Raw genomic sequence first — 142,418 nt, 5'->3', positions numbered from 1 at the left:
TGGCAGCACGGCCGGTGGCGATGGTCTGCACGGCCGGGTCCTCCGAGCGCAGCAGGGTCTCCCAGTCCTCCCAGGTCTTGAGGTTCTCTAGGTCCCGCGGGGGAGGGTCCGCCGGGCAGAGGGAAAGGATGTGGAGGGAAGAAGCGAAGGGTTCTGGGCATAGGGCGCAAGCAGTAGTGGGGAAGGAGGGATGATAGTGGGTTAGGGTAAGGGGCGAGGGGAGAGTATGTGTTTGTAATCTGCGCCAGAGTGTTGCGTGTCTGTTATCTAGGGAGGGGTGGGGCGGGGGGTAGAGCTGGCGAGAGGCTCTGTATGCCTGGGTCAGCTCACTGAATGAGTGCTTGCGATCCCTCGTGAATCCCCGATCCGAGGCCACCTGAGCCCGGTTTAAAGAACCTCGGGCTAAAAGGTTGGCGGCCTCGTTTCCGGGATTCCCGGAGTGCGCGGGCACCCATATCAGCTCCACTTGGCGGGGCGGGGGGGCATCGGGCGAGTCCAGTATGCGAAAAGCAGGGACATGGACTCGGCCTCGAGAAAAATTTAGAATCGCAGTTTTAGAGTCGTATAAAATGTACCGGGCTTCCGTGCGGGTTATAGCAAGGGCAATGGCGGCTTCCTCTGCAGCCTCTGGGGAAGTGTCTGGAGGGAGAGGTAGTGTGAGGAGGGCGGATAAAGAGGAGTCCACCACAGCTGCTGTCGCTTCATCACCCGTGCAGGCAGCGTCCACCCACACGGCGTCCGGCTGGGGGCCGTACGCTCGATGGAGTGCCTTCGCACGGGCTCTGCGGCGCTGCTCATTGTGGGACGGGTGCATATTCCTCGGGAGCGGCCTGATGAGGAGCTCTCGGTGAAGGGATCGTGGGATGGCGAGGAGGGTTGGGTCGTTGGCCGGTATTTTGATTCCTAGGGTGTCCAGGATATACCGACCTGTGGAGGTTTGTGTGAGCCTGATGTATTGGGCCTGTCGGTGGGCCTCCACCAGTTCCCCGATCGTATTGTGGAGGCCCAGGCCTAGTAATCTGTCTGTGGGTGTGTTGAGGGGAAGGTGAAGTGCTACCTTGAATGCCTTGCGAATCAAAGCATCCAAAGCGTTTATGTCATGTTTGGATAGGTGTAAGTATGGGGTAGTGTACAGCACACGGCTGAGGACAAAGGCATGAATGAGGCGACATAGGTCGCGCTCCTTCATGCCTCTATGACGTCCAGAAACTCTGCGGATGAGGTGCGATATCGCGCCTAGAACCTGCTTGAGTTTCTTGAGGGTGGTGGTGTTTTTGCCATCGTTCTGGATGTGCAGGCCCAATACACGAAGGGTTCCAACCTCAGGTACCGGGTCACCATTCAGTTCAATGGCAATGGGGGAGCGGGGGCAGCGGTGGTTCTTAGGCCGGATGAGGAAGAGTTCGGACTTCTCTGGGGAGCAAGACAGTCCGATGGTCCGTGCGTAATCTTGGGTGAGGGTGGCTGCTTCCTGTAAGGTGTTCTCTATGGCTCCGTCACTGCCGTGAGTGGTCCACAGGGTGATATCGTCGGCATAAAGAGTGTGCTTCAGGTGGGGAATAGTGGCCAATTTTCGGGCGAGGGGGATGAGGGTAATGTTAAAGAGAAAGGGGGAAAGGACGGACCCTTGAGGGGTGCCGATACTCTGAAGAGTGTAGGAGGGGGAAGACAGAGGGCCGAAGTGTATCTCAGCTGTGCGGTTAGTGAGGAATGCTTGAATGTAGGCATACGTGCGCACACCCACATTCAAGGGGGATAGAGCAGTCATGATCGCCTGATGTTCAATGCGATCAAAAGCTTTGGAGAGATCCAAAGCTAAGACTGCCTTGGTGTGACCCGGAAGAAGCGGATCGAAAATGTCGTGTGAGAGTTGCAGCTTAGCGTCCTGTGCGGATAGATGGGGGCGAAACCCTACCATGCTATGCGGGTAAAGATTGTTGTCCGCCATGTGACTTGTGAGTCTCGCTAACACAACATGCTCTAGGAGCTTCCCAAGGCATGAGGTTAGCGAAATAGGGCGAAGGTTTTGAAGTGTAAGTGGTTTGTTGGGTTTAGGTATGAATATTAGCTTCGCGTGGCGCGAGGACTGCGGGAGGTTACCCTCCCTCCAGCACTGGTTGAAGTATTTCGTAATGTGGGGGAGCGATTGGTCATCCAGATTACGCAGCATGGAGTTTGTGATTTGGTCTGCACCAGGTGCGGAGTTGGCGCGGAGAGTCAGGAGGGCCGCTCTGACTTCCGTCTCCGTGATGTCGGTGTCGAGTTTTGGATTTGCTTAAATGTTTGCCATCGGCACCGTGCGCTTTATGCTTCGTAAGGAACTGCATTATCTTTGTCTGCGCAACAGCCGAAGTTTGTGCTACACATGGTGGCGAGTTTGTGCGCTGACGAGTATAAGCACTCGAGCAAGTTTTGGAAAAAGCGGTGAAAACTGCTTCGCTCTAGGGAACGCATGACAAAAAAAAAAACAATAGCATGCATGTGCTGTCTTTGATAAAAATAGGTGCTCAATGGCATAGCAAGTGGGCTAATAATTCAAGACCAATTTCTTCAACAAGAATTCAATTTCTTACACTGGAGAACAAAAACCTAACGAAATAAAGGTAGAAATGGGTGGCAGAAAGGAGGCAGTTAAAAAAAATAACCTCGAAAGGTGCCGTTTTATGCAACTCAACAGTTTCATAACTGGTAAAGCCCCACGCAGGTTGACGACATAGGTCAAGCGCCGAAGAGATTCGTACAAGGGGTCGACGTCGCTTTTGGAGGTTGTCCCACATCTTCTTGACAGCCTCCCACCCAAAGTTCATCTGGACTCGTTCTGTGGCTGATACGAGGTAGATTACTTTCCAACGTAGATTGCTTTCCCTATCTTTATAATGAAAACAACGAAGGCAACACATGCATGTTATTCTTTTTTTCATGAACTTACTTGAACCAAGAAAAAGTTGACCACACTTGCCAAAGCGACGGACGAAACGTCTGTATTCTATAGCTCCGCACAAACTCGACGAACACATCATGAGCTTGTTCATCACGGTAAAATCAGCACAAACTTCACAACGAACGCAGAAAGAGGAGACGATCAGGGCAAAACATTCCACTGTTAGATCAGCGTCTGTGTGTCGTCTTCCCTTTCTGCGTCCTTCGTGAAGCTTGCTCTGTTTTCATTGTCACAACTCGCCGCGAAGCGAAGAGCGAACCACGGCGGTCTCGCAGGCTGAAAATGGTGGCATTCCTGAAAAAGCAAAAAGTGCAACCTGCCGAACGCCACTTTCTACACGGCGCGGACCAACAACAAACCCTTGCACTATGTATTGAAAGTGCCCCTGGCGAGCACTGATGGTAGCAGCGCAGCTTCGCTCGTGGCGGCGATAACGCGAGCATCAAGTTATCGAGATGGGTCAGCCGGATGGGCCGACGTACCGTCGCTTTTTGCTGCGCATCTGCTGATAGAGCGCGCTGACATGCAGTTTATTCCAGTGCAGTCACAGCTCGCGTGCTCCGTATTACTTTTGGGGCACCTGTACATTTCACAAGACAGTGATCCGAAAAAGACACTGGCATAACGACATAATTTTGGCATTTCGGAATCGCATCCAACGATAAATAAATACGGTCGAGCCGGGCATGACTAGAACCTTGGAAATGCGTGTATTTCACGCTGCGCGCTCCCTCCAAACACTCCGCTACATCATCTAGAGCAAATTCGCCAACTAGCTGCGACAAAACATCCGTGCTTGCGTCTCTAAAGGCGCGGCTACTTGTCTTATCTCGAGCACTTAAGACACAATTGAAATCGCCCATAACGACGAGTTGTCGCCCACTATTTAGATATCGCTGGATGCTCACGAAAAAATTTAACCTTTCATCAGCCGCATTGGGTGCATAAACACAAAGAACGCGCCATTCGCTGTTATGAAAAACGAAGTCACAAACAATAAAGCGACCTTGCATACATGAAATCACTTCTTGCACTGTCAGTCCTGGCAACTTCTTAACGAACAGAAGGCGCCCGGCCGATGTGCCAACCGCGTGACTAACAGCCACATCGTACCTCGACGTGAAACGCTGCACCATGCTCCCCGTGTCCTCTTCCCCTTCTATTTTGGTTTCCTGAACCGCCAACACGTCCACGTCCTGGTCCGTTAAAATACGGTATACTTGACTTTGCTTTCTTTTCGATGCAAACCCACGGACTTTAAGCGTTACTACGCTCAGTGACTGTTGCATCGCCATTTTCGTACTTTATATGGACGCTGGGAGCATGGTGCTTACCTTTCGCGCCTAGCACGTCGCTAGACGCTTCCAGAAGTCCCGCCGCCATCGTAATTATCGGGCTGGACGTGCTGCAAGAGCGGGTTTTCGGCTGCCCTACGGCCCGTCGCGACGTTAGGTTGCGGTCTGAAGGAAGGTCGTCGTCCCTGCACAGTTTTCGCTGGTGGTTCCTCGGCGTTGCCAGGGAGCTACTTATCCGCTCCGTCACCGGCGTCGGCGTGCGTGCGCTTCGACGCACTGCCAGCGCTCGTTGACCGGCCGCCGTCCTCCGCATTGGTGTTCTCATCCGCCGATGCCGCTGGAGCACTTGTCCCTTGAAGGGGCGCTTCCTCGCTCACAGGCACCTCCGAAACAACGGATGGCAGTAGCTGTTTCTTGTCCACGCCCTCGCCCGCCTCTTTTTCAGTGGTCGTCGGAATTGTCACGCTGGGGGCTACCGCAGAGCTTTCCACACCATCGGTCCCCTTGGCTGCTTCCTCAGCCTCGACGACGTCCATAACGTCTTCCGGTGTCTCCTCTCTAAGCGCTGGCACTGTTGCGGCAGCGTATGTGCGGACACACCCATCTTCCGAATGTCCGAAGCGTCGGCAGCGTGAGCAGCGAGGTATCTTGCAGTCACATCGGACATGTCCGCTTCCCTGACAACGCAAACACTCCATGGGCCGCCCAGGCACGACCACAAGTGCAAGCTCGCCGGCGACTCTTATCTGGTGGGGGAGGTCGTCCGCCTTCATTCCAGGCTTCAGCTTGAGCAGAACTATCCTTGTGGTGGAGCCCTTTTCTTTCACTCCTTGCACTCGCCAACGCTCACGGGTTACCTCCGTCACGTTCCCGAAGGCCGCAAACGCAGTCCGGATATCTTCGTCGGCGACGCCGTGCAGCATCCAGTGTAGCCGCAGTTTCAGCACGTGGTCCTCGGGGTCGAATATAAGACACCGGCGTCCTTTAATTGGAAGCTCCTTGAAAGCCGCCAATCGCTTCGTTGCTTCAGCGCTGTTGAGTGTCACCGCCCAAACATGGTTGATTTGGTACGCCCCCAACGCCACAACGTCGGGGAGCGCACCCGCTTGGGCGAGGGCGTCACGAAAGTCTTCGACCTTGTAAGGCCGCGCTCGCACGTCGCCGTGCAAAAACACCGTGTTGAGAACAACACGTCCTGTTGGCAGAGTAGGCAAAATAATCTCGTAATCCTTATCTGCTTCAATGTCGGACCTGTTTCCGCGGCCAGCAAGGGCCGCTATCGCCGCTCCACCGGAGATCATGATTCTGCGACCGTTCACTGGCATGGCCGGAAGTAGAATGACTCTGCCACGACTGCGGATATGTCCGTATCAATGCATTTGTTCGCTCCTTTTGTGCGTATAACCTGTATGCGAATGAAAAGGGAGCCCTGCCAGCCAGGACGCGAAGCCGACAGGATTCGAACCTGTGCGGGGAGACCCCAATGGATTTCAAGTCCATCGCCTTAACCACTCAGCCACGACTGCTTTTTTTTTCTTTATTGCCTGACTTTGGCAAGAACCACAGTACACAAATACACTTACAGAGCACAATGAGCAATAATTAACAACACTATCCGCCTGGCGGTGCGTGGCTTCGTCACATTAAAACTCCTTAAGCGTCACCAAAGGCTCCACTCTTTCGAGCCACTCGGGAGCTTCAGGAACAAGTTTCTGAACTTCGATATACTTATGCATGCACTCCCGAAAATAGATCCGTGCTGGCCGTGCATCAGGATCGCGATGATATCCTGCCATTCTGGAGCGCCAAATAGAATGGAGGCTCATTAGCATAATAAGGTCGAATGGTGTCCCATCCTCACTCTCTACAGGCAAGTACCGAATACCATGAGAGTCGAGCGGAAATTCCTTTTTTAAAGTCCTTTGTAAGATGTCCCAAAAGTATACCCCCTCCCAACAATGCAAAAAAACATGGTCTATTGTTTCTGGTTGTTTACAAATTAAAGAATGTGATCCCCAAGGTAGAAATAAATGCTTCCTTTCCAAGAATTCCTTTACTGGTAGTGTTCCGGTATGTAATTTAAAGAAAAAAGTTTTTGCACTTGGCGGCACCTGCATCGCCTTCACACGCTTAAGTACGTCGCGTCCCAGGCCTCCATTGTACAAGGCCCTGTACATAGTTTGTGGAAGAACTACATCGCACAAATCCTTGTACAACTTCTTCCTGCTAACAGAAGATAAATATTCATACGAAAATCGACCAGACAGGAATCGAACACTGGCGACAACCTCTCTAAAGTAACCAAAAATACGTCCCGAGAAACTTTCGGTTGAGACAACAAAGTCCGGCAGTGCATTTCCGAGCCTTAATTGGCACACAGTACGCAAAAACGGATTGCTTACATCGCGCACAAAACAAAATCTGCTTACAATCTGCCGAAGAAATAAGTGTCCCAGACTCAGGCCACCGTCCTTCACCCGCCTAAACAAATTGGTCCGGCTGCAGCGTTCCCAGTCAGCAGCCCACACAAAAACTGCAAAGATCCGGTGCAGTCTCTGTACGTTCATCCTTGCACAATGCAACTCCTTCATCACGTACCACAGCCTAGACATAAAAGACAGGTTACAGACTGTGGCCCTTGCGAAAATTGAAAGATGTCGCCCTTTCCACCTCTCCACCTTTTCACGCGTGGCTTGCGTCTGCGCTTTGCAGTATGAATAGCTATCGCGATAACCATCCAGTGGGACGCCTAAGTACTTTACTGGGGTCGTCACCCAGGACACGTTTGCAAAATTGCCGGGCTTCGTTGGCCATTCTCCGTGCCAAAGCCCCAGGGACTTTGACCAATTCACTTCACTACCGGTGACCTTGGTGAATTCTTTTACGCATGCCACGGCCTCGGTTGCACCTTCGCGGTTTACTGTGAACACCGCGACATCATCCGCATAAGCCAGCAGCGTAACTTCTGCCGCCTGTAGCTGGAAGCCTCGAATTTTTTTCACTTTCCATGATATTCAAACACAACGCTTCAATGTAAATGCAGAATAGAAGAGGGCTGAGGGGACAACCCTGGCGCACCGAACGCTGCAGGCTAATAGAGGCCCCCAAACTCTTATTTACAATTAATCTTGTCGTGTAGCTCCGGTACGCCAAGGCCACTCCCTCGCAAATAATGGACCCTACATTCACATGGTCGAGTATGCAGAACAAGATATCGTGCGAAACACAATCAAATACCTTCTCAAGATCTGGCTGAAGGATGGCTACACAGCTATTTGTGTTATCACAACATTCCAGCACACACCTCGCTCTATGAATATTGGAAACAATCGAGCGTCCCTTGATCCCACACGTCTGGTGGGGACCGACTATATCTTGAATTACTGACTGCATGCAGTCTACGGGCTAAAATCGTCATGAAAACTTTATAATCTACGTTTGTGAGGGCGATAAGACGATATGCTGTGACCTGTTGTAACTTTTCTGCGTCATCGGATTTAGGGATTAGCACTGTATGGGATTTACCATAAGACGGGGGCAATTCATTTTCTTTGTAGGCTTCGTTGAAAACTGCTGTCAGTACTGGCACTATTTCGTGTTTACGTGCTTTGTAAAAAGCGGCACTTAACCCATCAGGTCCAGGAGATTTTCCCTGGTTCAAATTTTCTGTCGCTTGCTCAACCTCCCACGCAGTTATCGACAGCTCCAGCCTTTCTTTCTGTTCGTCATCTAATCGCGGCAAAGCACCAAGAAACTTTTCCTTGAATGCGCTCTTATCCACTTCTTGCTTTGCAAACAGCGCCTGATAATATTCAAGAAATGCCTGCTGGATATGCCCGCTGTCCCCAGATAACGCCCCGCCCCATTCAATCTTTTCAATGTGGTTTCGTTGAGCATGCGTTTTTTCCATTCCTAGCGCTCGCTTTGAAGGTGTCTCCCCAACAGCTATATCTTGCGCCCTAGCCCTCACAAGTGCGCCGCGATAGCGTTCTTCTTCAAAGAGTTCAATCTTATGTTTTATTTTTCTAATGTCGTCCATCCATTTGCCAGGTTCTTCGTTTTCTCTTTCGAGAAGTCTAGCTAGTAAAGATCTTAAATTGTCCTCCTCACGCTTCTCCTCTTGTCGTATGCAGCTTGACCTTTCAATTGCTGCTATTTTTATTTGTTGTTTCCAAAGTTCCCACTGCTGCCATACTTTCAGTTCCCCGCTCGGCTTTATTTTACTGATTTCTTCGTTTACTTTCCTTCTAAAGATGTGGTGTGTAATGAGCTTATAATTTAATTTCCACATCTCCCAAGAAAACTGATTACCTCGTTTTTTTGTCCCTATCCCACACTGCACTAAACAATGAATCGAAAATGATACCGGTACTACATTGTAGCTACTGCATTTTGTAATAACGTCCGGGGACACATAAATGCGATCTAGCCGTGCATGGCTTGACCGTTGAAAATGTGTGAGTCTCACACAACGCTCGCCTTCTAAACATTCGGCCACATCATCGAGGTTGCACGTGTCTATAATTTCTGAGAGTACCTCAGTGCTTATGTCCCTAAACGACCGTGCACTGGTTTTGTCACAGCCTCCGAGGACGCAATTGAAGTCACCCATGACGATCAGGGATCTCTCACAACTAAAGTACTTTTGTACGTTTTGAAAAAAGACTGTCCTCTCATCCACCGCATTTGGGGCGTACACACAGATGATGCGCCAATATGTTTTGTCGTACAGGAAGTCAACCAAAACAAATCGACCCGAAGGACACGTCGTATATGCCTGAACCTCAAGTCCCGGTACATTCTTTACAAAGATGACACAACCCGCAGACGTTCCTACAGCGTGGGCCGCTAATGCAAAATACCTAGACGTGAAACGTCGCACCATGCTCCCGGTCTCTTCTTCCCCGTCAATTTTCGTTTCCTGCACTGCCAGGACGTCAATGTCATGCTCAGTTAAAAGGCAGTACACCTGGCTCTGCTTTTTCTTACTTGCCAGTCCCCTGACATTAAGTGTACCGACTTTCATGGGGAACGCATGAGCCATTTTAATGCAGAAGAAAGAGGCCGGGAACATGGTGCTTACCCTTCACGTCTAGCGTTTGGCTAGACGACATCATTGACACCGGAGCCATCCGGTGCTGGTAACAGGCATGGCTACGGGGGCGGCTTGTCAAGGGCTCTCCTCTCCGTCGACACATTTGGTCGTGGCCGGATGGACGACCGCCGTCCTTGGGTCGTTTTTGCCGGCGGCTCATCGACGCTGGGGGCTTCCGCCTTGTCTCCTTCGGTTCCGGTCTGGGCGTGTGGCCGTTTCGCTGGGGCAGGGACGCCGTTCGTGCGGGCGCTGCTCTGGTCAAGGTTCTCCTCGGTCAGAGTCGCTGGATCGGTTTCTTGGAGCGCTGGCACGCTTACTTCATCCCTCGACGCCTCCGTCTACTTTCTAGAAGGTTCCGCCCCTTCAGGTTTGCGTCCGGCATCGCTGCTGGAGGGTCCCGAAGAGCCCGTCGATCCTGCTTGCTTTTCGGGTTCCTCTATGCCTTTCGCAGATTCTTCGGCCTCGACTACACCCATCAGGAGTTCCGCAGAGTCGTCTTTCGACGCCCCGCCCGTAGCCACCGCGTAAGTGCGGACACACTCGTTATCCGCGTGGCCGTACCGCCGGCATTTCGTACAGCGGGGAACCTTGCATTCACGCCGCACATGGCCTGCACCATGGCAGCGCAAGCACTGCATTGGACGCCCAGGCGCCATGACAAGAGCCAACTCTCCGGCGACACGTACCTGGTGTGGAAGGTCTTCCACTTTCAAGCCGGGCTTCAACTTCAGTAGGACAGTTCTTGTTGTTGAGCTCTTGTCAGTGACGCTTTGTATCCTCCACCGCTCACGCGCAACGTCGCTCACTTTGCCAAACGCCGCGAATGCCGTACGGATGTCGTCGTCGGCCACACCGTGAAGCATCCAGTGTAGCCGCAGCTTTACCTGCTGGTCTTCCGGGTCGATAATGAGGCAGCGGCGTCTCTTAACTTGCAGCTCGTTGAAGGCGAGCAACTTCTTTGCTGCCTCCGTGTTCCGCAGGGTAACCGCCCACACATGGTTGATTTGGTACGCCCCCCACGCGACCACGTCGGGGAGCGTACCGGTCTCGGCCACGGCGTCACGGAAGTCCTCGACCCGGAACGGCCTCGCTCGCACGTCGCCGTGAAGAAAAATGGTGTTGAAAACAACACGTCCTGTTGGCAGTGTCGGCAAAATAATCTGGTAATCCTTATCACCGCAGTCGTCGATCCTGTTTCCGCGGCCGTCCAAGGCCGCTATCGCCGCTCCGTTGGAGCCCATGACCCTGCGATCCGTTCAGCTCGACTGCCGGAAGCAGAATACTCAGCCACGACTGCGGATGTGTCCGTATCAGTGCATTTGTTCGGTTCTTTTGTGCGTATAACCTGTATGCGAATAAAAAGGGAGCCCAGCCAGCCAGGACGCGCAGCCGACAGGATTCGAACCTGTGCGGGGAGACCCCAATGGATTTCAAGTCCATCGCCTTAACCACTCAGCCACGACTGCTTTTTTTTTCTTCTTTATTACCGACTTGGCCGGAAAAACGAAACACAAAAATACAATGACACTCAGCCACGACTGCGGATGTGTCCGTATCAGTGCATTTGTTAGCTCCTTTTGTGCGTATAACCTGTATGCGAATAAAAAGGGAGCCCTGCCAGCCAGGACGCGCAGCCGACAGGATTCGGACCTGTGCGGGGAGACACCAATGGATTTCAAGTCCATCGCCTTCACCACTCGGCCACGACTGCGGATGTGCCCGTATTAGTGCATTTGTTCGCTCCTTTTGTGCGTATAACCTGTATGCGAATAAAAAGGGAGCCCTGCCGGCCAGGACGCGCAGCCGACAGGATGATTCGAACCTGTGCGGGGAGACCCCAATGGATTTCAAGTCCATCGCCTTAACCACTCGGCCACGACTGCTTTTTTTTTCTTTATTGCTGTTTTTGACGTACAAATCAAGAGGTTTCAAGAAATAAAACATAGCGGCCACACTTCGGCCGACACGACTTTAAAATTTTTTGAGCGACATTAATCCATCTAGTACAGTTATCCATTGTGGTGGATCAGGCAGTGCATTGTACACATTTCTTAAGCGCACAACGCTCTCAATGAAATGTTCGCCAACCGGGCGAACAACCAAGTCCGCGTGTTCAAACTGCATTCGTGTTTTCCACACCGCGTGGAGGCCCAGGCCAATAATGAGGTCATAAGGTATTTCCTCTGAGGGATTCACAGGCAAGAAACGTATGCCGTACGGATCCAGGGGTAACTGTTTTTTTAAAGTTCTTTGGAGTACATCCCAATGATAGATCGGGTCCCAGCAGTCTAGAAATTCGTGTTCTATTGTTTCGGGCTTCTTGCATAAAAAGCAGTCAGTGTTCCAGGGAATGAAGAGTCCTTTATCGTGAAGCCAGGTCTCAACTGGGAGGGTCTTTGTATGTAACTTGAAAAAGAACGATTTGGCGGAGGGTAGTATAGGCATTTTCTCCACTCTTTTTAGGACGTCCTGTCCTGGGCCACCGCGATGTGGAGAACGGTACAAAGGTACAGGGAGCATGACATCTACAAGGTCTCTGTAGAGATTTTCTTTGTAACAGTTGACAGGTACTGCTGGGAAAAACGTACATTCAACAGCCTATACGATAAAACAACTTCATGCAGGTATCCAGTCACCCTTCAGCACATATTTTGAACAGACGAGACTACGAATCCAGGCAGAAGTCTATACAGTCTTACTTGTATAACTGTGCGCAGGAAGATATCATTCTGATCCCGTAAAAAAACAAAGCGTGCCACAATCTGTCGCAGAAACAAGTGAGCCAGGCCAAGACCTCCTTTCTTTACAGGCAAAAACAAATTCGTTCCACTGGACCGCTCCCAAGTCGAGGCCCAAACGAAAATAGCAAACCCGGTGCATTTTTTGAATGCTCATCCTCGCCGCACACAACACATTCATGACGTACCAGATTTTTGATATGAAAAAAAGGTTGCAGGCAGTGGCTCTAGAAAACATCGACAGTTGCTTGCATTGCCACCCGTTCGCCTTTTCTTTAGCCATCAAGGCTTGATCCCTCCAGTACGGTTCAGGGTCGCGATAATTTCCGGGAGGCACACCAAGGTACTGCGTTGGCACCATTGACCAGGTGAGCCGACAAAAGGCTTCTGGTGTGTCCACCCAATCGCCATGCCAGAAGCCATGACTTTTATCCCAGTTTATCTGGGCTCCAGTCGCATCACAAAACTTTTCGACGACATTAGTTGCCTCTCTAATGCTATCTTTGCTGGCGCAGAACACCGCGATGTCATCCGCGTACGCCAGAATTTTGACTTCGGCAGCCTGTAGTCTGTAACCTGTTATGCGCGCATTATGTTCCATCGCCAGACAAAGTGGCTCAAGATAAGCGGCAAACAGCAGTGGTGAAAGGGGGCATCCCTGCCTCACCGACGAGAGCACGCACAAGCTATCACTGAGCTCACCGTTAACAATAATACGCGTTGTACATTTTTTGTACTCCATCGTGACGCCTTCCGTAATCACACTGCCCACATTCGTGTGTTCAAGTATGCAGAGCAATGCCTTGTGCGAGACACGGTCGAAGGCTTTTGCCAGGTCAAGCTGCATCATCGCGACGTGATCGCCCAGCGCATCGCAACACTCGAGCACGCTTCGAGCCACGTGCACATTCGTCGCGATAGTGCGGCCTTTAATGCCACAAGTCTGGTGTGGTCCAACCAACTTTTTAATAACTCCTTGCAGTCGCTTTGCTAGAACTTTAGTGAATATTTTATAGTCGACGTTAGCAAGAGTTATTGGGCGATATGAGCCTGGCAACAAACGTTTATGAGCATCACCATTCTGCGGGATTAGCACGATATGTGAGGTTGTGAAGGACAAGGGCAGTCTTTTCTGGTCATACGCTTCGCTAACACCATGATAAAGAACTTGGGCAACCTCACCTCAGACCGGAAGGTTTTATAGAAAATGGCCCCTAAGCCATCCGGCCCAGGTGCTTTCCCGACTTCCAGCTCATTTATTGCGCATTCTATCTCACTTGGTGTGATTGGTTGTTCTAGCTGTGTCCTTACTTCTTCGTCAAGCTTTGGCATCAACGGAAGGAATTCTTTTTGGAAACAATCTTTAAGGTCCCGTGGATGGCTTAGAATTTCTTTAAAGTGCTCGGCAATCGCTTGCTTAATTTCATTTCTGTTAGACGTGACGTTTTCACCTATAGCTAGTTGGCAGATTTCTTTTTGACATGCGTATCTTTTTTCATCTGAGAGAGCGCGCTTGGTTGGCATTTCTCCCGCCCACAGCTTTTCGGACCTTGATCTCACTACTGCCGCCTTGTACTTCTCCGAATCTATCCGTTCAAGTTCAGTTTTCACTTCCTTTATTCCTCTAACACACAGACCAGGTTCGACATTCTCCATACTAACAAAAAACTGCAGTTGCTGGCGAAGCTTTGTCTCTGCTTCTTTCTGATTGCGTCGAATGACACTACTTCTTTCAATAGCCATTGTTTTTACTTTCTGCTTAAAATCTTCCCAACGAATGGCGTAACTTTCTGGCTCGCTTGCAGTCAAATGTTTCAGTTCTTTCGTTACAGCGTCGACAAAAGCTTCGTAATCCAACAGCTGCGCATTCATTTTCCACAAGTCCCAGCTAAAGATTCGTTTTCTCTGCGTCTTTCCAAAGGCGGCCGTTACCAAGCAGTGATCGCTGTATGCGATGGGTTTCACTTCGTACTCGCTACACATGGGTATCAATTCGGCAGAGACATATAATCTGTCTAACCTTGCATGGCTGTCTTGCTGGAAGTGTGTAAACTGCGGACGAGTACCGCTGGCGAAAACGCTACCAATGTCTTCAAGGTCATATTCGTGCACAAGTGTATTAAGAAATTCTGCACTCTTGTCACGAACACGCGAATGTTTTGCGCGGTCATCAACATTGCAAACACAGTTAAAATCACCTAGGAGTAATATCACTTTCTGACAATTTAGGAACGCCTCAAGGCTTTCAAAGAATGCCCGCCGTTCCATGTCAATATTCGGCGCGTATACACAGATGACGCGACACCCTAATTCGCCAAAGACGATATCTGCGATTAAGAGGCGTCCACTGTCACATGAAAATACTGACTGCACGCAGATTCCAAAGTTGTTGCGTATTAATATGGCGCAACCACCTGATCCACCAATCGTGTGAAAAATACACACATCGAAATGAGCACGAAAATTGGACACCATTCGGTCGGTGAGCTCCTGGCTCTCAATTTTTGTCTCTTGGATTCCCACTATATGTAAGTCATTATCTAAGAGAAGGCGACTAAGCTGACATTGTCGTCGTCTTGCTCCTAGGACCCGTACGTTTAACTTCGCTACCCGTAGCGCTCTTTCGATATTGACCGCCATGGCTACACGGTAGAATGGTGCCCATTACAATAGCCCAAGGGTCTGTGCTCATGATACTGTGGCGATAAGCGCGTCGAAGGCCAGGAAAAAAAAATAAAACTCTAACCAACAAAAAAGGACAGTCCAAGTAAACTTGGCACCTCTTTCCAAGCCCGAACACGAAAAACGAACCGCTCAGGATGAGGGCCATGGCGTTTACGGAAACCCCTCCCAACCCACCTTAGCTAGACAAACTAAATTTACGGGGGCGGTTTACCCGCCTGCCGCGAACCGACCGGAATGTTCGGTCGCGGCTTCAAGGTAGACCTCCGCATACCTGGGGCTTTGGTGGGAGGCTCGTCTCTGCCCCCGCCGTCCTCCTTCGTCCCAACGCTAAGGGTCTTGTCGTGTGGTCGTTTCCCCGCCAGCAGGCTGGCTGAAGCGCTAAGGATGTCCATAACCTCGGGTTCTGAGGTGCTGGGAGCCGCTTCATAATCAACTGAGGTTTTCAGCTCGGCGCTCGGAGCTGTCGAAGAATCCTGCGAAGGCGGTTGTTGCTGCTCTGCAGTAACCGCTTCGATTCCGGGTTGCTCCTGCTGCGGCAGTGGAATCCCCGTATTTTCGGCTACCTCCGTTCTGGCACTTGCCACCGATGCTGCATCCTCCATGTCCGCCTCGTCCATGAGCAGGTTTGCGGCGTCGTCGGTGGTTGTCAGTCCTGTTACGCTGGCATACGTCCGCTCGCACTGGCTGCTCTCATGACCAAAGCGTCGGCACGCACTGCACTTAGGGATGCGACAGTCGCGACGAATGTGGCCCGTGCCACGGCACCGAAGGCAGTGCGGAGCCCTGCCTGGCACGACCACGAGGGCCAACTCTCCGGCGACGCTCACCTGATGCGGCAGGTCGTCCAGCTTTACGCCCGGCTTCAACTTCAAGGTGACCAGTCTGGTAGTTGAGCCCTTATCTGCTAGGCCATGCACCCGCCACCGCTCTCGGCGGACGTCTGTGACCTTCCCGTACGGCTCGAAGGCAAACCGTACGTCGTCGTCGGGCACGCTGTGCAGCAACCAATGCACTCTCATGCGAACGTCCTGGTTGGCAGGATCAATTACGATACAGCGGCACTTTTTCACCAGCAGCTCACCCATGCCGACAATCTTTTTCACCGCATCTTCGTCCTTGAAAGTCACCGCCCACACATGGCTCATGCGGTAGGCTCCGAGGGCAATCACTTCCGGCAGGAGCGATAACTCGGCGAGCGCATCGCGAAAATCTTCTGCCCGATACGGGCGGGCCCTAACATCACAGTGTAGAAAAACTGTGTTCAAAATAAAACGCCCTGTTCGCAAACTAGGCAAAACAACTTGGTAATCATTGTCTGAAGCAATATTCCTGTTACCGCGGCACTGCTGGGCCGCTGAAGCCGCTCCTACGGAGCCCATGACACACACGTCCGTCACGCTCGGTGGCCGGAAATGGAATCCTCTCGGCCACGACTGCGTGTGTGTCCGTATCAGTGCATTTGTTCGCTCCTCTTGTGCGTATAACCTGTATGCGAATAAAAAAGGAGCCCTGCCAGCCAGGACGCGCAGCCGACAGGATTCGAACCTGTGCGGGGAGACCCTAATGGATTTCAAGTCCATCGCCTTAACCACTCTGCCACGACTGCGTGTGTGTCCGTATCAGTGCATTTGTTCGCTCCTTTTGTGCGTATAACCTGTATGCGAATAAAAAGGGAACCCTGCCAGCCAGGACGCGCAGCCGACAGGATTCGAACCTGTGCGGGGAGACCCTAATGGATTTCAAGTCCATCGCCTTAAACACTCTGCCACGACTGCTTTTTTTTTCTTTATTGCCGTCTGTGACATCAAAACAAAAAGGTACAAATCATAAAAACATCAGTCTAACTTGGCTGACGTATCAGGGCTTAAAATCTTCTCAATGCGACCAGTTCATCAAATACAGTAATCCATTCAGGTGGGTCAGCTTGTGCTCGGTACATTTCTCTCAAGCTCGCAACACTTTCAATAAAGTTTTCGCGCACCGAGCGTTAACATCCGCGTGTCGCACTTGCATCCGTGTCCTCCAGAGGCTGTGGACGCCCAGAAGCATGATTAAATCATACGGTACTCCTGCTTCATTCTGAATTGGCAAGAATCTGATGCCGTAGGGGTCCAGGGGAAAACCTTTTTTGACTGTTCGTTGGAGCACATCCCAATAGAAAATAGGGTCCCAACAGTCCAGAAATACATGTTCTACTGTCTCGGGGTTTTTGCATAATAGACAGTTTGTGGTCCATGGGACAAAAATTCCCTTTTCGTGCAGCCACGTTTTAACAGGAAGTGTATTCGAGTGCAATTTAAAGAAAAAAGATTTCGTAGATGGGTTCACAGGCATATTTTTAACTCTCTTTAATACATCGTGCCCTGGGCCTCCACGATAAGGTAACCGGTAGATTGGGGTCGGTAACATGGTGTCCACCAGATCCTTATACAGCTTTTGCTTTGACATTTTAGATAAGTACTCAAGGGAAAATCGCACATGGAGCAGCCTAAAGGAGAGTACAACCTCTCGCATGTAACCATTGACAGTGCCACACATATTCGCACAAGATGAGACGACAAATTCAGGAAGAAGTCTCTGCAACCGCACTTGGATAACAGTCATAAGAAAATTATCCCCTTGATTTCGAAGAAAGAAAAAACGCGAAGCCACTTGACGCAGAAATAAATGCACAAGGCCGAGGCCTCCTTTTTTCACTGAAAGAAACAGATTGGTACGACTGGTTCTCTCCCAGTTTGACGACCAAATGAAAACAGCAAATACTCGATGCATCTTTTGAATACTGGCCCGAGATGCGCACAGCACATTCATCAAATACCATATTTTGGATACAAGGAAAAGATTGCAGACGGAGGCTCGCGCAAACATTGATAACTGCCTCCCTTTCCAGGCATCTGCTTTCTCCCTCGCCCTTGACATATCCTCATTCCAGTGTTCACTTGCATCGCGATAATGCACTAGGGGGACGCCGAGATATTGCGTCGGCAAAGACGACCATCACATCCTGGAAAAGTGTTCAGGCATCCCTTCCCAGTCGCCATGCCAAAAGCCAGAGCTTTTGTCCCAGTTTATGAGACACCCCGTTTGTTTGCAAAATTTATCCACCGTGCTGATAACCTCGGTAATGCTGCCTCTGTCTGAACAGAATTCCGCAATATCGTCCGCATAAGCAAGGATTTTGACGTGAGTCGACTGCAATCGAAAGCCCGTGATGCTCTCACTTCTGATGATACCTAAGCACAATGGCTCCAAGTAGGCCGCAAACAGCAGAGGCGATAGCGGGCATCCCTGCCTTACCGACGAATGAACTGCTATCCTGTCTGTGAGGTCACCATTAACAATAATGCGCGTGGTGCAGTTTGCATATGCCATCTTGACACCTTCAGCAATAATACGGCCTACATTAGCGTGCTCCAAAATGCTGAAAATGACATCATGGGAAACGCGATCGAAGGCTTTTGCCAGATCTAGTTGCATCATAGCGATGCGGTCCCCGAGCACATCGCAACATTCCAGCACGGTCCGTGCGACGTGCACATTTGTGGCGATACTCCTACCTTTGATTCCGCAACTCTGGTGCGGCCCAACCAATTTCGTAATTATGCTCTGCAATCTCTTTGCTAAAACCTTCATGTACAATTTATAGTCCACGTTGGTGAGGCTTATCGGGCGATAGTTCCCCACCAACAACCTCTTTTCTGGGACATCTGATTTCGGAATCAATACTATGTACGACGTGGTGAATGAGAGTGGCACTTGTTTTCTTTCGTAAGCTTCATCTAGAACTCTTAGCAGTAACTGAGCGACTGTGGACTTAAATGATTTGTAAAATTCGGCCCCTATTCCATCAGGTCCTGGAGCGTTTCCCGCTTGCAGGTCTTCGATTGCAATCTCTATTTCTTTTGCAGTTATGGGCTGCTCAAGACGCTCCTTTACTTCGTCCTGAAGTCTCGGCAGGAGAGGCAAAAAGTCAACCAGGAAGGCCTCATTCATGTCACGCGTATGTCCAAGAAGCTCAATGTACTGCTCTTCAAATAGCTGCTTGATTGTAAAAGCGTCACTCGTGACTTCATCTCCGTTCCTTATCTGCCTGATTTCGTTTTGGCAAGCATAACGCTTTTCGTCACACAAAGCTCGCTTCGTCGGCGTTGCACCAGCCCACAGCTTCTGTGTCCTTGCGCGTATAACGGCAGCTTTATACCTTTCAGTGTCTAAGCGTTCGAGCAGGCTTTTCACCTCCCTTAGGTCCTTGGAATACTTCCCAGGCTCGGAGCTTTCCATGCCTATTAAAAATTGCATTTGTTCGCGAGCTGCTTTTTCTTCCTGTTTTTCTTCGTATCGCTTCAAGCAACTTTTTTCAATGGCCCTTCTTTTTATCCACTACTTGAAATCTTCCCATTGAACCGCAACAACGCTGGGTCGCTCCTCAAGCAGCTTCTGCATTCCATCCGCAATATCAGTTACGAATTCCTCGTCCTCTAAGAGCTTTACATTAAATTTCCAGAGATTCCAGTTAAATCTTGTCTTTCTTTGCTTTATGCCGAAACTTGCGATCACTAGGCAATGATCACTAAAAGCTACAGGTACAACTTTGCAACTCGTGCAAAGAGACACGAGATCTATGGATGCATAAATTCTGTCCAACCTGGCATGACTATTACGTTGAAAATGAGTGAACTGAGGTCGATTCCCTTCGGTAAATATACTGCCAATATCCTATAAGCTATTATTATAAGCCAGAGATTGAAGCAGTTGAGCACTCGTATCATGCACAGGTGTAGCCTTCACTCGATCATTAGCGGCACACACAGAATTAAAATCTCCCAACAGCAACAACACTCGGTCGCAAACAAGGTAGGGCTCCAAACGGGTAAAGAGATCAAAACGCTGAGATTCAACATTTGGCGCATACACATATATAATGCGCCAACATAAATTGGAAAAAGAAAAATCTACAACAATAAGCCGTCCACTAGGGCAAGAAAAAACCGACTCGACAGTGATGCCTAAATTATTTCGGACAAATAATACGCACCCACCCGAGGTGCCAACGGAATGGCAAACACAAACGAAAGGTGGACACCATGCGATCAGTGGATTCCTCACTTTCGATCTTAGTCTCTTGGACTGCAACTATGTCAAGCGCGTTTTCAGGAAGCAGGCGGTTAAGCTGGCACTGACGCCGTCGTGCACCAAGGCCTCTCACATTCAAAGTTACTACATGTAAAGCTGTTTCTAGTTTCATCGCCATGCCCTATGAAAAGCAGACTTGAGTCCCACAATACCCCTCATAGTCAGCCGAGCAGTGTTCTTAAACTCACTGTGCATGTACGGTGTCGCCTTTCCAGATATCCGCGTGCAGGCGTCGGGAACCCATGGGCAATTCCTTCGCCAGCAGTTCCAGATCCGCGCACACAGTCTGATGGGTACCACTCCTCACAAAAAAAAAACAAGGAAAAAAAGAAAAGCAAGAAAAAACACCACAAATGCACATTGCAGAACTACGGAGGCGGTTTCCCCGCCTGCCTTGTCTTGGCCATGACGTTCGGCCGCGGCTTGAACATCGGACGCCGGATTTCCGGGGTCTTCGACGGCGGTTCGTCGCTGCCACCATCAAGATGCGTCTTTTCGCCGGCGCTTTCCTCGCGGGAGCGTTTTCGAGCCGTTAGGGTGCCAGCCTCCTCACTGAAGTCCATGCCTTCGGTGTTGGTAGGTTCAGCGCTGTCCGGAGCTTCCGCCGCGGCTTCTGTCGCGCCCTTCGGCGCGCCATCGCCATCCTGTTGAAAGGCACTCTGAACTTGTACTACACTCGCCGGTACCTCACTTGACGTCGCCTTCTGCTTCGTCAAAACCGTAAGCGACGGCCCTAAGCGACGTCTGCACGGGCTGCATCTTCCGCATCAGCCTCGACCATCAGCAACTCAGACGAGTCTACTCCTGCACCGGGGCCGGTAATGCTCGCGTAAGTGCGGGCACACTGTCCGTCTTCGTGGCCGAACCGTCGACAGGCTCCGCAACGCGGGACTCGGCATTCCTTACGGATGTGTCCCGTACTCCGACAGCGTAGGCACAACGGTGGTCTGCCCGGTACAACAACGAGCGCCAGCTCACCGCTAACGTTCAGCTGGTGCGGCAGGTCGTCCAGCTTCACGCCAGCTCTCAACTTCAACGTGACGAGTCTAGTAGTCGAGCCTTTTTCTGACATACCACTCACGCGCCAGCGCTTGCGGGCAACTTCCGTCACTTTCCCGTACGGCGCAAAGGCAGCCCGAACGTCCTCGTCGGGCACGTTGTGTAGCAGCCAGTGAAGTTTCAGTCGCACGTCTTGGTTGGCTGGGTCAATCACCAAGCAGCGGCCTTTTTTCACTACCAGCTCACCGACACTAATAATCTTGGTCACCGCTTCAGCATCCTTGAAAGTGACGGCCCAGACGTGGCTCATCCGATACGCCCCCATTGCGATAACATCGGGGAGCAGCGACTGCTCTGCTAAAGCGTCGCGGAAATCTTCCACCCGGTACGGGCGGGCCCTGATATCGGCGTGCAAAAAAACCGTATTCAAAACGAACCGACCTGTAGGCAGTGCTGGCAAAACAACCTGGTAAGTATTTTCCTGTTGACTGGCCCTGTCACCGCGGCCTGACACGGCCGCTGAAGCCGCTTCATCGGAGCCCTGCATCCTGCGTCCGTTCACTGGCGTGGCCGGAAGCAGAATCCACTCTGCCACGACTGCGTGTGTGTCCGCATCAGTGCATTTGTTCGCTCCTTTTGTGCGTATAACCTGTATGCGAATAAAAAGGGAACCCTGCCAGCCAGGACGCGCAGCCGACAGGATTCGAACCTGTGCGGGGATACCCCAATGGATTTCAAGTCCGTCGCCTTAACCACTCTGCCACGACTGCGTGTGTGTCCGTATCAGTGCATTTGTTCGCTCCTTTTGTGCGTATAACCTGTATGCGAATAAAAAGGGAGCCCTGCCAGCCAGGACGCGCAGCCGACAGGATTCGAACCTGTGCGGGGAGACCCCAATGGATTTCAAGTCCATCGCCTTAACCACTCGGCCACGACTGCTCTTTTTTCTTTATTGCCGATTTTTACGTTCAAATTAAGAGGTTACAAGAAATAAAACGTGGCAGCCACACTTTGGCCAAAACGACTTTAAAATTTTTTGAGCGACATTTATCCATCAAGTACAGATATCCATTGAGGTGGATCAGGCAGTGCGTTGTACACATTTCTTAAGCACACAACGCTCTCAATGAAATGTTCTCGAACCGGGCGAACAACCAAGTCCGCGTGTTCGAAATGCATTCGTGTTTTCCACACCGCCTCGAGGCCAAGGACCATAATGAGGTCATAAGGTATCTACAGGTATCTACAGGCAAGAAACGTATGCCGTACGGATCCAAGGGTAACTGTTTTTTTAAAGTTCTTTGGAGTACATCCCAATGAAAGATCGGGTCCCAGCAGTCTAGAAATACATGCTCTATTGTTTCGGGTTTCTTGCATAAAAAGCAGTCAGTGTTCCAGGGAATGAAGAGTCCTTTATCCTGAAGCCAGGTCTTAACTGGGAGGGTGTTTGTATGTAACTTGAAAAAAAAAAACGATTTGGCTGAGGGTAGTATAGGCATATTCTTCACTCTTTTTAGGACGTCCTGTCCTGGGCCACCGCGATGTGGAGAACGGTACAGAGGTACAGGGAGCATGACATCTACAAGGTCTCTGTAGAGTTTTTTCTTTGTAACGGTTGACAGGTACTGCTGGGAAAAACGTACATTCAACAGCCTATACGACAAGACAACTTCATGCAGGTATCCAGTCACACTTCCGCACATATTTTGAACAGACGAAACGACGAATCCAGGGAGAAGTCTACACAGCCTCACTTGTATAACTGTGCGCAGAAAGATATCATTCTGGCCCCGTAAAAAAACAAAGCGTGCCACGATTTGTCGCAGAAACAAGTGAGCCAGGCCAAGACCCCCTTTCTTGACAGGCAAAAACAAATTCGTTCGACTGGACCGCTCCCAAGTCGAGGCCCAAATAAAAATAGCAAAAACTCGGTGCATTTTTTGAATGCTGATCCTCGCTGCACACAACACATTCATGACGTACGAGATTTTAGATATTAGAAAAAGGTTGCAGACAGTGGCTCTAGAAAACATCGACATCTGCTTGCCTTGCCACCCGTTCGCCTTTTCTTTAGCCCTCAAGGCTTGATCTCTCCAGTATGGTTCAGGGTCGCGATAATTTCCGAGAGGCACACCAAGGTACTGCGTTGGCACCATTAACCAGGTAAGCCGACAAAAGGCTTCTGGCGTGTCCACCCAATTGCCATGCCAGAAGCCATGACTTTTATCCCAGTTAATTTGGGCTCCAGTCGCATCACAAAACTTTTCGACGACATTAGTTGCCTCCCTAATGCTGTCTTTGCTGGCGAAGAACACCGCGATGTCATCCGCGTACGCCAGAATTTTGACTTCGGTAGCCTGTAGTCTGTAACCTGTTATGCGCGCATTATGTTCAATCGAAAAACAGAGTGGCTCAAGATAAGCGGCAAACAGCAGTGGTGAGAGGGGGCATCCCTGTCTCACCGACGAGAGCACGCACAAGCTATCAGTGAGCGAACCGCTAACAACAATACGCGTTGTACATTTTTTGTACGCCATCGTGACGCCTTCCATAATCACACTGCCCATATTCGTGTGTTCAAGTATGCAGAGCAATGCTTTGTGCGAGACGCGGTCGAAGGCTTTTGCCAGGTCAAGCTCCATCATCGCGACGTGATCGCCCAGCGCATCGCAACACTCGAGCACGCTTCGAGCCACGTGCACATTCGTCGCGATAGTGCGGCCTTTAATGCCACAAGTCTGGTGTGGTCCAACCAACTTTTTAATAACTCCTTGCAGTCGCTTTGCTAGAACTTTAGTGAATATTTTATAGTCGACGTTAGCAAGAGTTATTGGGCGATATGAGCCTGGCAACAAACGTTTATGAGCATCACCATTCTGCGGGATTAGCACGATATGTGAGGTTGTGAAGGACAAGGGCAGTCTTTTCTGGTCATACGCTTCGCTAACACCATGATAAAGAACTTGGGCAACCTCAGACTGGATTGTGTTATAGAAAATGGCCCCTAAGCCATCCGGCCCAGGTGCTTTGCCGACGGCCAACTAATTAATTGCGCATTATATCTCACTTGGTGTGATTGGTTGTTCTAGCTGTGTTCTTACTTCTTCGTCAAGCTTTGGCATCAATGGAAGGATTTCTTTTTGGAAACAATCTTTAAGGTCCCGTGTATGACTTAGAATTTCTTTAAAGTGCTCGGCAATCGCTTGCTTAATTTCATTTCTGTTAGACGTGATGTTGTCACCTATAGCTAGCTGGCGGATTTCTTTTTGACATGCGTATCTCTTTTCATCTGAGAGAGCCCGCTTGGTTGGCATTTCTCCCGCCCACAGCTTTTCGGACCTTGATCTCACTACTGCCGCCTTGTACTTCTCCAAATCTATCCGTTCAAGTTCAGTTTTGACTTCCTTTATTCCGCTAACACACAGACCAGGTTCGACATTCTCCATACTAACAAAAAACTGCAGTTGCTGGCGAAGCTTTGTCTCTGCTTCTTTCTGATCGAGTCGAATGACACTACTTCTTTCAATAGCCATTGTTTTTACTTTCTGCTTAAAATTTTCCCAACGAATGACGTAACTTTCTGGCTCGCTTGCAGTCAAATTTGTCAGTTCTTTCATTGCAGCGTCGACAAAAGCTTCGTCATCCAACAGCTGCGCATTCATTTTCCACAAGTCCCAGCTAAAGATTCGTTTTCTCTGCGTCTTTCCAAAGGCGGCCGTTACCAAGCAGTGATCGCTGTAAGCGATGGGTTTCACTTCGTACTCGCTACACTGGGTATCAATTCGGCAGAGACATATAATCTGTCTAACCTTGCATGGCTGTCTTGCTGGAAGTGTGTAAACTGCGGACGAGTACCGCTGGCGCAAAAGCTACCAATGTCTTCAAGGTCATATTCGTGCACAAGTGTATTAAGAAGTTCTGCACTCTTGTCACGAACACGCGAACGTTTTGCGCGGTCATCAACATTGCAAACACAGTTAAAATCGCCTAGCAGTATTATCCCTTTCTGACAGTTTAGTTACGCCTCAAGCCTTTCAAAGCATGCCCGCCGCTCCATGTCAATATTCGGCGCGTATACACAGATGACGCGTCACATGAAAATACTGACTGCACGCAGATTCCAAAGTTGTTGCGTATGAATATGGCGCAACCACCTGATCGACCAGTCGCGTGAGAAATACACGTCGAAATGAGCACGAAAATTGGACACCATTCGGTCGGTGAGCTCCTGGCTCTCAATTTTTGTCTCTTGGACTCCCACTATATGCAAGTCATTATCTAACAGAAGACGACTAAGCTGATATTGTCGTCGTCTTGCTCCGAGGCCCCGTACGTTTAACGTCGCTACCCGTAGCGCTCTTTCGATATTAACCGCCATGGCTACACGGTAGAATGGTGCCCATTACAATATGATATGTTTTGCCGTTCTAGTAGCATGTCCCACCAGGCATCGGATCCAGGATCACCGCCGCATTGCCGAAGGAGGGAGGAAACGTGGGCCGGAGACGGGGAGTAGGGGAAGGGAACGAAAAAACTGTATTTACATGGTTACATGATTATTTACATTATTTACATAGAGCGGGACTGAGAATGGCTCTCAGTGGAAGGGGAACGTCTTCGTCAACCGTAGTCGACTGGAGCTAGCAGGCTTCTCTTGGCCACACTCACGGCCGAGTTAAATATCGTTCGGTTTCCCCAGATCCCTGGCTGGGGAATAGTGGTCGACGAGCACTGTCCAATCGGATGGACCGAAGGGGACGTTCTTGTTACCACCCACGGCTGGGCAGGTGCGGGCTTTTCCACTCTCTCGCAGCTGGGTCGATGAGAGGGGGAGATGCTGACTCATCCAGCCCTGCGGGAAAGGAATCTCCCGAAGTCTTCCAGCAGGTGAATGAACTTGCTTCCCCGCCGATTGCCCAGAACGCGAGTCGGGGACACAGAATTCATCAATTAACCGCCAGCGTTACCGGCGCCGGCACGTCGCCTCCACTGTGGTCGCTCGGACAATACCTCCGGCGCGTCTCCGGCCTTCGCCGCTATAGTGGTCACCTCCGCTCAAGGAATTTCGCTGGGGTTACTGCTGACAATGGCCCTTGACATTCCTGCTACACTAATCCGCTCAAGGAATTTCGCTGGGGTTACTGCTGACAATGGCCCTTGACATTCCTGCTACACTAATCCGCTGAGGCTCGGAGGGGCATTCCAAGCATCCCACTTCCCACCGCCGTCGCGAGGTTGTCGGCCTCGTTGATTGTTCACGGTAGCTGCTTGATCGGGCCCACGTGGTCAGAAGTACGGTCACAACAAATAGCCCAGGGGTCTGTGCTCATGATACTGTGGCGATAAGCGCGTCGAAGGGCAGGGAAGAAAAAAATAAAACTCGACCCAACAAAAATGGCACTCAAAGTAAACTTGGCGCCTCTTTCCTAGCCCGAACACAAAAAACGAACCTCTCAGGATGAGGGCCATGACGTTTACGGAAACCTCTCCCAACCCACCTTAGCTAGACCAACCAAATTTACGGAGGCGGTTTACCCTCCTGCCGCGAATCGACCGGAATGTTCGTTCGCGGCTTCAAGGTAGACCTCCGCATACCTGGGGCTTTGGTCGGTGGCTCGTCTCCGCCCCCGCCGTCCTCCTTCGTTCCAACGCTAAGGGTCTTGTCGTGTGGTTGTTTCCCCGCCAGCAGGCTGGCTGAACAGCTAAGGCTGTCCATATCCTCAAGTTCTGAAGCGCTAGGAGACGCCTCAGAATCAACTGAGGTCTTCAGCTCGGCACTCGGAAATGTCGAAGAATCCTGCGAAGGCGGTTGTTGGAGCTCTGCAGTAACCGCCTCAGTTCCGGATTGTCCCTGCTGCGGCAATGGAATCGCCGCCTTTTCGGCTACCTCCGTTGTCACACTTGCCGCCGTTGCTGCCTCCTCCATGTCCGCCTCGTCCATGAGCAGGTTTGAGGCGTCGTCAATGCTTATCGGTCCTGTTACGCTCGCATACGTCCTCTCGCACTGGCTGCTCTCATGACCGAAGCGTCGGCATGCACTGGACTTAGGGATGCGACAGTCGCGACGAATGTGGCCCGTGCCACGGCACCGAAGGCAGAGCGGAACCCTGCCTGGCACAACCACGAGGGCCAACTCGCCGGCGACGCTCACCTGGTGCGGCAGGTCGTCCAGCTTTACGCCCGGCTTCAACTTCAAGGTGACCGGTTTGGTGGTTGAGCCCTTATCTGCTAGGCGATGCACCCGCCAACGCTCTCGGCCGACGTCTGTGGCCTTCCCGCACGGCGCGAAGGCAAGCCGTACGTCTTCGTCGGGCACGCTGTGCAGCAGCAAATGCACTTTCATGCGAACGTCGTGGTTGGCAGGATCAATTACGATACAGCGGCACTTTTTTACCAGCAGCTCACCCATGCCGACAATCTTTTTCACCGCATCTTCGTCCTTGAAAGTCACCGCCCAATCATGGCTCATGCGGTAGGTTCCGAGGGCAATCACTTCCGGCAGGAGCGATAACTCGGCGAGCGCGTCACGAAAATCTTCTGCCCGATACGGGCGGGCTCTAACATTACAGTGTAGAAAAACGGTGTTCGAAACAAAGCGCCCTGTTGGCAAACTAGGCAAAACAACTTGGTAATCATTGTCTGAAGCAATATTCCTGTTACCGCGGCCCTGCTGGGCCGCTGAAGCCGCTCCTACGGGGCCCATGACACACACGTCCGTCACGCTCGGTGGACGGAAATGGAATCCCTCGGCCACAACTGCGGATGTGTCCGTATGAGTGCATTTGTTCGCTCCTTTTGTGCGTATAACCTGTATGCGAATAAAAAGGGATCCCTGCCAGCCAGGACCCGCAGCCGACAGGATTCGAACCTGTGCGGGGAGACCCCAATGGATTTCAAGTCCATCGCCTTAACCACTCGGCCACGACTGCTTTTTTTTTATTGCCAGGATTATAGTGAAAATGAAAGGGTACAAGGCGTAAAATATATCAGCCACACTTGGGCTAACATGACACTAAAATTTTTTCAGAGACACCAATGCATCCAGACAAGCAATCCATTCTGGTGGATCAGGGAGCGCTCGATAAACTTCTCTGAGACATACGATACTTTCGATAAAGTGGTCTCTGACAGAACGCACGACAGGTTCGGCATGTTCAAACTGCATTCCCGTTTTCCACAGCGCGTGGAGGCCCAGGACCATGATATGATCGTATGGTATATCGTCCGAAGCGTCTACCGGCAGGAATCGTATTCCATATGGGTCAAGAGGCAACTGTTTCTTTAATGTGCGCTGGAGTACGTCCCAGTGGAAAATCGGGTCCCAGCAGTCTAGGAATACGTGCTTCATGGTTTCGGGCTTTTTGCATAAAAATCAGTTAGTTGACCACGGTATGAAGATGCCTTTTTCCTGAAGCCAGGTCTTAACTGGAAGTGTGTTGGTATGTAGCTTAAAGAAAAAGGTTTTAACTGAAGGTAATTTTTTTTTAACGTCCCAAAGCGACTAAAGCTATGAGAGACGCCGTAGTGGAGGGCTCCGGAAATTTCGACCACCTGGGGTTCCTTAACGTGCGCTGACATCGCACAGTACACGGGCCTCTAGAATTTCTCCTCCAAAGAAATTCTAGCCGCCGCGGCCGGGATCGAACCCGCGTCTTTTGGGTCAGCAGCCGAGCACCATAACCGCTGAGCCACCGCGGCGCTAACTGAAGGTAATATTGGCATTTTCTTTACTCTTTGAGTACGTTCTGTCCAGGGCGTTCACGGTGTGGTAAACGGTATAACGGTACAGGTAGCATGGTGTGAACAAGGTCCTTATACAGTTTCTTCCTACTAGCACAACACCAGTAGTCTTGTGAAAACCACACGTTTAACAACCTGAACGCGAGCACTACTTCGCGCAGATAACCAGTCACAGAGCCACATGTGTTCTCACATGACGTCACAATGAATCCTGGGAGAAGTCTACGTAGCCTCACCTGCATCACGGTGCGGAGAAAGGGGTGATTTTGATCCCTTAAGAAAAGAAATCGTGACACGACTTGCCGCAAAAACAAGTGAACCAGACCTAGCCCACTCCACCTGACTGAGATAAACAAATTAGTACGGCTAGATCTCTCCCAGGTCGAGGACCAAATGAATATAGCGAGGACACGATGAATTTTTTGTATGCTCGTTCACGATGCACACAACACGTTCATCACATACCATATTTTTGAAATTAGGAAGACATTGGAGACAGTCGCACGGGAAAACATTGACAGCTGTCTTCACTGCCATGCATCAGCCTTTTCTTTTGCCTTCGTTGTTTGATCGGTCCAGTATTGTTCAGGATCACGATAACACTCGAGGGGCACACCGAGGCATGGTTTAGGAACTGTTGACCAATGAAGGTGACAAAATTGCTCTAGCGTGGCGTCCCAGTCTCCATGCCAAGATCCATAACTTTTGTCCCAATTTATCTGGGCTCCGGTGTATTCGCAAAATTGTTCAACAACAGCTGTGGATTCTTTAATGCTTTCTTTGTTTGCGCATAATACGGCGATATCATCCGCGTAGGCCAAGATTTTTATTTCTGCCTCACGTACTAGATATCCTGTTATGCGTTCATTGTTTGCAATTGCCAAACATAGCGGCTCAAGGTAAGCCGCGGACAGCAAGGGCGAAAGGGGCCATCCCTGCCTCACCGACGAGCGAACGCTCAGGCTGTCTGTCAGTTCCCCGTTTACGATGATTCGCGTTGAGCAGTCAGTGTACGCCATTCTGACGCCTTCAGTGATAACGCAGCCTACGTTAGAATGCTCTAAAATGCAGAGCAGAGCCTCGTGCGAGACACGGTCGAAGGCTTTGGCCAGATCAAGCTGCATCATCACAACGCGCTCGCCAAAAGCGTCACAACACTCGAGGACCGTTCGCGCGACATGCACGTTTGTTGCAATGCTTCGGCCCTTGATGCCGCAAGTCTGATGCGGCCCTACCAACTTTGTTATAACGCGCTGAAGTCGTGTCGCTAATACCTTCATAAATATATTTGTAGTCCACATTGACAACGGTTATCTGGCGATAAGACTCTGGCAAGAGACGTTTTGCTTCATCGTCACTCTTTGGTATCAGCACGACGTGTGACGTTGTGAATGGTAAAGGAACTCGCTTTTTGTCGTATGCCTCAGTGATGACATTGTGCAAAATCTGAGCAACAGAACAGTTGACAGCTTTATAAAAGGCAGCTCCTAGGCCGTCAGGCCCGGGTGCTTTACAAAGGGGCAGGTCATCTATTGCGCGTTCTATTTCACTGACGGTTATCGGTTCTCCCAGTTGCGTCTGTACTTCTTCGTCCAGCTGTGGCATAAAAGAAAAATTCTTTCTGGAAGCTGTCTTTCGTATAACGTGGGTGACCTATCAAGTTCCGAAAATGCTCGGCCATCACTGTCTTGATAACCTTTTGGTCAGTCGTGATCTCGTTTCCGTTGGCAAGCTGCCGGATTTCTTTCCTACACGCGTATCTTTTTTCGTCGGATAGTGCGCGTTTTGTTGGCGTTTCTCCCGCCCACAGCTTCTCGGATCTTGCTCGTACAATTGCCGCTTTGTATCTTTCTGTGTCTATAGTTTCCAGCTGTGTTTTCACCTGCCTTATTTGTTCAGTAGAATTACCGGGCTTAATGTTTTCCATGCTCATCAAGAATTCTAGTTCCTGGCGAAGTTTTGTTTCGTTTTGTTTCTGGTTGAACTTAATAATGCTGCTTCTTTCGATGGCTATTATTTTAACTTTCTGTTTAAACTCTTCCCATTCAACTCCGAATTGGTTTGGCTCCAGTGTGAGCAACTTCTCTAATTCTTCCGTTACTGCGCTAACCCTTTCGGCCCTGGATTTTTTATTTCGGCCGTGGATTTTTCCCTCTGCGTTTTTACAATGCCTAAGGCCCCATAACCAAGCAGTAAAAATTTAAAGCTTGTGGTGGGAGAATTAATAGATTTACAGGTATGGTGTCAAAATCGGACATCAGGGCTCAATGGGTGTAAAATGCTAGTGGCACCGTTTTGGCAACCGCAACCGACAAGAAAGAAAGGAACAAAAAAATTTCTTATTTTGCAGTGTGAAGACCTCTAAAGAAGCCATTTTTGCTTTGTATGGGATAGATGATCTTGCAGTTTCCACAAAAGACGCCGCTCTCTCCTTTTTACCTCGCGTTTTGTATCATACTTCCGCGTTCTTGTTGCTGACAGGTTTGTGTTCCAGCTTGTGTACGTCACGTCAACAGCTTACATGTTCAAAACTTGCGTAGCCTTCCTGGAAGGCGAGTGAGGTCAAGATAAAGGCTTTCCTCGAATCTGTAACGCCCTCCTCTATCGAGCTTCATGAAGCACTTCCGTAACGCCCAGCGCGAAGGTCGGCAAATGTAAGTTCTAAGCTTTCGCGCGGCACAATGCATCTCGCTTGCGCTTGTTCTCAAACCAGCTGTTTGCTATAGAAGAATTCATAAAGTGGGACATAACCTCGTCGTGGCTGTGTCTTGACCAAATGCTGTTCCCTACAGGTGACAGGAAATTCCCTCTCTTCCATAGGCTTATGAGTTGGGGATATATCTCATCCGGGGAGAAAGCAGAAGCTGATTATCAGCACACCAATTACACTTTCTCAAGAAAACACAGCCAAACACTCTGTATTGCTCTTAGCGTCGAGGGCGCACCACACGTGCTGCACGAGCGGCGGTGCGCGAGTTGCAATGTGAATACCCCGGTCGCTTGTTGCCGCTCAGTGCCGATGCTAACAGGAGGAGGAGAGAGGTAAAAAAAGGAATAAAAGCGCAAGGTCAGGCGTGCATTTGTTCTCGCTATTCCTTTGGTCCGGTTGCTGTTCGCCGACATCCGCATAGTCATTTCCAGGCTCGATCCGAATATTCACCTTGTATGATAGCGAAAATTTCCATTTTCTAATTCACCCAGAAAGCAAATTTTAAGATTTTGTCCATTTTCTGTCATGAATATTCATGTCAGCAGTCCAAAAAGGCCGTTAGTATAGGTGCATTTGCTAAAATACTAGCAGATTCTATTCTACAAAGATGACCTATCGTCACTCAATGTCCACCGCTGGCAACCGTTGAGCCCTGATGGTGTCAAAATCGCACATGTCAAAAATGTGTTCAAACGTAGCGTCTACGCATTGAATAATATTTACGACGGGGATGTGAGCTTGGATAGGCGTTTCACACAACATATAAAAATCTGAGCGCAGAAAAAGGAATGGTTAGCGAGATAAAAATGCACAAATTTGCTACACCTCGCCTTCTTCACTGCATGCCTCCCGTGCTGCTACTTCTTCTTCCTTAGACCGCACTGCTCAATGGAAGTGCGTGAACAGCAATGTCGATAGCAGCAGGGATCCCTAAGGAACTATTGTATTAGATATTAATAATATTTTCTTCTGTTACCGAAGCGTGAGCGTAATATTTGTGTTGTGGTGTCAATTGACACCGCCAGGGCCGAAAGGGCTAACAAATGCATCATCTTCCAAAAGCTTCACGTTAAACTTCCACAGGTTCCAGTTGAAGCGAATTTTGTTTTGCCTTCTTCCAAACGTTGCAGTTACCAAGCAGTGGTCACTGAACTGGACTGGTTGCACTTCATATGCTGCACATGAAGAAACCAGTTCGGGTGATGCGTATAATCTGTCTAATCTCGCATGGCTGTCACGCTGAAAATGGGTGTACTGAGGACGTGTACCATTCGTCAATACGCTACCAATGTCTTCTAAATCATAATCATGCACCAGGGCGCTTAATACTTCTGCACTCTTGTCCCGAACTCGTGTGCGTTTAGCGCGATCATCCATTGTATATACGCAATTAAATTCGCCCAACAATATCAACACTTTGTGACAGTTAAGGCAGGCTTCAACACGTTCAAAGAAAGATCGACGCTCGGTTTCAACGTTGGGTGCATAGACACACATGACACGGAAAGATAAATCATAAACAGCAAAATCAACAACTAAAAGGCGACCACTTTGGCATGATAACACTGACTGTACACAGATCCCCACGTTGTTACGGATGAAAAGGGCGCAGCCACCTGATCCACCATCCGCAGGACAAACGCATACATCGAAATGCGTACGGAAATTGGACACCATTCGGTCGGTCAGTTCTTGGCTTTCGATTTTCGTCTCTTGTACGACAACTAAGTGTAATTCTTTATCAAGAAGAAGGCGGCTTAGCTGACACTGTCGCCTTCTTGCACCTAGCCCCAGGACATTTATTTATTTATTTATTTAGTAAGGAACCCACAGCGCCGTGGCATTACAGTGGGGGGGGGGGGGGGAATGTACGACAAAGAAGCACACATGACACCTCCGCTCGCAGGCAGAGTTACAAGCACAAAACTTTCACCATGTACATCTCACTTCAAAAGAACACATCACAATCGCATCACATCATTAAAGAACGAAAGAACGCATCATTGGATGTCACACTCACAACATCGCTCGGTAGTCTGTTCCATTCTCTAATGGTTTTCGGAAAGAAAGACATTTTAAACAATTCAGTTTTTGCCGAAAATTCGCGGACTTTAAAAACATGGTCAACACGGTTGGATCTATAAAAAGGCTCCTGCACATACCTTTCGCGTTCAACCCGAACAGTTGATTAATAAACAGCATGAAACAGCTTCAGACGCAACTTCTTTCGGCGCGTGTCAAGCAATTCCCAGTTGAGTGCATCCTTCGTACGCGATGCACTGTAACGAGCCCCGCGTGTGCCAGACACGAAACGAGAGGCAATGTTCTGCACCCTCTCCAACTTATCTTTATCTCTAGCAGTAGGCGGGTCCCAGACAGTGCACGCGTAGTCCAGAACCGACCTGACATAAGTCTTGAATAAAATGTCACGACATGACAGTGGAAAAGTGCTTGCATTTCGGCGAAGAAATCCCAAGTTTCTGCATGCTTTAGCAGAGATATAATCGACGTGACGGCGCCAGCTCAAATCAGGAGTAAAATAAACGCCTAGGTATTTAAATTCGAATACCTGTTCTAACATTGTGTTCCTAATAACATATGAATACACATCAGGGTTTTTCTTTCTTGTAAACTTCATATGGACAGTCTTGGACAAATTCAAATTCATATTCCATTTAACGCACCACTCTGAGATTCTGTTCAAATCTTCTTGGAACATTTCCGCATCTCGATCACTAGTGACAACACTATAAAGAACGCAGTCATCCGCAAATAACCGCATTTGAGATACTATTCCGTCACCAATGTCATTCACGTAGAGCAGGAACAATAGTGGTCCTAACACGGAGCCCTGGGGAACACCAGACACAACCTGCACTCTTTGAGACTCGGCGCCATTCATAACCACAAACTGCTGCCGTAAACATAGGTAATCTTTTACCCATGATACCACTTGAGGGCTAATATTGTAAAAAGACATTTTTTGAATTAGTAAAGAGTGCGTCACGGTATCAAAGGCCTTTTTAAAGTCCAAAAACACGCAGTCCACGCTAAGTCGCCTGTCCAGTGCCTCAGCCAAATCGTGCGCAAATTCAGTCAGCTGCGTAGTACACGACAGGCCCCTTCGAAAACCATGCTGACGAGGATTAAACAATGAATGTGCGTCCATATGTGCTGCTATACTGGTGAACAAAATATGTTCGAGTGTCTTGCACGCAACTGAAGTTAGAGATACCGGTCTATAATTTGATACAGTGTTGCGAGGGCCAGATTTGTAGATTGGCACAACACTTGCAATTTTCCAGTCATCTGGAAGGCAGGATTCTTCAAGCGATTTTTCAAAAATTATCTTTAAGTAGGGTGCAACCGACTCAGCACACAGTTTGTAGAATTTGTTTGGCAAGTCATCAGGACAACCAGCCTTAGCAATCTTCAGATTCTGCAACAGAGACTGTATACCGTTGATGCTGATCACAACATCATCCATAACACTCGCCACTGGCTGGAAACTCGGGGTATTCATATCAGCATGTTCGATTTCAGAGCTGAAAACAGAGCTGAAATATTTATTAAAGAACTCAGCTTTTTGTGCATCATCCTCAACAAAGGTGTCACCAGAAACAAGAGGTGGTATAGTTACAGAGTCTTTTCCATTTCTCTTTACATGTTTCCAAAATTCCTTTGGATTTTCTTTTAATTTCGTCTCCATTGAAATGCCAAACGAATTCTTTGCAGCTGCAACAGCAACTTTAATTCTTCCGGCAATTTCCTGAAGCTTGAACCAATTTTCACGCGTCGGATTTCCTTTAAATTTAACGTAAACACGTTGCCTTTTGCGCGTAATACTGCGTAGCTCCCGAGTAAACCATGGTTTGCTTTTACTCCTCCTCTTCGTTAATATCCATGCCGGAACAAAGCACTGCCTCAGTTCAAACATCTTATCCTTAAATCTAGACCATAGTTCAACCACTCCAGAGTTATCGGCATGCGTTTCAAAGATCGATCGGTACTTATTCCACTCTTCGTTTATCTCCCTTACGTTTGCTTTTTCATAGTTATATACTCGCCTATGTACTGTACCAGCGCTCCTTACATGTTCAACTTTCATTTCACAAAGCACAGCACTGTGATCGCTTATTCCAGGTAGCACCTGAGTGGAATTGACGAATTCAGGTTGATTTGTGAACAACAAATCTAGGATGTGATCCCCACGTGTCGGTTCCAGAACCGTTTGACGCAATGCATAAAGTTCAACCAAGTTGATCAGTTCTTGGCAGGAGCGACTCGTAAAGGACAGGAAGTGAGGTTGATGAGTCCAGTTAATGCTAGGCAGATTGAAATCACCTCCGATCACCATAAAATCTGTTTGAATTGCGTCAACTGTCCCCGCCAGCTGCGCAAACACATCAACTGATGAATCAGGCGGGCGGTAGAACGAACACACAGTTATAACTTTGTTGTTATTAAGCACCAGTTTACACCATACAGCTTCACATTCATCGGCAACATTTATTTGGTAAGAAGAAATTGAAGCATCCACAAGAATAAATACACCTCCTCCATGCAAGTGTCTGTCCTTTCTATAACATTTAAAACGATCTGGGAATACTTCACCATCTGCAATTTCATTTGCTAACCATGATTCAGTGCCGAGAATAACGGACGGCTTCACCATATCAATTAGAGCTGCAAATTCATCAACCTTGTTTTTAATGCTACGGCAGTTAATTACGAGAAAGGAAATAAGCGTTGCATTACGCCGACACCGTCACTCAACCGCTCCTACCTCCTTTGTAGCACTGGCCTTATCACCTACTATTGGTACGACCTCATTTGTATTATCATCAAACAAGTACTTCTCGCCGTTTATAATAAGAGTGTCATACCTGAGGCTGATCTTGTCGCCACTTTGTTCACGTGATTTTGCGAACTGCCATAGAAACTTTCTCTTTCTACGTACTTCCTCAGAAAAGTCCTCTGAAATACTGACATCACTTCCTTTTAATTTATAAGCCCTCTTTAAAACCTTCTGCTTGTCAGCGTATGAGGCGAAAATCACTTTTAAAGGACGGTTGCTACCAGACTTGAATCTGCCTAACCTGTGAGCAATTTCTAGTTTTACGGATTGAACTCCTAATTTCGAATTACACACGTCAATTACGCATTCTACTGAGTCCTCATTTGACTCGTTTGGTTTTGTATCCTCGACACCAAAGAAAAGCAAATTGCAACGCCTCCTCTGGTTCTCCAGATGCTCAACCTTTGCCATTACTGAACTCAACATCCGCTGCTGATCTTCAAATCGTTTTTTCCATTCACCAACTGAACAGTTCATTTCATCAAGGCTCGCTATTCTTGACTCTATCGATGCAATACGGCTGCCGAGGTCATGCATGGCTCTCTTACTTTCAACTTGGGTCAGTTCTATTGCACTCAACTTGGCCTTAATCTTATCTTGGCCATCTAGGAGCATCTGCAGAGTTTCTGCGGTAGACGGACCTGGGTTAGGCTCAACATCACCACATAGAAGTAGCAGCAACAGATAAAAGGAAATACGACGCAATAACCGAAAACGACGACGCGAGTAACCTTTCGGTTGCGAGTGAGTTCTGAAACAAGCAAATAACACATGGGGTGGAACCGGCAAAACGAAATGCGCGCGAAAACAGTGCAAGTTTGTGTTACTAACCTGCAAAAGCAACAGGAAAAACGTGAGCGGCAGTGCTTCAGCCATGCCGGTTCCACGCCCCCCTGGTTGACTGCCAGATCTCGGTATTTGTAGTCTGTCGATAAGGGAATCACTGCACCAGTGTTCATAGACCGGTACGGCACATCTGTCGAAGTCAGCGGCGACGCACGTCGAATCGTCCCTGGCAGCAGCAGACGAAGTTGCGTTCCTTGATCCGTCGGCGCATATCCCAGACGAAAAGGGTGAACTCGTAGGCGATGAACACGAAACGGCACAACCGCAACATTCCTTCAAAGCTGAGAGGCCATGTGTCTGCAAAAGCAACAGGAAAAACGTGAGCGGCAGTGCTTCAGCCATGCCGGTTCCACGCCCCCTTGCTACGCGTTGCTACGCGTAGCATTTCCCCGAGATTAAGAGCCATGGTAACACAATGAAATGGTGCCTATCCCCGGAAATAATTCTCGCTCTCCAGGTCTGTGTGCCCATATACACATCGCAAGTCTGCCAACAAAATATGCACTGGGGCCTGCAGGAAGAACCTTGGTGGCAACAGCACCTTGCATCGACACGAAAAGAAAACGGCACATCGACACAGCCATGGCGCTTAGAAATCCCCCCGTTCCCATTATGACGAAGGCAACACAAAGCTACGGAGGCGGTTTACCCGCCTGCCGAGAGTCGACCGGAATGTTCGGTCGCGGCTTGAACGACGTCCGCCTACCTGGCGTTTTCTGCGGCGGCTCGTCTCCGCCGCTTTCGTCCCGCTGCTGCAGCATGCTGATGGTGTCTTCATGCGTCCGCTTCCCAGCTGCGGGACTCGCTGATTCACGGGACGTGTCCATGTTCTCTGCCGCGGTGTGGTTGTCGCTCACGTGCGGTTCAGGCTGCTTTTTTTCCACGCCTTTCGGCGTAGCCACGACTTCCTGGGCAGATGGTTGTTGCTGTTCCGCGGCGCTTGCCACAACGACAGGTTTCTGCGTAGTTTGCAGTTGAGGCTGAGTTGCCGTTGGCAAATGTGCTGCTTGTCTGCCTCCCGCCGACGATAACTCCTCGACGTCCGCCTCATCCATTAGCAAGTCGGACGTATCCTCCTTGCTCCCCAGTCCGGTGACGCTGGCATATGTCCGCTCGCACTGGCTGTCTTCGTGTCCGAAGCGCCGGCAGGCACCACACCGTGGGATGCGGCACTCGCGGTGAATATGACCCGTGCCGCGACAGCGAAGGCAGAGCGGAGCCCTGCCCGGCACAACCACGAGGGCCAGCTCACCTGCAACACTTAGCTGATGGGGCACATCGCCGATTTGCACTCCAGCATTCAACTTCAGTGTCACGAGCCTGGTGGTAGAGCCCTTGTCGGTCACTCCTTGGACCCGCCAACGCTCGCGGGCGATTTCAGTGACTTTGCCGAACGGGGCGAAGGCGAGGCGTACGTCCTCATCCGGTACACTGTGGAGAAGCCAGTGCACCTTCATGCGGACGTCCCTGTTGGCCGGGTCAGTGACGAGGCAGCGCAGCTTCTTCACTTGCAATTCGCCAATGCTGGCTAGCTTCTTCGCCGTTTCAGCGTCCTTGAACGTGACAGCCCAGACATGACTCATGTGGTACGCCCCCAAGGCGATAACCTCGGTGAGCACCGACTGTTGAGCGAGGGCGTCGCGGAAATCTTCTACCCGGTACGGGCGAGGACTTACGTCAGCGTGCAAAAAAAAACTATTTACAACGAACGGACCTGTAGGCAAACTGGGCAGAACAACCTGGTACTCACTATCAGTTGACATAAACCTGTTTCCGCGGCCAGACATGGCCGCTGTAGCCTGTCCGTGGGAGCCCATGATTCTGCGACCGTCCGCTATCGCGTCTGGAAGTAAAATTACCACTCGGCCACTACCGCGGATGTGTCCATATCAGTGGATTTGTTCGCTCCTTTTGTGCGTATAACCTGTATGCGAATAAAAAGGGAGCCCTGCCAACCAGGACGCGCAGCCGACAGGATTCGAATCTGTGCGGGGAGACCCCAATGGATTTCAAGTCCATCGCCTTAACCACTCGGCCACGACTGCTTTTTTTTTCTTTATTGCCTGTTCTGCGGCCAGCAACAATACATACACAAATGGAACAATTTAAAAGGCGCTTGCCGTTCTTTGGAATGCGCCGGTGTTTAAAAGCGCTTCAAATTGACAAGAGCATCTAACAGCGGCAGCTGGTCTGGCTGCCCACTGCTTGCTTTACAGACTTCGCGTATGAACGCAACACTTTCAATGAAGTACTCCCTTGCAGGCCTTGGGTTCAGATCGGCACGATGCACAGCCATCCTAGTGCGCCATATGCTATGGAGGCACAGGGTCATAATCATATTGTCACGTTGTAGTGACGGCAGTCCAGCGGTCAGGAAGACACCAGAAATACTTGCAAACGAAGCTCTTTATTTGGGCTGACTTGCGCCCTCAAAAGAACTGAATCACTCGGCGGCGGCGTAAGCAACAGGCGTGCTCGGCAGTCGTCGAACTACGAATGTCCGCCGCTCGCGGCATCGCTCAATTTAAAGGCGGCAAGGAAACTTCCAGATAACAGGACAAGATCATCTACAGTAATCTAAAAAAGCCTAGATGCAGCCCTTCATGGCTGCGATCAATCGAGATTAGTCTGGTCGCTTCTCGCGCCACGAACAAAAGTGATAACAACCCTTTCCTGCAGCCTTGAGCGTGAACGAACAAACACTACAATGATACGTGGCATTACCCCCCTTCCAAAGAAGCATCGTCTCGATGCTTTAAAATGAAAATAAACACGGAGAATGAAACTTCGAGTCCTTCAGCGTTCATAATATGGCTTCAGGCGTACGACATGTACGACTTCCGGGCGTGGGCGGCGTCGCTGAGATGCTGTCGTGCCGTCGGGGATGACTTCATAGTCGAGGTCACCGATGCGACGGAGAACCCTGTACGGGCCAAAGTAGCGTCGCAGCAACTTTTCGCTCAATCCGCGGCGGCGAACTGGCGTCCATATCCAAACCCGATCACCTGGCTTGTAATGCGTGTCTCGTCGGCGCAGATTGTAGCGTCGGGCGTCGTTGTGCTGCTGGTCTTGAATGCGAAGCCGTGCAAGTCTTCGGGCTTCCTCGGCGCGATGAAGGTAGGCGGCGACGTCGAGGTTGTCTTCGTCGGAAACGTGCGGGAGCATTGCGTCGAGTGTTGTTGTGGGCTTCCTGCCGTATACCAGCTGGAATGGGGTAAACCTGGTTGTCTCCTGGGTGGCAGTATTATAGGCGAAGATCACGTAGGGCAGAATGGAGTCCCACGTCTTGTGTTCGGCGTCGATGAACATGGAGAGCATGTCTGCGATGGTCTTGTTCAGACGCTCTGTGAGTCCGTTGGTTTGCGGATGATAGGCAGTTGTCCTCCGATGACTTGTCTGGCTGTACTTTAAAATGGCTTGCGTCAGTTCCGCTGTAAATGCTGTTCCTCTGTCTGTGATTAGTACTTCGGGTGCGCCGTGTCGGAGGAGAATTTGTTCGACAAAAAATTTTGCAACTTCTGTTGCGGTACCACTAGGCAACGCTTTTGCTTCGGCGTAGCGGGTCATGTAGTCGGTGGCCACGATGATCCACTTGTTACCTGATGATGAAGTAGGAAAGGGGCCGAGTAGGTCCATCCCGATTTGCTGAAAGGGTTTAGTTGGCGGTGGTATGGGGTTCAGGAGTCCGGCTGGTCTAGTCGGAGGCGTTTTGCGTCGTTGACACTCACGGCACGTTTTCACATAATGCGAAACGTCGGTAGCTAGCCGCGGCCAATAGTACTTCTCCTGGATGCGGTGCAACGTGCGAGCAATCCCGAGATGCCCTGCATAATTTCTTGCCTGAGATTTTTGGGCACGACAAGAAGATGCACTGTCCTGTTGGGCGCGAAGTTCTTCTTCAGAAGGACATTATTGTGAAGGACGAAGGACGACAGTTGGCGCTTGAACCCTCGGGGAGGCGATGCGGTCTTGCCTTGCAGATAATCAACCAGGCTTTGCAACTCAGGATCCGAGCGCTGCTGCTGCGCGAAACTGCTCGCGCTTACCGGTCCTAAGAAAGCGTCGTCGTCTTCCTCTTCCGGTACTGCGTCGACGGGGGCTCGCGACAAGCAGTCTGCGTCGGAATGCTTGCGGCCAGATTTGTAGACTACAGTTATGTCGAATTCTTGAAGGCGCAGGCTCCAACGAGCAAGGCGGCCGGAGGGATCTTTCAAATTGGCTAGCCAGCACAGAGCATGGTGATCGCTCACAACCTTGAATGGTCGTCCGTACAGGTAGGGGCGAAATTTCGACGTGGCCCAAATAATGGCGAGACATTCTTTCTCGGTGGTCGAGTAGTTGGCCTCGGCTTTCGACAGTGAACGGCTAGCGTACGCGATAACCTTCTCTTGTCTGCCATTTTTCTGAACGAGGACCGCTCCTAAGCCCACACTGCTTGCATCGGTATGAACTTCGGTTTCGGCGTTTTCATCAAAGTGCCCGAGCACAGGAGGGGACTATAAGCGGCGCTTCAATTCGTTGAAAGCTTCCTCTTGCGGCCTTTCCCATTTCAAAGGCACGTCAGCCTTGGTAAGTTGGGTCAAAGGTTCAGCGATGCGCGAAAAGTTCTTGACGAATCGCCGGTAATAAGCGCATAATCCAAGGAATCTGCGTATAGCCTTCTTGTCATTAGGCTGTGGAAACTCTGCGATCGCAGCCGTCTTCTTGGGGTCTGGGCGAACTCCATCCTTGCTTACGACGTGACCAAGGAACAGCAGCTCCTCGTAAGCAAAGTGGCACTTCTCTCGTTTCAGTGTCAGGCCTGAAGACTTGATCGTTTCCAGCACTATCCGAAGCCTTCTGAGGTGGTCTTCAAAGCTTGAGGAGAAGACAACAACGTCATCTAAGTAGACTAGGCAAATCTGCCATTTCAAGCCTGCGAGCACCGTATCCATTACTCGCTGGAACGTCGCTGGGGCAGAGCAGAGGCCGAATGGCATCACCTTGAACTCGAAGAGTCCGTCTGGCGTGATGAACACAGTCTTCTCGCGATCTCTTTCGTCGACTTCAATTTGCCAGTAGCCGCTCTTCAGGTCCATCGATGAGAAGTACTTAGCGTTGCACAGCCGGTCCAGTGTGTCGTCGATGCGGGGGAGGGGGTAGACATCCTTCTTCGTAATGTTGTTCAGGCGGCGGTAATCGACGCAAAAGCGAAGGGTGCCGTCTTTCTTTTTCACTAGGACGACCGGTGCTGCCCAGGGGCTTCTCGATGGCTGGATGACGTCGTCACGAAGCATTTCCTCAACTTGCTTGCGGATAGCTTGGCGTTCTAACGGTGATACGCGGTAGGGGCTCTGTCGCAGTGGTCGTGCGTGTTCGTCTGTGACAATGCGGTGCTTGGCAAGCCGGGTTCGTCGCACATTCGATGCTGATGAGAAGCAATCGGTGTACCTTTGAAGAAGACTGCGTATTTGGTCTTGTCTGCTCCGGGGTAATGCTGGGTTGATGTCGAACGTGGGTTGATGGCCTTGTTCAGATAGTTCTGCAGGTTGGTCGGGTAGGGCAAATACGTCTCTGATGTCTGCCAGCTCGTCGAGGAAAGCGATCGTCGTACCTTTGTTTAGATGCCGGTATTCTTCGGTGAAGTTGGTTAGCAACACCTGGGCTCGGCCATTTCGGATTTCGGCGACTCCCCTCGCGACGCCCAATCCTCGATCCAGGAGTAACTGGGTGTTCCCCTCGATAACACCTTCGGCATTTTCGATGTCTCTAGTACCTATGCCGACGAGAACACTTGATCGGGGCGGCACGCTCAATGCTTCATCGAGGACGTTTAAGGCAACGTGATGAGTCGCGCTCGTCGCAACAGGTATGGCTTTTTCCGTGGAAAGCTTGATCGACTTAGATCGAAGGTCGATGATCGCCCGATGTTCGTTCAGGAAGTCCATTCCCAAAATCACGTCTCTCGAGCATTGCTGTAGGATCAGGAAGGTTGTCGCATAGGTTCTCCCATTTACAGTAACTCTCGCGGTGCAGCGTCCTGACGGCGTAATCAGGTTGCCACCTGCGGTGCGGATCAGCGGGCCATCCCAGGTTGTTGTCACCTTCCTGAGTCGGACAGCGAGTGGGCCACTCATGACAGAGTAGTCAGCTCCCGTGTCCACCAAGGCAGTAACCGCGTGACCGTCGACCGTAACTTCAAGGTCACTTGTTCGCGTTCTGGTATTGTACGTTGTCTTCGGTGTCCGATCTCGGCTTCGTCGAGTAGTGAGGCTGCGGTGGGCGTACTGCGACATTACTTCACTGGGCAGCGGTAAAAGCTTCAAGTCTAGCCGCGTCGTCGTCGGTGTCGTCGTCGTCGGCGTTGTCGTCGTCGGCGTTGTCGTCGTCGGCGTTGTCGTCGTCGGCGTTGTCGTCGTCGGCGTTGTCGTCGTCGGCGTTGTCGTCGTCGGCGTTGTCGTCGTCGGTGTTGTCGTCGTCGGTGTTGTCGTCGTCGGTGTTGTCGTCGTCGGTGTTGTCGTCGTAGTTGAGGCGTGGTCTTGAGTACTCGTCGATGGAGGATCTTTGTCATTGCGCTTAGAAGCAACCTCACCTCCAGAGGCTGCTTTATTTAGTTTAACCTTCGTGGGCTGGGGGAGCGTCCACGCACGGCGTAACCTCGGCTAGGAGAAACAAAGCGCGGGGACGATGGCGACGGGGAACGTGATAGGCGGCTCGGCGATGAGTATTCTTCCCGACGTAAAAACTCCTCGATTTCGGCTGGTCGCTGGCCGGGTCGGGGTCGTGGAGCGTCGTAAGAGAACCCTCGGATGCCCAGTCTTCTGTATGGGCAGTGCCGGAGGACGTGACCGGCTTCGCCACAGTGGAAGCATAGTGGGCGGCGCTGGTCGGGAGTTCTCCACTCGTCGCATTTCCTCGGCCGCGCGCGTCGCTCGTAGGACGGGCGGGTTGGGGCGAGTGGGCGGCGGTCCAACGCAGCTGGCTGAGGGCGATAGGGGCTTGGGTCCCGTCGTCGAGGTGCAGGACGGCGCACAGCTGCGGCGTAAGTCATGGCTGGGGGCTGCAGAGGCTGCGTGGGTGTCGGCGTCACACCCAAGGCCTGTTGAACCTCGTCCCGGATGACGTCAGTGAGCGATGAAAGTTGCGGCTGCGTTCCCGTTGGCAGCAACCGTCGGAGCTCCTCTCGCACAACTTCACGTATAACCTCCCGCAGGTTATCATTGTTAGCGGTGTCCATGCAGCTTGCTGACAAAAAGCGCTGCTGGCGGTCATACTGGCGGGCTCGGGCGTCGAGAGTTTTCTCCATTGTGGATGCCTCTTCTACGAATTCAGCGACGGTTTTCGGTGGGTTGCGAACGAGTTCGGCAAATAGTTGCTCTTTAACTCCTCGCATAAGCAACTTCACCTTCTCTTCTTCCTTCATGTTCATGTCGGCACGCCGGAAGAGACGCTTCATCTCCTCAGTATACACTGCAACGGTCTCGTTTGGGTGTTGTATGCGAGACTGTAGCAGCTGCTGGGCTCTCTCCTTTCGCACGACGTTTGTGAAGGTCTTCAGAAGCTGTTCCATGAAGGTTTCCCACTTGGCAAGGCTGGCTTCCTCATTCTCGAACCAGACTCTTGCTGGTCCTTCCAGGGCGAAGAAGACGTACCTAAATTTCATGGCGTCGTCCCAGTTGTTGAAGACAGCCACACGGTCGAACTGCTCCAGCCATTCCTCGGGGTCGGCGCCAGGCGAAGCGTCGAAAGTTGGTGGCACCCGGGGCTGCTGCAGAATGATTGGAGTGGTCGTCTGGGGCAAGGTCATGATGGACGTTGGTACTTGTTTTCGCTTCCGGGTAGGGTCCGGCAGGGTCCCGAACTCAGGTGCGTCCCCTTGCAGGCGTCGGCTTGCGCGGTGGACTGGACTCAGGTCCTGCGGTAGATGACTCAAAGGGCTGGCGTCTCGACTTGTAGGGGGTGTCCGGAACATGGGAGGCTACCCCGCACCTCCACCAGATGTCACGTTGTAGTGACGGCAGTCCAGCGGTCAGGAAGACACCAGAAATACTTGCAAACGAAGCTCTTTATTTGGGCTGACTTGCGCCCTCAAAAGAACTGAATCACTCGGCGGCGGCGTAAGCAACAGGCGTGCTCGGCGGTCGTCGAACTACGAATGTCCGCCGCTCGCGGCATCGCTCAATTTAAAGGCGGCAAGGAAACTTCCAGATAACAGGACAAGATCATCTACAGTAATCTAGAAAAACCTAGATGCAGCCCTTCATGGCTGCGATCAATCGAGATTAGTCTGGTCGCTTCTCGCGCCACGAACAAAAGTGATAACAACCCTTTCCTGCAGCCTTGAGCGTGAACGAACAAACACTACAATGATACGTGGCAATATCATACGGCACCCCTCCTTCATTAGCGGTAGGGAGAAAGCGTATGCCGTACGGCGTGACTGGCAAGGCCTTTTTTATGGTGCGTTGCAGAATGTCCCATAGAAAAACTGCGTCCGAACATTCAAGAAAAATGTGGTCGATGGTCTCCGGTCTTCTACAGTGCAAACAGTTTACAGTCCACGGGACAAAGATGCCTTTTTGCTCGAGCCACGGCTTGACTGGGAGCGTCGCAGTGTGTACTTGAAAAAAAAAAGCTTTTCACAGACAGCCTAACCGGCATCCGCTTTACCGTCTTCAATACACCTTTACCCCCTCCATGTGGATATATTGAACGATACGATGGCACTGGCATACACACATCAACGATATCTCTGTACAGTTTCTTACGGTTGACGTTGCTCAGGTACTCTACTGAAAACCGTGCCTGAAGAAAGCGGAAAGACAAAACGACCTCCCGTAAAAATCCGCGCACACTTGGCCCGTTGGCCAGGGTAGATGACAGTACAAAATGCGGCAAATGATCACGCAGTCTCGTTTGAATGACTGTCCGCAGAAATCCATCGCTTTGGTCTCGCACAAACAGAAACCTGGAAACCACTTGCTTCAAAAACAGGTGGGCTAAACCCAGCCCTCCACTCTTCACTGCGCGAAACAGATTGGTGTGACTCGAGCGCTCCCATGTTGAACGCCATATGTACACAGCAAGCACTCTGTGCAGTTTTTGTATGCTCGCTCTCGACGCACACATGACCTGCAGAACATACCAAATCTTTGCTACAAGAAACAGATTGCACATGGTTGACCTCGCAACTATAGAGAGGTCACGCCCACCGCGAACTTTGCTGTTTTTTCCTTAATGCGTTCCGCTTCGCGCTTCCAGTATTCCTCGGTGTCTTTGTAGTGCTGCATAGGCACTCCGAGATACTTTGTTGGTGAGTGCGACCATTGCATATTTTCAAACACAGCCGGCGTGACGCCCCATTCACCGTGCCAAATACCAACTGATTTGCTCCAGTTGACACTGCTTCCCGTCATCCTGCAGAACTTGGTTGTCATTCTTACTGCGTTGCTGACACTGGGTTTGTCGGCGCAGAAAACGAAAATGTCGTCCGCGTATGACAAAAGCTTAACTTCGCTTGAACAAAAACTATAACCGGTAACATCCTTGTTTATTATAATGCTTAAACAAAAGGGCTCAAGAAACAATTAAAATAGTAGAGATGACAAGGGACACCCTTGCCTAACAGATGATTTCACTTGGATTGGAGTGGTTAATGTCTTATTTATTATAATTCTGGTAAAAGTATTTGCGTAACATAGCTCTACCCCTCTAGAAGTATCTTGCCGACGTTCACGTGTTTCCAGCCACTGAAAAGGACTTTGTGGGCGACTTTATCGAAAGCTTTCTCTAAATCCAACTGAACCATTGCCACCTTCCCGCAATGCGCATCACAGCACTCTAGAACAGTTCTGGTCACGTGTATGTTTGTTTGGATAGAACGTCCTCTAATGCCGCATGTTTGGTGTGGTCCCACTAGCTGTTGTATTACCCGTTGACCTCTTTTACCTAATACTTTCGCGAAAATCTCATAATCTGTGTTGGCCAGCGTTATCGGTCGGTACGCGCGCACAGACAACAGTGCAGTAGGGTCATCAGATTTGGGAATCAGTACCACGGGGCTATGTCTAAACGACGGGGGCAATTCTTTTCTGTTGTATGCTTCTTCTATCACACAGTGTAGTGCCATTGCAACCTTGTCTTTAAAAGCTTTATAAAATTCCGAACCGAACCCGTCCGGCCCTGGTGCTTTTCCGGTGCTTAACTCATCAATAGCACTTTCTATTTCTGTAATGGTAATTGGTGCCTCTAAGCTTTCTTTCACTTCTCCTAGCTTTGGCATGAGCTTTAAGAATTCTGTTTCAAATCCTTCTACGAGTTCTGGTTCCCTGCTAATCAGTTCACAGCAATAATCTACGAAAGCGCCCTTTATCGATTCACTGTCTCGCACAACTGTGTCTCTACACGTTATCGGTCTTATTTCGTTGCGTGCAGCGTAGCTCCTTTCGTCTGACATGGACCGTCGAGTCGGTGCTTCCCCCATGTACAATCTTTCAGAACGCGCGCGTATTACCGCTCCTCGGTATCGGTCCACGTCGATTATCTCAAGTTCGCTCTTCACTTCTTTTATTTCTTTAACGAACCGACCCAACGACGAAGCTTCTTCACTCAGATAGCAGTCCAACTTTTTTTTCAGTTCATTCTCTTTTTTACTCTTATTCTTGCGCAGTACGCTGGCTCTTTCAATGGCAGTTATTTTCGCTTCTTGTTTGAATAGTTCCCACGCCTCAGTGTAGCTTTGCGTCCTGCATGCAAGCACGTCGTTCATTTTGTCGTGCATTTTCTGTACAAAATAATCATCATCAAGAATCTGTACATTGAACTTCCAGAGATCCCAGCTGAATTTCGGTGGCTTTTTCGGACCCAACGTCACAGTGACCAAACTGTGATCACTAAAAGAAAAGTTTTTGACATCATAGTTGGTATACACAGGCACCAGTATTGCCGAAACAAATTCGGTCTATTCTGGCGAGGCTGCCTCGTTGCTGACGGGTAAAGTACTGTATTGTTGGATTCGACATAAAGTAACCCACATCTGCCAGTGCTCGGTCCTCTACACACTCGCTCAGAAACACTGAACTCGCATCTCGATCCGGTGCCTGTCTCGCTCGATCTTCTGATCTGCACACACAGTTAAAATCTCCCAACTTGATAATGATCCTTTCATCACTGTTTAGGTGCCGATCAACACTCTCAAAAAACATTTTCCGTTCACTTGCACTATTTGGAGCATATAAACAAATAACTCGGAACTTATTGGCATGCAGCATAAAGTCACACGCAATGAGGCGGCCACTGTCACAAGCATAAACACTTTCTATAATCGCTTCAATGAAATTTTTAACAAAAAATCTCTGCCTCTCCCGTAAACGAGAGTAGAGTAAGCATGAAATGTTTACGGGGGGGGGGGGGCCTAATGTCATCTCGGTGGACACCCGAACCGCACCGTACAGGAAGGGAGGAACGCCACCACCCGTTCAGCGCGATGCCTTGCCATTTGAACGCAAGGTTTTTTGAGGAAAGGAAATGGCGCAGTAATTCTCTGCCATCTCGGTGGACACCCGAACCGCACCGTAAAGGAACGGAGGAACGCCACCACCCGTTCGACGCGATGCCTTGCCCTTTGAACGCAGCGCTTCTCCCCCGGGACCCTGTGCGCCTTCGCGGCTTTGCTTCGATGCGCGAAGCCCCTAAGAGATCACGTATGACAACGAAGTGTAACGTGGCATTGATGTGCTTTTTGCACGGTTATTAGAAATCGGAAATTATAATTCCGTGCATTATCAAACCCACAGCTCCACTGATATCTTGATAAACATTGAGAAGGCACTGGCAGCAGTTATTTTTTGTCTCGTCTGGAGACAAACCGGCGCTTGCATGCCGGTCGCGTAGGAGGGCTTAGAGAGTCTCGTTAAATCTCGCTAAGTCTCGTACGGTGCCCGGATGTTCTCGTTTCAGAGCCCGGATGACTGGAATTCAGTGCCCGGAGGAGTGGATTTCAGTGCCCGGATGATGGCTCTCGGTCTCGGCGTGACGTCACCACACTGCCGACAACGGGAGCTAAAAGCATTTCATGCTTAATAACGCACACCCACCCGCATTGCCAATAGCCTGAGAAATGCACACATTATATCTCGCTCTGAAAGGTTCCACCATGCGGTTCGTTGCCTCTTCGCTTTCAACTTTAGTCTCTTGAACAGAAATTATGTCTAAGTCGCACTCCATAAAACGTCGGCTAAGTTGGTACTGTTTCCTACGATTAGACAAGCCACGCACGTTGAGCGTGCCGACATGTAAACTTGTTTCTAGGTTGACTGCCATCTTTCCTTAAAGAAGCATTCGAACCACACAGTATCCCCTTCACTATCGGCACTATTCGCATTTCCAACAACCTGCACAGTAGCTTGCGCCATTCGGCTCATTGAGGCGGCGCTTATTAAGCCTACACTAGCCATTGTCGCTCGCCGGCAGGCCCGACACACTCACTTGGCCGCTGGTCACGTCGGCGGCAGCGCCGACGGCATCCGCTCGGGCCGAGGCTCGGGCGGAATTTTGGGTGCCGGTTTCAATGTTGATCTTCGGGTGGGCGTCGTTTTCACAGGCGGCTCCCCGCCGACTTCTTTGCTGCTGTCGTGCGTCTCGTTGCCGCTGTCGTCGTGAAGTCGCTTCGCTGCCGTGGCACCGACGCTCGACATCACAACGTCTTCAGTCCCCTGTTACGTGACGGTTGCAGTAGGCGAGGCACTAGTCATCTTTTCGGGGCAGTCGTTGGTGGACGTTGCAGCTCTCCCCGGCTTAGCGTCCTTTGCTGGTGCACTCTGTGCCTCTTCTTTCGCGGGAGGAAGCGGTCTAGTGGCGTCTTGAGCAGGCGGTAGAGTCGGGCCACCAGCCGCCTCTTCTGCGTTGGTCTGGACCATGAGGTGCTCAGCTTGGACTTCGTTGCTTGCGCCCAGTCCTGTTACGTTGGCGTACGTTCGAGTACACTTGCTCTCATCATGGCCGTAGCGCTTGCACAAGGTGCAGCGCGGTACTCGGCACTCTCGCCTGATGTGGCCTCGACTGTTACACCTTAGGCCTACCTGGTACAACTAGTAGGGCATTGCTTCCAGCAATACGTACTTGATGAGGCAAGTCATCGAGAGTCAGTCCGGGCTTCAGTTTAAGGCCGACTGTGCGGGTAGAAGAGCCTTTGTCAGCAATGCCCTGAACGCGCCAGCACTCCCGAGACAGGTCGGTTTCTTTCCCGTATGGGGCCAGCGCATCACGAATATCTTCGTCCGGGGCGTTATGCAGCACCCAATGCAGATTCAGCCGCACATCCTGTTTGGTCGAGTCAATAACAAGGCATCGTTTTTCCTTCACTTTCACTTCGCCAGCTTGCAGAATTTTCTTCGTCGCTTCTGGGCAACTGAAGGTGGCCGCCCACACGTAGGTTCATCTGAAACGCCCCCAGAGCTAGCACTTCGGGGAGCATTCCCAGGCGAACCAACGTGTGGCGAAAGTCTTCAACACGAAAAGGCCTGGCTTTCATATCACCGTGAAGAAAGACGGTATTCAAAACGGACGCACCTGTTGGCAATTGCGGCAGTACAACTTGATAATCCTGGGAATCTTGGGCAAAAAACCTGTTTCCGCGGCCCTGCTGGGCCGCTGACACCGCTCCAACGGAGCTCATGATAGCACGTCCGTCACGCTCGGTGGCCGGAAATGGAATCATCCGGCCACGACTGCGGATGTGTCCATATCAGTGCATTTGTTCGCTCCTTTTGTGCGTATAACCTGTGTGTGAATAAAAAGGGAGCCCTGCCAGCCAGGACGCGCAGCCGACAGGATTCGAACCTGTGCGGGGAGACCCCAATGGATTTCAAGTCCATCGCCTTAACCACTCGGCCACGACTGCGGATGTGTCCATATCAGTGCATTTGTTCGCTCCTTTTGTGCGTATAACCTGTATGCGAATAAAAAGGCAGCCCTGCCAGCCAGGACGCGCAGCCGACAGGATTCGAACCTGTGCGGGGAGACCCCAATAGATTTCAAGTCCATCGCCTTAACCACTCGGCCACGACTGCTTTTTTTTTCTTTATTGCCTCCTTAGACAACAGTTCAAACAATACAGACACGAATAAAACACGCCAGTACAGGCAGATCTGGCGTGGTTAAAACTTTGTAAGGTTCACAAAATCCTCCAGAACAGCCATCCATTGCGGCGGCTCCGCTAGTGCGCGATACACCTCTGCAACGTACGTGACACTCTCAATAAAATTTTCACGGGCAGAACGAACAACGATGTCCGCATGTCGAACCGCCATCCTTGTCTTCCACAAACTGTGGAGGCCAAGGAGCATGAACATGTCATACGGTGTGTCATCATCTGTCTCTGCAGTTAAAAACCTGATTCCTGAAGGGGTAATTGTTAGTTCTTTTTTAAGTGTGCGTTGTAAAATGTCCCAGAGAAAGATAGGACCCCAGCATTCAATGAAAACGTGTTCAATAGTTTCTGGTGTTTTGCACAAAAGACAGTTTACTGTCCAGGGCACAAAAATTCCTTTGTTCTCGAGCCATGTCTTTACTGGAAGAGTATTAGTGTGCAGCTTGAAAAAGAAAGTTTTAATAGAACCTCTTATTGGCATCTTTTTCACTCTTTTCAAAACATCATCTCCTGGGCCTCCGCAGTACAACGTTCTGTACAGTGGGACTGGCATCATGACGTCAATTAAATCTTTGTACAATTTCTTTTTGTTAACCAAAGACAAGTACAGCAAATAAAACCGAGCTGTCAGTACGCGATATGACACAAGAATTTCGTGCAGATAACCAGTTACACCACGATTCAGAGCATCACCAGTGGTAACAATGAAATCAGGTACAGTTCCAGCCAGTCGAACATGTAACATTGTGCGCAAAAAACCATCACTTTGGTCCCGTAAGAAAAAGAAACGTGACACAATTTGTCTAAGAAACAAGTTTGATAAGCCAAGTCCTCCACTGCGAACGGATCGAAAAAGATTTGATCGACTAACCCTCTCCCAACTCGAGCCCTAAATGAATACCGCAAAAACCCTGTGCATTTTGTGCACATTCGCACGTGACATGAAGAGAACTTGTAATACATACCAAATCTTTGCGACAAGAAATGCATTGCACACTGTAGCTAGCGCGAACATTGAGAAACCGCGACCTTGCCATGATGCAGTCTTTTCTTTCAAAGTCTCCATTTCTCCCTTCCAATATTCGTTATTTCCTTTGTAATACTGTAGTGGGACACCCAGGTATTTAGCTGGTGTCGCCGTCCAAGCCATATTTGCAAAATAGCCCGGAGTCATGTCCCAGTTGCCGTGCCAGAAGCCAACGCTCTTTTCCGAATTAACCTGGGAGCCCGTCTGTTTGCAAAATTTGTCCGCTACTTGAACCACCTCAAGGACACTACTTCTGTCCTCGCAAAATACAGCGATGTCATCCGCGTAAGCTAACACTTTAACTTCTGTTGACTGCAGTTTGAAGCCATGAATGCTTGCATGGCGCAACAGAGCAACACAGAAGGGTTCAAGGTACAAGGTGAACAACAGTGGGGAAAGTGGGCAGCCTTGCCTCACTGATTATTGGACAGGAACAAGTTCGCTGAGCGTCCTGTTTATTACAATACGAGTTGTACAGTCGCTGTAAGCCATCCTGACACCTTCAATAATCACGCTGCCGATATTGGTATGTTTTAGTACCTCAAACATTATTTCATGCGAGACCTGGTCAAAAGCCTTCGCCAGGTCGAGCTGCAGCATAGCAACTCGGCCTGTGAACGCGTCGCAGCACTCTAAAACACTTCTCGCAATATGAATATTAGTTGTGATCGTGCGGCCCTTGATTCCGCATGTGTGGTGAGGCCCCACAAGACTTTTAATTACTGTTTGTGTTCTCTTCGCCAAAACTTTCATTAAAATTTTATAATCGGTGTTTGTTAATGTAATTGGCCTGTATGACTCAACCGACAACAGCTTCTCTGGGTCTTCTGTTTTTGGTATTAGCACCATGTGACTTGTCCTAAAAGAAGGGGGCAGTCTATTTTCCTCGTACGCTTCTGCGTACACACGCTGTAAAATCACTGACAGTTCGGGCGTAAAAGCCTTGTAAAAGGCTGCACTTAAGCCATCGGGCCCGGGTGAGTTGCCTACAGGTAATTCCTTTATCGCCGTCACAATTTCGTCTGTGCTTATAGCACCTTCTAGGCTCTCTTCAGTTTCATCTTCTAACTTCGGCATGTCAGCAAGAAACTCTTCTTCAAATCCACTTTGCACTTGTTTTGCGCCGCCAAAAAGATACCTATAGTGCTCGACGAATGCCCTTGCAATTACCGCGCTATCAGAACTGATTTCATTTTGATAAGATATCCGTTTTATTTCCTTCTTCGTAGCGCATCGTTTTTCATCGCCCAGCGCCCGTCTATTTGGGGTTTCCCCCAGCCATAACCTTTCTGTGCGTGCGCGAATGACTGCTGCTTTGTATTTTTCCACATCAAGCACTTCCAATTCGCTTTTAACTTTGCTCACTTCAGTAGTGTATGCGCCGGGTTCCTCTCCTTCCATCCTTAGTAGCCATTCAAGCTGCCGTTAGAGCTCATTTTCCTTTAACGTTTCGTTGTAGCGTCGGATAGTGCCCCTTTCAATCGCCATAATTTTTACTTGGATTTTTAGTTCCTCCCACGCGACCGCGTACTGCGCGGGCTCCCTTGTCAACACATCGTCAATCTTTTCTTTTACGCTATTAACGAAAGTGTCATCTTCGAGCAGTTTAGCATTAAGCTTCCACAATTGCCAATTAAACTTTGATTGCTTTCTTTTCGTCCCTAGCGTAAAGGACACCATACAGTGGTCACTAAACCATACAGGTGTAACGAAATAACAGTTACAAAGAGGTATCAGATCCAGTGACAGATACGCTCGGTCTAGCCTCGCATGACTTTTCCCCTGAAAATGTGTGTATTGTCGTTTTCCCGCGTTTGATAAAACCATGCCAACATCTTCAAGGTTATGTTCATTGATTAGCATGTTCAATAGTTCAGCGCTTTAGTCTCTAACGTGGGGGTTGTTTGCACGATCGTCCACACAATAGACACAGTTGAAATCACCCAGAAAAATAACAGCACTATTACATTTGATGTAGGGTTCAAGGTTTTCGAAAAAATAATTCGGTCTTGCATATCATTTGGTGCATACACACATATCAGTCGCCATTGGGAACCGGCAAAAAGAAAATTTAAAACAATCAGACGCCCATTTTCACTGACAGTTAGCGACTCCTCAAAAATGCCAGCGCATTTACGTGTCAAGACGGCACAACCACCAGATGTACCTACAGCAAGGCAAATAGAAACATTATAATGCGCTGTAAGCGCTGCAACCATACGATCTGTCTGCTCCTGGCTCTCAACTTTCGTTTCTTGCACAGCAACAATGTCAAGCTCATTGTCTAGGCAGATGCGGCTGAGCTGGTATTGTCGCCACCTTGGTAAAAGACCTCGAACATTAATGGTGGCAATCCTTAGTGTTTTCTCCATTTTAGCTATCATTTAAGAGCAGGAACAGACAGATCGTGCAGTGGAGAGAGACATGTGACGCGTAGCAGTAGCCAGAAATGCTCTTTGCGCGCAGCATACAGTACAAAATGCCCAACACTGTCTCCTCTCTCGTACCTTGGTAGCGTCGCGCGAGCACACCGCTGCTTGACCGTCCATTGCTTGGCGTTGTGCTCCTAGGAGCCCTCTGAGGCACAGGTCCCGGCGTCTACGGGGGCGGTTGTGCCGCCGGTCTTCTGTCCGGCGGGATGTTAGGTTTCGGGCGTAGTGACGCCCGGCGTCCCCCCACCGTTTTAGGTGGCGGTTCATCGTTGCTGGGAGAATGGAGCTCGGCGTCGTTTAACATTTCCTTGCTCGATCTTTTACCAGTTGCTCCGCTTGCCTCGACGCCGTCCATATCGACCACGCCCTCCTCAACCTCGGGTGTCTCTTCCGGCTCACCTACGCTTTTGACTGCTTGGTTGCTGGAACCTTCTTTGCAGTGCTCGACATCCTCCTGCTTTTTCTCCGTATTGGTGCTCTCAGGAGGCAGTTCAGGTGCAGCCTTCGGCACGCTGGCGTTACCACCTGAAGCTTCTTCGGCGTCAGCCTCGTCCATGAGGAGTTCGGAAACATCCTCTTTCCCTCTCAGTCCAGTGACACTGGCGTACGTTCTGACACACTCGGACTCACCATGCCCGTAGCGCCGGCAAAGCGCACAACGTGGTACACGACATTCTCGCCGTACGTGGCCTGTGTTGCGGCACCGAAGGCAAAGCGGAGCCCTCCCCGGGACAACAACTAGTGCCTGCTCCCCAGCAATGCGCACCTGATGGGGCAAATCGTCGACCGACAGGCCCGTTTCGAGCCTAAGAGTCACCAGTCGCGTCGACGACCCTTTGTCTTGTACGCCTTGAACTCGCCACCGTTCCCTTGCAACTTCAGTGACCTTTCCATATGATGAAAAGGCATGGCGTATGTCTTCATCTGAACCGTTATGCAGCGTCCAGTGTAGCTTCAGGTGAATGTCTTGATTGGTGGGGTCGATGACCACACAGCGCCGCTCTTTGACTTTTATGTCGCCCTCGCTGAGTATCTTCTTCACACCGTCGCCGCTTTTGAATGCCACTGCCCACACATGGCTCATTTGATACGCCCCCAGGGCGACTACCTCGGACAGCAGCGATAAGCCAGCCAGCGCATCTCGGAAATGGTCCACACGATACGGTCGATACCGCACATCTGCATCCAAAAAAATGGTATTTAAAAGAACACGACCTCTTGGTAGCTGAGGAAGAAGCACTTGATACTCCTTGTCGTCGTTGGCAACACCCCTAGTACCGCGGCCCGGCTGGGCCGCTGAAACCGCTCCTGAGGAGCCTGACATTCCGTGACCGTCCTGCTCGAAAGCCGAAAAAGGAATCTGCCACGACTGCGGATGTGTCGATATCAGTGCATTTGTTCGCTCCTTTTGTGCGTATAACCTGTATGCGAATAAAAAGGAAGCCCTGCCAGCCAGGTCGTGCAGCCGACAGGATTCGAACCTGTGCGAGGAGACCCCAATGGATTTCAAGTCCATCGCCTTAACCACTCGGCCACGACTGCGGATGTGTCCATATCAGTGCATTTGTTCGCTCCTTTTGTGCGTATAACCTGTATGCGAATAAAAAGGGGGCCCTGCCAGCCAGGACGCGCAGCCGACAGGATTCGAACCTGTGCGGGGAGACCCCAATGGCTTTCAAGTCCATCGCCTTAACCACTCGGCCACGACTGCTTCTTTTTTCTTCATTTCCGAAAACGACACAACACAAAGGCTCATTTAAAATATCGCTTCTGCTGGACTTCAGCTGAAGCGAGTGAGGTTATTTCTTCAGCTTGACCAAGTCATCCAGAAGTGTTACCCAATGAGGTGGGTCAGGTTGTTCCCGGAAACATTCCCGTAGGCAAACAGCACTTTCAATGAAGTTTTCACGTACACTGAGAATATTGATATCCGCGTGCCTTACTTGCATTCGCGTTTTCCACAAGCTGTGGAGGCCAAGGAGTATGAATAAGTCATAAGGTACATCTGCGTGATCCACTGGTAAAAACCGGATGCCATAAGGGACCTGTGGGAGTTCTTTTTTAATAGTTCTCTGTAGGACGTCCCAATGATATACTGCGTCCCAGCAACCTAAAAACACGTGTTCGATAGTTTCTGGCTTCTTACATAACAAGCAGTCGGTTGTCCAAAGGAGAAAGAGTCCTTTTTCATGAAGCCAAGTTTTTACGGGCAGTGTATTACTGTGCAACTTGAAAAAGAACGTTTTCACTGCCGGCCTAACTGGCATCTTCTTCACACGTTTTAAAATATCCTGCCCTGGGCCTCCACGGTAAGGCGCACGGTACAAAGGTATCGGCATCATGGTGTCGACCAGGTCTCTGTACAACTTTTTCTTGCATACATTGTACAAGTAGTCCGGGGAAAATCGAACTTCTAACAACTTGTAAGAGAGCACAACCTCACGCAAATATCCCGTCACAGCGCCACACATGCTTTCGCCGGACGACACTACGATTCTGGGGAGCAGCATTTGCAGCCGTGCTTGCATCACATTTCGCAAAAAGATGTCATTTTGGTCGCGCAGGAAAATAAAGCGTGATACAACTTGTCGCAAAAACAAATGAACCAGTCCAACGCCTCCCTTTTTGACTGGAAGAAACAGGTTTGTTCGCCTGGTTTTCTCCCAGGTCGACGACCAAAGAAAAACAGCAAACACGCGATGAATTTTTTGAATAGCGGCTCTCGATGCACAAAGCACATTCATTACATACCATATCTTCGAGATAAGAAACGCATTGCAGACATAGGCGCGCGAAAAGATTGACAGCTGCCTTCGTTGCCACGCGTCCGCTTTCTCTCTCGCCCTTGACGTCTCTTCACTCCAGTGTGAGCTGTGATCGCGATAACAGTTCAGGGGCACACCAAGGTAGCGCGTTGGCAAGCGAGACCACTGCAGTCGTGAAAAAGAATTCGGTGTAACGTCCCAATCACCGTGCCAAAATCCAGAGCTTTTCTCCCAGTTGACCTCACATCCAGTCTGACCACAGGACTTTTCAACAACTCTCTGAACTTCAAGAATGATGTCTCTGTTCGTGCAAAAGGCTGCTATGTCGTCCGCGTATGCAAGGAGTTTGACAGGCGCGGTTCGCAGCTTGAAACCCGTGACATAATCACTGTTGAGAATGGTCAGGCACAACGGCTCAAGGTACATTGCAAAAAGCAGCGGAGAGAGCGGGCACCCTTGCCTCACCGACGAGCGGACAATGAGGCTTTCAGTAAGTTCGCCATTAACTATGATACGCGTCGTACAGTTTGCGTAAGCCATTTTCACCCCATCTACGATTACACTACCAAGGTTTGAATGCTCTAGGATGCAGAAAAGAATGTCGTGCGAAACGCGATCGAACGCTTTTGCCAAGTCTAGCTGTATCATAGCAACCTGACTTCCAAGCGCATCAACACATTCCAGTACTGTTCTTGCCACATGTATATTTGTGGCTATGCTGCGTCCTCTGATGCCACAGGTCTGGTGTGGCCCAACTAACTTGTCGATTACGCTCTGCAGCCTTTTTGATAGAACCTTCATGTATACCTTGTAATCGACGTTGGTGAGACTGATAGGGCTATAGGAACCCACCAACACTCGTTTTTCTATGTCATCAGACTTCGGAATAAGTACAATGTGTGAAGTAGTGAACGACGTTGGGAACTTTTTTCGATCATAGGCTTCAGTTATGACATTCAATAAAAACTGAGCAGCTTGGTTTTTAAACTATTTATAGAAGGCAGCATTCAGCCCATCTTGCCCAGGAGATTTCCCAGATGGAGGGTTATCTATTGCCGCCTGAATTTCTTCCAAAGTTCTTCCTGAAGTTCTTCCAAGCTCAAGACGCTCCTTAACATCGTCCTCTAGAATTGGCATCAGTCGTAAAAAAACCTCTTCAAGTCCGCTCGCGCTCATTGCTAAGAAGGCCAGAAAAGTGCTCCGTAATAGCACGCTCAATACATCTAGAGTCGTTTATAATGTTCCCCTGGTGTCTTATTTGCCTGATTTCCTTCTGGCAAGCGTAGCGCTTTTCATCTGATAGCGCTCGCTTCGTAGGTGTTCGCCTGCCCATAATCTATCGTTCCTTGTTTGTACAACCGCCGCTCTGTACCTGTCAGTATCGATTCTTTCGATCTGACATTTGACGTATTTTATTTGTTTAGTGAAAAAACCTGGCTTACTACTTTCCATGCTCAAGAGGCACTCGAGCTGTCCGTTAAGTTTTTTCTCTTTTCTTCCGTTGATACTGAATTACGCTACTCCTTTCTATTGCTTTAATCTTCACTCGTTCTTTGAAACTTTCTCATTCGACTGACACGCTGTCTACAGGCGCAGCTAGCGCACTGTCAAAGTCTTTTGTAATTTCCTGGACAAATTCTTCGTCATCTAAAAGATTTTTGTTCAGCTTCCACAGATGCCAGTTAAAGCGTGATTTTCTTTCTTTCATTCCAAAAGTCGCACTCACAAGGCAGTGATCACTAAACGACACTGGTTTTACGGCGTATCCAGTGCAGAGCGGCCCGATATCAACCGATACATACAACCTATCCAATCTTGCATGACTATCGCGCTGAAAATGCGTGTATTCAGGCAGGGTTCCGGCTGAAAACATATCTCCAATGTCTTCCAAAGAATAGTCGTGCACGAAGGCATTCAATAGTTCCGCACTTTTGTCCTTCACTGGTCTGCAGTTTACGCGGTCAGAAGCAGCACACACACAGTTGAAGTCTCCCAGCAGGATCAAAACCTTGTCACAACTCAAGTAAGGCTCAATGAAAGAAAAAAACAACTGACGATCACTTTGAACATTGGGGGCATAAACGCAAACTGCGCGCCAAAATAAATTTGAAAACGAAAAATCGACCACCAAGAGACGGCCACTTTCACATGCAAGTACAGACTCTACACTTATACCTAGCGTATTACGAATAAAAAGAAGGCATCCACCTGATGCACCGACAGAATGACACACACACACATCGAAGTTTGCGCGGAAAGATGACACCATGCGGTCGGTCTGGTCTTGAGAGTCTTCTTTGACTCTTGCACAGCTGTTAAGTCTAGGTCATTATCAAGCATCAAGCGATTAAGTTGACATTGCCGCCTTCGTGCTCCCAGCCCTCTGACATTCAAAGTTGCGACACGCAATGGAGCTTCTATTTTAATAGCCATGCGAATAATCAAAACAATGCAATCTGCTCCGTATGGCGCCTACCTCCTCAGTCGTGCGTGTGGCTCTCCTTGTTCCGCTGCGTTTGCACGCATGTGCGGCCTCCTCACGATGCGTCTTGAGGCACTATAAGCCCATTCCCCGCAGTAGCTTCAATAATCCGCGCACACAAACGCAGAGTTCCAGGTGAGAGCACACTACGTCGGACGACGCACAACCAACACTCCCGCCAACGAAATACAACAAAACTACGGAGGCGGTTTTTACATCTGCCGTGTCGCAGCCTCAACATTCGGGCGCGGCTTCAAGGACGGACGTCGGGTCCCCGTAGTTTTTGATGGTGGCTCGTCGCTGCCAGCTCCAGCCTGCGGCTTGTCGCCGACGCTTTCCTCGTGGGACCGTTTCGCAGCGGTTAAGACAGCCACATCATCGCTGACATCCATGGTGTCGGCGTTGCGCGACTCCATGCTGCCTGGGGCTTGGAGAGTTTGTGGTGGCGTGTCCACCGTTCTATCACCTCCACCTAGCTGGGGCTCCTGCTCTACTTGTGGAGTAGCCGCTGCGGTGACGGACGCCGTCTTCTTTACGAGAGGCGTCAACGTAGGCCCATCTTTCCTCGCTTGTTGCCCTGTTGTTTTCGCAGCCTCTTCCGCGTCCGCCTCGTCCATCAGGTGCTCCGAAGCATTTTCACTGCTTTCCAGGACCGGCGATGCTCGCGTAAGAACGGGAGCACTGACGGTCTTCGTGGCCAAAACGTCGGCAGGTTCCGCACCGCGGGACCTTACACTCCCTACGAATGTGCCCCGTACTTCGGCAACGAAGACACAATGGAGGCCTTCCTGGAACCACGACGAGGGCCAACTCACCACCGACATTCAGTTGGTGCGGCAAGTCGTCAAGTTTGACGCCAGCTTTCAACTTCAGCGTGACAATCCTGGTGGTAGAGCCCTTCTCTGACACGCCGTGCACGTGCCAGCGCTCCCGGGTAACTTCGGACACCTTTCCATACGGCGCAAGCGCGACCCGCACGTCCTCGTCCGGCACGCAATGCAGCAGCCAGTGAAGCTTCAGGCGCACATCTTGGTTTGCCGGGTCAATCACCAGGCACCGCCGTTTCTTCACAAGCAGCTCACCGACGCCTGCAATCTTCTTCACTGCGTCCGCATCCTTCAATGTGATGGCCCAAACGTGGCTCATGCGATATGCCCCCAAGGCGATAATGTCTGGGAGCAGTGAATACTGAGCCAACGCGTCACGGAATTCTTCTATCCGGTACGGGCGGGCACTAATATCCGCGTGCAAAAAAACTTTATTTAAAACAAAACGCCCTGTTGGGAGACTTGGCAGTACAACCTGATAGTCGTTTTCCTGTTCCATAGCCCTGTTACCGCGGCCAGACATGGCCGCTGAAGCCGCTCCTGCGGAGCTCTGCATCCTGCGTCCGTTCACTGGCGTGGCCGGAAACAGAATCCTCAGCCATGACTGCGGATGTGTCCATATCAGTGCATTTGTTCGCTCCTTTTTTGCGTATAACCTGTATGCGAATAAAAAAGGAGCCCTGCCAGCCAGGACGCGCAGCCGACAGGATTCGAACCTGTGCGGGGAGACCCCAATGGATTTCAAGTCCATCGCCTTAACCACTCGGCCACGACTGCGGATGTGTCCATATCAGTGCATTTGTTCGCTCTTTTTGTGCGTTTAACCTGTATGCGAATAAAAAGGGAGCCCTGCCAGCCAGGACGCGCAGCCGACAGGATTCGAACCTGTGCGGGGAGACCCCAATGGATTTCAAGTCCATCGCCTTAACCACTCGGCCACGACTGCTTTTTTTTTCTTTATTGCCTGTTTTGACAAAGATAACAACCAAACATACAAACAAACCGCTAAAACACGTGAACCGGCCTACGGTCAAGGTGGTTGTTTAAAACTTCTTGAGGGCTGCAAGATCAGCCAGCACGCCAAGCCATTCGGGTAGCTCCGATTGGGCTCGGTAACATTCCCGCACACGCACAACACTTTCAATGAAATTTTCTCTGACAGGTCGAATGTTCACATCGGCATTTCTCACTGACATTCAAGGAGAGGGCTGAGTCGGGCTGGTTGGTTCATGTTGAATGGTACGGCAAAACAGCTCTGACGGACGGGACGGAAGAAGATGAGACAAACAAATGCGCTGAACTAACAACCAAATGGTTTATTGCGAAAGAGGGGTGCAATATAAAGCTTAGAAGGGAAAACTGCGGTGTGAACATGACAAGGCAAACATTCCGGATATCATCAATGATTAAGAAAAGCGATCTCCTGTGGGAATAGAGCCGCCGATGGTTGGCTTACACATGAGTTGCCTAATGTTTACGCCGCAGTTTTCCCTTCTATGCTTTATATTGCACCCCTCTTTCGCAATAAACCATTTGGTTGTTAGTTCAGCGCATGTGTTTGTCTCATCTTCTTCCGTCCCGTCCATCAGCGCTGTTTTGCCGTACCACTCACTGACATCCTGGTTTTCCATATGCTGTGGAGGCCCCAGTAACATGATGAGGTCATAAGGAACATCTCGGTCATCTTCTACCGCTAAGAACCGGATTCCATACGGCGTGATTGGCAGGTCTTTCTTTATTGTTCTTTGTAGAATGTCCCAATGGAATACCGGATCCCAACATTCTATAAACACATGCTCGACTGTCTCAGGCTTTTTGCAGAGCATACAGTTAACCGTCCATGGCAGAAAAATGCCCTTTTGTTCTAGCCAGGTTTTAACTGGCAGAGTGTTTGTATGTAGTTTGAAGAAAAACTTTTCACATTAGGATTTACTGGCATACGTTTCACTCTTTTCAGAACATCTTGCCCTGGGCCTCCCCAACCAATCTGTCGATACACTGGTGCAGGGAGCATGACATCCAACAAATCTTTACACAGTTTCTTTCTCGACACAGAACTTAAATAATCTAAAGAAAAGCGCACTTTCAGCATGTTAAAAGCCGTGACAACTTTGCGCCAAAATCCTCTTACGGCTGTCGTTCTATTATCAGAACAGGACACCAAAAACTCAGGCAAAGCATTGCGCAGGCGCACTTGCACAAAAGTACACAAAAATGGATCATTCTGGTCTCGCAGAAAAATAAAACGTGACACAATCTGTCTGATAAACAAATGAACAAGCCGCACTCCCCCTTTTCGAACCGAAAGAAACAGATTTGTCCGACTCGTACGTTCCCATGTGCTTCCCCACACGAAAACAGCAAAGATTCGATGTATTTTTTGTATGGTTACGCGCGACATGAACAATACCTGCAAGACATACCACACTTTTGCAACCAAGAAAAGGTTGCAAACAGTTGCTCGTGTGAACATAGATAGGTTCCGGCCGTTCCATGCTTGCGTTTTTCTTCTGAGATTCTCTATTTCCCTATTCCAGTATTCCTCAGTGTCATTGTATTGGTCAAGTGGTACCCCAAGTACTTTGAGGGCAGCGCTGTCCATCGCACATTGGCAAACACTTCAGGCTTTTGATCCCAATCCCCGTGCCAGAATCCAGATGATTTCTCCCAGTTTACACGGCACCCCGTTTTAGCGCAGAAATCAGCCGCCACTCTAACAGCTTCTTGAACGCTTTCTTTTTCTCTACAAAAAATAGCGACATCATCTGCGTACGCAAGCATTTTTACCTCCATTGTTTCCAGAGCGAAACCGCGTATCCTTTCGTTCTGTATCATGCTCAAGCATAACGGCTCTAGGTATAAAGCAAAAAGCAACGGGGATAATGGACAGCCCTGCCTCACAGACGATTTCACTGGCACTCTTTCGGTGAGATTCCTATTAATAATAATTCGCACTGCACAATCAGAGTAAGCCATTTTGACTCCCTCTGTAATAACACTTCCTATGTTCACAAATTCTAGTAGATTAAAAAGCACTTCATGGCACACTCGATCAAAAGCTTTTGCTAGGTCGAGCTGCATCATCGCAACTCGTCCATCAAAATTATCGCAACACTCCAAAACACTTCTTGCCACATGTATATTGGTCGTAATACTTCGTCCTTGTATTCCACAAGTTTGGTGTGGACCCACTAGGTCTTTAATGACGCTCTGTGTCCTTCTCGCTAAAACTTTCATAAGGATTTTGTAATCTACATTGGTGAGGCTTATCGGCCGATAAGACCCCACCAAAAGCAGCTTTGCTGAGTCCTCATACTTCGGAACCAATACAACGTGGGCAGCTTTGAAAGATGGCGGCAATCGTTTTGTTTCATATGCTTCTTCGATTACTCTGTGCAGAACCTGACTAAGTTCATCTTTAAAGGCTTTATAGAAAGCTGCACCCAGGCCGTCGGGCCCAGGGGACTAACCGGCATTTAACTGGTCAATTGCTTTCTCTATTTATGTTATACTGATTGGAGCTTCAAGTCTTTCCTTCTCACTCTCATCTAATTTGGGCATTAATCGCAAATAGTCACGTTCAAAGCCGTCCTTCTTCACTTGCTCCTGTCCTAGCAAAGCTTGATATTGCTAAAAAAAGGCGCGTTTTATTTTCTCTGGATCAGTGGTTTCTTCATTTCTGTACATTAGTTTTTATTTCTTTTTTCGAGGCATAGCTCTTTTCATCGCTCAGTGACCGCTTTGTGGGCGCCTCACCCATCCATAAACGCTCAGTGCGTGCCCGCACAACGGCCCCTCGGTACTTATCTTCATTGGCCTGCCCTAGCTTTCTTTTAACTTCCTTTATCTGTTTCATGCATAAACCAGGCTGCGCAGATTTTATGTTCAGCAATAGTTTCAACTGGCTGTGCAATTCCTTTTCTTTGTTTTTCTTCGCGTCTTAGTATGCTTGCTCTCTCAATAGCTTTCATTTTTACGTCATTTTTGAAACCTTCCCACCTTTCCAACCAGCTTTCGGCTCTAGACACATGCAATGACTTCAGTAAATTATTTACCTCGCATACGAAGCTGTTGTCGTCCAGAAGTTTGGCATTAAATTTCCATAAATCGCAATTAAATCTCACCTCCTTTAAATTTGATCCTAAGGTGAAGGAAACCATGCAGTGTTCAGAGAAGGATACTGGAATGACTTCGTAGTTTCGCAGAGCGGCGCCAGATGCACCGATATGTATATGCGATCGAGCTTCGCATGGCTTTCACCCTGGAAATGAGTAAACTGTGCCTGACTGCTGGGTGATAACATGCAGCCAACATCTATTAAGTCGTAGTCCTCTACGAGCTCATCCAGAACCTGCACACTTTGATCCTTTAGAGTACGGACTTTAGCTCGGTCCCCTGGCCTGCAAACACAATTGAAGTCTCCCATAAATATAACATGTCGCTCTGTTTTCAAATACTGCTCGAGGTTTTCAAAAAAAATTCTGCGGTCGGTTTCTTTGTTAGGCGCATAAAGACACACAACACGCCACAATAAATCACAGAATGAAAAATCCAGGATAACAAAACGGCCACTTTCGCAAACAATGACTTGTTCCTCCAAAATGGCAATACTGTTACGTACAAAGAGCGCGCATCCCGCCGATGTTCCAACCGCATGAGCTGTACAAACATTGAAATGAGTTCTAAAGGGCTGCACCATGCGGTCCGTTTGGTCCTCGCTGCTGACCTTCGTTTCTTGGACAGCAACGATGTCCAGCTCGTTTTCGATAAGTAGCCTACTAACCTGGCACTGCCTTCGCCTACTTGCCAAGCCCCGAACATTCAATGTTGCTACACGAAGGGATTTTTTAAAGTTTGCTGCCATATTTACGCTAGGACACAAGGACCGCACGGGGCTTACCTTGACAATCTGAGGTACGCCGCTGGCGCTGAAAACCACGGCACCTGACTTTTCCGCCCCCGCAGCAAGATAGTAGTCCTCGTCGTTGTTTTGGCCCTTGATACAGCTCCATGATGCACGCTAATTGCAGTTTCGTGGGGAGGAACAAGACTGGCCCACGCTTCTACGAGGGCACCGTGCCGCCCCCTCTGCGGTCGGGCGGAATGTTCGGCTCGGGCTTGAAACTCGGCCGCCGAGTAGCAGACGTCTTTGGAGGCGGTTCCACGTCGGCGTTGTCGCCCGCGACGACTGTTTCCTCGTGCACTCTATTTCCTGGCACTGCACTTGTGGTGTCCATAGTTTGCTCACCATCCCACCAGCCCCCCGTCGACACTACTTCCAACTCCTTGCCGGAGTCGTCTTTCGCAGTCCCCGCCCACGAGGGGGTGGTGTTGCCTTGATCTTGTTGGTCGCCTTTGCTGACGGCGCCTTGAGTGTCCTCGGCGGCTTCAGCCTTGGCGCCCGTTGGGGACTGCACGGGGACATTCCCAGCCCCTCTGGAAGCCTCTTCAGCGTCTTCGTCATCCATAAAGAGCTCGGTCACATCGTTCTTTTTCGGCTGACCGGTGATGGTTGCGTAGGTTTTAACGCAGTCCGTATCGTTGTGACCAAAGCGCCGGCATCGGGAACAGCACGGGACTTTGCAATCACGCCGTATATGGCCCTTACTGTTGCAGCGCAAGCACAACGGTGCCCGGTTCGCTACCACAACTAAGGCCAGCTCACCGCCCACACGCACCTGATGGGGCAGGTCTTCCACACTGACACCGGCCTTCAACTTCAGGGCGACGAGGCGCGTCGTCGACGACCTGTCGGTAATGCCGTAGATACGCCACTTCTCCCTGGTAACTTCAGTTACCTGGCCATAATTTGCCAGCGCAGCCCGCACATCATCGTCGCTGACTCCATGAAGGAGCCAGTGGAGCTTGAGCCTGACGTCTTGGTTGTTCGGGTTTATAACGAGACACCGACGCTCCTTCACCAGCATGTCGCCTTTAGCGAGCATGCTCTTCACCGCTTCCGCTGTCTTGAAAGTTACCGCCCATACATGGTTCATTTGGTACGCCCCCAGGGCGATAACATCTGGGAGTGCTCCCAGATTAGCAAGGGCGTCTCTGAAATCTTCGACGCGGAAAGGCCGCGCTCTCACATCGCCGTGCAAAAAAACTGTGTTCAAAACAATCAGACCTGATGGCAGTTGCGGCAGTATCACTTGATAATCCTGGTCAGCAGTGTCGAAAATCCTTTTACCGCGGCCCGACTGGGCCGCTGAACCCGCTCCGACGGAGCCCATCGAGACACGTCCGTTCGCTTCTGCGTCCGGAAGTAGAATCCCACTCGGCCACGACTGCGGATGTGTCCGTATCAGTGCATTTGTTCGCTCTTTTTGTGCGTATAACCTGTATGCGAATAAAAAGGGAGCCCTGCCTGCCAGGACGCACAGCCGACAGGATTCGAACCTGTGCGGGGAGACCCCAATGGATTTCAAGTCCATCGCCTAATGGGCTTGGGCAGGGCATGTGATGCGAAGGAAAGATGACCGCTGGTGCTTAAGGGTAACGGAGTGGATTTCAAGAGAAGGCAAGCATAGCAGGGGGCGGCAGAAAGTTATGTGGGCGGATGAGATTAAGAAGCTTGCGGGTATAGGGTGGCCGCAACTGGCAAAGGACCGGGTTAATTGGGAGAAACATGGGAGAGGCTTTTGCCCTGCAGTGGGCGTAGTCAGGCTGATGATGATGATGATGATGAATGCACCCACCGGGTGGTTGGCGAAGGAGGTACACTTAAACAGGTCTTTTTCGCAATCCTTGTCCGGTGGCCTGTACAAGATTTCACCCCTGCCGAACTGCCGCACATCAGTGATCCGCATGTAGTGAGGCATGTAGTTTGAACGGCCGCCTGTACTGCCTCTGGGTTGTTCAAACGGATCGCGCCTCCATCGGAAGGAACTAAAGCGACAGGAATGCTGGTTGCTACAGTGCGAAAAATTTATTCGTTGACGTTTCAATCCCTTACTCCGAAAAAAAGACATCAATTGCGAGCTGTTGCTGGCGAAGAGGGACCGACCAAAGGGAAAACCTGCCTCTGGCCGGGGAAGAGGTAGGTACAACAAGACGGAGAAATTGGGAAGCTAGCGCAACGCCGGCAGGTACTGAGCCGCTGCCTCGAAGCAGGACAGAAGCTAAGCATCGTGGAAGGCAAGGTGTCCGCTGACACCAGCCGACCGACCGTCAAGGGTTATATCTTCTCGCAAGCAGAGCGCACTTCTGCTGCATTATGCAGCACCCAGAAAGCTTGATACGTCCTTCTTTGTTTTCAGGATCGACAAAAAAGTATCGTATCTCCTTAACCTTAGCTTCGCCGGTTTGTACCATCTTCTTACCAGCTCTGGAGCTGTTAACCGTGAAGGCCCAAACGTGGTTCATCTGGAACGCCCCCAAAGCTTTCACTTCACGGAGCACGGCGAGAAGAACCGACAGTTCCCTAAAGTCTTCCACCCGATCAGGCCCGTTTTTGGAATCACCGTGAAGAAAAACAGTACTCGTAACAGACACACCTGTTGGCTGTGGCGGTAGAATCCTGGCTTTCTTCAGCGAAGAACCTATTTTCGCGGCTTGCCTGGGCCGCGGACACCGCTGCGACGGAGCTGATGATAACAAGTTCGTCACGCTGGTTGGCCGGAAATAAAAATCACTCGGCCAGGACTTCGGATGTCTCCGTAGCAGTGCATTTGTTCGCTTTTTTGCATGTATGACAGTAATGCCAAAAAAAATAAAGTGAGCCCATTATCCAGGACGCGCAGCCGACAGGATTCGAACCTGTGTAAGAAGACCCCAATGTGTTTCGAGTCCATTTCCTTAACCACTGGGTCACAACTGCTTTGTCTTTTTTTGTTTTCTTCCTTAAGCGAAAATTCAAACTATACAGAACGGCTAAAGCACGCGAGTACAGGCAAGCCTGGCGCGGTAAAATGTTTTTTTTAAGTCTGACAAAATCCTCAAGAATAGCCATCCATGGCGCTGCTCCGTTTGGGCGCGATGCACCTCTCCATTGTACGTGACACTGTCAGTAAAATATTTAGGGACAGAGCGAACAACGATGTCTGTATTTCGCAGTGACATCCTTGTCTTCAAGAAACTGTGGAGGCCCAGGAGCATGAATATGGCATACAGTGTGTCATCCTTAGTTTCTGCCGTTAGAAATCTGACTTCCTGAAGGGGTGATTGGTAGTACGTTTTTAGGTATGCTTTGTAATATGTCCGAGAGAAAGATCGGATCCCAGCATTCAATGAAATCATGTTAAATGATTTCTGTTTTTTTTTTTTTTGCGCAAAAGACAACTTACTCTAAACGGTACAAAGTTCCGTTCGTCCTGGAGCCATGTTTTTACTGGAAGATTATGAGTGTGCAGCTTTAAGAAGGAAGTTTTTAATAGAAGCTCTTACCGGCAATCTTTTCGCTCCTTTTAAAACATCTACTGGTTCTCCGCAGCATACCGTTCTGTACAGAGGGACTGGCATCAGGACATCAGTGAAATTTTTGCTGAACTTTTTTGTTAACCAAATACAATTACTTTAATGAAAAGCGAGATGTTAGTATGCGATATGAAACAACAATTTCGTGCATGTAACCAGTAACACCACGATTCACAGCATCACTAGCGGTAACAATAAAGTGAGCTAATGTTTTAGCCAGTCAGACATGTTTTAGCCAGTCAGTCGTGAAAAATATGAGAGGGAACAAACTTCACGCAGAAAATTGCAGATTTCTTGGTTATTTCTCTACTAAATTGCACAACGACATTGGGAAATTGTAGGCGCAGAGGAAAACTAGTTAAAGAGAGAAAAAAAATGCGCTAGTCACAAATAATAACGGAGTAATCAATAAATGAATGCTCCAACTGCGTTCCCCATTCATATTTTCACGACTGTACCGTGGGCAAAAAATTATCACTTTGGTCTCCTACGAAAAAGAACTGGGCCACAATTTGTCTAACAAACAAGTTTGATAGGTCAAGTCCTCCGCTGCTAATAGATCGAAAAAGATTTGAGCGACTAACCCTCTCCCAGGTTGAACCGCAAGTAAACACCGCAAAAGCTCCGTAGATTTTTCACATCAGCGCGCGAGTTAACAAGAACTTTTAATACATACCAAATCTCTGCGACACGAAATACTTTACGCACTGGAGCCCACGCAAACATGAAGAAGCCGCGACCCTGCCATGTAGCAGTCTTTTCTTAGAAAATCTCCATTTCTGCCTTCCGATATTCGTTATTTTCTTTGTAATACTGTGGTGGGGCTCAAAGATATACAGATGGTGTCGCCGTGCAAGGCATATTTGCAAAATCACCCGGAGTCACCTCCCAGTTGCGGTGCCAGATACCAACGCTCTTTTCCGAACTAGTCTGAAAGCCCGGCTGTTCGCAAAATTTGTAGGCTGCTTTAACCACCTCAAAAACGCTACTTCTGTCCTCGCTAGTTCTGCTGATCCGAAAGACGCGGGTGCGATCCCGGCCGCAGCGGTCGAATTTCGATGGAGGCGAAATTCTAGAGGCCCGTGTACTGTGCGATGTCAGTGCACATTAAAGAACCCCAGGTGGTCGAAATTTCCGGAGCCCTTCACTCCTGCGTCTCTCATAGCCTGAATCGCTTTGAGACGTTAAACCCCCATAAAGCAAACCAAACTGATCATACGCGTAAGTTAACATTTTAACTTCTGATGATTGCAGTATGAAGCCATCAATGCTTTCATGACGCAACAGAGGGACACGAAAGGGTTCAAGGTACAAGGTGAACAACAATGGGCAGCCTTGCCTCACCGATGATTGAACAGCAACCTGTTCACTAAGCGTCATATTTGTTACAATACGCGCCGCTATAAGCTACCGGCCCTGACACCGTCAATGATTACGTTAGCAATATTAATGTGTTTCAGTACCCCAAACATTATTTCATGCGAGACCTTCTCAGAGGCCTTCGCCAGGTCGAGCTGCAGCTTAGCAACTAGGCCTGCGAACGCGACAGAACACTGTAACACACTTCTCGCGATGTATTAGTTGTGGGCGTGCGGCCCTAGATTCCACTTGCTTAGTGAGGCCCCACAAGACATTTATTTATTCCTTGTACTCTCTTCGCCAAAATTTTATTCAAATTTTAAATTCAGTGTTCGTTAAGGTAATAGCCCAGTATGGCTGAACCGACATCTGACTCTCTGGGTCGTCTTTTTTTGGTATCAGTACCATGTTACTTGCCGTGAACAACGGGGGTAATCTATTTTCGTCGTATGCTTCTGCGTACACACGCTGTAGGATCTCTGACAGTTCGGGCGCAGAAGCCTTGCAATAGGCGTCTCCTAAGCCGTCGGACCCGGATGATTTGCCCGCAGCTATCGCCCTCCCAATTTCGTCCATGCTTATAGCACCTTCTATGCCCTCTTTATTTTCATCGTCTAACGTCGGCATGTCAGCAAGAAACTTTTCTTTAAACCCACTTTGCATTTTTCTGGCGCCGTCAAAAAGATGCCGATAGTGCACGACGAATGCTATTGCAATCGTGTTAGAACGGCTACTTGGGCTATTTGGTGTAGATTCATTGCTACGAGGCAGCGCGCAGAGACGACGGACAGGAAAAGACTTCCTTTTCTTGTCCGTAGTCTCTGCGCGCTGCCTCGTACCAATGCTATTGCAATCATCGCGCTGTCCGAACTAACTTCATTTTGATAAGATATTTATTTGATTTCCATCTTAGTAGCGTACCGTGTTTAATCGCCCCACTCGGCCACGACTGCGGACGACTGCAGCAGTTCATTTGCTTTCTTTGTTGTACGTATAACCTGTATGCGAACAACGTGAGCACCACTAGCCATGACACGTAGCCGACAGGATTAGAACCTGTGCTGGGAGACCCCCTTCTAGTTAGAGTCCTTAACTGCTCGGCCAGGACTGCTTTCTTTCTTTATTATCGTTTAAGCAAACACACACACACACACACGCACACACACACACACACACACACACACACACAAACAAACACACACACACACACACACGCACACGCACACGCACACGCACGCACGCACGCACGCACGCACGCACACAAAGACAACAGGATTCTTTGAGATAGTAAAGGAAAATAGCGCTGGAAAAATACGTACACAAGACTGACACAGGATAGCGCAAGCCATGTGTCAGTCTTTCTTGTCTACGTCTTTTTGCAGTGCTATTTTCCTTTTCTGTCTCAAATAATGCACCATCTAGCCCAAATTGACGTTCTTCTAAACAACAGCATTCCAATGAGACTTAAAAAACGGCCGCCTCTTCTAGGCGGTGCGTCCCTTTAAAAATCTTTAACATGACCAACTCGTCCATTACCTGTAGCCATTCTGGCGGGTTGCTTTGGCTTTTCAGTACTTCCTTTATGCAAATCACGTTTTCAGTGAAGTACTCGTGCGCGTGGCGAATATCTACGTCAGCGTTCCACATAGCCATGCATGTCTTCCAAAGACTGTGCAAACCCAACAGCGTAACAATGTCGAGGGCTATCCCACATTAATCAGCAACTGGTAAGAAGCGTATGCCATGTGGGGAAATTGGAAGCTGCTTTATAAGAGCACGCTGCAGAGTATCCCACAGGAATATCACGTCCCAAAAGTCGAGAAAGATGTGCTCAGGCGACAAAGTATATATTCTACCGACCAGGGGACAAGTATTCCTTTTCCTTCAAGCCATAGTTTAACCGGCAGCATTCCATTATGTAGTTAAAAAAAAGTCTTAGTTGACGAACGCACTGGCATTTTTTAACCACCTTAAGGACGTTCATTCCTGGGCCTGCACCGTAAATGAAGCGATACAAGGGCACAGGCAGCATCGCATTTACCAAATCCCTGTACATTTTTTGCTGGTTATTGAAGACATGTATTCCATAGAAAAACGAACTTACACTACAAGAAAACTCAAAAATGTTTCGCGTAGAAAACCGCGAATACTTGTTCACCTGGAAACATATAATGACACCTTATACTCCGGTGACTCGTGACCAAGGCGTACCTGAATCACAGTTCGCGAGAAAGGAACTGTTCCCACTTCGAGTTATTGATCAATTCGCTCTCGCCCTACCCTAAGCTTGCCGTCCCGGTTAGCTCAGTTGGTAGAGCGACTGCTCCGGTGTAGCGGTGGTCCCGGGTTCGAACCCCGGACCAGGACGAATTTTTCTTTAACTACGAAGTTTCTGAGAAAGCTGTATAGCTTTCCTCTGTAGCCGTATGGCTGCGCTTGGGTGGATGCCAATGAGTAATTACTCGCTTATTACAAATTTACTCCACCTTGGGGGATTCCCCTAAACATTTTGACCAACTCCCAGATATGTTACAGGTAAAGGCGAGAATCGTATGTTTTCGAACAGATGAGGTGTAGAATCCTAACAGCCGTGCCAAAACCCTGTGCATTTATTCCAGTTTAGCAAGCAAGCAGACATCCGACAAAACTTATTTGCTAAGCTGACTGCTTGTCTAATGTTTTCCTCGTTTTGACAAAAAACTGCAATGTCATCGGCATAAGACAAAACTTTAACTTCGTTGGCCATCAGCTTGAATCGACGCATCTGTTTACAGTGGATGATTTTCGGACTAAAGGGTCCGAGGTAAATCGCGAACAGAACGGAGGACAGAGGGCAACCTTGTCTCCTAGAAGACCTTACTTGGAAACTTTCACTTACGTGCTTGGTAACGACAATACTAGGAGAACATTCTTTGTATGACGTTCTAATCCTTTGTAGTAAAACAGACCCGACTTTGATGTGTTCCAGTATTTGAAAAGAGCACGTCATGAACAAGGAGGACGAAGTCTTTCTCAAAGTCTAACCGCAGCATTGTTACGCGATCCCCCCATGCATCACAACACTCTAGAATGCTTCTAGCCAATTTAAGGTTTGGAAATATCGTTCCGCCTTTAATGCTGCATGTTTGATGTGGTTCCACAATCTCCTTTATGACTGTCTGCAGTCTTCTAGCTAGAACTTTCATAAAGATTTTATAATCGGCGTTAGTAAGTAGGATCGGACGGTATGAAGTGATTGATACCATTTAAAGGGATCGTTGGTTTTAGGCACCAGTACAACATGCGTCCGACGGAAGAACGGTGGGGTGCAGAACACGGTGCAAAAACTCGGCGATTTCACTTTTGAACAGCTTCTTCAACGCCGCACCAGCACCGTGCGGACCCGTCGTTTTGCCAGGGGTAAGTTCATCAATCACTTTTGCTACCTCGCCCGCAGTGATTGACGCTTCCAATGCGGTGGTAACATTCCAGTCAAGCGTCGAAATCATTGAAATAAATTCAAGCTCGAATCCTTCGTCTACTGATCGCTGATAGCCAAGCAAGTTGCGATAGTGCTCAAAAAACGCCCGCTCTATCAGGTCACTATCACCAGTTACTATGTCTCTGCACCTTATTTGTTTAATTTCATTTCGCCTTGCGTACCGCTTTTCGCCACTTAGCGCACGATTCGTCGCGCTTCGCGTTGCAACAGTCGTTCCGCTAGAGCTGGCACAACTGCACCTGTGTATATTTCTTGATAGACCAACTCTAACTGCCGTTTCAGTTTTTTAATCTGTGTTCCATACTTTCCAGGCTGCATACTTCCCAAGCTTAAGGCAAATCTTAACTCGCTTTGCAGTTCTTTCTCTTTCCTTCGTGCCTCAAGACAGTATTGCTTTCTATGGCACTTCTCTTCATTTCTGGCTTGAGAATTTCCCACTCTGCCATAGAATGTGAAGGCTCAGCGTCTAATAAATGATTTAGCTTTTTTCCACATTGCTCAGAAAAATTTCTTCGTCAAGAAGCTTAACATTAAATTTCCATAAATCCCAACTGAACATTGATTTTATTTGATTTGTTCCAACAGTAAAGGCCAGTGAACTGTGGTGCCTGAGAGAGACACGTTTGACTTCATAATTTGTGCATATCGGTAACAGAGTCAAATAAACATACGCTGTGTCCAATCTCGCGTGGTCTGCACGCTGGAAGTGTGTTAAATGCAGATCACTGTTGTCATATAAAGCGTGTCTAACGTCTTCCGTCTCGCACTCCTGCACTAACGTACTCAGTAATATCACACTTTTATTACGCACCGGCCTCTTGTTTGATCTAAGTTCATTCTAACAGACGCAATTGAAGTCACGATGTAGGATAGACATTTCTTGAACATTTAAAGTAGTTGCCGACGTGCTCAAATATACTACGCCGTTAATCCTCTATATTTGGCGCATGTGCGCGAATCGCACGCCACTGTACATCCGCCAAACAGATACGCCAAATGGCTCAGATTCAGATTCTCTTCAGATTCAGATCAGTCTCCCTTCTTTATCACTGATGTTAACTAAGTTGCTGATCATTTTAAGACCCATTGTCTGAGCCGTTTGCAATCTGATAAAGAATAGAAGTTTGTTGTGATACCTAATGGCGTTTTCAATGAAAAATCTCTTGAAGCGGTTTGTAAAAATTTTGTGGCCGTAAAAAGAAGTCAAGTTAAGGGTTAAAACAAAATTCATTGAATATTGCAATAGCTTGCAGTTGTCGTTTTTTGGCAGTTCTATCAAAACTAGTTCGGGAAATTCCTTCACTGTCTTTTTCTCAGCCAAGACGCACAAACCAGATTTGCGGTTTAGGACCATTGTAAGTGAGAAGGGGTCAGGGCAACACAATGTCAGCCATTTTCTGCTTAGCAAGCTCAGCTACTTGACCCTTAAAGACCCCTTCCTGTCTCAAAAATCGGAAGAGGTTGCAGAATATGTACAGACAAACGCTCAGGTAGACTGGTTTTTGTGTGGATGTTGACGATTTACTTTACTCGTCCCGCACGCGCAGCTTTTGCAATCTGTTAGTGTTAGGGACTGTATCGAAGGCTCGGGAGCGGTGACCATTCAGAACAACGCTGGAATTTCTGTTGATAACTTTGTAAGGTACTAGAATTTTACCTGCGCGTCACTTTTATCTTTTTTTAACCATCAGTATTATCTGCATCGTAAAGGTATTTGCACCGGTTCCTGCGTTACACCAATTTTGTGTGATATTTTTTTAGCCTCTATTGACCTCCCTTTGGCTCAGACTTTTTAGGGTGGCCCGGTTGTTAAGTTTTTAGATATGTCGAGGACTTTTTAATTCTTTTAAGGTCGGGCACCTTTACATCTCTTGACCAAGTCGTCTAAAAGGTTTTAACTCCTTTGAATCAATCCGGACGCGGGTTGATTTTTACCGATGAACTTCCCAACAACCAGCTGCGTTTTTTCGGATTTGAAATTGTTGTTCTACAGGGACTATGTACGCTATATGTGGTCCCCTCGAGCCAACAAAAAGTTACTAAGTAGCGACTCGGCTCACTCCAAGGTTGTCAAAAGATCCACTGCGTCCCTTTGCTTAGATTCTGCGCTTCACAAGTCGTGCCCTCACAAAGTGCATGATAGTGTCAATGATCAGGTCTCACGTCCTTTGACAGCAGATTTCCCTAGACTGGTCATTTCAGCATTAGCTGAAACTCTCCTACAGACACAAAAAGGCGACCATTAAAGGAGACATGATCTCTCCTCCACTAAGCAGGTGGTGCTTCCATATATGCACCAGCTTTCACAAAACCTTAAGAAGGTGGCCGGCAGGCACCATGTACCTTTGTTTTTTTTTCATTCCCCATTAAGCCTTCAAAGCTTTGCTGAAGCATTTATGGCGGTCATCACGGGGCCTGTAATAAAAAACACGGCTTTGCCAACTGTGATGAAGGACTTGTATACAGAATTCCTCTTTCTTGCGGGGCTTCCTACGTAGGCCAGACTGGCCATTGCATAAAAAAAATGGCTACGGAAACATGCCAAAAATATAGAAAACAATGACAGTTGCTATAATGTTGTGCGTCGTTTATCCTCTTGTGTCAGCACGTGTAGGGCACAACTTCAGGAGACCAGGGGGCTGGGCAGGAGCGCCTGTGAAATGCTCGCCTTTTGCCAGAAGCGCTGCATATCAAAAAGCTATCTAATCGTTGTGCGAGCGAAACTCTGTCCACCTATATGATTCTGAGTGTGGATATTTGAACTCTTTTTAGTGAGAATCGCGATAGCGAGCTGTGCATCGTGCTGCTCCACTTCTGTCTGCGCATGCTCGCCTGTTCCCTATACATTGCGGTTTGTAAGCAACGAATAAACAGTTGGTAGTATAGCGCCTGTCGTCATCGTGTATGTTCTTTCCTGCGTCCCTTGTGACGGTTGTGCTCATTTTTTTTTCAAAAGGTTTTTGACCATGTCCACGCACAAATAAAAACGGCAAAAATCCGCTGGATCTTTTGAATAATGATCCACGGGGCGCTCAACATATTTATGACGTGCTATATCTTGGAAATGCGAGCAAGTGGTTACAGACAGTGGAGCGCGAGAAAATCGATAGTTGTCACTGCTACCCCACATTGGTCTTTTCCTTTGCCATCGCCACCTGTTCATTCCAGTGTGCTTCCGGGCTGCTGTAAGAGTCCAGTGGCACTCCGAGACACATCGTGGGAACAGTTTGGTTTGGTTTTACGGGGTTTAACGTACTAAAGCGACTCAGACTATGAGGGACGCAGTGGCCTACCGAAGTCGAAAATAGTAGTGTGGCGTTTCTCCCTAGTCGCCATGACTGAACCCATAACTCTTCTCTCAATTGATTTCCGCCAATGTGCATTGCAAAACTTCTCAACAGCCAATAGCCGTGGCATCACAGAAACTCTAATTGAGCAGAAGGCGGCGATGTCGTCGGCGAAAGCCAACATTTTCACGTGTGCTGAGAGTAACCTGAAGTATGCCTTAAGAATTGATTATAGCCGGACAGATTGGCTCCAGATAGATTGGGAACAAAAAGGTCGACAAAGGCCATCCCTGCCTCACTGAAGAGCGCACGTGTAGGCTTTCAGCGACGTCCCCATTAACAATGATGCGTGTTGGGCAGTTTACGTACGCTATTCGTACGCTCTCTTGTATTACATAGCCCACATTAGCATATCTAGGCCGGCAGGCAGGCAGACAGGCAGGCATACGGGCGGGCGAGCGGGCGGGCAGGCGCGGACTAATTGATTGATTAAGCCGTGAAAGATTGTGCTGGTGCGTGATCAGCGTGGTTCTGAACAGCGAACAAACACAGATAGCGCCTGTAAACGAAGAGTGCATAGACTGAGTAAACAGTGCGTGCCGCAGATCCACGAGTACGCGCCGTTATATATCGAATACAACAACAACAACAACGCCATTGTGTGTGTTCCAACGAATGCTATCGCATGACTCTCGGGTCAACACTCCCGCATAAGTCGTCGAACCAGCATAGGACTGCCTGCCACTCGAGACGTCAGTGTCTTGGGGGGGTAGCCGTGCTAGAAAAGTACACGCCTTTGCTACACACTGCATTTCATGGTTTCTTTGAACTGACGGCTCAATCTGCACCATTTCTTTCAGACGGGTTGTTTGTTTACTCTGCAGCGCAGACCGTCTGACTAAACATCCTCCATTGCTCACCGTTTTTCTTCGTCACGCGCTGTCTTCCAACTGCCAACACACGCGCCTCTGGACAGCTGTGAAACGACGTGCAGGAAACACCGGAACACCCTTTGAAACGAAGCGAAGATCATAACTCAAGTAGCTAGGGTCATTAGAGTGACGCGGCCGTGTTCGCATGCTGGACTCGCGTCGCCTGCAGAGGTACTCGGGCTACGTGAGGACGTGCGATAGTTTGTGTGCAAAATGCGTCTGTCGGCGTTCATGATCACCGTTGCGGCCATGCGGGCGTTGCCAGCGAGTCAGCAACGCCTTAAGGGCAATCAAAGCTTCGACGTATGCGCCGAGAAACTTGGTAAGTATAGCCGCCAGGTACCGCTGTGTAGGTGTTAAAGGATGTCGCCTTCAAGCCGAAGACTGCAGTGAACCTCCATTCTGAAATATTTCAAGACCAGAATAGGGCTGTCAGCACGGTTCTCGTAGTGCGTATACGCTAGTGAAGAAACTCGCAGCTGCTCAGATTCAAGGTCGCCTCTTCATTGCCATGGCTCGACAGGCTCCATGCGTGGCAGTTATCAAGGCTATGGTGCCAGTGCAGCCGTGCCCACTTAGAAACACCTGTTGAGTCAATTGGACTTATTTTTTTTTCATGCAGTATCTTACATCGCAGTTAAGAATTCATTAGGAGTGAAAACAAAGCAGGACAAAAATGAGGAATAAGAAAGATTAAAAACTTGGTGCCCGGGCACGATCCAGGCATGCAAGTTAAGAGCGCGACTTAAAGTGTTATTCAAAGATGCAGTTTTTAAACGCGCAACTTTCTTACCAGAAAATTAGATATATCAACTGAAACTAACCTCCTAAAAGAGCACTCGAGAAGCAGGAGGCGATTTAATAAAAAAATCATCACTCATGGCATTTTGGATCCAGTGTCTCAAGCTTTATTCCAGACTTCCACTGCACTGGTGGCAGACGATTTCTTAAATCTAATCTGCAAAATCAACAGACAACTGTAGTCACAGTGCTAAACTTGATGTCACCACGCAAACGGTCCAGCCCATCGGGCGCCAACACGATGACTTTGAAATAACGCCTGTGTCTAGTCAGCGTGCTAGCGGATTCACACTGAGCATATATTTTGTTTCAGACTCATACATTTCACGCGCTATAAAAGTGTTTATATTCCTCGAAATGCTACTACTTCTTAGGCACAAAAAAATGAAACGCTGGATCACGTCCAATTGTACAAAAGGAACAAAAATTTACCTGTTTTCCGCTCCCCAAGCTTTGCAGCCCGTTACGAAATGCCATATCATCATTTTGGTAGGCCATACCATGAAGTCAGGACGCGAATAAGTTCAATACGGGCACTCTAGGCCAAAACATAATTACAGCCGCAAGAGATGCTGATTTGCGCAATAACGGCCACGAGTCTCTTAACGCGACTGATCACCTAAGCCAGAATGACATAGAAAGATCTGGTATCGTGGGTTACCTTTTACGCATTTTACGTTTCAAGTTGAGACCGTAGCAGGAGCACACGAAAGCGGGAGAGGGTCTCTGCATATAAGTGCTGAAGACCCGAACACATTAATCATGTAAAGGGAGAGCCCTTCGAGCGGGGGGGCTGGATGATCTTTCAGAGAAGAGAACCAGCAAAGCGCATGGTGATCTGTGATAAAATTGAATAGGAGTCGATATAAGTAAGAGCGAAATTTTGTAATCGTGCAAATAATCTGAAACCTTCTGTCGCCGTGACTGAAATATTGCGAGTGCTTTTGTGAGTGCGTGGCTGGCGAAAGCAATGACGTATTTACTCAAACCAGGTTTAAGTTTAGACCGCAGCACCCATAATGATGGCGCGCGTATGGAGTTCCCTAGGGGCGGAAAGGTCAAAATTACTCAAGATGGAAGGGGATGCACGAAGACGGCGCTACATTGTTAAAGCTTCGTCGCACGCAAGAGACCAGGACGACAAGTCGTTGCCGCTGGCGGAAATTTCAGGAAGTGAGGCGATAATTGCAACAAAACTATTTTAGAAGCACCGAAGGTAAGAGAAGAGACCAGTAAAGCATTGGAGTTTATTCATAGATGTGAGCTTCGCAAAGACCGATAACTGAAATCAGCTTGGCAGGGTGCAGGAGGGCATCGTCCTTGAACACGACATAACCTTGGTTGGTCAGCTATTGGGCGGCGAAAGGAGTCTTCCTTAAGCTGAGCATCAGGTGAACGTCGCTGATTTATCCAAGAACACCCACGAGACGAAGAAGGCGAGATGCAAAGTTAGTTATATTGATTTTAATGGCGCAAAAGCAACTGAGGCTATGATGCGCCAAACACAAGTTTGGAGTTTTGATTAAAGGTGGACAAACTCATTTGTAAAGATTTAACAATTCTGCGGGCGGTAGAGGAACGTCCGCCATTTCAGCCCTCTGAGGATGTCTATCACACGCACAAAAGGGTCGGAAGTGTTGCATAGACCGAAGGGCATGATGTTAATTTCGCAGAGGCTATCAGGCATGACGAAAGCTATTTCCTGGTAATCAGCTTTGGCCATCGCACTTGCCAATGCGCAGAGCGCAGGCCCAACGCATAATAGTGCTCCGCGTCCTGCATGCAGCCAAAGGTGTGATCGATACGACGCAGAGGTAAGACATCGTTCAGAGCAATTTTGTTAGCGGGCGGTTGTCTACTCCGATTATAATGCAGCCGTCCTTTTTCTTCACGACCATGATTGGTGAAGCACATGGGCTGTGAGAGGGCTGGATGACTGGATCGCCGTGTAGCATGTCACTCACATGCTCATGACTGATGCGGCGTTGAGAAGCTGAGACCTCTCTACCCCTTTAGGGAGTAAGAGGCAGCGAGGAAGTTGGAGAGGAATTAACGGTCTTCCGACTATTGACCAACATTATCCAAAAGACTCAAGTAAATAGAAAGTCTTTATACTTCCTATGAACCACATACCAACAATGTCTACCAGCATCCTACCAGCTGTCTTCCGACAATTAGCCACCGTTACCTAAAAGACTCAAAAAGGAAGAAAGTATAATTCCTAACATCAACTTATCAACGTTTGCAAATGTGTGTTTTAACTACACTGTATGACTTTTATCGATATTGTTTTATCAATTCAAAATCATTTTGCGAACACTGTATCCTAGAGAGCTTAAAGAATAATAGAAGCAAGATGCAAATTATTACATTAATTTATTGCGCACTAGCATACATAAGCGCTACAAGAAGTGCATGGCCCATGTAAATATTTTACGAAGAACAACAGGGGAACAGAATATTAACTGCGGCACAGTTGCCCTTAGTTTCCCCTTGGTAACAATGACACAGAGAAAATGAAAACATAACAGGTTTTAATTCACGACGTTTCGGCTGGAGGACCAGCGGTTTTCGAGCATACTACCGGATTTCGAACAAAACCTGTGGGCTTCAAATGCTGTAGTACACTTTAAAATGGCTGGCCCTCTAGACATGACGTCGTGAATTAAATCGCGTCAGGTTTTTCGTTTATATATAGATTTATACCAGATGTTTCAGAGAAGACTAAGTAATTTTCAAAGAATAGGCTTTTTGAGTCAAAAATATGTCATTTTCATCATAGTATTAACCAGTCTTGGCGGGCACCAGAAAACTGGTGAATCGTCTTATGTAGCAAGCTGATTAACTAATTTTTATTAATGAACTTTTTAACTGTCAGAGTTAGGCGTCTAGTTGGAATTAAGAGATTTGTAGCAGTTACATGCACTGGAGGGGTTGCTTTGCCTGCATGCTTTCAAAAGCGCAAGTATTTTGGCACGATGCAGCGAAATTTTGTCGAGCCACAGCGGCGAGGGTAATCACGCTTTGCAAATTCTAAAGACTGATATGGCTTCTACTAATGCCCGGCTACAACTAGTTGTTGAAATGTGTTGGTTAAGAAGTTAATTATTAGAAATTAGTTAACCAGCTTACTAAATACAATTCACCAGCTTTCTGGTGTCTGCTAACACTGGTAGTAGTATGCCGCAAAAGCCATATTTTTGAAAACCAGTTTGTCTTCGCTGAAACGCCTGGTGCATATAACTACTGCTCACTTTCCTGTACAACACAGAAGTGAAATAATTCTCTAACATGAAGGTTCCATGAGCCCCAAACAGACCTGTGAAAAAAAAAAACTGCGTGAATAAAGACACACATCTCTCAAAAATAGCTAACAAATCCCACACAGTGAAACAACGCCTACACTGTCTTAAGATTAACATCCAAGGCTGCAAACACTAACGGATTAAAAGTCAAACAGGATGCTAAACGTATGCTAAAATTCCACATCGATATTGTCACGTTGTAGCGACGGCAGTCCAGCGGTCAGGAAGACACCAGAAAGACTTGTAAACGAAGCTCTTTATTTGGGCTGACTTGCGCCCTCAAAAGAACTGAATCACTCGGTGGCGGCGTAAGCGACAAGCGTGCTCGTCAATCGTCGAACTACGAATGCCCGCCGCTCGCGGCATCGCTCAATTTAAAGCCCGCAAAGAAACTTCCAGATAGCAGGACAAGATCATCTACAGTAATCTGGAAAAACCTAGATGCAGCCTTTCATGGCTGCGATCAATCGAGATTAGACTGGTCGCTTCTCGCGTCACGAGCAGAAATGATAACAGCCCTTTCCTGCAGCCTTGAGCGTGAACGAACAAACACTACAATGATACGTGGCATTACCCCCCTTCCAAAGAAGCATCGTCTCGATGCTTTAAAATGAAATTAAACACGGAGAATGTTTCGAGAACTTAAAGTCCTTTAGCGTTCCTAATAAGGTGTAAGGGCAGCGGTAAAAGCTTCAAATCTGGCCGTGTTGTCGTCGTTGTCGGTGTTGTAGTTTTTGTCGTCGTAGGGTCGTCGTGTGTGTCGTCGTAGTAGTCGTCGTCGTCGTCGTCGTAGTAGTTGGAATCGTCGTCGTCGTAGGGATCGTCGTCGTCGTAGGGATCGTCGTCGTCGTAGGGATCGTCGTCGTCGTAGGGATCGTCGTCGTCGTAGGGATCGTCGTCGTCGTAGGGATCGTCGTCGTCGTAGGGATCGTCGTCGTCGTAGGGGTCGTCTTGTCGTAGGGGTCGTCGTCGTCGTAGGGGTCGTCGTCGTCGTAGGGGTCGTCTTGTCGTAGGGGTCGTCTTGTCGTAGGGGTCGTCTTGTCGTAGGGGTCGTCTTATCGTAGGGGTCGTCTTATCGTAGGGGTCGTCTTATCGTAGGGGTCGTCTTATCGTAGGGGTCATCTTATCGTAGGGGTCGTCGTTGTCGTAGGGTTCGTCGTTGTCGTAGGGTTCGTCGTCGTCGTAGGGGGCATGGTCTTCTGTTTTCGTCGATGGAGGATCTTAGTTCTTGCGCTCAGACGCAACCTCACCTCCAGAGGCTGCTTTATTCAGTTTAACCATCGGGGGCTGGGGAAGCATCCACGCACTGCGTAGCCTCGGCTAGGAGATACTTAGCGCGGTGACGATGGCGACGGAGAACGCGATAGGCGGCTCGGCGATGAGTATCCTTCCCGACGCAAAAAATCCTCGATTTCGGCTGGTCGCTGGCCGGGTCGGGGTCGTGGGGCGTCGTAAGGGAACCCTCGGATGCCCATTCTCCAGTATGGGCAGTACCGGAGAATGTGACCGGCTTCTCCGCAGTGGAAGCATTGTGGGCGGCGCTGGTCGGGTGTTCTCCACTCGACGCATTTTCTCGGCCGTGTACGACGCTCGTAGGACGGGCGTGTTGGGGCGAGAGGGCGGCGCTCCAGCGCAGCTGGCTAAGGGCGATAGGGGCTTGGGTCCCGTCGTCGAGGCACAGGACGGCGCACTGCTGCGGCGTAAGTTATGGCTGGAGGTTCCAGAGGCTGCGTGGTAGACTGGAGTCAGGTCTTCCGGCGAATAACTCAAACGGCTGGCGTCACGACTTGCAGGGGTTGTCCGGTACCTGGAAGTGTACCCAGCACCTCCACCAGATGTCACGTTGTAGCGACGGCAGTCCAGCGGTCAGGAAGACACCAGAAAGACTTGTAAACGAAGCTCTTTATTTGGGCTGACTTGCGCCCTCAAAAGAACTGAATCACTCGGTGGCGGCGTAAGCGACAAGCGTGCTCGTCAATCGTCGAACTACGAATGCCCGCCGCTCGCGGCATCGCTCAATTTAAAGCCCGCAAAGAAACTTCCAGATAGCAGGACAAGATCATCTACAGTAACCTGGAAAAACCTAGATGCAGCCTTTCATGGCTGCGATCAATCGAGATTAGACTGGTCGCTTCTCGCGTCACGAGCAGAAATGATAACAGCCCTTTCCTGCAGCCTTGAGCGTGAACGAACAAACACTACAATGATACGTGGCAATATAGATATCAAGCTTTGAGCTCAATTTTACAAACGTACATTAGCACAGGAACACTTTACTGACTTTGTTGTTGTGCTATTTGGTGCACCATCCTGACACTTATCCTCAATATCAGGTAGCCTCCTTGTCGTAGCTTGTCTCTATCACCAGCAGGAAGAGGTACCGTCCTGGAGATGAGATGTGTGCATCAACAGCACCAACAGGTTACCTCCTCCATGGCGGACTGCAGCGGCAAGAGAACTGCATAAGAAAGCGATTGAGGTATAGAGTTGCACTAAATTCTTTTAGAATCAAACAAGGAGAGGCAACAATCAGTTAAATATGCACTAAAACGTAGCACTGCAGGTGAGTTGGATAAGGTTGCTCAGGAACAGCATAAGCAGCAGTCACAAGACTAAAAACTAAATGCAATGCTTCCTTGAACAAGAAAATGCAATAATATGCTGTTGTGTTCCATTGTGCCTCCACTCCGAAGACTGAATGATATTCACAGGAACTGACATTACCAGGTTATGCCTAATTAGGCTACCACAAAAATATTTAGCCATTCCAGTCATGTGAAGACAAAATGCAGGTCACCAAATAAGAAAATTAATTCGTGTTTCTTGAGTGGTCTGTACAAAAATTCAGCCAGATTTTGTTTTCAAAAGGATTGGCACAAACACATTGCAGCATAACTGGCGCATGTTTCTTTCTCTTAGAGTAGCTAGGAGAAAGTAACTGAACTTTACTTGCTGCTCATTTTATTTGCCTGCTTGTAGATAATGTACCATCATTTGGAGCTATACCGTGTGTTGGAGGTAAATATATGAACCAAGAGTACAGAGGTCAGCAAGTTTATCAGGGCACCAGAGTGGCACTCTCTAAAGCAAATGAATCAAAAAATTAAGACTCACACTGCGTCAGATACAATGCTTCTAAGAAAAAGCCACATAGACGTATCAGCGATAAAAGCCTCAGCAAAGTGCCCCTGAGGGAGCAGGTGGGCTCGTAGTTTTTATTTGTCCCGCTGCACACCACTCCAGTGCTGAAGCCTGCTCATATCTGTTTAAGTTAAGAATACAAGGAAAACATGTAAACAAGTGTTCCGAAGAAGATAAAAATGAGTGCTTAGGTTGTTCTTCAGGCAATTACTTGTTGCTAATTGCCGCAATAAATGTCTCGAGAAAGTGAATGAAGTGATTTCCACAGCTTGATTCTTATCCTATCAACGAATGTTAATAGGATATCCTCGGCAAAGAAAATGTGACTGCTAATGTTTGTTCTATGTTCAAGGTTTCTTTAGTTTCTTTGATGTGTTAGGCTAGAGTACTTAATCAAGTCAGGCATTTTTTTGTCTGATAAAACGTTCTGTCATTTTCTCAGTTTCTAGTGTGTTTCTATTCACACCAGTCCATAAAGCCATAAAGTTAGTAAATTATTAAATTGGAATATATTTTCTGTTTTGGAACGTTTTCCCATACCTTGATTTCATTCAAAATGCATTTTCTACGAATAATGTTGGTCGGTTTTCGGTATAGTGAAATTGGCCACCTGCTGCAACGGATTCCACCATGCAATCAGGCATGACGTCGTTACGATTATACAAACAAGATAATTTTAGTCGCCTCAAACACCATGCAGTTTGTTCATTTATTTCAGTCGATGTGTTAAACTGCACCCAGTTTTCTAGTAGCTTTCTGCTGCCAGGAGTACATACAAAGAAGTAACTTTCTATCAGTTTTGTATGAACGACTGTTGATAGAATGTAAAAGTTACTACAAGCTTACAAGAGTGAATAGAATGTTGATACAAATTCCAAGGAAAGTTGATAGCCATTTTTTTTAAGAGAGAAACCAAGCGCCTCGCTAGGCTCTGTATTTTTTTCGAGCTTCTAAAAATAGCCCCAATCGGAGGACTACGCTGAGTAGAGGAAATTGGAAGGGATTGACTTCAAATTTAAAGCTGTAAACTTGGGCAGTGCGAAAGCAGCGACGCAGAACAGGCTGTAAACAGACACAGGTGTATGCGTGCGTGCTTGTTTGTGGGTGCTCCACAGTGCGCCTGCGGCACGTGTGGGTCAGTGGCAGCGTATGTCAGAGCTATCCTAAGTTGCTACGCGCGCTAATTTATTGTTTTAGGTCGGCGAACGCCAGATAAATAACAGCGCACTAGCTGATTTATAGTCCCAGTAGGGGAGCGTCTGCGGTATAGTAAAAAACGGTTGGAAGGATTCCATTAATGTAATTGTTCGGTTATTTCTGGGGGCTGTAATGGGCCACTCAAACCAGCTATACTTCAGATAAAATGATTGCACTTATAATCGCTTATGTTGACGGGTGCAAGACTGCACATAGGTGTTCTACGTAAATCTCGTTTTTCACAAGCAGATGTTTTTGAGACGGTGCCGTCCAGTGCGGACGATGCTCGCATTGAAGAATGGTGCGCACTTGCACGAACTCTCATCAATTTCCCCGCTTATCGCCAATGTGTAATTCTGTCATGCTGCCGGGTGGACGGTCATGTGCAAACTGTTAAAGGGGTGGAGACAAAAATTTTCGCTGTCGTGTTCTCTGTTTCAAATGGTGCGCATTGTTCCTGGACGCGCGATCCGCGCTCCGCGATTCGTATATCCGCGGTAAATCATTTATTAATGGGAAAGCATTTCTAGGCTGGTCGGCGGGGTCCTGTCACCAAAACGTGTCCGCAAGAGTTTTGACGCTGTCAGAATAGGTAGCATCAAACGACTGGCTGTCATCGAAACTGGATGATGTGAGCATGCTGTGCAAGAAAAATTATGTCCATAGGATGACTAGTTAATTAGATCAGTACCGTGGTGTTTGGGGCTTGTTGGTACTTCGTTCCAATACACTGTAGCGCAGCAAAAGACGAGGACACAAGAGACGAGAGACGAACACTACGAACACTAACTTCCAACAAATTTTATTCTCCTGAAGCGTCACATTTATACGCCAGAAAACAGTAATCGCACGTGCGAACACTATCAGTTCCTTAGAAAAACAAGCTCTTTATTTGAGAGGAGAATGGAAGGACTGCTTACACACGAGCATCCTGACCTATTTATCTTTTCGACTTCAACGATTTTCGGCTTCAACGGGGATATAGTGAGTGGACAGGAAAGCAACCACGGTGCCCAATTTGAAAAACCAGAATGGTCGATTGAGATAAAAGAAGGCATAATCGTAGTAAATGAATCAAAATTTAATTAAAGCATAAGACAAGATGATTACGCTGATTGAGTAGCTAAATTAACAAAAACATAAATGATAAGAGAGGCGACGAGTGCCGAGGTGGCGTCAGCGCATTCGCATTTTCCCACTGCGGGTCGCCGCAGTGATCTCTAATTTTTATTACAGTATTTATACTGAGCGATTTCGATTTCTCAGCGCCTGGGTGTGATGTGACGTCATGGTCAGGGAAGCGCAGCAACCCTGGTCTCGTGGGCCACAACAGTTGTGACACACGGAATGCTGGGTCGTCTGCTCTCTTACACATGCTGCATACCAGCGCCTCTCGAAATGCCGGCAAACTTGATTGGTACTGTTATATAATGACAAAAGTCAAGCGAGCAAGAGACGGCACCGAGTTAGGAAACCAAGCACCTCGCTTGGGCCGATCTCCGTCGGCATACCGTGTACGCCGACGCGGTTTCCGCGTCGATGGCGATGGTGGGCAGACGTCTGTGTCGGTGGCCTGTAGAAGCCGGTCGTGCTGATAGCTGAAAGCGCGTCAATCAGCCTATCCCTTGCTCACATTACAGCGACACGATGTCTCACTGTTCGTCTCGACAAATACCCGTCGCTGCCTTCCCTTCGCTCCGCCCGCGCAGCCACTCTGCGATACTGCTCCGGGTTCCGCGACAGCTTATTGCAATATAAGCTGCTGGCCTTTTTCTGCTGCTTGTATAGCAAACGGTCCAGCTATTCGCTAAATGAACGCTTCCAGACACTTGTAGAGGATTCAGCATTTACCGCCCGAGTATGTAACTTCCCAAGAAATGCACCCATGACGACGACTGCACCACAGCGCTACTTTTGTTTACATGCAGTCTTTGACAAAAGTAATCAGGCTGCATGATTTGGTTCTCAGTCCTATAGTAGAGCCCTTACGGCTTCCCTTAATATCAAAAAGTTCTTTGAAGGTGAAGGCAGGGGTTCTCCTTACCGTACAGAGATTTACAGCTTGAGAGCTTGCATAATAGCTTTAATACACGCTTGCGTAGCAAACCGTGCAGGCTGGTTACTTTTGGCAAAGACTGTACAGGCGCGGCCATAAGTAAACGGAGCACGCTACTGCGCTCGAAGTACATTCACGCTCTCTCCACTGGTAATGAAGAAGCGTAGTTTGTCTACAAGAAAGCCCACCAACCTCCTCTACCAGCATGCGCGTACCACTTGTGGAAATTTCAATTAGGTGATGCGTGAAAAATATTCGAAGACAGTTGCGCGCTCCGTTTACTTTTGTCCGCGCCTGTACATGTGCATCTGTATGTACTATCAGCAAGAAATGAAACGCGAACAAGACAAGCGAGCCACGAACAGGAAAATAAGAAGCTGTCAGCTACGAGATGCTCAATACTAGCGGAGGGGCATTTCACTTCGAAAGCGCGAAGACTCTTGCTCACAAGCGTTAATCAAACCCGCTTGCATTTGCTCTTCAGGAGCTAATATGTTCGTGTTTTTTGTGTTGCCATCCCAGTTTCCTTGTTCGCGTTTCATTCGTTCCTGATAGTACAGGCAACCATTGCACGTTCGCTCGCGTGAATGGCTAGCTGCGTTCTACTTGTGTTAAACAATCTCATTCCTTTTGGGCCGGTTGTACGTTTAACTGTTTAAGCAGTGGATAACTGTGCAAGAATCACCGAAGAATGCCACTTAGTACGCCGCGGTCTTTCTAACTGCTTTTTCCTAATTGTCGAGTATCATGACTCTGCACTGATTTTACTAGAAGCATGTTGTGCGCCCATTTGTGATAGCTTAAAAGGCTTAATTTGTTGTCCTCTTGCCACGCCGACGACTGCTAGCATGCAAAGCGCCTGTAGTATTGGTCAGCAGACTGGGTCACACCGCCGCGCAGCGGCGCTTCCCGCTCGAGCTATTTTCGTGCTAAAATGTAAGCAATACTCGATTTTAAGTCACTATTGTGAATACTATGCTCGATGACCATTTGCATTCGTTAAAACTTGGGAACTCGCTCTCCACAACCGCCGACGTCGCACACACGAAACCCGCGGACTCGCTAGGCTTATTCGTACCGCTGGTTAGTGCCGAAGGGTGAACACATGAAATTTAGTCGCTCGTTTCGCTTATTCGAAATACTGAGAAATTGTACACAAGAGCAAGTGGTCATCGTCTCACCTATCGAAGGTTTCGCTCGGCCGCCGATACTGGCGCCAGCTGGTGCGTCAGCGAAGCCGTATGTGTCGACGAGCACACCGACCGCCGAGTCGCCCTCGCAGCGCCCAGCTGACGTCGCGTATCTCCGTTCATAGTAGTTACGTTACTGTGCTGTGACGTCACGAATAATAACTAATATCGTTCCCATGGTTATACGCCACCAACTAACACGCTAGCAATGAGCCTCGATCGGGAGAAAGAGAATTTATGGAGTCTTCGGAGCTTACCTAAACTATATTTTAAACATTGGTCGCATCCAATATTTGGCCGTAGGTGACCTTACATACAGAGGAGGCCCACAAAACGTTTTTTATAGCGCCAAAATTTCGTGTCTCAGCCACTTTAAACACCAGAGAGCCTGTATGTGGGCGAATTGCTGGGGTACGACACTCACTCACACTAGACCTTGCCTAGAATATACTTGCTGCACACACACTCTTCTCTCGTACCCTGTATTTACCCTTTCCTAAAGCACGGATGATCACAATGTGATCAAATGGTCGCAGTACTTCTGAAGTTGAATGAATACATTTTCTGTTGCCCAGGGATAGTGCAGAAGGCAAAAGGAGCGCAGCTGGCTGCCAACATGGTGGACAAGTGCTTCCTTCCGGTTGCTGGCAAATACAAGTTTACTCCGAAGATGTTCCAGAAGGTGAGCTTTGCATGTCACAGTTGTGAAGTTGCGTGCAGAAAGCTATATACACGACAACATTGTCGAACATTCGACAAACTGGGAGGCACATGGAGCGCGGAGCGTAGGGCTTTTTTGTTGGTTTCGTTTATGGGGCTTAATGTCCTAAAGCGATTGAGGCTATGAAAGACGTCGTACTTAAGGGATCCGGAAATTTCGACCACCTGGGGTTCTTTAACGTGCACTGACATCGCACAGTACAGGAGCCCCTGGAATATTAGCCTAAATTGAAATTTTGACCGCCACAACCTGGATCGAACACGCGCCTTTCGGGTCAGCAGGAGAGCACCATAACCACCGAGCTACCGCGGCGGCTGTAGAGCTTTTTAGTAGCCCATCGTGAAATACTGCCTGTGCCAATGTCGGATGCAGATAATGAAGTGACAGAGTGAAAAGGAGCGCTAGTTCTCGCCGGGAATTCTCGTTCACTGCGTGACGTCTCATTATGCGCCGTTTTATGTTAGATGCACATGCGTGAGAAAAGAAGAAATGAAAAGATTTTCATTTTCTTACTTCAGCAGCACTTGCAGTGCATGATCACATGTTTGAATTCTCGCAATTTGATGGGCATAAACATTTGGTACAGACCACCGCATGGTTCTTCAGTTCGGAAACAAGAGCCGCCATTGAGATGCTGTCAGCAGTAACATCCACCATCATGTGACCGCATTTTCATGTATACTCCTTGTCAGGGACTTTCATACAGCAGCTCTTTCGAGCAGTGCATTTTAAGAATACATTTAGCGCTGTTGAAAACGAATAGTGTGAATCGCGGATATTCTCATATATCACGGTCGTTGTGCAGCAATCACAGGGAATGAAAAAAAAAACTGTGGCTGAATTTGTAAGAGAAGTACTTCTCCGTCCAGTGAATTTCTTCCTTAGTTTAGAGTTTAGAATTTTTATTTAGTGAAGGATGACGTCGATTGTTCACTGCCCGCGCTCCAGCGCAAGTCTTCTTTTACATCAAACTGAACAGAGCGTACAGAGCTAGGTGGCTACGTTTAGGGATACAGGGTACTCATTCATTGACCGATCGTCGAAAACAGTCGGCTTCAGCTATAGCGTTTACGTGCTCTCTCAAGCTGTTAGAAATATAGGCAATATTTGATCTGCAGTGCAGCACGGGCGAAAAGCGAATGCAGGAGGGATAGCAATATGTGCCTGCAACGTATGGCCCGTTAACAGGGTGGTCGATTACGGCACAAGTTGTGAGATTGAAATAGGGGTAAATACGTTCTCCATGCTTAACCACGGCTCAGAGTCCCAACCGCCGACCCCACCCCGTGATTTCGCGCTCTACTTAGCGTACGCCGACCATCCGGGCCGTGCTCTGAGGAACAAAGGAACTACACTGGCTGACACAAAATGGAATTTATTGCTACAGCAACAATCAAACAATCAAAATCAGTTTCATTCAAACGGTTAGTAAAAATAATACATGCGAATCATCTGGGCCCTTAGCCTTCTCGGCTATACTTGGGCCCATGCAGGAAGTGCAAAAAAATATTATAGCGAGACAACGTAGTATTATACAGCAGTTATGCGACAGTTATATACAAATAAGAGCGAAACACTCAACAATTATACAATAGTTAGTAGGACGAAAACAAAAATAAAAGAATGAATGCATCCAAGAGAAACACTGATTTATAGTCGAGTCGAATATTGCTGCCTCCCAAAAAACTTCTTTATTTCGGCGATTGACAATTGACCCATTTTTAAGTTAGCTGGCAGTTGGTTCCAAATTTTAGCACTGGCATAGGCAATAGTTCTTTTACCGTGCACATTATTCACAACTGGAAGGTTAAAACGACAATTGAAAAAATTTCTAGTTGGACGAGATGGACATACGAAAACAGATGATGACACTGGGATGTTATGGTTTAGTATATGTATAACCATACAAGCTAGTTTGAAATTCCGGATAGCAAAGAAAGATGTAATGCCTACGTCACGAAAGAGCGGAGCGGACCTATCTGTGCGTTTTCTATGTGCTATTATGCGATGGGCTCTTTTTGTAAAATTGCTATTTGATTTAAGTAATTGTTAAACGTAAGTCCCCAGGATACTATACAGTAAGTCATATTGTTGGCGTTGAATCAATAACTCCAGCTAGCAACAAAATAAGCTAAGGAATCTAGATCGACTCAGCAGCAAAATTACGAGCGGAGGATCGCCCACGCAAGGGCAGGGGAGAAGCTCCGATACCGGCCCGGACGGGCCCGCGAAAGATTAGCTCTTGCGATGCCTCGCTTAGTGGCAGTTAGCGTAGGCCGCGCCGAAACGTTCGCACGCGACCAGTTCCCGAGGCCAAAGAAAACAAGAGCCCTCCCTCAGTTAAGGTTAAGTGAAATGAATTAAGTCAATGGAATTACCGTTTTCTGCAGCGGGATTAATGGTGGTCACTCAGGCCGCTGTAAGACCGCGTGGGGGAGCATAGAAAAGGTATACGAGAACACACTCAAGCCTGCTACATTGAGGTGGTTCTGCATGCCTGAACAAGCTTTGACTATCGTTAGAGCGCCTTGAATACACATAGCCGGCTATAGTTCAAGAAGTGTAACATGTTTTTAAGAAAAAAAAAAGAGATGAAGCCATGCCGTTCAGCTTTGGTTTTCGATGGAAGTGGGAATAGATCATCATCATCATCATCAGGCTGACTACGCCCACTGAAGGGCAAATGCCTTTTCCATGCCTCTGCAATTAGCCCTGTCCTTCGCCAGCCGCGGCCACCATATTCTCGCAAACTTCTTAATCTCATCCGGCCACCTAATTTTCTGCCGCCCCCTGCTAGGCTTGCCTTCTCTTGGAATCCACTCCGTTACCCTTAAGGACCAGCGGTTTCTTGCCTTCGCATGACATGCCCTACCCAAGCCCATTTCTTCCTCTTGATTATGACTGGGATGTAATTAACCCGCGTTTGTTCCCTCACCCACTCTGCCCGCTTCCGGTCTTTCAACGTTACACCTACCATATTCCTTTCCATAGCTTGCTGCGTTGTCATTAACTTAAAGAGCAACTCCGGCGATTTTTCAGCCATTTTAAGTTAATGGCTGTTTTGTGTTCCTAAGAATCTCGTGTAATGTGTACTATACTAGGTTTTCAAAAGCAAGCCTAAAATAATTTTTAAACAGCAAAAAAACGAAAAACTCGAAACCGAAACAGCGAAACCGAAACAGGGGAGGTGCCTTCGTGGGGTATTGACTGTGACATCACTAGCGTGTTCGCCGCGCTGCGAAGTTCGGAGACGCGCCGTCGACGTGACTGAACCGCGGAGAACAGCTTCTCCGAGACCAGCGAGTCTTTAGAAGACGGCTCATTTGACGATTTCGGACTGGACGCGTCGCCTTCCAGGTATGATCCACCGCCGCGCTAGATAGTCGAGTCACACCACAGGCCACGTCACCTGCAGCATGGAGACGGTCTGAACTCGGAGAAGTAAGTATTTGAGTCATTTCTCGTACATGCATTTGTGACACAGTCGTCAGAACAAACGTTAATGGGATGCACCCGCTGATAGCTGTTCATGTGGCGAGTGCCGGCCGACCCAGCCTGATGAAAGAATCTGCTGCCGGAACGTTGCCGCGGTGCACGACGTCCTTGCAGGGGAATGCATCACTAACAGTCCTGTCTTTGCGAAGCTTTGTCTCGACGGCGAGCTTTTGGAAGTGAATTCACGCCAGCTACAGTTCTACAATCCAACATACTTTGATCACGCTCACTGTGGTACGCTTCCTTTTGACGGCCGCATTCGTTCAGCTGGCCGCTGCGATGGGCGGTTGTACTCGAGTAACGTTGGCACAGAATTTGCCTTCACGCGCCGGTTAAACGAAGCCTTAGGGAGTCCAAAGCTCCCTCTGAGGTACACGCTGTCTTCATAGCAATCTAGCTCGAAATGTTCCGAGCACAAGCGAAAATGATTCCTCGGGGACCAGTTGACACGGCGGACAGCTCTCACCCAATTGTCGCGAAGGTTCTTATCGCTAGGAAACCTATGGTAGATCACGCCCGTTGTCACAGATGAATAATTTGTGCAGCCCACAGCACATCAGAAGTTGCCGTGACCCATCATTCAGGTGTACACATCACATCAGGCACGTTGAGATGGCGCGAGATTGCACAGGTTGTCGAAATAATTCCGGAGACCTGCACTACAGCGCCTCTTTCTTCCTTTCTTTTTTCAATCCTCCCTTACGTCGCGGTTCGGGTGTCCGTTACTGCGTCATTTACTTTCCTCAAAATCAATTTTCCATTTCCCCCTGCACTGCCAACGCCAGCGCGCGCCCGACTAGCTTGACATACCGACACGCTAGTGACGTCACAGTACAGAGTGGCCTGTAGAAGTTGCTCGATCAATAGGTGCCGCTCGTGTCGAGGAGCGCTTGTCTTCAAAATACGCTTGCGAAAAAACTACGCCGCTTTCAGGTGCGAAATTTTACATGAGAATACAGACTTTAAATTTCATTTCGATCCATGAACATCGAAAAATCGCCGGAGTTGCCCTTTAAGCAGAACTCTTTTCTTTACCCTCCGCGTTTCTGCCCCACAGGTAAGTACCGGTAGATACAGCTATAGTATACTCTTCCCTTCACGAATATTTTTCAAATGCCATTCATGATCTGAGAGAACCTGCCATATGCGCTCCACTTCATTCTTATTCTCCTAGTTATTTCCCTCTCATGATCCGGATCAGCGGTCACTACATGCCCTAAGTACAGGTATTCCATTAATACTTCCAGCACCTTGCTAGTAATTGTGAACTGCTGTTCCCTTACGAGACTCTTGAACATTACTTTGCTTTTCTTCACATTAATTTTTAGGCCCACTGTTCTGCTCTGCCTGTATAACTTATTCACCATGCTTTTCAGTTGATCTCCTAAGTGACTTAGCAAGGCAATGTGATCAGCGAACCGCAGATTACTTAGGTATTGTCTATTGACTATGTAACTACATATGTATATCAATATTAAAATGTGGGTTCAACTTTAGCGTTGGTTGTGTTTACTTATTTTATATCATTAATTTCAAAGATCACAAATGCTGACGGCTGTTACTCGGAATTATAGTGAAATCAAACCGGCTTGCCCAATCTTGTGTCGTTTTAAATTCGTACTATCAACAAAAAAAAAAGAGTTGAAGGAAAAGGAAGAGGAAAGAGCCGTACAAAAAGCATGGGTGTTGAATTACAACGGCCTTAATTGAGACGTTGCAAAGATTTTTATACTGCTCAAAATAATCTAAGCACATTAAAAAAGGACTGGGATAACAAATCATCATACTTATACTCCAGAAATGATGCATTCGTAGAGAATGATTTACTAGCGATTAAAAAATCGGAACTAATCATTTAAGAAGTGTGATTCTTCAAAGGTCCTTGTCCTTGGGCTGATCTTCTTCATGGAATAACGAAAAAAGTAGCCTAAGTGTTATATTAGTCACACATATCTCCACTCGGCAGATTTCTCGTATATCTAAGCAGCCTGGTAGATGATGTAAAAGCGATAAAATATCGAGTCATTCTTCCCTAAATATAACTTGCTTCTTTACCTAAGAAAAGTCTATCACCTTGTCTGCTTCAGTAACTGCCTTAGTCAATTAGGAAAAGAACTACGTTGCTAGGCCAGTGCTACGACCTCGTCGAAAGTACCTGTTCATCCGTTAAAATTTGGTGGTGGTCGCAGGTTCCGAATATTAAAATTATGGCATGAAATGTGAGGCTGCCATTCCCTTAATGAGTGCAACTGAAAGCAACAGAAAACTCTTCGGACTATCAATTTATAGTCATCGCTGTTTATTGATTTCATGTTGGCATTTTTATTCCCGACTGACGCTTGATATTATTAGGCGGTGGTTGAAATACTGCAATGTCGTCTTTAATTGGAGCTGCTTTGTAATTTTTTCAGTGCAATAGTACCTATTGTCTCTTACCTGCCATAGTAGGTTTAGAAAGATTCGTTAATTTTCTCCACTTTAAGGCAGGAGACTTGCATGATCTATGTGCAGTAATGTCTTATGTTTGTCGGGTGAACCTTCAAGCGTCTCAGCTAGCTACATAAACAGCCAATTCAATCGCACATCTGGTGATAAATTTATAGGGCACTTTGTTTGATGTAATATGGTTTTTGAGGCACTCTAAAGGAATTATTGAAAACTATGAATACCGGCTAGGCACACATTACATCGATCAAGAAAGCCCTGTAAGTACAGTTGTAGAAAAAATGAAAGGGTAAGTTTACTTATTGGATTCATAGATTAAGTTAGTGGAACACTCAGTGTGTAGCACCTCACATATTTAAAATTGCCCTCAATATGGTCAAAAACAAGCAAAGTAAAAATGAATCTTCGTGAACGCTGCGGTGCTCTATTTTGGCTGGTGTGCGCCCTGAAACAGTTTTGGTCGTTTGATTTCTGGAACACTTGTGCAGGGCATATTCAAGATGTGCGTGGTATTCCGCTTCTGCTTCCACAAGTACTTCCCACAGAAATCTTCGACTGCCAGTGTAAGTTATCAAGGTCATGGGAATCGCCTGAAGACCACCGCTTACAAATATCTTCATATATAATTTTGGTTTTAAGATAACGGCTCATTTCAGCGAATAACGCAAGAGAGGTTTGCTCACGGTAAACCTGGATAATTAGGGTTATGCTTATCAGACTTTGTTACCTTATTTATGTCTCGGTAGGCTTTAACTATCATGATGCTCGTTATAAGCTACTTCTCGTAACATTCAAGTTTATATATGTGTGTTGAATACACTCACATGTGCCCAAATGATACCGGCTCGATTTTCATGCCTTCTGTACCTTCTTTCCTGGTAAGCTCGCTTTTGGAAGAGTAACGATTTTCATATATTTAATTGCTATATTCGTTTTTTTCAACCGGTTGCATGTTATTTTTCTCTGGTAATTGTGTGTATTATACACCTTCATAAGCAATGCACCTGCAGGTTTCCGTAACAGATGAAGAGAAAATACATGAGAAATTCTTTCTTCGCCTTGGGCGATGCTGCTGAGAACGGTCTGGCACGCATCCTACTGATGGCCGTGGTGCTGCTTGTGCAGTCTTCCTTTCTCCGCAGAATATTTTATTCCTTTCCTACCCATTATTTATTTAAGTAGGTGAGCTCGAAAGAGCTCTGGCAATGCTGATGTATTTTTATTTTGAATGAAGTGTGCCTGTTGAGGGAGCACAAGGGCACTAATTAACCAGTGCTCGCTTCTGTTGCCGCCGGCTAGCAGAGGGAATGACAATGGTTACCATGCTGTTGCTTAACGGTGTCAGTAACAATATTTTGCTTGTGGCATTTCTGCAACCGCTGAAGATGCAACGTCTGTCAGAGGCGGTTTGAATGACAGTGGCGAGAGAGGCTGAATGAAGCCAATCCACAGCAACCTGCAGTTGACAGCAGTTAGAATACTGCGGACGAGACTTGAGGGTGAATACGGGGAATTCAAGGAAACACGACTGAAGAACTTCACTATGGAACCTCTTTTCTCGTTTCTTCTTTCACTCCTCCCATTATCAGTTCTCTTACGGCACGGTTCAGGTGACCACCGATATATGTGAGACTATTACTTCGTCAATTCCTTTCCTCAAAACTAATTTAAAGGTGGTGCTGACCGTAAAAACTGCGTGAGATAGTAATTAGCATACAAATATGTGTGCTGATGAAGGCCATTTTCCAGCTAAAAATCCGCTAAAGATAAATGCCTTCCGAAAAGAAGCGTTTTTCAACTTTACTACTTATTTCAGTAGCACAGCCGAGGGTGTTTATTCCCGCACGAGATATCCACACACACACACACACACACACACACACACACACACACACACACACACACACACACACACACACACACACACACACACACACACACACACACACACACACACACACACGCACGCACGCACGCACGCACGCACGCACGCACGCACGCACGCACGCACGCACACACACACACACACACACACACACACACACACGCACGCACGCACGCACGCACGCACGTACATCAAAAGTGATTTCTTGGCAGCTGATCAACAAAGGCAGTCACCAGAAATTGAAATATAACAGGATTCAATATATATATATATATATATATATATATATATATATATATATATATATAGCACAATAAGGTAAACGTACTTGGTTGCTAGTTTAAAATAAGATGCGAAATTGAGAAACGCTTCGTTTATTGGGAGTCGACGTTTCGGACAGAGCCTGTCCTTTTTCAAGACTGAGGTTACATGGTTCTTGCTTCTCTTCTTAAAGAGTCTCCATCTGTACACGTGTTCGACACCTGAGCCAAAACAAGCCGACACTGCAGAAGGAAGAACGGCTCAGGGAAGAGAAAAAAAGAAAAAATTAACAAAAAATACACAAACGGGGCAGGGGGTGGGGAGGGTAAATGTCGTCGCCCGCCACCCACGTATGCGGTCGCGGGGAGAAAAGAAAAAAGGAAAAAAGGGGAGGGGAAAAAAAGGAAGAGCGGGAGGGGAATAGTGACAGAGAACTGAGTCCTAACACAGCGGACAGCTAGCAAAGTGTATAGAGACAAACAGTGGCCGACGCACAGCATAGATTTGAGGTGCACTCAAATGTTGTCCACTTAAACGAGTAAACAAGATACAATGGAGCAAAAGGGCGGGGAAAAAAAAAAAGAAAGAAAGACTTCCGCCATGTGCAGCTTCTTTGGCAGGATGAGTCAAGGCGGGCAGAGTGGAATTTAACGAGACACACGTGGAGTGTACCTGCACACACCCACACAGGCAACAAAAAAAAGGAAAAGAAAAGGCCGGAAACGGAGGCGACTTTGGGGAAGAATCGTCGCGTGGGGCCACTATGAATGGCGGGGTGCTTAAGTTCTTTGACGGCGCCGCTCTCGTCAAGATGGTCGAACGGGGGAAGGTAAGAACGCTGTGGGCGATGAGGCCATCGGTGTAAGCGTATGGGAGAAAGCTTGCGAGGCCTGTCAGGCCGGAAATCCAAGGTCAGTACTGGATTTGAGGGGGCGTATTGAAGACAAAGCGCCCAGGTTCTCATTAATGCCTTGGGCAATTGTTCCAAACTTATAAATAAAGTACGACTCGCGTTGCTCCCGCTCCCGGGTGTTGTTGAACCCACCCTGTAAGACTGTTAATTTAAGTGCTTCAAATGGGTGTTTTTTGTCATTAATGTGTTTTGACAAGGGGAGGTTAGGTAGAGATAGGGCATGAGCGCGGTGGTTATTAAAGCGAAATCGTAGAGGGTTAACCGTCTGCCCAATGTACTGCATACTGCACACACCACATTCTAGGAGGTAGATAACGTTGGAGGAGTCACAATTAAAGTCGCCATTGATTTTCCATTTAAAGCCTGAGGCTGTGCTTATCGCACAGCTGGTTGTTTGCATATGTTTGCAGACGTGGCATCTACTTTTGGCGCAGGGTCGGCAACCCAACCCAAGGTGGTTATGTGTTTTTGAGTGTACGAGAATGTTTTGAATGTTTTTCGGTCGTCTGTAGACTACGTGAGGGGGAGTAGTGAAAATTTTGGCGAGGCGCTCGCTTTGTTCGAGAATGTTGAAATGTTTTTCAAGGATTTTGTTTACGTTGGGGGGATTACCCGTGTAGGTGAGTACCAAGTTTGCCCGGTGATCTGTTTCTTCGCTGCGTCGACGTCCATCTAGTATTTCATCTCGGTTGAGTTTAGATGCCCTTTCAATTGCATCGTCGACAATGGCGGGGGGATATCTTTGCTTGGTGAGGACCTCTCGCATGCGATTGGAATTTCTCTCGAAGTCTTGATCTTGTGAACAGATTCTTTTAAATCGGTGTGCCTGAGAGTATGGAATACTTGTTTTGGAGTGGCGAGGGTGACAACTTTGAAAGTGTAAGTATTGTTGACGGTCCGTCGGTTTTCTATATACGCTGGTGTTGAGTGAGCCTTCCGTTACCGAAATCTCGACATCTAGGAAGTTAATTGAGGTGTGGGAGTACGCGTGAGTGAATGATATGTTGGGGTGGACAAGGTTGAATTGTTCAATAAAATGTAGGAGTTCTTGCTCTGTGTCAGTCCAAATTAGAAAAATGTCATCCAAATAGCGTTTGTATAGGATGGGCTTGATGAGAGAATCTTGCAAGAATTTAGATTCAATACTATGCATGAAGATGTTGGCGTAGGCGGGGGCCATCCTTGTACCCATGGCTGTGCCATTAATTTGTAAGTAGTGTTGATTGTTGAATTCAAAGTTGTTGTATTCGAGTACGATTTTCGCAAGTATTTCTAGAACACGTGTGGCAGGAGACTCCTCTTTTCTATCTTGTCTGTACGCTTCGGTCAGAGATCTGATGCCATCGGAATGAGGGATATTAGTGTAGAGTGAGATTACATCTAATGTTACCAGAAAGGCACCTTCCGGAAGTTTAAGGCCCTCTATTTCGCGAAGGAAATGGTTTGTGTCTCGTATGTAGGATGGGTGTGTTGTTGGAATATGCCTGATTAGTGTGTCAATGTAACTGGAAATTGGTTCTGTAATCGTGCCAATGCCAGATACTATAGGGCGGCCAGGATTATCCTTTTTGTGGATTTTCGGTAGTAAGTAAAATCGACCTGGCGACGGGTGTGGTGCGAGGAGGGCTTTAGATAACCTTAGGGGTATGTCCCCTTTTTGCGCAAGCTGATCCAGAGTCTCTGCTATATATTGTTGGTATTGTGGAGTTGGGTCTTTTTCAAGAAGCTGGTAGAAGCAAGTGTTAGAGAGTTGTCTCAAGCCTTCCTCAATGTATGCTTCACTATCCATTACTACTATACCGCCTCCTTTATCTGCTGGCTTTATGGTTATATCTGTCCGTCTGCTGAGAGCCTTCAATGCATCCCGTTCTTTTTTGGACAGGTTCGGTCTCCCTGGAGTGTGGCTTTTGTAAGCGTGAATTATGTCGTTCTGGACCGCATTAATATACATATCCAAGTGTTTGTCTCTTCCCATGGTAGGAGTCCAGTGTTGGTTTGTAACGCACAATTCTCTGCTGTCTGCACTAAGTTGGGGCCTGTCACAAAAGTGACAGGCACAACGCGTTCGTCAACACTGACAATCAGGCCGCGTGAGTACGCCGACTCTCTCTTTCTCACCCTACCGACAGCCCCCCTCAAATAATTCCAAATTTTTAAAGTTGAGAAAAATCGTGGATAAACGAATAAGGCACGAACTCCATATCCATAGCCTAAAGATCTATATGCAATCCAAAATCGCACCAAAAGGTTTACAAATTTCACTAACACCATCAATGGGTAACCTGTGTGATGAGGAAAAGGATAATTGGAATCGTGTACTAGAATCTGCCTCTTTGGATTTGCTTGGAGTTACGATTGGCCATTTTGAGAGGGTCTTGGGGGCTCTGAAAAAAGAAGAGAGTCGTGCTCGTCAACACATTCCCCTAACCGCGCCTGAGGCCACCGAACTTACGCTCTTTGAGGAAAAGAGAACCCGCGAGGTACGCGAGATAAAACGCAAAAAATTCATTAGGGACGGGATTCCACACCTCGCGTGGACAAACCCAGCTGAACGCGAAGAATCCGAAACGGAGGTAGCTACTAATAATCACCCCATTGTTACGGCAAGCCCCAACAACAAATTCCACGCAACGACACAAACGACATTAATACCGACAACACAAGCAGAACGCTCTGGAACGGGAGCAGCCACTAATGATAAACCCGTTGCTACAAGCTCTGGGTCCGGTTTCCAGGATAGCATTATTAATCTATCATCCAGCGCCCTAACAATTGACGAGAAATCAGTTCTTTCTCGAGGTCTTACGTTCTGTCCCACCACAAGTAAATACAATGAATTCTCAGTTTTAAAAGATTTGGACAATTTTGCACGAATGTTGCGACTGAAAGAATACTTTTGTGACAGGCCCCAACTTAGTGCAGACAGCAGAGAATTGTGCGTTACAAACCAACACTGGACTCCTACCATGGGAAGAGACAAACACTTGGATATGTATATTAATGCGGTCCAGAACGACATAATTCACGCTTACAAAAGCCACACTCCAGGGAGACCGAACCTGTCCAAAAAAGAACGGGATGCATTGAAGGCTCTCAGCAGACGGACAGATATAACCATAAAGCCAGCAGATAAAGGAGGCGGTATAGTAGTAATGGATAGTGAAGCATACATTGAGGAAGGCTTGAGACAACTCTCTAACACTTGCTTCTACCAGCTTCTTGAAAAAGACCCAACTCCACAATACCAACAATATATAGCAGAGACTCTGGATCAGCTTGCGCAAAAAGGGGACATAACCCTAAGGTTATCTAAAGCCCTCCTCGCACCACACCCGTCGCCAGGTCGATTTTACTTACTACCGAAAATCTACAAAAAGGATAATCCTGGCCGCCCTATAGTATCTGGCATTGGCACGATTACAGAACCAATTTCCAGTTACATTGACACACTAATCAGGCATATTCCAACAACACACCCATCCTACATACGAGACACAAACCATTTCCTTCGCGAAATAGAGGGCCTTAAACTTCCGGAAGGTGCCTTTCTGGTAACATTAGATGTAATCTCACTCTACACTAATATCCCTCATTCCGATGGCATCAGATCTCTGACCGAAGCGTACAGACAAGATAGAAAAGAGGAGTCTCCTGCCACACGTGTTCTAGAAATACTTGCGAAAATCGTACTCGAATACAACAACTTTGAATTCAACAATCAACACTACTTACAAATTAATGGCACAGCCATGGGTAAAAGGATGGCCCCCGCCTACGCCAACATCTTCATGCATAGTATTGAATCTAAATTCTTGCAAGATTCTCTCATCAAGCCCATCCTATACAAACGCTATTTGGATGACATTTTTCTAATTTGGACTGACACAGAGCAAGAACTCCTACATTTTATTGAACAATTCAACCTTGTCCACCCCAACATATCATTCACTCACGCGTACTCCCACACCTCAATTAACTTCCTAGATGTCGAGATTTCGGTAACGGAAGGCTCACTCAACACCAGCGTATATAGAAAACCGACGGACCGTCAACAATACTTACACTTTCAAAGTTGTCACCCTCGCCACTCCAAAACAAGTATTCCATACTCTCAGGCACACCGATTTAAAAGAATCTGTTCACAAGATCAAGACTTCGAGAGAAATTCCAATCGCATGCGAGAGGTCCTCACCAAGCAAAGATATCCCCCCGCCATTGTCGACGATGCAATTGAAAGGGCATCTAAACTCAACCGAGATGAAATACTAGATGGACGTCGACGCAGCGAAGAAACAGATCACCGGGCAAACTTGGTACTCACCTACACAGGTAATCCCCCCAACGTAAACAAAATCCTTGAAAAACATTTCAACATTCTCGAACAAAGCGAGCGCCTCGCAAAAATTTTCACTACTCCCCCTCACGTAGTCTACAGACGACCGAAAAACATTCAAAACATTCTCGTACACTCAAAAACACATAACCAACTTGGGTTGGGTTGACGACCCTGCGCCAAAAGTAGATGCCACGTCTGCAAACATATGCAAACAACCAGCTGTGCGATAAGCACAGCCTCAGGCTTTAAATGGAAAATCAATGGCGACTTTAATTGTGACTCCTCCAACGTTATCTACCTCCTAGAATGTGGTGTGTGCAGTATGCAGTACATTGGGCAGACGGTTAACCCTCTACGATTTCGCTTTAATAACCACCGCGCTCATGCCCTATCTCTACCTAACCTCCCCTTGTCAAAACACATTAATGACAAAAAACACCCATTTGAAGCACTTAAATTAACAGTCTTACAGGGTGGGTTCAACAACACCCGGGAGCGGGAGCAACGCGAGTCGTACTTTATAAGTTTGGAACAATTGCCCAAGGCATTAATGAGAACCTGGGCGCTTTGTCTTCAATACGCCCCCTCAAATCCAGTACTGGCCTTGGATTTCCGGCCTGACAGGCCTCGCAAGCTTTCTCCCATACGCTTACACCGATGGCCTCATCGCCCACAGCGTTCTTACCTTCCCCCGTTCGACCATCTTGACGAGAGCGGCGCCGTCAAAGAACTTAAGCACCCCCGCCATTCATAGTGGCCCCACGCGACGATTCTTCCCCAAAGTCGCCTCCGTTTCCGGCCTTTTCTTTTCCTTTTTTTTTGTTGCCTGTGTGGGTGTGTGCAGGTACACTCCACGTGTGTCTCGTTAAATTCCACTCTGCCCGCCTTGACTCATCCTGCCAAAGAAGCTGCACATGGCGGAAGTCTTTCTTTCTTTTTTTTTTTTCCCCGCCCTTTTGCTCCATTGTATCTTGTTTACTCGTTTAAGTGGACAACATTTGAGTGCACCTCAAATTTATGCTGTGCGTCGGCCACTGTTTGTCTCTATACACTTTGCTAGCTGTCCGCTGTGTTAGGACTCCGTTCTCTGTCACTATTCCCCTCCCGCTCTTCCTTTTTTTCCCTCCCCTTTTTCCTTTTTTCTTTTCTCCCCGCGACCGCATACGTGGGTGGCGGGCGACGACATTTACCCTCCCCACCCCCTGCCCCGTTTGTGTATTTTTTGTTAATTTTTTCTTTTTTTCTCTTCCCTGAGCCGTTCTTCCTTCTGCAGTGTCGGCTTGTTTTGGCTCAGGTGTCGAACACGTGTACAGATGGAGACTCTTTAAGAAGAGAAGCAAGAACCATGTAACCTCAGTCTTGAAAAAGGACAGGCTCTGTCCGAAACGTCGACTCCCAATAAACGAAGCGTTTCTCAATTTCGCATCTTATATATATATATATATATATATATATATATATATATATTGTAGGAGGGGGTTGTGGCTGAGCAGAACCTAGGTCACTTTGCAACGTTCAGCAAAGGTGCAAGCCAAGCGTTCGGGCTGCGAGCGAGCGTCACACCTCAGGATCGTCGTCTTCTTTCACTACCACAGTTCACCACAGTGAGCGAGCGCGGCTGCTACACTACAATTACCCACCGGCGAAAAAGGAGGCATCCTGCCGACTTAGGGCGCACAGATGGTAGGCGGATCGTAGTACGGCTTGAGACGGTCAACGTGCACTGTTTCACGGCCACGACGGCGCGCATCTTGGGGCGGCGAAAGCGGTTCAATAATGTAGTTGACTGGAGAGGTCTGGCAGATGACACGGTACGGGCCGTGGTACTTTGAAATGAGTTTTGTGGAGATACCGGGACTGGTTGATGGAACCCAAAGCCACACGAGTGAGTCTGGGGTATAGGACGGAAGCGCACTGGTAGGGGCGCGAAGGTGCTTCTGGCGATTTTGATCTTGCGTTGTAAAAGAGCGGGCAAGCTGGCGGCATTCTTCAGCATAGGTAGCTGCTTGAGAAAGGGTAAGAGACTCGAAGACATCAGGGCTATACGGAAGCACGGTATCCATGGTACAGGAAGGCTCGCGGCCGTAAAGAAGAAAGAACGGAGAGAAGCCAGTTGTGCTCTGTGTGGCAGTGCTGTACGCATATGTCACAAATGGGAGAATGCGGTCCCAGTTTGAGTGGTCCGAGGCAACATACTTGGCGATCATGTCGGTCAATGTGCGATTGAAACGTTCAGTAATGCCGTTCGTTTGTGGGTGGTAGGCCGTAGTAGAGCGGTGAACAATGCGGCATTGGCGAAGTAGGGCTTCGACGGTGTCTGAGAGGAAGACACGGCCGCGGTCACTCAGAAGCTCCTTGGGAGAACCATGGCGTAGAACGAGATGGTGCAGGATGAAAGACGCAACGTCGGGCGCAGACGCGGAGGGCAGGGATGACGTTTCGACGTAGCGGGTAAGGTGATCGACTGCCACTATGACCCAGCGGTGTCCAGCCGCAGTCATGGGAAGGGGCCCGTAGAGATCGATGCCAACGCGGTCGAATGGGCGCATGGGGCAAGGCAAGGGCTGCATCGGAGCAATGGAACGGCGAGAAGGGGTTTTGTGGCGTTGGCATTCCGGGCAGGAGCGAACGTACTGTCGGATGAAACGGTACATTCCCCGCCAGTAGAAGCGGAGTCGAAGGCGCGTGTAGGTCTTCACCACACCGGCATGAGCACACTGGGGGTCGGCGTGAAAAGAGGCGCATATGTCGGAACGCAGGTGCCGAGGAATGACAAGGAGCCACTTGCGCCCGTCGGGAAGGTAGTTGCGGCGGTAAAGGAGGCCCTCCCGTATTGCGAAGTGGCGGGCTTGACGACGGAGAGTGCGGGTCGCAGGTCGCTGAGATGGTGTAGACAGGAGAGCGAGGAGGGAAGCGATCCAGGGGTCCCGTTGTTGTTCAAATGGCATGTCGGCAATATCAAGGGAGGAGGCATCAGTGGTGGCGAAAGATGTGGAGACTAAGTCACAAGGTAGAGGGGACCGCGATAGTGCGTCGGCATCAGAATGCTTACGGCCAGAGCGATAGATTACTTCAATGTCGTATTCTCGTAAGCGCAACGCCCAACGAGCAAGACGGCCTGAGGGGTGTTTGAGGGACGACAGCCAGCAGAGGGCATGGTGGTCGGTAATGACAGAGAACGGGCGACCGTACAGGTAAGGTCGGAACTTTCCGATAGCCCAAATTATTGCCAAGCACTCCTTTTCTGTCACGGAATAATTGCGCTCGGCTTTTGTCAAAGTGCGGCTGGCATACGCAACAACATGGTCGGCGCAGCCGGGCTTCCGCTGAGCCAGCACGGCGCCGAGGCCAACGCCGCTGGCGTCAGTGTGAATTTCAGTGTGCAGGATGGGGTCGAAATGGCGGAGGATCGGCGGGGACACAAGCAGGCGCCGAAGCGTTGTGAACGCCGCGTCACAGTCTGGTGTCCAAGACGAGAGGCTGGTGTCACCGGCAAGCAGATCAGTCAGGGGAAAACAGGATGGAAGCAAAATTGCGCACGAAGCGGCGAAAATAAGAGCACAGCCCGATGAAGCTACGCAGCTCTTTCAGGGAGGTGGGTCGGGGAAACTCGGCGACTGCGCGCAGTTTTGCAGGATCGGGAAGGACGCCTTCTTTGGAGACGACGTGGCCCAAGATGGTAAGCTGCCGGGCTGCCAAGCAGCACTTCTTCAAATTCAGTTGCAAGCCGGCGTCGGTCAAACATTGCAGGACACGCTCGAGGCGGGCCAGGTGGGACGAAAAGTCTCGAGAAAAGACGACGATATCGTCGAGGTAGCAGAGACACGTGTGCCACTTGAGTCCGCTGAGAACTGCGTCCATCATGCGCTCGAATGTGGCCGGCGCATTGCACAAGCCGAACGGCATGACGTTAAATTCGTAGAGGCCGTCGGGCGTAACAAAGGTCGTCTTTGGCCTATCAGCAGCAGCCATGGGCACCTGCCAGTAACCGGAGCGGAGGTCCAATGAGGAAAAGAATTCTGCGCCTTGCAGGCAGTCGAGGGCATCGTCAATACGTGGAAGTTGATACACATCCTTTCGCGTAATCCTTTTGAGGCGACGGTAATCAACGCAAAAGCGGATGGATCCGTCCTTCTTCCGCACGAGAACAACGGGAGAGGTCCAGGGGCTGTGAGATGGCTGGATGACGCCGCGCTGAAGCATGTCGTCCACTTCTTTGGTAATGACGGTGCGTTCAGCGGCCGACACGCGATAAGGACGCTGGCGCAAAGGGGCATGCGTTCCGGTGTCAATGCTGTGTGTGACGACGGATGTGCGGCCAAGAGAGCTGTGCGGGAAGTCGAAGGATGGACGGAAACGTTTTAGTAATGCGACGAGCTGAGCACGTTGGTGTGGCGAAAGGCTGGCATCGATAGATCGGGAAAAAACAGAAACGGTGTCTTGGTTTTATCGCAGCAGGAGGGGAACCAATGACATCTATCTGGAGAGGGGCAAGTTCTTCAGAGACGCAGTATGGAAGAGCGTGATCAACTGATTCGACATGTTCCAGGCACTCGCCGCGGAGAAGCGTTGATGGACACGAAAAAGGGTTCGTTACGTAGATTGCACTGTGGCCATCGCATATAGTAAGAAGAGCGAACGGAAGGAGGAAACAGTGGCGACGGACAGCAGCATCAGTCGGAGTAAAGAGAACAGTCGAATCAGGATCGCAGGCGCAAGAGAGGGGAACCAGGGCTGCAGAGAAGGCAGGGATGTCGGTATCCTCAGCGACCAGCATTTTACCGGGTCGGGGAGAGGCGTCGCACGGCTGGGTGGCACAAAGCGGAGACAGTTCAATGCTGGCACGGGCACAGTCGATGATCGCATGATGAAGGCTGAGAAAGTCGCAGCCCAGAATGACATCGTGAGAACAGCGGGACAGCACGAAAAACTCGGCGACATATACAACATCCCGGATAACAAGGCGAGCTGTGCAGGACGCTAGAGGTTGAATGCGGTGCGAGCTTGCAGTGCGGAGGCAAAAGTTCGAAACAGGCGTCGTCACTTTATGGAGTCTACGGCAAAGGGCTGCGCTAATAACGGATACAGCAGCGCCTGTGTCTACAAGGGCTAAAACGGCGACGCCATCAACAAACACTTCGACGACATTTGCGGGTGAAGACGGAGAACTTTGACAGTTCGATAGAATCGCAGTTCTTGCCTCCGGAACTGCGGCCGTTAGTTTTCCTCCGGACGGGAAGGTGAGCGCCGGCGCATGGGAGAGATAGATCGGCGACGGGGAGAAGGCGACCGGCGTGAAGAATATGAAGAGCGGTCAAGGTGGAAGGAGTCCGCAGGGGTGCCGGAGGAAACTGGTTGCGAGGGAGGCGCAGGGTCGTAGTGGAAAGAGCCTGCCCCGTCCCGGAAACTCGGCGGGTGTTGGCGACAAAGCCGAGCGACGTGGCCCGGCAAGCCACAGGCGTAACATATGGGGCGGTTGTCGTAGGTGCGCCATGGGTTCATGACGGCGCGGCGAGGCGGCAGACGACGACTCATAGGTGTCGGTGGAGGTGGTAGCGGCGCGACAGATGGGTGGTTAACGTAGGCGTCGGGGCGTCGGGGTCTGGCGGCAACCTCAGCGTATGTGAGAGGGGCCGTCACAGGCGGAGGCCGAGGGCTCCCAGCACCTCCACCAAATGTAGGAGGGGGTTGTGGCTGAGCAGAACCTAGGTCGCTTTGCAACGTTCAGCAAAGGTGCAAGCCAAGCGTTCGGGCTGCGAGCGACCGTCACACCTCAGGATCGTCGTCTTCTTTCACTACCACAGTTCACCACAGTGAGCGAGCGCGGCTGCTACACTACAATATATATAAACAGACGTGGTGAAGAAACAATACTTTTCTGCATGTTTCGGCCGGGGACCGACCTTCGTCTGAAGTAACCGAGCTATGGGTGGTCTATAAGAAACCTTAAATGAAGCGAAGTCATGCAGTCGCAAAAGCTCTAATTTCTTTATTCACGGGTCATCTAGAATACCAAGAGAACATTGACAGATGTCGAACACACGAGGTGCAGAATAATGCGGGGCGCACACGTGCGAAAAGGGTGCGGCTATTACACCACACCCTAGAAGACTGGTTCCCAGTCGAAACGTCAGTAAACTCTTGTTATGATTTTAAGTGTGTGTCAATCTCCTTTCAAGCATATAACTTTATTTATTTATTTATTACATACTACCAGTCCTTTCCAGGACTAAGGTAGGATTGAAAACATTACATGCATAGTGACAGAAATACCAACAGAAACTGGTACAAACAAACCCGTAACAAAATATGCTTGCTAAGTACTACACAAATGATCATAAAGGAAAGACGAAAACTCATCACGTCATCAGGTAGCCGATTCCAGTCATGTGCGGTCAGCGGAAAGAACGAATATTTAAAGCAATTTTTAACAGCATGGAATTCTTTGCCATATCGAGTGTGTTTATGACGATTTATGCGAGATGTGCACTCCTTTATATAACATTGTTTATCAATCCCAACAGTTTTGTTTATAATGTTATAAAAGAGACACAGTCGTTTGTTTTCGTCTAACAGAAAGGAGCGGTAAGTTGGCTTCACGGTACAAAGGAGATACCGAATCTTTCCTCCGAAAGCGGGAGAATATGAAACGTAATGCGGTCCTCTGAACATGCTCCAGTTCCTGCACTAATATTTTGCTTTTCGGGTCCCACACCTCGCATGCGTACTCGAGCAAAGGGTGCTCCAACGTTTTATGTGCAATTAGTTTTGTTTCACTTGAAGCAAACTTCACGGTTCTCCTGAGGTAGCCGAACTTCAGGTTTACGAACAATGAACATGACGTGTTGCCTCCAATTAAGGTTCGAAGTGATAGTGACTCCTAGATAAGGAAGTTCATTTGTGCGTCGGAACGTGTTTCCTTGTACGGAGTACCCAAACTCTAGTGGTTGACGTTTATGCGATATAGTCATGCATGTTGATTTAATGGGGTTTAATGACATTTGCCACAATTTACACGAGTCATTTGTTTTATCCAAGTATTGATTTAGTCTAATTTTGTCATCTAGTGTCTGAATCCTAGTATAAGTTATGCAGTCGTCTGCAAATATTCTTAATTTAATTCACCTGTCCGTCACAAGATCATTGATATACAACATGAACAATAAAGGTCCAAGCACTGACCCTTGCGATACCCCTGATCTTACTTTGCATGTTCTGGACATAGTCCCTTCGATGCATACGAACTGTCGGCGATCACTCAAGAAGCTTTCAATCCATTGCACCAGTGAATCATTTTTAAGAACATGCCTCATCTTTGAGATAAGTTTTCGGTGGTTTACTTTGTCGAAAGCCTTCATAAAATCGAGAAATATTATGTCTATCTGTCCCTTGCGATCAGCAATCTAGCAAAAATCGTGCAGTGCTTCCACCAATTTGGTTACTGTTGATAGACCCCGTTAAAATCCGTGTTGAAGTGGATATATTATGCCGTTATCACTTAAGTATTGTCGAATGTGCCTAGAAATGATGTGCTCTAATATCTTGCAAGTTGTACTCGTCAAAGCGATTGGTCTGTAATTACAAGCTAGTTTTCGACCGCCCCCTTTTGGTAGTGGTGTTACCTTATCGACTTTCCAATCCTGAGGAATACACCCAGTAGTGAGAGATTTCTCAAACATTAGTACATATTTCGCTGTCCACCCCATATATCTTTTCAGAAATTTATTCGGGATATCATCCGCGCCCGACGATTTTCTCACGTTAATATTAAGTAATAACTCGGTGATACCCGCCACTGAGATTTTCATGTTTTCTATCCCAGGAACGTTCAACGGCACTGCAGTGTCGGCTGGTTGGTTATCATCGGCTGTAAAGGCACTTGCGAAATAATCGTTTAATATACTGGCTATTTTGAACTTGTCAGTTACCATGCCTTCTACTGTGCTTAGTTCAGCTACTGACATCTTCGCCGGGGCCAAGTGTCTCCAAAATTTTTGTGGTGAATCTCGAAGTATCTTATGCAGTGTAACACCTTAATACTTTTGCTTAGACTCCTGAATCCTTAGCTTAACTTCATGGCTAAGAGCCGTTATTTCGTCAGAGATTTCAGTGCGAGGCGTTCGTCGGTATTTCGTTTTCCGCCTTCCTAGCTTTCTTTTGACTTGTAGATTTTTTCTTGTAGTCCAGGGATTCAGAAGGCTGGTACATAGTGCCTTCCTCGCAACAGTTATGCGTGTGTGTGTGCGCGCGCGTTTGTGTGTGAGTGTTATTCCTTATGAGTAACTTCTAACGTTTCAATTCTCTGCATTTTCCTGTCCAAATTCGAGAAGCGTTGTGCGCGAATGGCGACGACATTAAAAAATCTCCGGTGACAATTACACCAGAACTTTCTTATTTTGCGGCTTGCGGTGAAAATAACATCATGCATTTTAAAGTTCGAAAATTTGACAATAAAAGGACGCCGCTTGTCAGATGAAAATTTACCCCGTCAATGAGCACGAGATAGAGCCTCATTAGGTAGCTGCAGGCAAATTGCACAAGGAAGCTTTCCGCACACAAGCCTTTCAGATTCAGCGCATGTTTCGTTTGGCGTTTCTTTTAAGCCATGAGAAGTCAGGCATTTCGTCGTGACCTGTTTTCGAGGTCGTCCGCTTCTCTATTAAAGCCTCCGCTCTATTCTGCAGTCTCAGACACTTCCAGGGCAATGCTAAGGGCATTGAATGCTTGCGATTTTGCTTCCGGAAACAATAGATGCATCTGAAGAAACTGCCAAGACTCTTGCTCACTTGAAGAAAGCAAGCACTGGAGCTCGCATTTAGTGCTATTTGCACAGATTAATGCACAGAAGCTAGGCGAGTGTGACGCCTTAGATAAAGCGTCTGGCCTAGCTCAGCCACTTGACATTTAACCATGCGTTGTCCGGAACGGCAGCTGCAGTCGTTCAACTTTAGCGCTGCCTTGTGTGTAACCGTGCTGTTTCATATACGAGGTCTGTTAGAAAAGTATCAGACCTTTGGACGAAGAAAAAAAACTAGCCCCACTGGAGCATTGGAAAGCTAATCATATTCAAATTAGTCTTCTTGGGACTTCACACTCTTCTCCCAGTGGTACTGCCATTGTGGAAGTATTCCGAAAAGGCCACTTTCGGAATGGAGTTGAGCTCAGCTGTCGTTGCAGCCATAATGTCCTCTCTTGTCTGAAAGCGCGCTCCTTTCAATGGCCTCTTGATTTTGGAAAACAGCCAGAAGTCGCAGGGGGCCATATCAGGAGAGTAAGGAGTGTGTTTAGCTACAGGAGTCTGGTTTTTCGGCAAAAAATTCTTAATCAAGTGCGAGGAATGTGCAGGGGCATTGTCGTGGTGGATGCGCCAATTTCATGTTGACCTGAGCTCCAGCCTCTTGCGCCGCACAGCATCACGTAGGCGACAGAGGACATACCTGTAGTACTCTTTGGCCATTGTTTTACCCTGTCCGGTGCGTACTCGTGGTGTGCCACTCAGCGGGAGTGAAAGAAAGCAGTCCGCATCACTTTGTCGTTGCTGCGCATTTGGCAGGCGTTCTTTGGTCTTGGTGACGTGGAATGCTTCCACTGTGACGACTGGGATTTGGTTTCTGGGTCGTACCCGTACACCCAAGACTTGTCACCAGTGATTATGGTTTTGATGAAGTTGGGGTCACTGTTGTGGAATCCAGCATGTGCTATGAGACTTCAACAAGAAGCTTCTTTTGCTCCATCGTGAGCAACTTTGGCACGAATTTCGCCGCAACTCTCTCCATGGCCAAATATTCGGTGATAATGGTATGTGCAGAAAAATTGCTGATCTCCACTTCTTCCGCAATTTCTTGGATAGTCACACGACGGTCCCGCATCACCACAACGTTCACTTCGGCAATGACCTGGTCATTTCGGAATGTTGATGGCCGACCGGAGTGTGGCTCGCTCTCTACCGATGTGCGGCCGTATTTAAACTAATTGTACCACTGCTTAATATGTGTACTGCTCATAGCATCGTTACCGAAAGCCGTATTAATATTCCGAATGGTTTCCACTTGGTTGTGCCCAGTTTATGGCAAAAGTTTATGCAGTAGCGCTGCTCCTATCCCTCCGCGATTTTCTTTGCAATAAAAAACCGACGAGAGCACTGCGCACTACCTCACTCAAACGCTGCCTCTCAGCGACTGACTTTATCGGCAGGCGGGAAAAAATTCGTGCATGAGCACGAAGGTTCAAGGTCGGCTGGTGCAAGCGCGCTTGTTTTATATCCATCAGGTGTTCCCCCCCAAAAAAATAAAGTCGGATACTTTTCTAATACACCTTGTAGTTTTACATTTTGTGTGTAAAACATTCTCAGAGCGCCTTACCTTTCAGTTTCGCCACTTTCGCACCACTCTTCAAATGCTTTGTGCCATCTCCTTCACGTGGCACGTGCGCGGGCTTGAACGGTTCTTTTTTTTTTCCTGTAACAAAATCGGAGGAAGTTTTCTCGTCTTGAATAACGCTCATGCTGACTGAAAATAACGCTTTCATTTACAGGTTTACTGGCTTTCACATTTAACGCGTTTTTTTTGAGAACTTTTGCTTGTTGTTAACCGTCTTTTGTGCAATTCCCAATGGTATTGCTTTCTATGCTCATTCAGAGACGAATGGTTAATTCATAAGTGCTGTCTAGCTTTTATTTTATTTTTATTTCATTGTTTAGTGGCTTCGTCTTGATGAGCTGCAAACAGGTATAATACCTGCGTCACCTATCCTGACGATGGCTTCGTAAATACACGCCAAAATGTAGGCGTTCGGACGTGACTGGTGGTCCTTGAGCTGGAAGCTACAGCACACCGCGGGAACTCAAAATCAGAATGCACTAAACGTAATGAACCGGTCCTGGCTGGCTTGTGCCCGCTACTCTTGCCAGAACTATATTCAGGCGTGAGATACTGAAGACACAGGCCAAATATTCTAGAGCGCTAGTGGTTTCGCCGGCGTTTTGCGGCCTCTAGATGTAGTCTTCAATTCAGTACAAGCTGTGTTTGTTATATAGCGCCACGGTTTCGCCATCGTGATGTGATGCGTGTCTCTTTGCAGGAGATCGACAGGTACCGTGATGCTGCATACGACTGCATCGCCAAAATGGCATCTCTCCTGACAGTCGACCTCAATCCTGTAGGCCTTTTGTTCTGAAGTCACTTAGACCTCGTTGTGAAGTGCAAATGTTACTAGGATTTTTCTTACATCTAAAGGATAAAAGCTACCAATTAAACTTAATCATGCCTCGGCTCCGAGCAAGAAGAAAGTGCGTAAGCGCTGTGGAATATGTTCACCACGAAACTTCCCATCCGTCATACAAGCGTATAAACATAAGACTGCGCTGCAATAACGTGCATGCTAATCAGTAATTATTCCCATTAAAATCTTCTCTACCTTGGGGAATTTTTTAAACGAACTGAACTAAAACTGCCAGTTCACTGCCAATTGCTGCATAATTTTCAAATATCCATCGGGTACATAAGAAGCAGCAAAAGGAAGCTGCGACAATATCCTTTTGTTGTAGTTCCCCCACTGTTTTTCGGTAGTTTTGAGCACCATAACACGTAAGGGAGAGGTTTTTTTCAGCCAGAGGCACATAACTAAAGTTATCCGGTTTATACAGCCCACAGAATGGGTAGTATAGTTGAAGAAATGAGAGTTAGCATCTCCATTTAGCTTACAGACTCTCATCTCTCATGTGACGCATTTTGTAATTGCTGATACCTAGGGGCGAAATATTTGTCTGCTGGGCTTCTTTTATTATCGTTCTCTGGCAACACTTTTGAGGAAAGTACAAGGGTTTGTACCTTCTTCTATGTTTCAGGAATGGATAGAGAGGAGGAACTTGGAAAATCCCAAGGGGCTGTACTACGAAGGAGCTGTGAGTTGAGATTGAAAGAAGTGCCCAATGAAATACAAAGTCAATTTCCGGCATAAATATTTAAAACTGCATGGTTTGCTGCTCAGCATAATTTTAGCGTTGAGATGAATTCTTCGTGCGCGCACTGTGAGAGGGAAGGAACAATTTGTTCGCCAGATTAAGTGTTCAGGGTGTTTGCTTGTAAGCAGTTTAACCATTTTGATTACATTTCCCATATAGCTTCAGATCTTTGATAGTGTGATCGCAGGAGTGAAACATTCGCCTTTGCGGCTTGAGACCAGATAAGTAGTATTCTGATGCATTGTGTGTTTACGCTGGTGGTGTGATAGCATGCGTCTATATGCGAGCCACGGCACAGTCGCGACTTCAGGGTTCCTGTATATACGAGGTCTGTTAGAAAAGTATCCGACTTTATTTTTTTTGGCGAACACCTGATGTATGTGAAACAAGCGCTCTTGCATCAGCCGACCTTGAACCTTAGTGCGCATGCATGAATTTTTTCCCGCCTGTAGATAACGTCAGTCGCTGGGACGCAGCGTTGGAGTGAGGCAGTGCGCAGTGCTCTCGTCGGTTTTTTATTGCAAGGAAAATGGCGGAGTAACAGAAGCAGCGCTACTGCATCAAATTTTGCCAGAAACTGGGCGGCAGCCAAGTGGAAACCATTGGAAATATTCAGACGGCTTTCGGTGACGATGCTGTGAGCAGCACAGAGATTAAGCAGTGGTACAATTGGTTTAAAGACGGCCGCACATCGGTGGAGAGAGAGGCACGCTCCGGTTGGCCATCAACATGCAGAAATGACCAGGTCATTGCCGAAGTGAACGCTGTGGTGATGCGGGACCGTCGTGTGACTATTCGAGAAATTGCGGAAGAGGTGGACATCAGCAATATTTCTGCATATCCCATTATTACCGAAGGTTTGGCCATGAAGAGAGTTGCGGCGAAATCCGTGCCGAAGCTGCTCACGGTGGAACAAAAGCAGCTTCGTGTTGAAGTCTCACAGGATATGCTGCATTCCACAAACAGTGACCCCGACTTCATCAACACCATAATCACTGGTGGCGAGTCTTGGGTGTAGGGGTACGACCCGGAAACCAAATCCCAGTCGTCACAGTGCAAGCATTCCACGTCATCAAGACCAATGAAGGCCCGCCAAGTGCGCAGCAATGTCAAAGTGATGCTGACTGCTTTCTTTGACTACCTCTGTGTGGCACATCACGTGTACGCACCCCACAGGGTAAAACAATGACAAAAGAGTACTACAGGAATGTCCTCCGTCGCCTACGTGGTGCTCTGTGGCGCAAGAGACTGGAGTTGAGGTCAACAGGTAATTGGCGCATCCATCACGTCAATGCTCCTGCACATTCTTCGCACTTGATTCAGACTTTTTTGGCGAAAAACCAGTCTCTTGTAGTTCAACAGACTCCTTACTCTCCTGATATGGCCCCCTGCGACTTTTCGCTGTTTCCCAAAATCAAGAGGCCATTGAAACGAGAGCGATTTCAGACAATAGAGGACATTATGGCTGCAACGACAGCTGAGCTAAATTCCATTCCGAAAGGGGCCTTTTCGGAATACTTCCAACAATGGCAGCACCACTGGGAGAAGTTTGTGGAGTCCCAAGGAGACTACTTTAAAGGTGATTAGATTTCCAACGATCCAGTTATGCCAGTTTTTTTTCTTCGGCCAAAGGTCGGATACTTTTCTAACAGACCTCGTATTTAGCTGAAGTAAATCGAGGCGCGTATTTCGCTCTCAGCTTCCGCACGGGCCCAGCTACTCGTCGAGGAGTTCCTAATAGCGTCGGCACTCCATTAGACGCTGAAGCTGATATAGCCGAACGCCGCTACTGCATGGAGTCGGAAGTTTTACGCCATCATGTGCGAGAGAAGGAAAGCTTCGGAAGATGGACGAATCCGAAATGATCATAGCATCGGGCATTCAACAGCCTCCATTCAACATCCGCTGAACATGCTTTAGTTTAATGTTGTCACGAAACGTTGTAGGTAAGGCTGCATACATATGGCTAGAGCAAGTAATAACCGACCAGAAGCTTTGTCATCTGCCTTCTGAAGAGGCCGTAAGGTATTCCAAGGAAAAGCGATCAGTGAGGACAAAATTTTGTCAAGACCATGTAAAAAAATGAAGGATGTGCACTTCGCCGCCTATTAAGCAGGGCTGTCGGGAAGTGGTTGTTTGTAGTTTTGAAAAACAAAAATAAAGGTGGACTCATGTCTCCTTACATGCGGAAATGCGAAAGCATTTCGAGTTTCGTTGCCTCTTATGACTTGGTTATGTAATAATTGTAATAGAAACGACCAGCAGCACTTCACGTGGTGGGACGAAGAGGTCGTCGAAGTGCAGTGCTGGTTCCTGAGTGACTTCATCTCTCCCTCTGTTCAAACCAAACTAATACCTTTTTTCACTCCCTGCCCCTCTTGTGGCAGACTCCCCCGGTGTTGCTCTCCCGTGTGCTTTTCTTTTGCCTTTAGTATGTGAAGGTGAATAGCAACCTTTACCTCCCGATTCTTGGCCGATCCCCCAAAGTGGGTATGTGCGATCTATTCAAAGGCTAACAACAAGAACAACGACTCCTGGGAGTGTGCCTGTCGTCACGCGTCTTCGATCAACGGCCTCCGACCTGCGCTTCAAAGACGCACCTTTACACTAGGTGGAGGTGCTTCAATCCACGTCCCGGTGCTCAACCTGGAACTTAGGAGCGGCACGTTACTCGCTCCGCCCACAATGCCAAACGCTCCGACTCAGTCATCGCCGCCCATCCCTGCCACCGTCCTCTGCTCCGGGGTGCAACGCCAGCGCGACCCTTCTCCATTCAGTGGTATGAACGACCATGACGTCGACGACTGGCTGGCCTCATAGGAGCGCGTCAGCACTCACAATCGGTGGGGCGAATAGGTCGACGAAGTGCAGTGCTGGCTCCTGAGTGACTCCTGGGAGTGTTGTGCGACCACGCCCGATGCGCTTCCCGTTGACGTCTGTCATCGCGCCATCGCTGCCGACCTTCCGCCCGCTCAACGTGAGCAGCTACTGACACTTCTCCAACGCTTCAGCATGTCTTTTGACCTTTCCCAACCTTCTTTGGGCCGTGCGTTTGCCGTCTCTCACGAAACTGACACCGGTACGCACGCCCCCTTGCGCCAGCCACCGTACCGCGTCTCGCCCACAGAGCGCCGCGTCATCCGGGACAATGTAGACGATATGCTACAGCGCGGCATCATACAGCCCTCTCATAGCCCTTGGGCTTCTCCAGTTATCCTGGTGACGAAAAAAGGTGGCTCCACCCGGTTCAGCGCGAACTACCGCAGTCTCAACCAGGTTTCTCGCAAGGATGTTTATCCTCTGCCCCGAATCGACGACGCACTAGATTGCTTGCAGGGAGCGGAGTATTTTTCATCCTTAGACTTACGCTCTGGCTACTGGTAAGTCCCGATGGCTGCCGCTGACCGGCCGAAAACCGCCTTCGTCACCCCAGACGGCCTGTATGAATTCACTGTCATGCCAATCGGCCTATGCAACGCCCCAGCCACATTCGAGAGAATGATGGATAATATTCTCAGCGGGCTCGAATGGGAAACGTGTCGGTGCTATCTAGATGACATTGTTGTTTTTTCCAAAAATTTTTCTTCCCATTTACTGCGCCTCCAGCGTGCCATCAAGTGCCTTACTGAAGCCGGGCTACAACTAAACCTGAAGAAATGGTACTTCAGTGCCACGAAGCTGTCGAGCACGTTTGTTGCTTCCGCAGCCGCCGAGTGATTCAGTCGTTTTGCGGGCGCAAGTCAGCCCAAATAAAGAGCTTCTTTTTCAAGCCTTGTTGGTGTCTTCCTGACCGCTGGACTGCCGTCACTACAACGTGACAATATCAGGGATACCGAACAACGAGAAATCGTAGGCACAGACGAGAGCAGAGGTGGAATCGCATAGAGGCGGTTAACGGGAAAGTGCGTCGGCGTCGGAGTGCTTGCGTCTAGAGCGATAAATGACGTGAATGTCGAATTCCTGGAGACGCAAAGCTCAGCGGGCAAGTCGGCCAGAGGGATCTTTGAGCGATGAGAGCCAGCAGAGAGCATGATGGTCGGTGACGGCATAGAACGGTCGGCCGTAGACGTAAGGGCGGAACTTGGCAATCGGGCGCAGTTCTTGGCCAACGGAAGTGTGGGTATCCGGAATATGTTGTCGCTTACGTCAGCCGTGCCCTCACCAAGGCGGAATCTAACTACTTTGTCACAGAAAAAGAATGTCTCGCCGTCATACAGCTGGGCAGTGAGAGTGGGGAGTCAGATAAGCGCATGTACTTAAATTCAACTAGCATCTTGACGGTGTGCATTGGCTGCAACATTGACTACGACGTGCCTTGTTCAACACGGCCATACGATATGCAGTGACATGATGCCTAGGCGTTTATTCAGGCCAAAAAAGCAGAAAGGGGTACCGGCCGCCGAAACTGCCCTATCTATTTGAAAGTTATTCCGGAGCCCTCCACTATGGTGCCTCTTTCTCCTTTTCTTCTCCCACTCCCTCGCTTATCCCTTCCCTTACGGTGTGGTTCATGTATTCACCGATATGTGAAACCGTGTGCTTGTGTCGATGTGTATCAGTGCATACCTTGCACTTAGCCGTTCCCTATCAGCTCTACTCTCTCTCTCATTCACCGCTCAGATTATGCAAATGAATTGAAAAAAAAATGAAAATTAGTTTTTTAGAAAGCAAATGGCGCAGTATCTGTTTCACATCTCGATGGTCACCAAAAACATGCACCAATTACACAGGAGTTAGTCCTATCAAAGCCAAATACGTAAGAAGTCCGTATGGAAAGTGAGCACACGCACGCTCAAGCGCATTCAACGCAAATACGCTGACAACGTATTACATATTATTGTGAGAAGTTTAGAAGTTTAAAGGAGCTTTTCTTGTGGTATGTTGCAGTGTAGCTAGTTGTTCTGCTTTTCGATTATTGGTCCCCAAGTTGATCTCCAGTCTACTTTGTGCACTAGCCCGCACTTGTTTGTTAATGTACGCGGACTAGTTGATTCCTAATAAGGTATGTGTTTTGAGAAATCTTTCAAAATTTCATAGTAGGGCTTTTTTAAAAACGACAGCGCTCAACGGAACACCTACTGCAAATGGACAATGCAATGCTCGCGCGTTAATTTGATCGGTAAAGCCACCTCTTGACATGACTGTAGGGCATGTATGACTTTGGTTCACATTGCAAAGCAAACTTCACATTGGCATATACCATATATTTTCATGTAGTGGGCACAAAGGCCACTGCAATTTTTGGACACGACTAAGAGCAGAATATTGTCGCTGACAGACTCCTCTTATCTTCCATTGCAGGAATGTGCCAAGAAGTACAGGATCTTCCCAGAAGATCCAGCGATTGCAATGTTTGCGCTCAAGTGGGTTAGAGACACACTGTTCTAGCCAGATATTTGGAAATAAAGGAAGTTAAGCTGTTCATAGTGTGCATAAACGCACTTTCTTTGTTGCTAATTTACTGCACGTACATGTGCAAACAAAAGCTTTAGGCACAGGAAAATTGCAACGAAACTTAATTTGTAAGCAGTTTCTGCATACATCCACGAAGTCATGGATGAACTTCATACTTCCCTCGCGTGAATAGCACGATGCAGTTCGTAATGCCTGGCTGTGCCTCTACGTAGCGAGAAAATTCAAACTTTTTGTGATTTCGTTGTTCCAAAAACTTTTGTGGGCACCTGTACAGAATGAGACAATAATATTGTTGCGGGAAAGAATATATTTACAGATATTTACAAATAGACAAGAACAGCTGCGAGCGGCACCGAGAACACAGTCCGAACTTCTTTGTCGTCTTCTACTCTTCCCACTCGTGCCATCGCTGTTTGTCGTCGTCGTCTACCCGCTTCAGGACCCCCGGCTGCTGAAACGCCGTCTCGGCGTTAGGGCGGCGGCGTATGAGCGTCGTGATAAGGTTTCAGGCGACAGACGTGGACGATGTCGGTGGTGGCGCCAGAGGACGATGGCGAGGTTTCAAGGGGAGCAATTTCATAGTTCACGGCAGTAACACGGCGCACGACACGGTAAGGGCCACGGTAGTGCGAAAGGAGCTTCTCGGAGAGACCGACGCTGCGAGAGGGCGTCCAGAGAAGGACGAGTGATCCTGGGGTAAATTCGACGGCCTGGTGACGGCGGTCGTAGGCTGACTTCTGGGAAACTTGAGAGGCTTGAAGCCTACTACGTGCTATTTGGCGCGCCAGCGTGGCCTGGGAGATGGCGTCCCGAGCGTAAGCAGTGGTGGGGGCTGAAGAAGGCGGCAAGAGTGTGTCCAAAGGCAAGGTGGGATGCCTACCAAACAAAAGGTAGAAAGGAGAATAGCCTGTTCTGTCATGAAGGGAAGAGTTATATGCAAATGTCACATAAGACAAGGCTGCGTCCCAATCTCGGTGGTCTGGCGATACGTACATGGCTAACATGTCGGTGAGCGTGCGGTTGAACCTTTCCGTAAGCCCATTGGTTTGTGGGTGGTAAGCTGTCGCGAGTTGGTGCTGCGTGTCACACGAACGAAGAATGTCGTGAACTACTCTGGATAGAAAATAACGACCGCGGTCGGTGAGCAGTTGACGAGGGGCGCCGTGGTGAAGGATGACGTCTTGCAGAAGAAAATCGGCAACATCGGTAGCGCAGCTGGACGGCAAAGCACGCGTGATGGCGTACCGAGTCGTATAATCAGTTGCGACAGCGATCCACTTGTTGCCGGAGAGGGACGTCGGAAAAGGGCCAAGAAGGTCGAGGCCAACACGGTGAAAAGGTTCCGGAGGGATGTCGATGGGTTGCAGAAGACCGGCAGGCAAAGTGGAGGGTCTTTTCCGACGTTGACACAGGTCGCAAGCGGCCACGTAACGTTTGACGGAACGATAGAGACCAGGCCAAAAGAAGCGATGCCGCACCCGAGCGTACGTGCGGGACACGCCAAGGTGGACGGCTGTCGGCAGATCGTGCAGTTCTTCAAGGACAGAAGAGCGTAGACGTTGGGGTATCACGAGCAGGAGCGGAGGGCCATCGGAGCGTAGGTTTCGGCGATACAAAATGCCGTTCTGGAGCACATAAAGGTTCAGAGACGGAGATCGGTTTGCAGAACGGATGCCATCAAAGATAGGACGTAAAGATGAGTCGTGGTGCTGTTCGTTGGCAATATCGGCAAGATCGGAGATAGCGAAGAGGCAGGGCAGGGTCTCAGCGTCCTCTAGGTCAGGTGGTTCTACAGAGTATCGGGATAAACAGTCAGCGTCCTGGTGATGGCGCCCTGACTTGTACACGACGGAGTATGAGTATTCTTGGAGGCGCAATGCCCAGCGACCAAGGCGACCGGTGGGATCTTTTAGTGAAGACAGCCAACAGAGAGCGTGGTGATCAGTGACAACAGCGAATGAACGGCCGAACAGGTAGGGTCTGAATTTAGCCACTGCCCAGACAAGAGCAAGACACTCACGCTCAGTAATGGTGTAATTTTGCTCTGCGGCTGAAAGTAGGCGGCTGGCATAAGCGATGACTCGATCCTGACCCTGTTGACGTTGGGCTAGGACGGCGCCGATGCCATATCCGGAGGCGTCCGTGCGAACCTCTGTGGGAGACGACGGGTCAAAATGTGCTAAGATGGGCGGAGTGGTCAGCAAATGAACGAGGGTTGAAAATGAGTTCTCTTGAGCAGGGCCCCAAGTAAAGGGGGTGTCGTTCTTCAGAAGATCGGTGAGGGGACGAGCGATGCCGGCGAAATCTTTGATAAAACGGCGAAAATACGAGCACAAGCCGACAAAGCTGCGCACATCTTTCGACGACCTTGGAAGAGGAAAGTCCTTCACAGCTTGAATTTTGATGGGATCTGGGCGTACACCAGAAGCGTCAACGAGGTGTCCGAGAATAGTGAGTTGGCGACGACCGAACTTGCATTTCGATGAGTTCAGCTGAAGTCCGGCGTTACGAAATACTGTCAGAATATTGGAGAGGCGCTCGAGGTGCGTGGCAAAAGTAGGCGAGAAAACCACAACATCGTCTAGGTAACAGAGGCAAGTGGACCATTTAAAGCCACGAAGAAGGGAGTCCATCATTCGTTCGAAGGTAGCCGGGGCGTTACAGAGGCCGAACGGCATGACTTTAAACTGGTATAAGCCATCAGGCGTCACGAAGGCGGTCTTCTCGCGGTCCTTTTCATCAACGGCAATTTGCCAGTACCCCGATCGAAGATCAATTGAAGAGAAATATTTGGCGCCGTGGAGGCAGTCTAATGCATCATCGATCCTTGGGAGTGGATATACGTCTTTTTGTGTGATGCGGTTGAGGTGCCGATAATCAACGCAGAAGCGCCAGCTGCCGTCCTTCTTTTTCACCAGGACGACTGGTGAAGCCCAAGGACTTGACGAGGGCTCGATGATGTCTTTTGCGAGCATCTTGTCCACCTCTTGATTTATGACGGTGCGTTCGGCGCTGGACACTCGGTACGGACGTCTGCGGAGAGGAGCGGAATCACCGGTGTTTATGTGATGCGTCACCACAGAGGTCCGAGCCAAAACACGGCTATCAAAGTCGAAGGTGTCGCGGAAAGATGATAAGAGGCACCTAAGATCGCGAGCTTGCTGCGGCGGTAGGTCAGAAGCGATCATGTCGGCGTAGTCGTCCGTTGGGTTCACTGTTGATGGGGCCGCAGGCAGCCGGCATTGCTGAGTGGAAGGTAAGCAGCTGTCCACCACTGATATCACACATTCGGCAGCAGGGCACAGCGTGGCGAGTGAGATGCCTTGCGGGAGCGGTTGCATGGATGAACCAAAGTTCAGGACCGGAAGGTACGCTCGGTTGGCCGACATTGTAAATACAGTGTGTGGAAGCGCAATGCTGCGCGTCAGGGCGACGTCAAGTTCCGGAGTGACTACGTAGTGACCATCAGGTACAGGGGGAACAGATGAGAAAGAAATGTAAGTTGCGGCTTGAGGCGGTAGACGGACAAAGTCGACAGCACAAAGACGGTGTATAACTGGGGACGGCGACTCAGCGGAAAGAGGAAAGTCAAGCTGAACAACATTAGTGGCGCAGTCAATGAGGGCTGAATGCTCAGACAGGAAGTCGAGGCCAAGAATGACTTCATGAGGGCACTGGTCCAGAACAGAGAACAGAACGGATGTATGGCGGCCGGATATGGTCACACGGGCTGTGCATAGTCCAACAACATGAGGCGTTCCGCCGTCGGCAACGCGGAGAACGGCTTTGGGTGCAGGAGTCAGTACTTTTCGGAGGCGGCGTCGTAGGGCTGAATCATGACGGATACGTGCGCGCCTGTATCGATCAGGGCTCGCACAGGCACTCCATCGACATGAATGGCGAGCAAATTATGGTGTGCGCGAAGGGCTAATCGAGGATTTTGGGACTGGGGCTGTACTGCAGCATCACCTCCAGACACTGCAGCATCTAGTTTTCCGCTTGCGAGTGTCCGTAGGGGCCAGGAGAGGAGCGACGGCGTTGGGGCGAACGGGCCTGTCGACGCAGGGGGGACGGGGAGCGGCTGGATCGGGGAATCTGGCCGTCGACTGGAGCACTGTGCTGGGCTGGAGGGGGCGTGTAGTGGCTGGGCTGTTCGTCGTCACGGTGGGAGCTGAGAGGACGGTATGTGCTGCGACGGGACCAATAATTTCGACAGTGGCGGGAGATGTGGCCAATGCGGTGGCAATTGAAACAAATGGGCCTGTCGTCGGTTGTCCGCCAATCGTTAGGGTTTCGGCGACGTGGAGAGGAGTACGAAGGTCGTCCAGGAGCAATCGCAGTGATTTCGGGTGGTGGTGAAGACCGTACAGGGCTGACGGGCTGGAAACCAAGGTTTGCAAGCTCTTGGCGGACGACAGCTTGTACCAGAGAGATGGTAGGCAAGCGGTTGTCGCCATCATGTAGATGCAGGGCGGCAGGGGACATAGCTTCGAGCTCGCGTCGGATGATGCGGGTCACATTTTCTTGGGGTGCTGGAGTTTCCCGGTGTCGCAGGTCTTCACATGAAGAAGTCGCAGCCGTGTTGGGGAGGCGTGTGTACGGCTGGCTAATACGCCTGCTTTTGGCTTCCTCGAAGCGTCGACATTCCTTAATAATTCCGTCGATTGTAGTGCAGTTCTTGTATACAAGCAAGTTGAAGGCATCGTCGCCGATTCCCTTCAACACGTGGCTGACTTTGTCAGACTCGGGCATGTTGGCGTCAACTTTGTGACAGAGGGCCAGCACATCTTGAATGTACGACACATAGGACTCCGTAGATGTTTGAGCTCGGGAGGCGAGGTCCTTCTTAGCGGCAAGCGTTCGGCCGAGCGGCCGTCCAAACAATTCGCGGAGTTTCTCTTTGCACACGTCCCAGCTGGTCAAATGGTCTTCGTGCGTCTCATACCAGACCCGGGCAATGTCTTTTAGATAGAATATTACATTTGCGAGCATGAGGGTCGGATCCCAGCGGTTGTAGGTACTCACTCGCTCGTACATGCTGATCCAGTCGTCGACGTCAGTGTTGTCGGTACCAGAAAATGTCCCAGGGTCACGAGGGGGAGAAAGAACGAGTGATGTCATGGCCGGGGCTGAGGTTTGCTGGGCGGCGTCTTGGGTCATGATGAGTGAAGGCAACTGGCGGCCACTGCGGAGCTCCGTCGTCGGTAGACGTAGGGGAAATCCGCACCTCCACCAAATATGTTGCGGGAAAGAATATATTTACAGATATTTACAAATAGACAAGAACAGCTGCGAGCGGCACCGAGAACACAGTCCGAACTTCTTTGTCGTCTTCTACTCTTCCAACTCGTGCCATCGCTGTTTGTCGTCGTCGTCTACCCGCTTCAATATTTCCGTGCATACTGCCAGCGTATTGGTTCATCTAGTCGAAGTATACTCGGTGACGAAGCAGTTATTAAAACGTTTCTTTAGTTCCAATTGCCGAATATCAAATCGGAATAGTTATCAGCTTCACTTGCCTCCTTAAGTCCTTAGCAAATGAAATGGCATAAAACAGCTGAGCTACGCTTGCAGGACTTTAGGAGTCCTGCGCCAGTTGTCACTGCCTTGCATATGAAATTACGAGGATGGATCTAAAATTTGGGCGATGCATATACGCGTGCTAGAAGAATTCTGCCGCTTGGTGTAGCCCAAAAATGCGACTACATCTAAGCTTATTACATGAAGATCAGCGCTGGCTGCAGTGGCTAAAAAGTTAACTGTTTTGCTAGAGTTAGAGATAGCAAGAAAAATTCACACCATTTACTTTCGCCTGAGCAGTACCTGCACGTGAAAATAGATTTCGTGTATTGTCATAGTATCTTTATTTCTAAATGCGCAAGGTCTAATTTCGCAGGACCTATACGTATATGAGCATTGCGCGTGTTTTTCAGTAACTCGCTACGTGTGTGGTGTCTAACATACGTGCGCTCGTGGGGTGGAGGAGGAAAAACTTTGTTTTAATGCCGTTGAGAGATCCAACTTTGAGGCGATAAAACGCTAGTTATGGGCTTCCTTTGTATGTAAGGTACCCCACGGTGAAATATTGGATGAAACAAATGCTTAAAATATATTTTAATTAAGCTCCAAAGAGCCCCTAAACGCCCTTTCGCATGAATGAGACCAATCGCTAGCCCTATAGTTAGGGAGGTAGGGCCGCGCGAACGATATCAGTCAGTAGTAGTGAGATCACAGCACAGCATTGTGACGTACTATGAACAGCGACACGCCATATCGGCCAGGCGCTGCGTCTGCGACTCAGCGGTCGGTATGCTGATCGGCAAATAAGCCGTTGCTGACGGACCAGCCGGAACCAGCATCAGCGGCCGATCGAAACCTTCACGTCGATGAGATGATGACTAGCCTTCTCTGCGCCTTCTCCGTACTGTGAATAAGCGAAACGATGTGACTAAATTTTATATTGTCATGAGCTAGAAGACGACAAAGTAGGCAGTAGCGCGGTACGGAACGCTCGCGCTATGCTCGCCGCCACAAAATCCTTCCATCACTATCGGTCATGTACTCCTTCCTTCCTCGCCTTGTCTTCACCTTACATCTGGTTTGCGGTGCGGGGTAACATCGCCATGCAGGTCCTGGAGTTTTGACGTGCCGCGTCTGCCGCGGTCGCCGGCCTTTTGTTCTTTGTTAGAACTGCCCGGCTGTGCCCCAGCCCGCCTGACCAGAACCGACCTCGCCGTTCACCCCAGCGCCGCCCCCCACCCTACCCACAAGACACGACGAACTGCTCCTCCTGACCAGACCCTAAGTGATCCACCTGATCCAGGACGCGTCGGCACAGAGCGCCCCCGCCCCCTCCCCTGCTTTTGCCGTTTGGTGCGCCCAAATGATCTTGGCCACCGGCTCAAGGTGACCTCTGGTCCGGAAGCTTCCAGGACCAGCGCTATGCCCTACGCCTTCTTCTTTTCTTTGTTCATCCCTCCTGTCACGCCAGTCATCACTTCATACGTTTTATCGTCACTGTTGTTCTAGTTTGCACGATCGGGACGATCGCTTGGTGGCCCCAGGTAGTGGTTGGTTGGCCTCAATTAAAATGTCACGGTCTACAAGGCGACAAAGTGGGCAGAGGCGCAGCACGGCGCGCACGCGATAGGCCCGCTGCCAATAAATCATTTTATCGCCAGCAGTCATGTAGTCCTGTCTTCATCGGCTTGCTGTCACGTAATAATGTGTTCACCCTTCGACAATAAGTAACGGTACTAACAGGCCTAGCGAGTCCGCGGAGTTCGTATGTACGATGCCAACGATTATGGAGAGCAAGTTCGTAACTTTCAGCTAATACAAAATGTAATTGAGCATACTTTCGAAAACAGAGAACTAAGATCGATGATTACTAACAGCTCAAGATTAATTACATTGAACGGGAAGCGCCGCTGCTAGCCGGTGTGACCCAGACTGCGAACTAACGCTGCCGCACCCGGCACCTGTCGTTGGCGTCGCATGTGGGCAACAAATTAAGCCATTTTAATTACTGAAAATGGGTGCCGAACATACTTCTTGATAAAGCCATTTAAAGTCAAGTATTGAACACACCGGAAAAAGCAGTTACAACGAGCGAGAAACGCCGGACCTACGCTGTGTGAACAATCTGCTGTGAAGCGTTCCCCAGTCTGGCGCTCGCTTTCATCGGCTATTCTTTCTGAGTGATCGCACTGCGTAAACGTATACCGGTGCAAAAAAAGAAGAGATAGAAAAGAAGAAAAGCTAAGCAGAACAATTAGCATTTAATGTGGAACAAATGCGCAACTGCTGCCTATAGGCAGCAATGTAAACAAAAGGAGACCTGAGGTGTTGTCGTCGCAGTGGCGGAATCCCGGTGCATTTACTCTGAATGCTGAATCCTCTAGAATTAACTAATCATTTATTAGCGAACAAACATACTTTTGCTAAACACGCTGGAGGAAAAAGCTACAGAGAATGCTCACTACATTCGAATCGGAACAAAAGAACGGATTCGTGCTGCGTAGAAGGCGACGGTGAGCATGCTGTGCCGTGGGATGGAGCAGATGGAAGTTGATGAAGACGACGATATCCAATGCACAGCACGAGAGTGCGGTGCAGTTTAAGACGAAGCTTGTCGGCTGCGGCGATAGCCTAGTGCAAAGCTAGGCTATCGCCGCAGCCGACATGCTTCGTGGAGAAAGCCGAAGGCGTTGTTGAGAAGCGGACGCTTTTGCGATGCAGAATCCCCCACCTCAACTTGTACTTATGCAGATGCTGGTTCGCTACGAGAAACCTTTGTAACACATGCAGAGAAGTTGAAACAATTGACCATTGTCTCCTCTCTTGCCGGCCGTTCGCATTTCAGAGAAAACAGTACTTCGAAGTCCCTCTTTCGAGGTTAGGACTCCATTTGTCTCTATCCGTTCTGCTCTCGTTTGGTGCGAGCGCCACGGAATTCTCGTCAAGCACTATTTGCGGCTATCTTCATGATTACATCATTGCAACTGGTCGCTTACCGTGTTATCTCCATATAAAATTCCACCCAATGTTCAAAAAGGGTATTTTATTTTATTCCTGAAATATCTAATTTGTTTATTTATTAAAGACTTTTAACAATTCATTCATATTTTTTCTAATTTCAAACATTCTACTATTTTACATTGCTTTTTTTCGCGCACATATATCTCCTTGGCATTCACGACCGTATTTTGGCCAATCCCATCGCGTGGGTATGTGCCATTTCCATATGGTGAAGAAGAAGAAGAAGAAGAAGCGGACGCGCTCTACGATGTTCCCCGCACAAAACGTTCAATCGCCCTCTGGCCGAGGTACTGCTCAGGCTTTTGCCGTGAGTAATGACTACCGTGTCGTTCTTCCCCGACTCCCAACCGGTAAGCTGGCGACCGACTTCGTTTTCCTGCTTGCGGACATTGCCGAGCGCCCGTATAGGGCACAAGGTTACAGACTCCCCGCGAAACGTCGTGGACCGAAAATAAATTAGCTCTATCGGACAATTCCAGATGTCTGACGTCTCAACGGTGACTTGCAAATCGGCGCAATCAAAAGAAAAGCTCGTGTCATGCGGCGACCTCTTGGTGAAGAGACGCCGCTGTGTTGTTGTTGACCCGGAACCCAATGAGCTGAAGCTGAAGCTCTTGTGGCTTCTCGACCGCTAGGAAGATTGTTTCATCCGTGAGCCACTTGAGGCGTACGGGAAGGTGACATCTATCACTGCGGCAAATTGGAAAGTTTCAGACATGGAGAAGATGAGAGCTCTAAGCCGTGATGTCGTCCTGTCTCTTTCTGAAGGAGTCGGAACAAGTGGCGTTCCACACCTGCTGATTGTGTGCGGCATACAGAGTCTTGTTCTGATTCCGGGCAGGCCACCTCGGTGTCTCCATTTCAACTGCGTTGGACACATTCGTCGGCGCGGTTGCACGCCGCGGTGTGACGACTGCCGGCGTTTCGGCCACCCAGCGGACAAGTGCGTCGTGACGTATGCCGACAAGCTGCGGCATCGCGTGCGGCCCCCTGATGACACTCTACAGGAACACATCATGGACGCTATGGAAGTTCTTGACGCGAATGGGGACTTGCGAGCCGCCGCTGTGGCTGAGCCTTAGAGCGTCAGTGCGCCGCTTGTTCCTCAAAGTGCTGCCGCGGAGTGTATAGAACCAGCGGATGAGGATGTAGCTCCGCCTCGGTGTGAGGCGTCGAGTTCTGCTGCTGGTGGGGAACCCGACGCCATCCTTGAAGCCCCTACGGATACCACGGCGGACACTTTGCCTCCTCCTGTCATTGCTGGCCAGCAGCTTCCGGATCAGGGCCTTCTTCCAGTGGATGATGATCCTGGTTCCGCGGACGAGCCGCGTCAGAAGCGCCGCGCGTCCTGCGCTTCCGAAACTAGTAGCGATGAAGACCCAGTAGCAGCACGCATCGCCGTCGGCGTCGAGCGTCGAGGCGTAAAGGCCGATATACATTGAGCGCTTTTACCGCGTCAAGTCGTTGATTTTCGCCCGACGGCGCGTACACGACGCCCCGCGTCAAATAATACCACCGCTGCCTTCGATCTAGCCCAGCCAGATTTTCGACGCGCGGCGTCTGACGGCCGCCGGAAGCGGCCAGCAGGAGCAGCCAATCGGCGCTGAGGCTGGCTGACACTTCCGCTCCTCACTCGCGTCGCCCGTGTGGTCTCGTCTTGTTGTCGAGCTTCGCGCGCGAGTGCTAGCTTTTCGAAATGGCCATGTCCTCCAAAGCAGCTCGCATCGATTAAAACAACCGGATGATAAGCGCTGTGCAGAGGCATCCGATATTGTGAAATTCAGCAAGATCTGATTACAAGGACGTGAAAAAAAAAGGGCTGGCGTGGGCCCAAGTCGTCGCCGAAGTAGGATGCGATCGAGAAGGTATGTGGACATTGGTATGAATGTTCGTTTTTCGTCGATCGTTGTGCTCGCTAGAAACGAATTTCATGCTTGCCGTCGTCAGAAATATAGCTCACCGCCGAGCACAGAGCATGCACGGTGGTGCACGGTGATGCCTGCGGAAGCAGGTTGTAGAGGTCTCGAGGTTGCTTCGGCGATTCAACGAATCTCATCTGCGAAATGACAGTGCTGCGACACTTATTTGCCCGATATTTTTTTTGCATACATGCAAAAACGCAACGGGCCATTGGAGAAAGACGAAGTGACTCTGCTCCGTCTCGTGCTGACCTGACTGGCTGCCGGTGTTCCTCGGCGCAGGAGACTTCTTTGTAACGTTACGTTACAAATCTGGCAGGCGTCGCTAAGCTAACGAATGAAATCTAAGGTACTGCGTTTCAGACACAATGATTCCATTCGATCGAAGTCACAAATGCATACGAGAATCGTGGCCCAAATACACACGACAATTGTGCCCGAGAACCGTGCACCACGGAAAGCAGCTGCAAAAAGATTTCATCTGTTCCATGGCGCATCGCGCACTGTCTGAAAAGTCAGACATGGAGGAAAAAAAACTAGGAGAGAGTGCGCTTAGCCTCTGCAAGCCATCCTCCTCTAACGCCGCTGCCGAGGGCCCTTTTGCGCACTGACTCTTGGGAAATAGGCCCTCCACAGTTACCAGACAGCCAACCAGCGGTGCTTTTTAGTGAACGCCCGTGCTCCGATGTAGCGCAGAAGCGCAGCGCCTGTGTTGCAGGTTTGGTGGAATGCGTACCGAGCTCGAGGTTGTCTGAAGGCTCCGCGTCTCAACACTTCTGTTGATTACACTCTCGAGTTTTTGGGTGCACTGTAGAAAACTGCAGGTAAACTATTCATCAAAGGGTGCAGCCGCGACCTCGACACTGTTCAACTGTGGTTCATAAAGAGAATAGAGAGGAATTCCTTTCGACGTTATAGACACATACGGAGCGTTTATTTCAGCGCATGCTATAAGCGGAGAACTCGAGAGTAGGCGAAGAAAACGAGCCTCTAAAAAAGGACGCAGTGTCTTCCAGAGCGCTCACGGCGCACGGACGTGTTTAACGAGCGGTTGGTTGGTTGGTTGCGACTGAGAGAAGAATGAAAATGAAAAGTGCACGGGCCTGCCAACTGGCTCCTGCCGAGCCACCACCGCTGCCACGTGCAGATAGAAGAGAGGTCAAAGATAAGAGGACAGAGTAAAAGAGAGAGTAAAGACGCGCGTCGCAACAACCGCGTCCGCCGGAACGGACGCTGGCTGAAAAAACAGATACACGGCCGCAGCCCGAAGGCTGCGAGCCGATTACGAGCGCTCCGGCGCGCTGCGCAAGATTCTATTTCTCGGGCAGGCGGACTTCGGCCCGCCCATGGGCCCGCCGTTCTCCGCTATTCTCGAGGCAAAAGTCGCGCCGAGTACGCTCGCGCACATACGCAGTTCCGGCGTGAAATGCAGCACTGAAGTATTAAGGCGGGGACACATTGCAGGCGGGCGCTCCGAATCCGGTCCGGCTCGCCGCGTCCGGCGGCGCCGCTCCGGCCAGCCGGCGACCGCCGGACGCGTCAAACCGCGTAGATATGTCCGGTGCACCGCGTCCGGCGAATGTCCGGCACGCCGCTCCGGCGGGCAGCGGCAGCCAATGCGAGCGCGCAGAGCGCCAACGTCACGATGACGTCGAGTTCGCGACGTCACAGGTGAGCACGACAGAGGTACCGTGGTGAGCGGTGTGTCGGCTGCTCAATTGTACGGTTAGTTTGACAGCGCTGTTTTCACCGAACACCATGTCTTCGTTCAAACAGTCCCGGATTTGGGAGAACGAACAAGGGGTGCCGAGTGTAGCACCTTTTTTGAGCGCTGGCCAGTCCCGAAGAGCCCGCGGCTGCGGCGTCGATACGAAACCACTAGGCCTAGCGACGACTAGGGCAGTCGGGGACTAGCGCGCAGTTCGTCGCCCGGCGTTGCCGCAGGTGATGTCGTTGCCGAAAGCTCCACGCTAGCACAGGCATGCTGTCGTTGCTCGAATCTAGGAAGCATCCTTTCTGGTAGCATGGCTGTTCTGTATTTTCTTGTGCGAACGTGAAGTAACCCGAGCCTGCCGGTCGACCAGCCTGGATCGCGTCTGCTGGCGTCATAAAAACGAGCTAATGAGTGTTCTTGACGTAAATAATAAACCCTGGGATAGGGAAATGAGAAAATTATATCATTTTTCTGGTTCATTGGCCAATACCGAGTTGCTGGTAAAAGTAACTGTGGTACGAGCGAATTAGTTGCGAGAACCGCCTCGCAGCTGCCGCTAGCTGGCCCGACGCTGGGGTCCGGCTCGACTGGCGCCCGCTAGCCGCTGCTGAAGGCGCCACGGAAACTGACCATACTATTATTTTATTGTGTGATGATGCTGTTGACAGCAAAGCGGAGTGAAGAATAGGCCTTGAATTATAGCGCAGGCGACTTCCGAAGCGCCGGCCCCTGCCGCTTCGATGCGGAGCAGGCTATAGGCCTAGCGACGACCACGGCAGACAGGCAGCAGCAGAGCTCGTCGCCCGGAGCGCCCGCGAGCGGTGCCGTTGCCGAAAGCTCGCAACATAAGCAGGCATGCTTTGTCGCCGCTCGAGTATAGCATGCAGTCTTTCTGATAACAAGGTGATGCCGTCTTTTCTTGCAATATTTGTACACCAAGCCAAGCAGCGCTCAGGCACCGCTGCGCGGCGGCGAAGTTTATGCGAAGCATACAATAGCCGCACAACCAAACTCTTCCTTGCTGCGCCCCGCGCGGCCGCGTAGCTACCACTTGACCTACATCGGCGCACCACGTGATATGACGTCACAACAGCTGTGAAAGCTGGGGCTCAACTCGTGCGTTCGCTTGCGGACGCGTAGCCTCCACAGGCGGTATGCTTCGCATACTAGGCTTAACCATAAGCTAAGCCAGGCCATTTTTTCTCTCTCTCGCTGTCGAGAGAGAGTGCCGGCAGCTTTACGTCTAACCCTTCGCGGGATCTCCCGGCCACTGCGCACAATCACTTACAAAAAGAAGTAAACTGTATGTACTACGTAGCCTCGCGCACGCAGCGTCCTGTCTCGGACTAATCGCGCGCGCGGCACACTGCACTAGCGGCCGGGGTGGGGCGCCCGGCCGCGTATACCGTCCGAGGTAGCACCCACGGAGCGTTCGTGTCACGCGTGCACTACCTGGCGGAGAGCAAGCAGGAAGTCAAGTCCGCCTGCTCATGAACGCACAGAGGCTCACCATAGTTCTGTCACGGGTGCGCGCATTGCCGCGGGGCCACAGGAGCGCTTCGAGACTGTCCGGGATGATTCCCAGCGTCCTGTCGGCCGCGAGCATCTCGCGACGCGGCACTGCAGAAGCGGCACAGCGAAGGAGCATGTGCTCCAATATCTCCACTGCGCCGCAGTCAGCGCACGCGTCCCTCATGTATGGCGGCCGCTGCAGCTAGCGAGCAGTTTGCGTTCACCACGGAGCCGTCAGTGAACACAAGCAGATGGTCGCGCAGTTGCTTGTAGAGCGAGAGAGCGAAACCGAAACCGAAATCCGGCTAAGAGCTACCGCTGCCTTGTCACGTGAGGGCCTATTTTCCATGATTCTTCCCATTATATTTTTTTATGACTAGGCTTCAAGATTGTGACGTCATTGTCCCTCCTAGTTTTTTCTTCCTCCATGAAGTCAGATCATAGGTGCACAGCGAGGTTGGCCGCACGTAGTTGTTTACACGCACACGTTTAGGCATTCTATTTGGCACACAAGCTTTGCAACAATATGCATTATATTTCAGACTGCAACCATACCACGACGAGGTGAAGGTCAGCTACCAGCATCTTAAAGAGACAGCTGTTGTTGAAAGTGGTGCGAGAAATATTCAGGATAGCTTTTGCACTTTCGATGGCACTCTGGTGATGACCTGGGTTTAATCTATAAAACTTGCATATAAATTGCTTTTCTCTCATGCAAAGTACTGCCACCTTGTATGGAACTCCATGATGTAAGCAACCTAGAAAGAATTCATATGCTGTAAAGATAGCTATACAGAGTATTCTTTTGCTTCGCCGCGACCAGGATGATGATTTTTTCTGTCTATAGTTTTCAACACAAGCAGCTCTTTCGAAGCATTTAGTACTTTGAAATGTTAACTTATCGGACACGGAACGGAACACTGATATCACACAGTACCAACCGAGGAATGTTAAAACTGCTATTACCAATTACGGGCAACAAATGGTTGCTTATCGGCTGCCCAAACACTCAATCATGTTATATGAAAATAATGTTGATGTATTGACTGCGCTGATCCACGAGCTTTTCGATTATTATCAGCATTTACATGAGGAGCTTGGCTGGTTGTATTTTCTTGAAATGTGTGTATCACTCACTTTTTACTCGTTTTCTATCAGTGTGATCTCGCCTTATAACAAATTCTCACCTGTTGTCTGTGTAAACGAGTCAACGGCTGGTCAAGCCCTTGAGGCTTTTTCCCTCAGCCCTCTTCATCATTTGAGGTTAATAAATGCAGCATTATTAAAGTATACTTGCAGGCTACCATGACCAGGGTCGCTGGAAGAGTCTCAGGGACACGTTCACGAAAAAAACACCGCGCCTGGAAGGATGGCGCTCCGAGTGGCTCCGGAGCAGGTGCCGTGAAGCAGGTGCGGTGGCCATATTTTCACTTTCTCATGTTTCTGAAGGACAAGGTGGATATCGGCAGGTTTGTCTCCATAGCATGACGCTCACTTTTCAAAATCATTTATTTTTCCATTCGAGTTCAGAGAAGCGTGTTACATAACAACCAGATGATGTAAAAGGAGTTAAACAAATACAAAGGTACAGTAGTTGCAAAAATAAGTACTGGACAACACTGGAGCTGCGGTGCTTCTAGATGTTCATGTAGGAATGTTTGAAAAGCCGAGGTATGCAAAGTAGTGTGCGCTGATTAGCTACACGTAACATTTCTTTTCCAGCACCTTTTCGAACAGCCGACAGTTGGACGAAGAAGCCTGCGGAGAAACTGCTGAGGGAGTCCTAAATGCCATCTACAGTGAGTGACGGTAAGAATGTTCACTCAAGTTCCTTACTGCGTTTTTGCAAAGGTACGACATCCAAGGGTCCACACATACAACAGAACCAGGCAATATTGAAGCAATATAGAGACATAAAATGCACTTTAGCTTTTCGCAAGGACCATCCAGAAACACCACAAGCTGGTCTTAGCAAAGGTACAACATCCAAGGATCCACATATGCAATAGAGCCAGGCAATTTTGAAGCCATACATAGACATAAAAGGCACTTGAGCTTTTCACAAAGACCATCCAGAAACACCACAAGCTGATCTTAGCATAGGTACGACATCCTAGGATCCACATATGCAATAGAACCCGACATTATTGAAGCCACACAGAGACACAAAATGCACTTGAGCTTTTCGCAAGGACCATCCAGAAATGCAACAAGCTGGTCTTAAGAAGTGAAATCTACCATTGCATGTTACTGGCCGAACTTTATATTTGCTATGCGCTCATGTCTGGAAGCAGCACAAGTTCTTGGAGAGTCATTTTGCTCTCCTGAACTCTGTTTTGTGGCATAGTATAAAATACTTTGCAGAGATTCAGTTCCACAATTCTATTTTTTTCTCATAGAACCGACACAGGAGAGCTGCGTCCTCGGCAGAGACAGCCCGGAGCGGAGCACATCCAATGGCTGCTCACAGACTGCCTCAGCAACCCCTCGCCAAGGGCAGCGCACCGCAAGAAAGAGGCGCCGGGATGGCAGAACGAGGCTGGACGATGACATACAGAGGGTGGACCAGCTGATCCAAGACGATAGTGATCAGGCCTCTCTGTATGGACAAATTGTGGCCCACAAGCTGCGCGAATGCCCAAAAGGTCGTAAACATCAAATGGAAATGGAACTTTTGCAGTTTATTGCAAAGTGTACATTTCAAGACTCAGACTAAGTTCAATAAATAACGCATTTTCAGTAGCACGTAGCAGCATGAGCACAGAGCACTTTCAAAACACGAAGGCAGAACAAGCCCTGAACTTCAACTTCTATTCAGAAAATTGCCAAAACACTGCATATACACCCGCTGCATATACACCCACCCACCAGGGTTGCAAGAAAAATTTTGTAAGATGTTTTCATCTCTTCTTGGAGTATATATGCGGTGTTTTGGCAATTCTCAAAATTCAAGTTGAAGTTCGGGGCTTGTTCTGCTTTCGTGTTTTCAAAGTGCATTGTGCTCATGCTGCTACGTGCTGCTGAAAATGATGCAACACCAACTACTCAGACAGCTTGTCTAATTCAGTAATAAGTTTTTGTCGAACTGAATACAATGTGTCAGAGCGGACAAAATAGCAGGCAGCAAAGAGCAACTGCGATTCATTGTCTTGCGTTTCAGTTTGATATGGAACACCACCTAACCCCTTCAAAACTTGATGGTCAATGTGGCAGCAGGTCTATTTTGTATTTGTATTTAGCGGAAAGTGGGTAGATATCATGGACAAGAAAGATTACAAGAGGAACATTGTACGAAGGTTGACGAGGCAAAATGCATTTCAAACACACCTGACAAGGCCTCGCCTCCCAGCGCAGTGAACATTTAATCCTAAGGGATAGTGTTATACAAAGTACAGCACACAGCTAATTAAAAGCATACAGCAAAAAGACACCCGGACGGTGAGACGGCGGCAGCGGCCAGCCGTCTCACCGTCCCTTGATCACATTTGTCACTTCGCGGGCGTGCGCTGGTTAGCACCAAGGAGACGTCGGCGAAAGATTCGTGCGTGGAATTTAATGATAAACTTACATAAGCGATACAAAAGCGCCCCACATATTAGGACAGTACGAGGAAGGACTTCAAGCAGCAGAGAAAGAGGTCGGCGGCATGGGCCGAAGTGGCCACCGAAGTTGGATTTGACCCGGAAGGTATGGTTGCATTGCTACTAGTATTTCAAGCAAAACACAGTGCAATCGCTTTGTGAGCTTTCGAAAGCTCTGCATGCGCGCTTTTTAGAAGCGAATGTCAGGCTGACTACGCTCAGTCACTTCCCCGCAGCTCCCGATCGCTGCCTGCGAAGTCTATGGGCAGCTAGTTACCCACAAGCTGCAGGCATGCCCGAAGCATGCGAAACGCGACATGGAAATGGATTTGCTTCAGTTCATAGCGAAGTATACATTTAGCGACAACTTTGAATAAATGCACATTGAAATCAATTTCTCATTCTACAGAATACGTATTCAAGGTCTTATTTTTGTGTCCTGCTCGGTGGCAGCACAATACTTATACGTCAATTCCCTAATAATACAGGACAAAGAGCAGACATCAGTGCAAGGGCAGCTAGTTAACCGCCAGCTGCGAGCACGACAAAGCTTGCAAAACATGACATGGCGATGGACTTGCTTCACTTGATAGTCAAGTATACATTTAATGACAACCCTAAATAAATGCACGTCAGATACCTTTTTAATGGACCTCGTATAGTGACAATGGGTACATTAAATGCACTGTGGATTCTGTGGTGCTGCAAGTCCAGTATGAGCCCACTGCTATGCCACGGCACCTTCATTAAAAAAGTACTGGGCGAAAAGATGCCTTGTGTCAGGAGCAATTGTTCTGTAGTTCCTAGACTGCGTTGTTTCAAGATCGAGCAGGCTACCTGACACAGCTTCACTTCTCCACTGCTCTGGGATGATATTCCCATCCTCGCATGCATCCTCGGAATCCACATAGCCTGGTGGACAGTAGGGTGTTTCCCGGGCAGAAGAGATGATGTTATGTAGAGCGCAGCAAGCCAGGACAGCAAAGGTTGCATTTTTGGGTAGAAGGTTCATGGACTCAAGCAAGATTCGCCAACGAGCTGTGAAAATGCCAAAGGCATTCTGCACGATGCGCCTGCACCACATTTTGAAAAAAAAACATGGTTATTTGTAGCTTTGCTAAAGCATTGCACAAGTTATTTTACTTCGAAGAAGTTTCTTCGAGTTCACTTCATCTATTAGTAATTGAGATAATATCACATGAGAGAAGATTCGCTGAACCTTGTTTCAAAGGTGCATACACACCAAACTTTAGTGCTGCATTCACTGCTTCACTGCCTTAATTGACCATAACATTAAGTAATGCTGCCTCAAAAGAAAGTGCGACAACGAATGGAAAAAACGGGGGCTATATTGCAGCTTTCTTATGCCTCGTGTGACCTGTGTATAAATGTGGCATCAAAGCCACCATTTGACATTCAAGCCGGAACAGCGGGACTAAAGGAATCCATTTTTAAAGTATGAATTGGTCGTAGACAAACATTATGTGGTGATGTATATTTATAATGACTCATGAATCATTATAAAGAAGAAAACACACTATCAAGAAAAGGTGTTTAAAATCTTTGTTTTTTACAGGGCGGAATGATAAATACGTACTGCAGAAAACAATTTTTTCTTGCCTCCTTGTCACTCAATCACAGCATAAGATACTATTCTGAGTCATCGCTGTGCATGACAAGCAGTGCAAGGTCATTTGAGTTCGTCCTTTTTCCCCACAACACAAATAAAATAACACCATATCTTTACAACAACATTCAATAGCTTGCTCTGTTCAGCCGGTAGTTGAATACCCTCTGGCTTGGCTGCATGCCTTTGCCGAGGAACGGACGCAAAAAATCGGTCCTCAATTGGAATGCTTCATCCCCGACAAAAACATGCGGCGCAACCTTGTGGCTTTTTGGAAGGCGTGCTGCTGCTGGTAGGGCCACGACGCCATTGTTGAGCTTCTTTCCAAATGTGCATGATTTGAAGACTCCACTGTCACTGTGTCGGCTTGGTGCACAGACGTCTACCATCATGAACTTGTACTTTGCATCCACGATGGCCATTAAAACAATCGAGAATGTCCCCTAACGAAAGGAGAACATTTGACATGCATGAGCACCTCTTGTATATGTATGACATCTGGTCCAGCTTATGGAGTGAGCAGTACCTTTAGTTGAAAAAGCTGCTTCCAAAAATTGGTGGTGCAGTAATCTGCATGTGCTTTCCATCTACTGCTCCTACACAATGAGGAAAGTTCCACCGCCTGCTGAATTCTTGCGCAGATTGCTCCCATTGCGCAGGGCCTGGCTCCTAAATAGAAAAAAAGAGGAAAGCTGAATATTTAGCCGAATGTTTTGGAAGTGACAGAGATGCTAAAAATGGCCTTGCTTTTTAAAGGCCATTTTTTAAATCAGTTCATTTAAGCCACTACAATGCTCTTCGCTTTTGCCCGTTTGGCTCTTTCATGCAAATTTAAGTTTGCTACATCATCTATTAAAAGTTTTGCAACAAGAGTCAGGAGCAGAATTAGGCAGGAAATACATACAGGCAGGTAGAGCGGCTCCAAGTGCTTCCAGATAACTCTGCAGGCATTGTGGATCACAAGCCGACATGCTGCTGGCGCAACTCTAAACGTCAGTGCTACCTGCTTGATTGCCATTCCATAGCAAAGGTACCTGTGTACAATAAAAAAGTGGTTGAAAAGTTGTGTGGCATCGTCACTGCAGTCACAAGTGCTACAGTACCTGAGGGTTATAGCAAGGCGCTCTTCGGAGCAAAGAGGCTCCCGGCAAACCAAATTCCTCCTCAAGTCATTGCGGACAATGCTGTGCAGTTTATCAAACAGCTTCGGACTCATCCGATAATATCGGAAGAACATGTTTTCATCTGTCTTCATGTCTTGAAACTGAATGACAACAGTGAAACAAAAATTACAAACTGACACCAAATATTTACCCCACCCTTTATCATTACACAAATGGTAGGTTACGTAGAGATGTAGAGCTTGTTTTCTGATTATTATTATTGCAGTGGGCATTTTACTAGCGACGCGGACCTCAGTTTACATCGTCCAGTTTTACAAAGCCACACCGCCAGCCTCTACTCCAAGTACTTTTTCTTAACAGCGTGTGTTCACAGTAACGAGAAATCGGGAGCGGTGCACACAGCGTCACGCTATCCATGTGTAACAAAGTGTCTTCCGAATGCATTTTGAGGTGTCGAATGCGTGTCTTGATCAGTGCGAAAACGCCGCAGACGCTGAAGAAAAGCTCGTCAACGGTACGTTGGCCTATGCTGCCGACGCGGCAACCAGTTTCTCAGGTATATTGGGAAACGCAACGCTAGAGAATGCAGCCGCTTACAATAACACACCACGGAGTTCCTCGTTTCGATTACAGTTATTACAGCACACAGGAAGCCATTAGAGCATTTTTGAAGAAGGATAAATACATAATTTGGGTGGCATTCAGCTGGCATCTTAAGCGTGAAAAAAAGGGGAAATGTGCCGGAAAACCACCCTTATAAGCTACGACCTCCGACTGGCACAAAATTTGATTATGGCACGCAGCAAAACGTTCAACTGGGCGAGGTGGTACAGATGCATAATGTAAAACAGCAGAAAAAAAAAACGACGAACACAAGAAAAAAGAAGGAAGCAAGTGAAATAAAACGAAGAGTTGGGCTAGTTAAAGTTCCGGGACGCAGAACAGGAGATCGATCGCTACAGACCGATAAGTTACTTACCGCGGTGTGGCATTCGCCCTGGTTCTTTCTTGCTTGCCAGACGGGGCGCACCCAGAATTTCCTCTTTCTTTTCTTCTTTTCTTCTAGGTCCCTCTTCTTCGTCAGCAATAATTTTTTCTTTAA

The 142,418-nt window shown here is 48.8% G+C and overlaps 3 protein-coding genes, 16 non-coding genes and 1 pseudogene across 19 annotated transcripts; 2 read left to right on the top strand and 18 right to left on the bottom strand.

The window, feature by feature from the left end:
* Positions 1-5,678: 5,678 nt before the first annotated feature.
* Positions 5,679-5,762, bottom strand: TRNAS-UGA (transfer RNA serine (anticodon UGA)). Its single transcript has one exon. It is a non-coding gene; the product is annotated as a tRNA-Ser (tRNA).
* A 4,953-nt stretch (positions 5,763-10,715) lies between these two features.
* Positions 10,716-10,797, bottom strand: TRNAS-UGA (transfer RNA serine (anticodon UGA)). Its single transcript has one exon. It is a non-coding gene; the product is annotated as a tRNA-Ser (tRNA).
* Positions 10,798-10,960: 163 nt separating this feature from the next.
* Positions 10,961-11,042, bottom strand: TRNAS-UGA (transfer RNA serine (anticodon UGA)). The gene has a single exon. It is a non-coding gene; the product is annotated as a tRNA-Ser (tRNA).
* Positions 11,043-11,129: 87 nt separating this feature from the next.
* On the bottom strand, positions 11,130-11,214 carry TRNAS-UGA (transfer RNA serine (anticodon UGA)). The gene has a single exon. It is a non-coding gene; the product is annotated as a tRNA-Ser (tRNA).
* Positions 11,215-16,278: 5,064 nt separating this feature from the next.
* TRNAS-UGA (transfer RNA serine (anticodon UGA)) lies at positions 16,279-16,360 on the bottom strand. The gene has a single exon. It is a non-coding gene; the product is annotated as a tRNA-Ser (tRNA).
* Positions 16,361-16,447: 87 nt separating this feature from the next.
* On the bottom strand, positions 16,448-16,529 carry TRNAS-UGA (transfer RNA serine (anticodon UGA)). The gene has a single exon. It is a non-coding gene; the product is annotated as a tRNA-Ser (tRNA).
* Positions 16,530-21,574: 5,045 nt separating this feature from the next.
* On the bottom strand, positions 21,575-21,656 carry TRNAS-UGA (transfer RNA serine (anticodon UGA)). The gene has a single exon. It is a non-coding gene; the product is annotated as a tRNA-Ser (tRNA).
* An 87-nt stretch (positions 21,657-21,743) lies between these two features.
* TRNAS-UGA (transfer RNA serine (anticodon UGA)) lies at positions 21,744-21,825 on the bottom strand. The gene has a single exon. It is a non-coding gene; the product is annotated as a tRNA-Ser (tRNA).
* A 5,908-nt stretch (positions 21,826-27,733) lies between these two features.
* TRNAS-UGA (transfer RNA serine (anticodon UGA)) lies at positions 27,734-27,815 on the bottom strand. The gene has a single exon. It is a non-coding gene; the product is annotated as a tRNA-Ser (tRNA).
* An 11,188-nt stretch (positions 27,816-39,003) lies between these two features.
* TRNAS-UGA (transfer RNA serine (anticodon UGA)) lies at positions 39,004-39,085 on the bottom strand. The gene has a single exon. It is a non-coding gene; the product is annotated as a tRNA-Ser (tRNA).
* An 11,752-nt stretch (positions 39,086-50,837) lies between these two features.
* TRNAS-UGA (transfer RNA serine (anticodon UGA)) lies at positions 50,838-50,919 on the bottom strand. Its single transcript has one exon. It is a non-coding gene; the product is annotated as a tRNA-Ser (tRNA).
* Positions 50,920-51,006: 87 nt separating this feature from the next.
* On the bottom strand, positions 51,007-51,088 carry TRNAS-UGA (transfer RNA serine (anticodon UGA)). Its single transcript has one exon. It is a non-coding gene; the product is annotated as a tRNA-Ser (tRNA).
* Positions 51,089-56,087: 4,999 nt separating this feature from the next.
* On the bottom strand, positions 56,088-56,169 carry TRNAS-UGA (transfer RNA serine (anticodon UGA)). Its single transcript has one exon. It is a non-coding gene; the product is annotated as a tRNA-Ser (tRNA).
* An 87-nt stretch (positions 56,170-56,256) lies between these two features.
* On the bottom strand, positions 56,257-56,338 carry TRNAS-UGA (transfer RNA serine (anticodon UGA)). Its single transcript has one exon. It is a non-coding gene; the product is annotated as a tRNA-Ser (tRNA).
* Positions 56,339-60,086: 3,748 nt separating this feature from the next.
* LOC149344837 (uncharacterized) lies at positions 60,087-61,257 on the bottom strand (annotated as a pseudogene).
* Positions 61,258-61,396: 139 nt separating this feature from the next.
* On the bottom strand, positions 61,397-61,478 carry TRNAS-UGA (transfer RNA serine (anticodon UGA)). Its single transcript has one exon. It is a non-coding gene; the product is annotated as a tRNA-Ser (tRNA).
* An 87-nt stretch (positions 61,479-61,565) lies between these two features.
* On the bottom strand, positions 61,566-61,647 carry TRNAS-UGA (transfer RNA serine (anticodon UGA)). Its single transcript has one exon. It is a non-coding gene; the product is annotated as a tRNA-Ser (tRNA).
* Positions 61,648-65,764: 4,117 nt separating this feature from the next.
* LOC149344834 (uncharacterized) lies at positions 65,765-66,934 on the bottom strand. The gene has a single exon (XM_089547314.1). It carries the CDS (start codon positions 66,932-66,934, stop codon positions 65,765-65,767), a length of 1,170 nt encoding a protein of 389 aa, XP_089403440.1.
* Positions 66,935-78,358: 11,424 nt separating this feature from the next.
* On the top strand, positions 78,359-121,291 carry LOC149344833 (uncharacterized). Its single transcript, XM_089546394.1, has 6 exons — positions 78,359-78,497; positions 90,441-90,547; positions 97,015-97,089; positions 115,001-115,078; positions 115,767-115,823; positions 121,185-121,291. Exons 1-6 carry the CDS (start codon positions 78,389-78,391, stop codon positions 121,269-121,271), a joined length of 513 nt encoding a protein of 170 aa, XP_089402520.1. The 5' UTR covers positions 78,359-78,388; the 3' UTR covers positions 121,272-121,291.
* A 15,009-nt stretch (positions 121,292-136,300) lies between these two features.
* Positions 136,301-138,942, top strand: LOC149344832 (uncharacterized). Its single transcript, XM_089547313.1, has 4 exons — positions 136,301-136,453; positions 136,707-136,783; positions 137,384-137,598; positions 138,835-138,942. The coding sequence occupies exons 1-4, from the start codon at positions 136,422-136,424 to the stop codon at positions 138,940-138,942; spliced, it is 432 nt and encodes a 143-aa protein (XP_089403439.1). The 5' UTR covers positions 136,301-136,421.
* Positions 138,943-142,418: the final 3,476 nt, after the last annotated feature.

Source organism: Amblyomma mixtum, chromosome 5 (genome assembly GCF_055824585.1).
Source record: "Amblyomma mixtum isolate Tamu chromosome 5, ASM5582458v1, whole genome shotgun sequence".
NCBI lineage: Eukaryota > Metazoa > Arthropoda > Arachnida > Ixodida > Ixodidae > Amblyomma > Amblyomma mixtum.
The sequence above is the reverse complement of the archived record's forward strand: the minus strand, read 5'-3'. Positions and strand labels throughout refer to the sequence as shown.

Coding starts and splice junctions, on each gene's coding strand:
- LOC149344834 (XM_089547314.1), bottom strand. CDS start 66,934: ATGGGCTCCGTCGGAGCGGGTTCAGCGGCCCAGTCGGGCCGCGGTAAA.
- LOC149344833 (XM_089546394.1), top strand. CDS start 78,389: ATGCGTCTGTCGGCGTTCATGATCACCGTTGCGGCCATGCGGGCGTTG. Junction 78,498..90,440: donor CGTATGCGCCGAGAAACTTG/GTAAGTATAGCC, acceptor TCTGTTGCCCAG/GGATAGTGCAGAAGGCAAAA. Junction 90,548..97,014: donor CTCCGAAGATGTTCCAGAAG/GTGAGCTTTGCA, acceptor ACACTTGTGCAG/GGCATATTCAAGATGTGCGT.
- LOC149344832 (XM_089547313.1), top strand. CDS start 136,422: ATGTTTCTGAAGGACAAGGTGGATATCGGCAG. Junction 136,454..136,706: donor GACAAGGTGGATATCGGCAG/GTTTGTCTCCAT, acceptor TTTCTTTTCCAG/CACCTTTTCGAACAGCCGAC. Junction 137,599..138,834: donor CCTCTCTGTATGGACAAATT/GTGGCCCACAAG, acceptor GTCTATGGGCAG/CTAGTTACCCACAAGCTGCA.